Source organism: Salmo salar, chromosome ssa24, assembly GCF_905237065.1.
Source record: "Salmo salar chromosome ssa24, Ssal_v3.1, whole genome shotgun sequence".
Taxonomy (NCBI): Eukaryota; Metazoa; Chordata; class Actinopteri; order Salmoniformes; family Salmonidae; genus Salmo; species Salmo salar.
Window position 1 is genome coordinate 13,567,758 of NC_059465.1, and position 127,573 is coordinate 13,695,330.

The 127,573-nt window shown below is 43.0% G+C and overlaps 2 protein-coding genes across 5 annotated transcripts; both read left to right on the forward strand.

Moving 5' to 3' along the window:
* The first annotated feature begins 33,728 nt into the window (after positions 1-33,728).
* On the forward strand, positions 33,729-47,201 carry LOC106584951 (calsenilin). 2 transcript variants are annotated; one of them, XM_014170637.2, is made up of 8 exons: positions 33,729-34,468; positions 41,661-41,673; positions 42,536-42,653; positions 43,049-43,118; positions 43,419-43,597; positions 44,020-44,124; positions 44,284-44,346; positions 47,047-47,201. In XM_014170637.2, exons 1-8 carry the CDS (start codon positions 34,411-34,413, stop codon positions 47,092-47,094), a joined length of 654 nt encoding a protein of 217 aa, XP_014026112.1. In that variant the 5' UTR covers positions 33,729-34,410; the 3' UTR covers positions 47,095-47,201. The 2 variants fall into 2 exon arrangements, with proteins under 2 accessions (XP_014026112.1, XP_014026111.1); XM_014170636.2 differs by lacking the exons at positions 33,729-34,468; positions 41,661-41,673 and adding an exon at positions 37,557-37,668 and having other exon boundaries at positions 42,529-42,653.
* Positions 47,202-53,040: 5,839 nt separating this feature from the next.
* LOC106585070 (solute carrier family 23 member 2) lies at positions 53,041-121,542 on the forward strand. 3 transcript variants are annotated; one of them, XM_045706862.1, is made up of 16 exons: positions 53,041-53,399; positions 94,626-94,735; positions 96,088-96,290; positions 100,367-100,465; positions 101,179-101,295; positions 105,262-105,419; positions 111,961-112,049; positions 112,643-112,713; positions 113,191-113,372; positions 113,644-113,764; positions 119,058-119,214; positions 119,377-119,524; positions 119,675-119,780; positions 119,949-120,216; positions 120,354-120,449; positions 120,654-121,542. In XM_045706862.1, exons 2-16 carry the CDS (start codon positions 94,687-94,689, stop codon positions 120,923-120,925), a joined length of 2,136 nt encoding a protein of 711 aa, XP_045562818.1. In that variant the 5' UTR covers positions 53,041-53,399; positions 94,626-94,686; the 3' UTR covers positions 120,926-121,542. The 3 variants fall into 3 exon arrangements, with proteins under 3 accessions (XP_045562818.1, XP_014026317.1, XP_014026316.1); XM_014170842.2 differs by lacking the exon at positions 94,626-94,735 and having other exon boundaries at positions 53,048-53,399; positions 96,091-96,290; XM_014170841.2 differs by lacking the exon at positions 94,626-94,735 and having other exon boundaries at positions 53,049-53,399.
* Positions 121,543-127,573: the final 6,031 nt, after the last annotated feature.

The window sequence follows — 127,573 nt, forward strand, 5'->3', positions numbered from 1 at the left end:
TATTAGATAAAACCAGTTTGAAACTATGTGGTTTATGGAAAGACTTCAGCTTGTTAGATCAACGCATTTTGTGTTTATACAAAGGAATCTGGTAATCAGTGTATAGCTACTTTATAATATTTCGTTAAACATGTATTTGTCTTGTTGATAAGATGGTAAAGTCCTGCATGGTCTAGTTTGGGAGCAGTACCGGTACTTACTGTACTGGGCTGTGCTGTTGTGAGCCAGGGATGGCTCAACTAGTGAAATATCTCCACTAAAAACTTCAGTCCATAATCTGCTATGAGGACTTTTTCAATTATGTGAAGTGAAATAATTTTGCGGTTGAGATGGAATCGACCCTAACTCTGATTATTTGCCCTGCCGAGCCACTCAATCTTCTAATAACTGTAATCCTTCCTCAATGTAGCTATAGACATACACACTGGTACGTGCACGTACAAGGATCCGTGTGTGTAATGAGTATTGACCCAAGGAGGACCGCTTCCACTGGGTAATATAGCTACAAAAGAGAGAGGGAAGGCTGATTGCAAGAGAGATAGAGACAGAGAAAGACACCCACACAGACAGCCATTTCAGTGAACAGTGTACAGTAGTGTGAGTGTACAGCAGTAGATGACTGATAAATTATGCAAAACACATAGACATCTATGTTTGGTTCAGATTTGGTGCGTTCCGGACCGGCCTTGATTTCAACATCCATGGTCTCCCATTAGGGTTTTAATCAAGCCCAGCCCTGCTTACTTTTGATATTTGCCACTGACTACTACCAATTTGTTATTGTGAGAATGATTGTTGAGAGATCTATACTTAAAAATGTAATACATTCACTGTTGCTGTCGAAGTCATTCCAAAGGGTAGGTTTACCAGAGCAAATTAAATATAACTACTTAGGCCTTTATAGCCGTTCGCGAAGTTATCAACAGCTAATGTTTCAATTCAACCCAGAATTCAACAAAAAATAAACAATACATATAACCCCAGGGTTTCAAGATTTGGTTGATTTCAAATGTAATCTACATGTTAATAATTGATATGTTGGATTCATGTCTCCATCTCAACCAAAAATCTAAGTTAAAGAGCAGGACTAAATCAAATGAAACTTTATTTAAAGTGCATTTAAAGTTTGATTTAATTTGATTAAGTCGTATTCTTTAATTAAGATTTTGGGTTGAGATGGAGACGTGAATCCAACATATCAGTTATTCATTTGTTGACAAACTGGAATTAAAGCCCGACTAAATCATTGACACAGATGGAACTATCCACGCAGAAGATACATCTCCTCTAAATGTTGATATTTGGTTGCACTGACAACCAAACACAGTTCAATATCACTTTTGCAATACAGTAAATAATCTATTAACTTGTCGACAACTTAACAATACATATAGCCCCAGGGTTTCAAGATTTGGTTGATTTCAAATGTAATCTACAAGTTAATAACTTGTCGACAACTTAACAATACATATAGCCCCAGGGTTTCCAGATTTGGTTGATTTCAAATGTAATCTACAAGTTAATAACTGTTATGTTGGATTCACATCTCCAACTAAAGGAAAAATAAAAGTTCAAGAATAGGATTAAACCAGTGGCTCAGATAGAACTATTCAAGCAGTAGATGCATCTCCTTTAAATGTTTATATAATGGTTGTGTTGTCCACGACAATTGAATATTGCTTTTGTAATACAGTAAATAGCCCGGAGTTAATGTAACAGTATTTATTCAACCTTTTAATGAGTTACACATCCATGGACACATTTGGAGTTTACTGTGTTCTATAAATGTATTCTTATGTAATCAAAGAAAGTGTGCATGTTCAGAATTGCAAGTCTGTGGAGATCTTCACAAGTGCTATAATAATCTGCCCAGAATCTCAAACCACATTGATCCTTTGTACTTTTAATGTAATCTCAACTGAAATCCAGGTAATTTGGTTATGCTATTAGCTGAAGCACAGTGATAACACAATAAACTGTTGTATAAATAAACTAAATAACATTTAATTACCCATTTGAACTTTGTTGTGCTTTTAAATGGATGAAAGTGCAGTGATTACACATTTAGTTGACAACTAAACCAAAATTCCGACATTGTTTTTCCATTGGAATTTGGTTGTGCTTTTAGATTGTTGAAAGCATGGTGATAACACATTGGGAATTCAACAAACGTTTGCCTGTCTTTGTGAGTGGGTGAATCTACAGAAGGTTGTAATCTCATTGATCAATGTCTCAACCAAATATTACCCAATTTTTCCAAGTTTAAGTGGTGTGGTGTGCCCAGTGGGTAGGCAGTATTTCTTAAACTTACAGAAGGCAAATCATTTCTGCAAAATGAAATATAAATGTTGATATTAGTTGGAATGGGTCTTTACTTCAAGATTATTGGGTTGTGATGTATTTCTGATACCTTTTAAGACTTTTTCTGCAAGACTGTTTGACCATAAATCAAAGAAAGCCGATGCTTATTCCAAATTTTTAGCATGGAAAATGGTTGAAACATTGATATATATGCTTTATAAATAGACTCGTAGCTTTCCTTTGACACCAAATTTTAACTTGACATGTTAGAGCTCATGGGGCTTTTTACATGGAAATGGCTTTAGCTAAAGTAGGGCAACAGCTGGGACAACCTTTTTGCCCTCACTCACATGACCTCTGTTTATGGTTTCCTTATCAAGGCATTTATTGGTCGCGTACACAGTTTAGCAGATGTTATTACAGGTGCAATGAAATGTTTGGATTGCTAGCTCCTAACAGTGCACAAATAAAAAGTAATCAAAAACTACAAACAAGAAATCAATCAGTAATCCAAATGCAACTCATGCGAATATACACCAAAAATATATAGTAAGAATATGTACAGCAGTATACAGTGCCTTCGGAAAGTATTCAGGCCCCTTCACTTTTTACACGTTTTGTTAGGTTATAGCCTTATTAAATCTACACACAATCTACACACAATACCCCATAATGACAAAGATTATAAAAAAACTGATATCACATTTACATAAGTATTCAGATCCAAAGTACTCAGTACTTTGTTGATGCACCTTTGGCAGCGATTACAGCCTCGAGTCTTCTTGGGGTATGACACTACAAGCTTGCCATATCTGATTTGGGGAGTTTTGCCCATTCTTCTCTGCAGATCCTCTCAAACTCTGTCAGGTTGGATGGGGGGCGTTAATGCACAGCTAGTTTCAGGTCTCTTCAGAGATGTTCGATCGTGTTCAAGTCTGGGCTCTGGCTGGACCACTCAAGGACATTCAAAGACTTGTCCCAAAGCCACTCCTTCATGAGGTAGTCACCTGGAACGCATTTCAAATAACAGGTGTGCCTTGTTAAAAGTTCATTTGGGGAATTTCTTTCCTTCTTAACACAACTGATTGGCTCAAATGTATTATGACAAGGTAGGGGTGGTATACAGAAGATAGCCCTATCTGGTAAAAGACCAAGTCCATATTATTGTCAAGAACAGCCCAAATAAGCAAAGAGAAATGACAGTCCATCATTACTTTAAGACATGAAGGTCAGTCAATCCGGACAATTTCAAGATCTTTTAAAGTTTCTTCAAGTGCAGTTGCAAAAACCATCAAGAGCTATGATGAAACTGGCTCTCATGAGTACCCTCACAGGAAAGGAAGACCCAGAGTTACCTCTGCTGCAGAGGATACGTTCATTAGAGTTACCAGCCTCAGAAATTGAAGCCCAAATAAATGCTTCACAGAGTTCAAGTACCAGACACATCTCAACATCAACTGTTCAGAGGAGGCTGCGTGAATCAGGCCTTCATGGTCGAATTGCTGCAAAGAAACCACTAATAAAGGACACCAATAAGAAGAAGAGACTTGCTTGGGCCAAGAAACACGAGCAAGGGACATTAGACCGGTGAAAATCTGTCTTTTGGTCTCATGAGTCTAAATTTGAGATTTTTGGTTTCAACCGCTGTGTCTTTGTGAGACGCAGAGTAGGTAAACGGATGATCTCCGCATGTGTGGTTCCCACCGTGAAGCATGGAGGAGGAGGTGTGATGGTATGGGGGTGTTTTGCTGGTGACACAGTCAGTGATTTATTTAGCTATTTAAGGCACACTTAGCCAGCATGGCTACCACAGCATTCTGCAGCGATACACCATCTTATCTGGTTGGCGCTTAGTGGGAGTATCATTTGTTTTTCAACAGGACAATGACCCAAAACACACCTCCAGGCTGTGTAAGAACTATTTGACCAAGGAGAGTGATGGAAAAGCAGCCAACAAGTGCTCAGCATATGTGGGAACTCCAAGACTGTTGAAAAAGCATTCTAGGTGAAGCTGGTTGATAGAATGCTAAGAGTGTGCAAAGCTGTCATCAAGGCAAAGGGTGGCTACTTTGAAGAATCTAAAATCTCAAATATATATTGATTTGTTTAACACTTTTTTGGTTCCTACATGATTCCACATGTGTTATTTCATAGTTTTGATGTCTTCACTATTATTCTACAATGTAGAGAATTTTAACAATATATAAAAAACCTTGAATGAGAAGGTGTGCCCATACTTTTGACTGGTACTGTATCTGGGGAAGGGTATTAAACAATTGCTAGAATGTTGAAAGTTTCCAAGAGCACAGTGGTCTTCATCATTGGGAAATGTAAAAACAATATGGAAGTACCCAGACCAGTGATGCCAACTTAGCAATTTTGTTGCTAGATTTTTGCAACTTTTCAGACTACCCTGGCAACTTTTTTTTCCAAACAGCACCTAGCAACAAATTTAGCTACTTTTAAAAATATATTTGGAACTTTTAGCAACTTTTGAAAAGTGACTCAAACGCTAAAATGCACGCATTTCCCCTCTAAATGACACAAAAACGATTTTCTCTGTCACACACTCAGTCACAACACACGTGCCAGGCGGCAAAAGTGCATTGTGAGGGACGTCAGCAGTAGGCGCCCAGCTCATGCACAGGCAGCAGCAGGCCAGCAGCAATTTCAGTAAATTGCAAATCATTGTTGGCTAACTGCAGCAGCAATAGTACGGGTTCGACGAGCCAAACCCAATCAATATAGTTGGTCACGAATGTTTGATCTTGAACAGAACTTACAACATCAATCAACATGTCTCAATCATAATTGGACAGCCAGAAGTACAGAAAAGAGTGGGAGTCTGTACCTGAGCAAATGTCAAATCATATTTTTTGCCGAGATGGCCAGTCAATTTGAGTAACGTCATTGTGTATTCTACCTAATGACGCAGTTTTACGTTATCACGCAATGACATCACAACGTCATTTAGCAACTTTTAGCAACAAATCAACCTGCCTCTAGCAATTTACCCTGAAAATTAGTTGGCAGCACTGACCCAGACTCTGCCTAAGCTGGCTGTCCGACCGAACTGAGAAACTGGGCAAGAAGGACCTTGGTCAGGGAGGTTCCTTACCTGAGATAGGAGAACCTGCCTGAAGGAAAACAGTCCCTACAACACTTCACCAATCTGGCATTTATGGGAGAGTGGCCAGACGGAAGTCACTCATGAGAAAAAGGCACATGACAGCATGCCTGGAGTTTGCAAAAAACCACATGAAAGACTCTGAGATCATAAGGCAAAAGATTATGTGGTCTGATGAGACAAAATGTTACTCTTTGGCCTGAATGCAATGCACTATGTCTGGAGAAAACCAGGCACAGCTCATCACCTGTCTAACACCGTTCCTTCTGTGAAGCATGGTGGTGGCAGCATTATGCTATGGGGATGCTTTTCAGTGGTGGGGACTGGGAGACTGGTAAGGATAAAGGGAACAATGAATAGAGACAAATACAGGCAAATCCTTGATAAGTGCAAACGACCTTAGACTGGAGCGAAGATTTACGTTCCAACAGGACAATGACCCCAAGCATACAGCCAAAGCAACACTGGAACGGCTTCAGAACAATAATATGCAACTCCTTGATTGGCCCAGCCAAAGCCCAGACTTGAATCCCATTGAAAATCTGTGGAAAGTCTTAAAGACTGCTGTTCACCACAGCTCCCAATCTAATTTAACAGAGCTTGAGAAAATCTGAAAAGAAGAATGGGAGAAAATCCCCAAATCCAGATGTGCAAAGCTGATACAGACATACCCAAGATGACTCAAAACGGTAATTGCCACCAAAGGTGTTTCTACAAAGTATTGACTCAGGGGCGTGAATACTTATGTATATGAGATACATCTGTATGTCATTTTTTATAAATGTACAAAAATTTCTAAAAACATGTTTTCACTTTGTCATTATGAGGTACTGTGTGTAAATTGGTGAGAAAACATTTATAATTTAATTCATTTTGAATTCAGGCTGTACCCAACAAAATGTGGAATAAGTAAGGGTTATGAATACTTTCTGAAGGCAGTGTATATTAGAATGAGCTATGTGAAGAGTACAGTATACGAATACACAGTATGAAAAACTATATAAAAGAAACGTGAAACTTGAATTGTCCAGTGTTTATTGACTCTATATACTGTAAGTGCGTGTGTTTGTGAGTATGTGCGTATGTGTGTGAGTGATTGTATATGTGAGTACAGGTCTGTCTGTCTGTCTGTCTGTCTGTCTGTCTGTCTGTCTGTCTGTCTGTCTGTCTGTCTGTCTGTCTGTCTGTCTGTCTGTCTGTCTGTCTGTCTGTCTGTCTGTCTGTCTGTCTGTCTGTCTGTCTGTCTGTCTGTCTGTCTGTCTGTCTGTCTGTCTGTCTGTCTGTCTGTCTCTCTGTCTGTCTTACTACAGGAGATGGTGTGATGGCCTGGATTTGGTCGAGGCTTTGATGTACCTGTACCGTCTCTGTCTGCTAGATGGTAACAGAGTGAATAGACCGTGACCTGGGTGGCCGTAGTGCAGGGTCACTGTATTAGGGAGTACAGTATGTTCAGAGTAGATTAAGTTTGTGCCTGTGGCTCCTGCAGGCTATCTTAACTTGTTATTATGCAATAAACACTTCCAGAAAATGACTGACCTGATTGATTGCTATTCCACCCAGGTCTCTCTCTCACACCTCTCTCCTATCCCCCCCTTTCTCCCAATCCACCACCAATCTCTCTCTCTCCTTTCTCCTATCTCTTTCTCTCCCTTCCCTCTCTCACACCCTCTTTCAATCCAATCCTCCTCTCTGTCTTTGCCCCCCTTTTCTCCCACACCCTCCCTCCTATCTTCCTCTCTCCATTTCTTCCCCCTCTCTCTCACACCTTCTCCCACTCCAACCCCATTCTCTCTCGCTCTCTCCCCCTTTCTCTGCCCCTGGCAGCCTCAGACCAAGCCTAGGTCTCCTAAATTGATTTGGTTTTTGCAGAGCAGGGTTTTAATTGTGTTTCTGTACCAACCATCACACACAAACACATACTCATACTTATACACATACACGCGCCACAGTCTTTCCCGTCTTCTCCACCTGACAAGAATAAATTGGATGCATAATGAAACAATAATGAAAGAAGAGCCATTTTTGTGGGAAAATAATTCCCCTCGCAGCTCCCATTTGATGCTTTAACAATCCATTACTTTGTGAGTTTTTCAAATTTACGAAACTGCAACTGTTCTCTCCTCAAATAGGTATATTAAATTGCGTTTCTCTTTACATATTCAAATTGATTATGGAAAATGCAAACGGCATAGCCCATAAAACGGTTAGAGTTCGAGAGAGCACACAGCGCATCGTCCTCCTCGTGCCCCCCTCTCTCGCTCTCACTCTCTCTGACCCTCCCTCCTTCCATCTCTCTCTCTCTGTGCAGTGAGATTCCTGGGGACATCACAGCACGAGGCAAGTCTGCTTTGAGGAGAGCGCGAGGACAGATTAACCCTTCATATCGGAGAGCAAGCCTACTTCACATCAGACAACATGCAGGTAAACAAACTCAACTTCATTCATTCTATTAACATGGTCATGGTTGTTTTACATTTTAGCCTACCATTGCTTCTGAAATTGCGCTTCAATCCAAAACTGCATGTTTCACACCTTATAGGGGCAATCCGCAGTAAAAAGCTGAGGGATGGGGCTATAGAAAGAGCTATGGATGCAAGGACTGACCATTCATGATATAAAAAGTATAGCTTTTGAGGCTATACAGTGACATTTACATTTATTTTGTTTCCAAACATTGGAGTAAAACAACCTTATATTTGGGGTTCTGTTGTGGTATGACAGTTGAACTAAGCTCATGAGGCATTACAAATTACATTCTTCAAGAATCAATGGGTACATATCATTCATTTATTTACTGTAAGTCCAAAAAGAAATGTAGCAACTGCAGATTGCCCCTTTAATAATTTCGAGGAGAAATTGCTATAAGTCATAGTAGCCTGAACAAACAGACAACTTGTTTTGTGTTTGCTTCCGTCCTTCCATCCACATGTCCTTCAGCAGCACATTTCTCCCTATTTGAGCCAAAGCAGAGAAGTTAAGTAATTAGCCGGCTGGTAATTCTACAGTGCTGTCTGTCTCCTTGGGCTGGGGCGCACGCTTTTAGCGAGTACGGCACAGGGACCTCATTCTCGGCTGCTTCCTGTGAGGTGTCACAGAGAATCATGTCTTCCACAGCGAATGTGCTGTCTCTCTCTCTCTCTCTCTCTTGTGTGTGTCTGTGGGTGTATGTGTGTGTGTGAGTGTGTGTGAGTGTATGTCTTCCAATTTTTGTTGACTAGGACCCTATAGTCCCTCCACCTGGGTCTATTGTGATGATTCATGTGTGAGCGTGACTATAAATCTTTAAATAGTCTGGTTTATAGAGGACTGTATTACCCTGTGTGTGAGAGTATGTGTTACTGTGTTTTATGTTACTGTTTGAATCACAGTTTCACTTAATCCAGAAAGAACTTCTGGGAATTGGGAAATCTGTGGGGTGATTGTGGAGTGGACAGACATCATACACACACACACACACACACACACACACACACACACACACACACACACACACACACACACACACACACACACACACACACACACACACACACACACACACACACACACACACACACACACACACACCTTTGATTGATTGATGGATCTATTTACCTGATTAATTGATTGATGTATAGATTTACACATTACCATTCACAGTCAGTAGGTAGCCTATATTAGTTCGCCATAGATACTGACAACAAGGTCTCTAGGAGGTGGGCTGACCACCCCTGCGCTAAGTTGACCCATCACTAAATAGTTTGACCCCACAAACACTGAAAAGCACAGGACAGGGAGAAAGGCTCGCTGAACACTGCTGACTTTCATCCTTCTCCCTAATCAGACTGATTCAGACCTAGAACACCAGATGAGTCGTGTACATGGCCAAACAAGGTTAAAAAACAGTCAGGCAGAAAATGAGCGTGCCTCTGTCTGTCAGTGATGGTTGGTCTAGTACAGGGCTATTCAACTCTTACCCTACGAGGTCCGGAGCTTTCTGGTTTTCTGTTCTACCTGATAATGAATTGCACCCACCTGGTGTCCCAGGTCTAAATCTGTCCCTGATTAGAGGAGAATAATGAAAAACGCAGTGGAACTGGCTTCGAGGTCCAGAGCTGATTCTGAGGGGTCTGGTAAGATTGGATCCTATGTAGACAAGGATTTAGTGTTTTTATCACAAGTACACTACTTGTCACAAGTACACTACATTCCTCAAGCCTTACAATAGGGGGTGACAGTACAGAGATGTTGGTACAGCGTTGTAGGCAGGGTAGAGAGTTTTTTTTTATATTTACCTCCTGCGATTGGTGAAGTGTAATAAATCAATCAATTGATCAAATTATTGGCAAAAAAGCTGATTGTTCCACAGAGGTGTTGGCTCAGGCTGGAGTGAGGGGTTGTGTGTGTGTGTGTGTGTGTGTGTGTGTGTGTGCGTGTGTGTGTGTGTGTGTGTGTGTGTGTGTGTGTGTGTGTGTGTGTGTGTGTGTGTGTGTGTGTGTGTGTGTGTGTGTGTGTGTGTGTGTGTGTGTGTGTGTGCATGTGTGTGTGTGTGCATGTGTGTGTATGTTTGTGCATGCGTGCATTTGTGCGCTTGTTATGTGCATGTGGCGACTTGTGATTTGAGTCATCATCGTGTGTTGATGCTAACTAGCTTGGAGTGGAAGATTGAGACAGGGTTGGCTCTGGGCTCAGAGAAACCTTTCCTCACTCTCTCCCTCTCTCCCTCTCTCTCTATTTCTCTCTCTTTCTCCATCTCACTCACTCTTTCTCTCTCTTTCACTCTCTGGGTCATTCCACAAAATATGTGCTTTTTGCATCGCTTTGATATTTTAAGTAGAAATTGTGCACCTATATTGAATTTTAAAAGACTGTTATATCAAATGAAGTGCCCTCTAATACAGACCACATGGATAATTCAATCAATCTGATTTTTTTATATGAATAAATACTTGCTAAAGTGCCCAAATTCTGCATTTTGACATGCCCCTCCGTGCACCCTCTGTTACTTCGAGGAAGATTTGAATCCACTTTTACCTCAAAATGTCTCCAAGTTTTCACCATCATTGTAAAACCTTAGTAATGTTGTTTCTGTGACAAAGTTATTTCTGAAGATTATTATTTGTTTCATGTGATTAGTGATTGATTTACGTCAGTTACGTGAACTGAACTCTTGTTTTAATATGGTGAAACTATTTCTTTTCAAATATTTATTTAAAAAGAAACATTGAACATACAATAGTGAAATGATAGTATAAAAGCTGGTGAGCTGGTTCTACTCGTTTTGGTAGTTTGCTGGTGTTTTGTGGTGGAAAACTGAGCGAGTCGAGCATAACATGCCAACTCTGTTACCCATACATAGACAGGCTAGAAATGTTTTTGCAATTTACATTTTGTTCTGAAGCTTGCATTCAAATGCCACTCCTTGTTTGATTTGATTTGAACATTTTATAATACATAAAGAAGCCGCACCAGGCAACCAATACATGTACCAAAATTGCCGAAGATTATACACAAAAAGTCTAAGACTTGTTTCTGTTGTGGTCCTCTATTGGTAGGCAAGTGGCTGCAGGGCAATCATACACAATGTCCACATATTTAGATTTATACAAAAAAGCTAACACAATAAGCTTCCATTGTCCCTGTCACAACAGGATTTATGGCTGATTTAAGGTGAACTTGTTTCTCCCTCGCTCCCCCTCTCTCTCTCTGTCTATCTTTCTCCCTCACTCCCTCTCTCTCTGCAGGCATGGCTGACATTGATGAGCTGTTGACATTTTGAAGTTTATGTAAACAATAATGTGATATTTACATGTGTACAGTATTTACATCGATAGTTCTGAGTATTGAAGTAAGAGCGTTCGTCTATTGCTGTAATTCAGGGGGACTTATTCAAGACAGATTCAAGAAAGATTCTTTATTCATCTTTCATCTTTTTTTATTCAAGAACTATCTGTCTGTCTGTCTGTGTCCCTGTCTCCTTCCCTCTGTCCATCCTTACCTGTTCTCTGTTATAACCAGGTCTATACCAGGGCTGGCCAACCACGGATCTAGAGCCCAGGTTCCAGCTCTTTACTACACTAATTGTGATCTAAGTTGAAGACTATGTTTAGTTCATTATCTGAGTCAGGTATTAGTGCTGGGCTGGAACAAAGGTGTGCACACACTGTAGCCTTTCACACACTGCTACCTGTACAGTAGGAGCAGATTGAGATTACACTCCCAGTCAGCATCACATGGCTTTACGCGGACAAGTTCACTTCAAAGCGTAGACATTTTCCGCAGCTCTGTCAGTCCTCATCACTCAAAGCACTCACTCACTCACACACACACACACACACACACACACACACACACACACACACACACACACACACACACACACACACACACACACACACACACACACACACACACACACACACACACACACACACACACACACACACACCTGCAGGTGCATGCAAATACACCTGTTCAATCGGTCCATAGAGAGACAGACAGAGGCTCCTTAATAATTGGGGTGTCTTGTAACCACATCCCCTAGAGAGGCACACACACACAGCACTGTGGTACTGAGTGACTGGAGCTTCATAGGGAGAGATTTACAGTAGCTACATTTTTTCATGTGGCCAATGGTTTCATCTGGTTTTCACCAGAGGAAATAAAACATAATTAGAATAGTACTAAAGATTACACAGAAATTAGAATCAGCGCTCAGCATGAATAGAAAGACTATCATCTTTTTTTGATAAGGCGTTTATACAGTACACGAAGGATGTGGGGCGGCAGGTTGCCTAGTGGTTAGAGCATTGGATTAGTAACCGAAAGGTTGCAAGATCGAATCCCTGAGCTGACAAGGTATAAACTCTGTCGTTCTGCCCCTGAACAAGGCAGTTAACCCACTGTTCCTAGGCCATCATAGAAAATAAGAATTTGTTCTTAACTGACTTGCCTAGTTAAATAAAAATAAATTAAATGTTGATGGAAAAGTTTCCATTCTGGATTTTTTACAGATTAAGCTCACATTGATCAACGTCAGCCCAGTACCCTGCCCTGAACCCTACTCACTGTTCTAGCCGGCTACCACCCAGCACTCTACCCTGCACTTTAGAGACTGCTGACCTATGTACAGTTGAAGTCGGAAATTTACATACACCTTAGCCAAATACATTTAAACTCAGTTTTTCACAATTCCTGACATTTAATCCCAGTAAAAATTCCCTGTTTTAGGTCAGTTAGGATCACCACTTTATTTTAAGAATGTGAACTGTCAGAATAATAGTAGTTAGAATTATTTATTTCAGCTTTTATTTCTTCAGCTTTTATCTCTTTCATCACATTCCCAGTGGGTCAGAAGTTTACATACACTCAATTAGTATTTGGTAGCATTGCCTTTATATTGTTTAACTTGGGTCAAAAGTTTTGGGTAGCCTTCCACAAGCTTCCCACAATAAGTTGGGTGAATTTTGGCCCATTCCTCCTGACAGAGCTAGTGTAACTGAGTCAGGTTTGTAGGCCTCCTTGCTCGCATACGCTTTTTCAGTTCTGCCCACAAATTTTCTATGGGATTGAGGTCAGGGCTTTGTGATGGCCACTCCAATACCTTGACTTTGTTGTCCTTAAGCCATTTTGCCACAACGTTGGAAGTATGCTTGGGGTCATTGTCCATTTGGAAACCCATTTGCGACCAAGCTTTAACTTCCTGACTGATGTCTTGAGATGTTGCTTCAATATATCCACATAATTTTCCTCCCTCATGATGCCATCTATTTTGTGAAGTGCACCAGTGCCTCCTGCAGCAAAGCACCCCCACAACATGATGCTGCCATCCCTGTGCTTCACGGTTGGCATGGTGTTCTTCGGCTTGCAAGCATCCCCCTTTTTCCTCCAAACATAACGATGGTCATTATGGCCAAACAGTTCTATTTTTGTTTCATCAGACCAGGTGATATGTGCAGTTGCAAACTGTAGTTTGGCTTTTTTATGGCGGTTTTGGAGCAGTGGCATCTTCCTTGCTGAGCAGTGTTTTAGGTTATGTCGATATAAGACTTGTTTTACTGTGGATATAGATACTTTTGTACCTGTTTCCTCCAGCACCTTCACAAGGTCCTTTGCTGTTGTTCTGTGATTGATTTACACTTTTGCACCAAAGTACGTTCATCTCTAGGAGACAGAACGCATCTCCTTCCTGAGCGGTATGACGGCTGCGTGGTCCCATGGTGTTTATACTTGTGTACTATTGTTTGTACAGATGAACGTGGTACCTTCAGGCGTTTGGAAATTGCTCCCAAGGATGAACCAGACTTGTGGAGGTCTAAAAAAAAATATTGGCTGATTTCTTTTGATTTTCCCATGATGTCAAGCAAAGAGGCACTGCGTTTGAAGGTAGGCCTTGAAATACATCCACAGGTACACCTCCAATTGACTCAAATGATGTTAACTAGCCTATCCGAAGCTTCTAAAGCCATGACTTCATTTTCTGGAATTTTCTGTTTAAAGGCACAGTCAACTAAGTGTATGTGAACTTCTGAACCACTGGAATTGTGATACAGTGAATTATTAGTGAAATAATCTGTCTGTAAACAATTGTTGGAAAAATTACTTGTGTCATGCACAAAGTAGATGTCCTAACCGACTTGCCAAAACTATAGTTTGTTAACAAGAAGTATGTGGAGTGGTTGAAAAACGAGTTTTAATGACACCAACCTAAGTGTATGTAAACTTCCGACTTCAACTGTACATAGAGTCATTGTTTCACTTTATATGTACAATATATACTGTATTCTACCCATAGCTCATTCTACTCAGAGCTCATTTTATTTTTCTCTGTATGCGACCAACTAACTTTGATTTGATTGCTGTTATGTCAGTACACACACACACACGTGTGCACGCACGCACGCACGGGCAAACAAACGCAAACACAAACGCACACACAAACCAGCCCTACACTCAAGTCCATATGAATCCGCCACCCTCCCACACACCCATGCTCTATGACAACCATGCATTTTCTCACAGATAGAGAGGTAGTCTTTGGACCCATCTCTCCCGGTCACACTTTTTTCCTAAATCCTTCTCTCTTTCTTTTCACAAGTCTCTCTCGATCCCCCTCGCTCTCATTCTAGTAGCCATGTTACCCAGTGTAACACGGATCCTTTAATGCAGACCACTGTCACACACACACACACACACACACACACACACACACACACACACACACACACACACACACACACACACACACACACACACACACACACACACACACACACACACATACACACAGAAAAGCAGGAAAGAGAGAGAAGAGAGAGAGAGAGAGAGAGAGAGTAGGAGGACAGGAGAGAGAAGACTAGCGAAGTGATTGACTGATAAATAAATTGGGAGCAATGAAGAGATGGAGATGGAGAGAGAGTAGGAGGACAGGAGAGAGAAGACTGGCAAAGTGATTGACTGATAAATAGATAAATACATTGGGAGCAATGAAGAGATAGAGAGGGGGAGAGAGAGAGAGGTCTAATGAGAGAAAATTGAGATTCTGGTGTGTGTGCATTAACGGCAAAATATGAAAATGTGGCACTGACTCACCCATCGATTGCTATTTCAGTATTGCCTCGATGAAGACTTCACCGTTTGACTCGCTGGGTTATCCACGTGTGACATGCACATGCAATTACATGCAGTTTCATTTGGCGTCATCATATAAACCTCTGGTGTCTTAGCCAGGTCTGAATCAGTCCCGATAAGGTGGGAAGGATGAAAACAAGTAGTGTTTAGAAACTGTAGGCCTACACTACAGTCTTTAAAACTTGAGTAATACATAGTGGGGGAGGAGAAGAGGACAGGAAGGGAGGAGAGAGGAGTAGAGGGGTGACAACGGCAGAGGAGGGAGAGAGAGGCAAACACACTCACAAACATGTAGAGAGAGGGAGGGAGGGAGGGAGGGAGGGAGGGAGAGAGAGAGAGAGAGAGAGAGAGAGAGAGAGAGAGAGAGAGAGAGAGAGAGAGAGAGAGAGAGAGAGAGAGAGAGAGAGAGAGAGAGAGAGAGAGAGAGAGAGAGAGAATATCTCACCAGGGTGGCCAGGCAGGATGTTAATCAAACATGACTTATTAATGTAATCACCTGTCTGTGACGCTACAGTCGAGGACTCCTCTGCTCCTCTCCTTGCTTTGCTTCTCTCCCCTACTCCCTCTCTTCATCTCTCTCTTCTGTCATCTTCTCCTCACTCCCCCTTCTCTCCTCCGCTCCCCTCTGCTCCCCCTACTCATCCCTCTCTTCTGTCCTCTGCTCCTCACTCCCCCTTCTCTCCTGTCCTCCGCTCCTCACTCTCCTCTCCTTCATTAGTGATGGTTCTATAATATCTCATCATCTCTCATTCACTACATCACCACATGAGGAAAAAGGCTAGGTTAAACTTAAGGGTTAGGTTTAAGGTTAGGTTACAATTAGGTTTAAGATTAAAATTAGGGTTAGGGTAAAAGCCAATTAATGCTTGATCCGAAAATGTGGTCGGAGGCTCCGTATGGAGGGTGTGACGCAATCGCGGAGCCATCCAGGGTCCAAATTGAGCTCCGTACTGCGTTGCCGTGCGCCTGCCAAATGTAAATGCTGCACGGCCAATGCAGATGTTGGATTGACCATGCAGAGCCTTTAAGGGGTTAGAAGTTAGGTTTAGGGTTAGGGTTAGGAGTTAGGGTTAGGGTTAGGGGTTAGGGAAAATATTTTGAATTAAAATACATTTTAGGTCCCCACGAGGATATAACAACAAAATATGTGTGTCTGTGTCTGTGTCTGTGTGTGTGCAGGCACTTGTGACCCAACTCTTGTGTGCCTGTAAGCTTAAAATTTTTGTATTTGTGTGTGTTGTGAAGGGCAGGATACCACTGTCTGTGCCCCTTCTGTATATTTAATTTCCCAATTCCCAGAAATTCTTTCTGGATTATGTGAAACTGTGATTCGAGGAGTGTGTGGTGATGTCAGAGTGACCCATTGACCCCCAGTGCTTTCCCAGGCCAAAGTCATTTGGAGAGTTAAGAGAAAACAAGATAAGGAAATCTAGGGTGATACCTGTGTGTGTGTGTGTGTGTGTGTGTGTGTGTGTGTGTGTGTGTGTGTGTGTGTGTGTGTGTGTGTGTGTGTGTGTGTGTGTGTGTGTGTGTGTGTGTGTGTGTGTGTGTGTGTGTGTGTGTGTGTGTGTGTGTGTGTGTGTGTGTGTGTGTTTGAATGCTAGACTGGTCTTACTGTATGAATAATCCAGCATGTGGGGTTTTAAATCCAGCTGCTCGCGACAGAGGAAGACAGAAGGAGATGGAGATATGGAGGAGGGCTAATTCAGGATGTGTTGCTCCTCTCCTCTTCATTATACTTCTCTCCTCCTCTTCCTCCTCTCTACCCCCTCCTCTCCGCTCCTCCTTTTCTCCGTCCTTTCTTCTCTTCTTCCTGCATGCCCTCTCCTCCTTGATTTTCCCTCTCTCTCTCTCTGTTACTCTTTACATTTTCACTCCAGTCTCCTTTTTACCTCATTTAACACCTGATTTACCTAGCAAAAGGCACATCTCAATAGGTGGTCCATGTATCCTCATGACCTGGTACAAGTGGGGGGTAGGGCTTTCATCTTTTGTTCTCTATTGCGCCACTATTGTTAACCTGAAGCAAGGGGGGAGGCCGATGATATCAAAGGGCACCACCAGACCAACTCCTTGAATGGCCAACTCCTTGAATGGCCAACTCCTTGAATGGCCAACTCCTTGAAGTTTGCAGTTGTCTAAAAAACACAATTTTCCTCAAAACAGATTTTTGTGCCCTTATTAAGTGTGCTCACATTCCTGTATTTATATGTGAGATATTGTTTTTCAACAGGAAAAGTACAAATAAAAAAATCTTCCTTCTCTCCGTCTTCTCCCCGTAGTTGTGTTTCTTTTGTTATTAATCTGTCATGAAGAATGATAAAAAGATTTCCAGATAATAGGTTGGGTATATTTCTATCACTCCTTCATCTTCTTATGTGGTCATTATGCAATGCGATATCTATCTGACATTAACACACACACACACACACACACACACGCACAGGTACCACACACATACATACACGCAATTCAATTCAAGGGGTTTTATTGGCATGGGAAACATATGCAAATATTACACTCACACAAGTTCCAAAATAATAAAGACATTTCAAATATCATATTATGTCTATATACAGTGTTGTAGCGATGTGCAATAGTTAAAGGACAAAGGGGAAAATAAATAAACATAAATAAATACACTCTCTCTCATTTTGCTGTTCTCCCCTACTTCTCTCTCCCACCGTATCTCCATCTCTCTGTGAAATGCACAAAAATAGCAAATTCCTTTTATATATACAGTGGGGGAAAAAAGTATTTGAGCCCCTGCTGATTTTGTACATTTGCCCACTGACAAAGAAATGATCAGTCTATAATTTTAATGGTAGGTTTATTTGAACAGTGAGAGACAGAATAACAACAAAAATATCCAGAAAAACGCATGTCAAAAATGTTATAAATTGATTTGCATTTTAATGAGGGAAATAAGTATTTGACCCCCTCTCAATCAGAAAGATTTCTGGCTCCCAGGTGTCTTTTATACAGGTAACGAGCTGAGATTAGGACCACACTCTTAAAGTGAGTGCTCCTAACCACAGCTTGTTACCTGTATAAAAGACACCTGTCCACAGAAGCAATCAATCAATCAGATTCCAAACTCTCCACCATGGCCAAGACCAAAGAACTCTCCAAGGATGTCAGGGACAAGATTGGTGCGATTATTCGCAAATGGAAGAAACACAAAATAACTGTCAATCTCCCTCGGCCTGGGGCTCCATGCAAGATCTCTCCTCGTGGAGTTCCAGTGATCATGAGAACGGTGAGGAATCAGCCCAGAACTACACGGGAGGATCTTGTCAATGATCTCAAGGCAGCTGGGACCATAGTCACCAAGAAAACAATTGGTAACACACTACGCCGTGAAGGACTGAAATCCTGCAGCGCCCGCAAGGTCCCCCTGCTCAAAAATACATATACTACATGCCCGTCTGAAGTTTGCCAATGAACATCTGAATGATTCAGAGGACAACTGGTGAAAGTGTTGTGGTCAGATGAGACCAAAATGGAGCTCTTTGGCATCAACTCAACTCGCCGTGTTTTGAGGAGGAGGAATGCTGCCTATGACCCCAAGAACACCATCTCCACCGTCAAACATGGAGGTGGAAACATTATGTTTTGGGGGTGTATTTCTGCTAAGGGGACAGGACAACTTCACCGCATCAAAGGGACGATGGGCGGGGCCATGGGTGAGAACCTCCTTCCCTCAGCCAGGTCATTGAAAATGGGTCGTGGATGGGTATTCCAGCATGACAATGACCCAAAACACACAGCCAAGGCTACAAAGGAGTGGCTCAAGAAGAAGCACATTAAGGTCCTGGAGTGGCCTAGCCAGTCTCCAGACCTTAATCCCATAGAAAATCTGTGGAGGGAGCTGAAGGTTCGAGTTGCCAAACGTCAGCCTCGAAACCTTAATGACTTGGAGAAGATCTGCAAAGAGGAGTGGGACAAAATCCCTCCTGAGATGTGTGCAAACCTGGTGGCCAACTACAAGAAACGTCTGACCTCTGTGATTGCCAACAAGGGTTTTGCCACCAAGTACTAAGTCATGTTTTGCAGAGGGGTCAAATACTTATTTCCCTCATTTAAATGCAAATAATTTTATAACATTTTTGACATGCGTTTTTCTGGATTTTTTGTTGTTGTTATTCTGTCTCTCACTGTTCAAATAAACCTACCACTAAAATTATAGACTGATCATTTCTTTGTAAGTGGGCAAACGTACAAAATCAGCAGGGGATCAAATACCTTTTACCCCCACTGTAGCACATCTCTCCTTTGTCTCTCTCTTTGCCTCCACCCCTCTTCTCTCCATCCCTTTTATCTTCCTCATCCCTCCATCATTCTCTCCCTTCCTTCCATATCCCTCTCTCTATCTCTAGCCCATCACTACCTCCTCTCTCTCATCCCTCTCTTCCCCCTACTCCCCCCTCTATCCTTCCTTTGCTCTCCTGCTTAGATAGCTCGGTATTCATTAGGATAAACCAAGAACAAACCCGTCCTTGTTTTCACAACATCCTCCCTCTCTCTTCTCTCTCTTTTTTCTCTCTCTCTCTGTAAAAGACTGGGATGAGCCTGTGTGGTCAGACTCCCCCATGATCTCACAGCCGTTTACGTTCCTCCTTTCTTCTCCCGCCATACCTCGCTTCCATCCCACACGGCAGGAACCAAACAGAGCTTCCGTGTCTTCTCTCGTCATCTCCTTCCCTCTCTCTCCCAAGGGGACCTAGTGTGTGTGTGTGTGTGTGTGCGTGTGTGCGTGTGTGCGTGCGTGCGTGCGTGCGAGGGGCGAGACTGACGGCTGATCAATGGAGACATTTTAGAAGAGTTTAGGGAAATGAGCTGTATCTTATCAGATCCCTCATCCATCCATACTGACATTCACATTGCCCATTTACCACTCAATCACTTTGTTGAAACATCCTTATGTAAAGAGACAATGTCATTCTGCTATGCTATAGGATTAGCGGTTAGCGGTGGAAACACACATAAACCCTAGGACCAATGTTCCCTCTAAGCTGCGGGGGTGCGCTGGTGAGCAGCTCCCCCAGGACTGCCACCCAGAAGAAATATCAGCCCGCGCAGAAAAGCATGAGATTGAACTTCACTCAACTTTTTCGAGTTTTCCCCTTTAGTTAACACTATCAAGGTTTCGCTCTACTGTGGGAATTGTGATTGAATCAATGCAATATTAACCACTTTCAATGCAACATACTGAAACAAAATGAACTATGCAAGAGATGTTGTTGTAGGCAGAATGCATCAGAGTAGGATTCTACTGCATTGACACACATGACTCAGCCCATACTTTACAAAGACCAGTGCGGCATAACCAATCAGAGCTGCAGTAGGCCTATATGCAAATAGATCATTGCCATATATAGTGCATTCAGAAAATATTCAGACCCTTCCACATTTTGTTACGTTACAGCCTTATTCTAAAATGGATTAAATCAACAAAAAAATTCTCATGAATCTACACTCAATACCCCATAATGACAAAGCCAAAACACGTTTTTAGAAATGTTAGCAAATTTAAAAAACAGAAATATCTTATTTACATAAGTATTCAGACCCTTTGCTATGAGACTCGAAATTGAGCTCAGGTGCATCCTGTTTCTATTGATCATCCTTGAGATGTTTCTACAACTTTTGGACATGGACATGATTGGACATGATTTGGAAAGGCACACAAAAAAACTGACCTCAATCATTCTTAAATGGAAGAAGTTTGGAACCACCAAGACTCTGCATAGAGCTGGCCGCCCGGCCAAACTAAGCAATCGGGGGAGAAGGGCCTTGGTCAGGGAGGTGACCAAGAACCCGATTGTCACTCTGACAGAGCTCCAGAGTTCCTCTGTGAAGATGGGAGAACCTTCCAGAAGGACAGCACTCCACCAATCAGGCCTTTATGGTAGAGTGGCAAGATGGAAGCAACTCCTCAGTAAAAGCCACATGAGAGCCTCTTTTGGAGTTTGCCAAAAGGCACCTAAAGGACTCAGACCATGAGAAACAAGATTCTGTTCTGATGAAACCAAGATTGAACTCTTCGGTCTGAATGCCAAGCCTCATGTCTGGAGGAAACCTGGCACCATCCCTACGGTGAAGCATGCTGTGGGGATGTTTTTCACTGGCAGGGACTGGGAGACTAGTCAGGATCGAGGGAAAGATTAATGGAGCAAAGTACACAGAGGTTCCTTGATCAAAACCTGCTCCAGAGCACTCAGGACCTCAGACTGTGGCGAAGGTTCACCTTCCAACAGGACAACAACCCTAAGCACATAGCCAAGACAACGCAGGAGTGGCTCCGGGACACGTCTCTGAATGTCCTTGATTGGCCCAGCCAGAGCCCGGACTTGAACCCCATCAAGCATCTCTGGAAAGACCTGAAAATAGCTTTGCAGCAACGCTCCCCATCCAACCTGACAGAGCTTGAGAGGATCTGTAGAGAAGAATGGGAGAAACTCCCCATATACAGGTGTGCCAAGCTTGTAGCGTCATACCCAAGAAGACTCGAGGCTGTAATCGCTGCCAAAGGTGCTTCAACAAAGTACTGAGTAAAGGGTCTGAATACTTATGTAAATGTAATATTTCAGTTTTTTTTATTATTTATACATTTGATAACATTTCTTAAAACCTCATTTTGCTTTGTCCTTATGGGATATTGTGTGTAGATTGATGAGGGGGGGAAAACAATTGAATCCATTTTAGAATAAGGCTGTAACATAACAAAATGTGGAAAAGGTTAAGGGGTCTGAATACGCTGTATGAATCTGTGCAATTCACTTTGAACTGGACATGTGTTTACAGCCTGAGTGGTCGTCAGTAGACACGCTTGTTTTGAGATCAAAGTGAGTGCTGCTTGTAGCCACGTGTCCACATTTATACATATCCTTTGCTAGTTAGTGAGTTATTAGCCCAGTTACAGATCATTTGTAGTCCGCAATGGGGGAGTGATTAATTCCTTCAAGAGCACAAAACGTGTACATTTCTAGACATCTTTGAAAAGCAAGTCGGCTAAAGAGCATTTTTATGTCTTAAAGGGGCATTGTTGTGTTTTGAGAGTCTTGAGTAAGCTAAGTATCCAATAGGCAGAGGGTAGCATTGTTTGTCTGATTCTCTGTAATAATGGTATGGCAATTATAATGAAAGTCTCAGGCCTACATTGAACACCACCCTTTGGCTTCTACTGTAGGCTGATTTCCATGTTAAAATGTTATGGGATGCATTTTCTCTTGTTTCTTTCTCATCAATTGTTTTTGATGGTAGGCCACTCTGGTAGGCCTACATTATGATCAAATAGCCACAGTAGCCTACTTGACCGCTGTCTGAAACTGTAACTCACAGCGGGTACAGCCTCAGTGTTCACAGTAAACAAGCGCTGGAAGTTGCACAGAATTTTCACAACATTCAAGTTTGCGCTCAGCAGATCAAAGGGATTAGAGGAAACATTGCCTTGGACCCCTTACTCTCTCCACCTTCGTTGTTCTCATTCCCCCTATCCTTCTGTCCCTCCCCTCATCTGTCTGTTCTCATGTTGAATCTGTCACTAGAGTGTGATCCAATGACCCTCTCCATTCATCTCTCTCTCTCACTCTCTCACTCTCTCACTCTCTCACTCTCTCACTCTCTCACTCACTCACTCTCTCACTCTCTCACTCACTCACTCACTCACTCTCTCACTCTCACACACACACACTCTACATTCATCTTCATCCATCTCTCCTTCGCCCCATAGCTTTTTATAGTCCCGTAAGGACTTTACAGACAGAAATTTGTCATGTTGCTTTCATCACTTTATTCATTTCTACGTGTCCATTCATCTCTGATGTTAAACCAGCCCACAGTTCTTAGAGCTGGCATGTGACGGATTATCTTAATTAATAAGCACTTCATCGATGAATGATTAATGATGAGCCATACAAATCAAATCAAATCAAACTTGGTCACCTGCGCCGAATACAACAGGTGTAGACCTTAACGTGAAATGCTTACTTACAAGCCCTTAACCAGCAGTGCAGTTCAAGAAAGAGTTAAGAAAATATTTACTAAATAAACAAAAGTAAAAAATAATTAAAAAGTAACACAATAAAATAACAATAACGAGGCTATATACAGGGGGTACCGGTACCGAGTCAGTGTGCAGGGTTAGTTAGTTAGGTTAGTTGAGGTAATTTATACATGTAGGTAGGGGTAAAGGGACTATGCATTGATAATGAACGGTGAGGGTCAATGTAAATAGTCCGGGTGGCCATTTGATTAATTGTTCAGCAGTCTTATGGCTTGGGGGTAGAAGCTGTTAAGGAGCCTTTTGGTCCTAGACTTGGCGCTCTGGTACCGCTTGCCGTGCGATAGCAGAGAGAACAGTATATGACTTGGGTGACTGGAGTTTGACACTTTTTGGGGCTTTCCTCTGACACCGCCTGGTATATAGGTCCTGGATGGCAGGAAGCTTGGCCCCAGTGATGTACTGGGCCATACGTATTACTCTCTGTAGCGCCTTACGGTCAGATGCCAAGCAGTTGAAATACCAGGCGGTGATGCAACCGGTCAGGATGCTCTCGATGATGCAGCTGTAGAACTTTTTGAGGATCTAGGGACCCATGCCAAATCTTTTCAGTCTCTTGAGGGGGAAGAGGTGTTGTCGAGCCCCCTTCACGACTGTCTTGTTGTGTTTGGACCATGATAGTTTGTTGGTGATGTGGACACCAAGGAACTTGAAACTCTCAACCCACTCCACTACAACCCCGTCGATGTTAATGGGGGTCTATTCGGCCCGCCTTTTCCTGTGGTCCACGATCAGCTCCTTTCGCTTGCTCACATTGAGGGAGAGGTTGTTCTCCTGGCACCACACAGCCAGGTCTCTGACCTCCTCCCTATAGGTTGTCTCATCATTGTCGGGGATCAGGCCAACCACTGTTGTGTCGTCAGCAAACTTAATAATGGTGTTGGAGACGTGGTTGGTCACGCAGTCGTGAGTGAACAGGGAGTACAGGAGGGAACTAAGCATACACCCCTGAGGGGCCCACATGTTGAGGATCAGCGTGGCAGACGTGTTGTTGCCTACCCTTACCAACAGGGGGCGGCCCGTCAAGAGGTATGTGTTTAGTCCCAGGGTCCTTAGTTTAGTGATGAGCTTTGTGGGCACTATGGTGTTGAACGCTAAGTTGTAGTCAATGAACAGCATTCTCACATAGGTGTTCCTTTTGTCCAGGTGGGAAAGGGCAGTGTGGAGTGTGATTGAGATTGCATCCTCTGTGGATCTGTTGGTGCAGTATGTGAATTGGAGTGGGTCTAGGGTATCTGGGATGATGGTGTTGATGTGAGCCATGACCAGCCTTTCAAAGCACTTCATGGCTACCAATGTGAGTGCTACGGGCGGTAATCATTTAGGCAGGTTGCCTTCGCTTCCTTGGGCTCAGGGACTATGGTGGTCTGCTTGAAACATGTTGGTATTACAGACTCGGTCAGGGAGAGGTTGAAAATGTCAGTGAAGACACTTGCCAGTTGGTCTGTGCATGCTTTGAGTACACGTCCTGGTAGTCCTTCTGGCCCCGCGACTTTGTGAATGTTGACCTGTTTAAAGGTCTTGCTCACATCGGCTACCGAGAGCGCTATCACATAGTTTTCCAGAAAAGCTGGTGCTCTCATGCATGCTTCAGTGTCGCTTGCCTCGAAGTGAGCAAAAAAGGCATTTAGCTTGTCTGGTAGGCTCACGTCACTGGGCAGCTCACAGCTGGGTTTCCCTTTGTAGTCCGTAATAGTTTTCAAGCCCTGCCACATTCGACGAGTGTCAGAGCCGGTGTAGTGGGATTCAATCTTAATCCTCTATTGACACTTTGCCTGTTTGATGGTTCATCTGTGGGCATAGCGGGATTTCTTATAAGTGTCCGGATTAGTGTCCCGCTCCTTGAAAGCAGTTGCTGTAGCCTTTAGATTGATGTGGATGTTGCCTGTAATCCATGGCTTCTGGTTAGGATGTGTACGTACTGTCACTGTGGGGACGACATCATCGATGCACTTATTGATGAAGCCGATGACTGAGGTGGTATACTCCTCAATGCCATTGGATGAATCCCGGAACATATTCCAATCTGTGCTATTAAAACAGTCCTGTAGCGTAGCATCTGCGTCATCTGACCACTTCCGTATTGAGCGAGTCACTGGTACTTCCCGCTTAGTTTTTGCTTGTAAGCAGGAATCAGGAGGATAGAATTATGGTCAGATTTGCCAAATGGCGGGCGAGAGAGAGCTTTGTATGCACCTCTGTGTAGGGAGTAAAGGTGGTCTAGAGTTTTTTTTTCCTCTGGTTGCACATGTGACATGCTGGTAGAAATAAGGTAAAACGTATTTAAGTTTGCCTGCATTAAAGTCCCCGGCCACTAGGAGCGCCTCTTCTGGATGAGCATTTTCTTGTTTGCTTATGGCCTTACACAGCTGGTTGAGTGCGGTCTTAATGCCAGCATCGGTTTGTGGTGTTAAATAGATGGCTACAAATAATATAGAATAATACAGTTGCATTGATAACAGTCTATCAGTTATGGAGCTCAGAGATGGAGCATGGCATTTAAGTAGCACTGAATATTCTCTGATGAATCATTCACATGTGGACAGCTCAGCTTTAGAACACCTTATTCATTTAATCGACTACTCATCTTGATTAGCTGAATCAGGTGTGTTAGTGCAGGGCTGGAAATAAAGCCTGCACACCCTGTATCTCTCCTCCAAGACTATTGGCCTGTGAACTGAAGTGTGCACTTGTTCCCTCCCTCTCGTGAATTTAAAAGGAATGAACTGATACCAAAAAATTGGGGCAAACTCCCTCTAACCTAGGTTTACACCAATCCAATGTTTTAAATCAAAGAGCGGGAGTGAGCAAATGCTCACATCAGGGAGAGGGGTAGGAGATCAGATCACAGCAGCCTATAGGCCCCATTCAGAATTGGTTTAATTAGTCCTTCTTTTAAATTAGTTAGCTATACTGTGGCCTTACTAAACACTCATAAGAGATACAATATAAGAGCTCCTCAGAGAATAGGATGTAAGTGTAAGGTTAGAGGTCAGTAGCAGAAACACACCTACATTGCTTCATTGATCCATTGAGCCTCTCTGTGATTGCACATGTCAATCATAAATGGTCTGCAGTAGTAATCATTCACTGTCTGTCTCCCTATGTGGTCTTCTTTCCCTCTCTCTCTTTCTTTCTCTCTCTCTCTCTCTCTCTCTCTTGCTCTCTCTCTCTCTCTCTCTCTCTCTGCTCTCTCTCTCTCTAGAAGGATGGTAAGGTGGTGGATGGCAGTCTGTTGGGGGATGCCAATGGGGTAGAGCCTGGTCCAGGAAGAGTGAAGGAGTCTGGGAAATGGCAGAAGCCCCAGTTCACACACAAAGCCCTGATGAACTGTTGTCTGATCAAATGGATCATCACCAGCAGGACAACACCAGACAAAGGTGAGGAGGGAGAGGGTGGGGGAGGGCTGGATGGTGAGGGAGGGGGGGAGTGGGGAAAGGTGGAGAGAGGGGTAAGGGACAGAGACAGAAGGGAGAGAGGGTGTGGAGAGAAAGGGGGAGAACTGTGTAGTCGAATGTTTAAACTCTAATTAACTGGATTGGAATTGATTCATGAATCGACTAGCCTGACCTCTCCTGGTCCCTGTGGTTGAGCCGACATGTTCAGTACCAGGAACATTTACCACGGGGTCAGAGTTCACACACACACTGTATTTGATTAATCAAAGGCCCTTCTTTTGCTCATTATTTTGGAGCTCTTAGTTACACTTCACTGGCTAAGCTTGTATAGACCAGGGTTTCCCAAACTGGGTCCCGCCCCTGGGTGTATGTTTTGGTTTTTAACTTAGCACCATACAGCTGATTCAAATGACCAACTCATCATCAAGCTTGGATTATTTGAATCAGCTGTGTAGTGCTAGGGCAAAAAACAAAACGTGCACCCTCTCCCTCTGCATGTCTCTAAATGTACAGCATTCACACCATACTGTTCTATTAGACGTCTGTTCCTTGAGTGTCTCCTCAGAAGTTTACTGTAATGGCTCTTCAGTGCCACCTTGTGGTTTAAAATGGGAAATACACATTTAAATATTTATTTTAGTGCATGATACTGTTGCGGGGGTGTGAGGCATGAGAAACATTGACCTCACTCTATGTGTATTCTGTATTCTGTTCTTAATAATGTAACAGCACCGCATGGATCTAAAGCTATAGAGTTATCCTAGTACGTAACAATGGATCATGTATCAAAAGCTGATGTTTCATGGATATTATTCTTGCAGGTCAGTGAAAGGTCTATATCCTATAGATTCTGTTTCTGTGGTCACAGTCACAGTGTTCTGTGTCAGCAGCATGAACATCAGATAGAGGGAGAGAGAAAGAGAGAGAGAAAGAAAGCGAGAGAGAGAGACACAGAGAGAGAGAGAGCAAGAGAGAAATGGGAGGGAGAGACGGGAGAGAAAATAGCGAAGGGGAGGTAGAGTGAGATAGAGAGGGAGACTGGGAAGAGAAAGAACGATAGAGGGGGGGTAGGCTTTGGTCCGTTTGCTACTGTGAGTCCCTCTAATCTGCTGGATACACAGAAGCCTATTGCATGTAACGAACCGTTATATCACCTGCATGGTCAAGCAAGTTAATGTTTTCAACAGGTTACTAACCAACTACTGGTTAGAAGTCAGCACAAAGACAACAGGAGCACTGCCTGCGCTATTCTAGCATACCACTCTGTGTGTGTGTGTGTGTGTGTGTGTGTGTGTGTGCTCACAAGCAAAACATTTTTTTTGCTCACTCTCCTCTTTCATGTTGGCAAAACGGTCTATGGCGCTGTCATACAGTACACTTTTAGTTTCTGTTGTTATAGGCTACCTAGCTAAAATGCTTGCTTGTTTAACTTCCTCGCATGGACAACAACGAACCACAGAACCAGCTAAGTTAGCTAGTTAGTTAACGTGAGCTTACTAGGCTACATCTAGGCTACATATTGAACTTCAATGGTTTCAGGCCAGTGGCACAACATATTACATTATGGTTAGATCATAATCATTGGCCTGTACAGAGAATTAAATCAAAACCACAAGTCCAAATCCCCGGGACTGCTAGCTACTGCAGGACATCAACACAAGCAGACCAGAAACAGACAAGTTTTTCTGAAAATGACATTTTGCTTAAGAAGTGATTTGATTGGTCTGAAGCTAAATTCAAACTGGCCTCCCTTCGGGGGCGTTTTGCTGCACCAGGACAACCCACAGTTGAGCTCAGCTCAATGCTGATTGGCTATTTTTTTTTTTTCATGTTTTTATCTAGGGAGGCAATATGCTTGCTGTCATCAATCAATCAAATGCTACAGTGGCAACATGTTATACTCTGTTGGTCCAGACAGCATCAGATACATGGGCTACACATACTGAGACATACTGTTTCCCTCATTCGGATGATTTCTCCAGTGAGATTCAGCCACTTGCAAATTTACGGAAAATTATAAAAACACAGAGAGAGACAAAAGATAAATAATTGTATTATTATTAATTTTTTTATTGTTCAAATATTTGGGGAAGCCTGGCTTGCCTTGGCACCCATGAATACACGCCACTGCACATGTTTGTGATGGCTCCTCCAGTTTCAGAGTCACTGGGACACCTCTACATCATCCTGTACCTCAGCCTCTACCTCAACCTTTCCCTCCCTTTCTTTTTTCTCACTTTCCTTAATCATTCTTCTCATAATGGATTTACTTTACGAGTCCCTATAATCAGACTCCACACATGTTAATTTGCCTTTTACCTGAATTTACCTTTATATTAATGTTATTCAAATGCTCCTCCTTTTATGGTTTGTATCCCTCTTATAATAACGGGTGCAAATAAGACCCTTGCTCTCTGAGATCGGACTGAGCTGCGTTCAACAACAGTACTGGGGGCCTCCCGAGTGGCTCAGTGGTCTAAGGTACTGCATCACAGTGCTAGCTGTGCCGCTAGAGATCCTGGTTCGAGTCCAGGCTCTGTCGCAGCCGGCCCGCCACAGGAGTCGCCAGTGCGCGATGAGACAAGGATATCCCTGCCGGCCAAACCCTCCCTAACCCGGAAGATGCTGGGCCAATTGTGCATCGCCCCATGGACCGCCTGGTCGTGGCCGGCTGCAACAGAGCCTGGCTTCAAACCCAGAATCTCTGGTGGCACAGACCACTGCGCCACCCGGGAGGCCCCTGGACTGTGACAGGGTTGGGTTTATTCAGATACAGATGCTTGGAGGTCTGTGTTTCTGGGGACCCTGATTTGGAGCTGTTGACCTCCACCTTCCTGGTTACCTCGTTCCTTCCTGGTTACCTCGTTCCTTCCTGGTTACCTTAGTGAGGACGGAGATTAAGAAGGAGGTGAATAACTTCCCACGCTGCTTCTGTGGCTTCCTCACTGGATCACCCACTCCAGGTACTCCAGGTGGTCTCTTCCTCTGTGTGTCTCTCTAACATAGTGCCATGCTCTTCTAGGCCAGTGACCTATACGTGTGGGACACTAGATAGCATGATGTTATTAAGTTACAGCATGGGTCAGAACAGAGCAGAGCAGGTCAGTGCAGCTTAATCCATTATAGGGGGTCATTGGGTGGAACGCTCATTCTGGTCTTTCCTCCCGTCTGGTTTGTGGTCTATCTTGCTCTCGGCAGGTTGTTAGTATTAGCAACACTATATCGCCACTCTTCAGTTTGTGGGTGTTTTCGTTGTTTTTAAGACTGGTACAAACACCAAGACAAATACGTGTCAGCGTTTTTGTAATGGCATTAACGTTTTTTCGGTGTGCTCCCTGACTTCTGGTTATGACTCGGCTTGTCAGTCATGTCTGTCTGTCTGTCTGTCTGTCTGTCTGTCTGTCTGTCTTTTGACCTACAATTAATTAGATGTATGCCTGTCCTTCCGTTGTGCCATTGATTAGATGCAAACCTATCCCCCCATCCTCCTCTGTCCTTCTGTCCAACAGCATCCATCCATTCATCACTCTCTCTGCCACTGCTGAATCAGCAAGCTCATGTACTTCTCTTTCTATCCTTTTTTCGTTCTCTCCTTTTTCGGACCTTCTCTGCTCCCATGCTGTCTTTCTCTTTTTCCGTCCTCTGTTATGTAGCCTAGGGGTGTCTGGGGAAAGCATGTTTTAGTGTATGACAGTGTTTGCTCCCCCTTCCCTATCTTAACTCCAAGGGCCAGAGAAGAGATAGATAATAGTTAAAAAATGGGGCTGCTATGACTGTTACTATACTGTTAAGATGTTATTTTGAAAACAGATCTCTCTCTCTCTCTCTCCCCTCCCCCCTTTCTCTCTTTACTCAGTATGTCCCTTTGAAAGTTGGCTAATGCAGTTCACAGTCTAAATCCCCATAATTCACAATTCCATGCAGTTTAAATAGGGCCGTAATACCCTACTGATCTGTTACCTAAACCACATTCTGACTCAAAATAACCCAGACAGATGGAGTTAGAGAAAAAAGGAGACAATGGAAAAAGAAAAGGTGGAGGAATAGAGATAGAGGGGGGTGATGGAATGACAGGGGGGTGATAAATATGACTTATTATTCATTTATCAACATGAGAGAAAAAGATGAGAGAGAAGAAATGTGGGCAGGTGAGACCCAGGGCGAGAGGGAAAGAGAGAGGGAGGGAATATTTCAAAGGGAGAGAAATTAGCTTTGTGGTTAAAAAGTATTATTTAATTGCCTAGCTGTGGCTGTCTCTAAACCTGCAGGGCTGAGGTGAAGTATGAATGAGTGATTGCCATCTGTAATCAGAGGGATTGGTATGAGTTAAGATGAATTAGGTGTAGATATGGTTGTCCTTGTTCGATAGAGGTATTGGACTTCTTTCAGCGATGTTCCTATTGGCGGATTCATTGCCAAATATACAAGCAGACACAGTCTCTGAAAGACTACAACTTGTCTTGGGCAGTGCTTCGTGCTCTGGCCCACCTCCCTCCCCCAAAGCGGGCTTTATTTAAAAGGAGGCGGACACTAACAACAATCCTTTGACCCCCTAGTATGCATAGTAGCCCGGAGGGAGGAGTAGGTGTCAGTGGATGCAGTAAGCAGGTGGGTGTTTGGTAGTGCAAGGTGGGATTAGTTTCAGGAGCTAAGTGAAAGGCTGGTCATGGCTCACATCAACACCATCATCCCGGAAACGCTATACCCACTCCAATTTGCATACCGCCCCAACAGATCCACAGATGATGCAATCTCAATTGCACTCCACACTGCCCTTTCCCACCTGGACAAAAGGAACACCTATGTGAGAATGTTGTTCATTGACTCCAGCTCAGTGTTCAACACCATAGTGCCCACAAAGCTCATCACTAAACTAAGGACCCTGGGACTAAACACCTCCCTCTGCAACTGGATCCTGGACTTCCTGACGGGCCGCCCCCAGGTGGTAAGAATAGGTAACAACACATCCACCACGCTGATCCTCAACACGTGGGCCCCTCAGGGGTGCGTGCCTAGTCCCCTCCTGTACCCCCTGTTCCCTCATTACTGCACGGCCAGGCACGACTCCAACACCATCATTAAGTTTGCCAATGACACAACAGTGGTAAGCCTGATTACCGACAATGATGAGACAGCCTATAGGGAGGAGGTTAGAGACCTGACCGTGTGGTGCAAGGATAACAACCTCTACCTCAACATGATCACGACAAAGGAGATGATTGTGGACTACAGGAAAAGGAGGACCGAGCACATCCCCATTCTCATCGACGGGGCTGTAGTGGAGCAGGTTAAGAGCTTCAAGTTCCTTGGCGTCCACATCACCAACAAACTAACATGGTCCAAGCACACAAAGACAGTCGTGAAGAGGGCACGACAAAACCTATTCCCCTCAGGAGACTGAAAACATTTGGCATGGGTTCTCAGATCCTCAAAAGGTTTTACAGCTGCACCATCGAGAGCATCCTGACGGGTTGCATCCCTGCCTGGTATGGCAACTGCTCGGCCTCCGACCGCAAGGCACCACAGAGGGTAGTACGTACGGCCCAGTACATCCCCGGGACCAAGCTTCCTGCCATCCAGGACCTCTGTACCAGGCGGTGTCAGAGGAAGGCCCTAAAAATTGTCAAAGACTCCAGCCACCCTAGTCATATACTGTTCTCTCTGCTACCGCACGGCAATCGGGAACCGGAGCGCCAAGTCTAGGTCCAAGAGGCTTCTAAACAGCTTCTACCCCCAAGCCATAAGACTCCTGAACACCTAATCAATGGCTACCCAGACTATTTGCATTGCCTCCCCTCCCCCCTCTTCTACGCTGCTGCTACTCTCTGTTATTATCTATGCATAGTCACTAATAACTCTACCTACATGTACATAAGGAATCACTCCTCTCAATGGCGCCCTTTCCTTGAGAGCAAAACAATTCACATCTCTTTTCCCCATTCGTTTTTAACATGGATCACCTGCTCCCTCTGACCAGCAGAAACACAATCAATTATCACCAGACCACTTCTGGTTACCTTCACCGATTCCACAGCATCCAACACAAATGGGTCAGCCAAAAGGTAAGGGTCCACTTTTTTCAAAAACATCACTCCTACTATCACAGCCTCTCTGCATTGGTCACCATTATTCAAGTTTGTGGGCACGCCCCCTCTACCTAGCGGGCGGTATCAGGATTCGCTATGAATGCCGGAATTTGTGGTTTACTATGAGCAGACGAATACATTTCAAGTTGACCTTTTAGTCATTTACGTAGCTGACGCTCTTATCCAGAGGGATTTACAGTAATGAGTGCATACATTTTAATACTTTTTTCATACTGGTCCCCCGTGGGAATGGAACCCTCAACCCTGGCGCTGCTCTACCAACTGAGCACCACAGGAATACACAGGGAATAGACATTTCCCGATTCTACCAGTAAAATGAAAATGTGCTGGTTCTAGCTTGTGGTTTGGATAATTGTGATGTTTACGATAAAAACGTAACGTTGTTAATATAGTAATAACTATATGCCGTCGCAGAGCCAGGGTGAAATTCCCCTTCAACTTTACCTGCTATAATTCTAGCTGCATCCCAGTAGACAGTGGCTTGACATTGGCGTTCCAGACCATTATTTTGGAATTAATTAAATGATTTTATTAGACATATCTAAAAAACATATTGCGTTGACTCTAGTGGAAAAACGAGTAACATATGTGTAATCGAAAGGGTTTCTTTTGTTTCCATTTGGGTTCCTGTTTTGAATCGATTACATCCTTGTGGCACTGAGACACTGAACAGGAACATAGGAATGACCAACCACGTGACACATTGTAGGTCTACACATGTTACACGATCGTGACTGTTTCTGGAGAACAGCTGAGTAACACTTCATGTGATTCTTTCAATAGGCTGAACTCTCATTTGATCCATCCTCCCATGTTTCATCTCTCATTGACTGACAATGAGGACTGAAGCTATCAGATCACAAACCTGTCAGCATTACTGTATACCAGAGCCGTATTTAGGTAAACGTGACTCTGCTGCATACATGATGTTACCGCCCTCTAGTGGGTATTGTAAATGATTACACAGCTTGGATTTTGTCCTTCGCATGGTTATACGACCAATTTTGTACTTTGTGTGGTTATTTAGTTAAGACCCAACTTTTACAACAGTTTGTACAGTTCCTCAGGTACACGTGTTACAGGTAGTATATTTAAAGTATTTCACAGTGCCACAAGGATGTAATCGATTCAAAACAGGAACCCAAATGGAAACGATAGAACAAGATGGAACAAGATAGGAGTGCGGGAAGGGGAGTTGAAGTGTACTTAAATGTGAGGAATGTGGACAGAGTGAGAGAAACAGACAGAGAGAAGAAGAGAAGAAAGTGGTGGAAGTGTGTGATGTTTCATGTGAAAGGTCAGGCTCTTTAGAATGTTTGATCTCTCTCTCTCTCTCTCTCTCTCTCTTTCTCTTTCTCTGTCCCTCTCTCTTCATCTGTCTGACTCAAGCCCAGTGTCACAAACTCCAAACAGACTGGGAAATGTGACACACACACACACACACACACCGTCTGCCCTCTCCACACAGTTTTCAGCATCAGTTAAATCTGTGCTGTGATCTATCGGGCTGTAGTTTGATATGACGGGTAGAATAGTTGTTATCTGATGGGTTCACTTTTATTATTACATTATTTATTGAGTGGATCACTTTGCGTGTCTCATTGAAGTGTTAAGTTGTGACTAGTTTTTCTCCAATCGTAGTTGTCTCTTCTCGTTGGAATCTTGCATCGATTCTTCTAGTGTCATCTCATTGGAGTCTTTAGTTTGGCATTTGTGGCATCACTATTGAGAGCTGAAGTCTCGTCTTGTCTAGTCTAGTTTATTCTCTTGTCACCTTGTGCTGTCTGGTCTCGCCTGGTTGCTATGGGTGCTGTGATGGCAGCTCTCTCCCTGGAGGCCAGGAGGCGTCTGTCTCGCCCCAGCTGTCTGTCTGACTGTCACCATAGTGCTGCACGCTACCACCGCTCAGGTAGGATCTCACCCCACTCTCTACTACTCTTCTCTCTGGCTTTCACCAGACTCTCGACCTCTCTACAGTGGCTTTTTCTCTCTATGCTCTTTATTTCTATACCCATGTTCTCGGTCTGACTGTCACCATAAGGCCGCTAGATACCACTGCTCAGGCATTGTACACCGTCACATGTACCATCTCTCTCTTTCCACTCCCTCCCTCTCTTTCCTCAGTAAGTCCGGTTCTGAATATGGCTCTACGGTGTTTAAAAGCAGTATTTAGACGTGTCCATATTGGTGTGTATCTTGTCTGTTTGTGTGTTGGACTCTGTCACTCTGTTACAGTAGCACTGTTTTCACCAGCCAGATACGAATAGCATGGGTCAATCCTCAGGCTATCTATGACTCAGCTGTCCAGAGTCTGGGTCTGGAGCTAATGATGATCCACTCACTGACCAGATCCCAGACATTGAGCTCTTTCCTGTCTGTCTGCTCTCAAGCGAACTGTATGTTTGTAGTGTTGAACAAATGAGATAATAAGCTGATCTTTGCAGTGATGCTGGCTGGGATGACACACAAACACACACCAGTCTGTGGAACCAAATCACTGTGGGTATTGAGTGACTGGAGCGACATACTGTAGGGAGAGATTTACAGTAGCTAAGTGTTTTCGTGAGGGTAAAGTTTCCATCTGGTATTCACAGACAGACAGACATACATACACGCACACATTTAGGGTCACAGGTTATATGTCTATCTAATTGCCAAGCAGGCTTCCCTAACATGTCAGAGTAGTGATGATTGTAGTGTATAGATATAAGGATATGGAGTGGTATAGTTAGTGCTGTGGAGTTAGGAGCAGAGGACAGGGGAGAGGCTCAGCACAGGTTCATTGATCTCTCTCACTCTGGCCTCTCGTTGTCTCCCAGCCATCTGCATCAATGCATTAGCGAGCGCTCACACACACACACACACACACACACACACACACACACACACACACACACACACACACACACACACACACACACACACACACACACACACACACACACACACACACACACACACACACACACGTCTCCATCTCCATCTTACTCAAAGCATTAGCAAGTCCACACTCATCAACTACTGTATCTTATCCTCAGTTTTCCACCACCTATCCACAGATATGTCTCGCACAAGTGCGCACATGCACACATACAGAAACATCTCCTTTTATTGTCTTCTGAACACAGCCCTTGTCTAGCACTTGCTGTGTGTGTGTGTGTGTGTGTGTGTGCGTGTGTGTGTGTGTGTGTGTTTGATCCTCCTATCGGGCCCTCTGTCTCAGTCTGGAAATGTGACTTCACCCCTGGTCCCCAAGCACTACATCTGAAAAGAGAAGATGAGGGGGGGGGAAGGTGGTCAGAAAGAGAAGAGAGGGAGAGAGAGACAAAGAGAGAGAATAAAATTGGGAACAACATTGGATACTGAGCCTGTGGTTAGAAAGCGTGAAGGAATAAATGTGGGGATGGAGGTCGGCTGGAAAGAGCGAGGTGAGACGGATGAGATGAACAGAGGGAGGAGAGGAGGGAAGATATGGACAGAAAGAGAGGAGGTTTGGAGTGGATGGAGAGAGTCACTGGACTGCCCACTGTAGCTTCATCATCTGTGGTTTCTTACGGGACAGAGGGGAAAGAGAGAGACGAAAGGAGGGTGGGGGGAGAGAGAGAGAGCGCAGAAGAGGAGAGAAGGGAAGGCAACTGGCGGTAAGGGATGGGCGGTGCTTGCTGGTAGCTCTTCAGTCCATCGGACACCTCTCAGCTCTACACAGACCCAATCCTCCGGAACCCGATGTGGTCACTACCTGGAATAAACTGGACTGAAAATACTGGACCAGACTGGGCGTGTGAACCGCATTAGCGTGAATCACATCGAACCTGGCGTGAACCCAACCAGATCTGAACCAGATTCGATTGGACTGGACTGGACCAAGTGTTACTGCGAGAAAGAGGAAGGAATGGTCGGGAAACAAAGAGAAATAAGTGCAAAGATTGTTCGTAATGTCTTAGAAAGTGGTGTTTGGTGAATTATCAGAGACTAGAGTACTGATATTTAACTAGTCTATTGATCTGTCAATTATAGTATTGATTATATTGTGGATTGATTGATTAACTGATTGATTTACACATACTGTATACTATGACAAGATCTAAAATAAGGAAGGAAGGAAGGAAAGGCACCTGGTATTGTGTTTCATTCACAGAGAGGGACTATTTTAAGTTCAGAGATTCTGTTTCTTTATGTTGTGGATGTTCTTATATTTCTGTTTATATCGTGGGAAAGATGAGATGATCACAGTGAGGTGTAGGATTTCACTCTCACCACTTCTACACACCTTCCTGAGTCAGCAAGTTAGTCAACTGATTCACTTCAACGATTCACAGTTTTAAAACACATCATGAACCGGACATCACAGAACATTGATTGGAATTCTCTGTAATTCCTGAAGGTGATTTTATCCAGAGATTATTCAGTCCCCCAAAATGACGGCTCTAAGATGATTGACATTTACCTTTTGGACTGTAAAGGTGTACAGCGATGCTCTATCAATGGCTATCTGTCTGGATTTTTGAGAACAACTGTGGAGGAATGACAACAATATTCACTTTAGACCGCTCCTCACCACCAAAATAAGTGGCCTTGGACTCAACCTCTATTTTCCCACAGGTCAGATCTAAAGAGAGCATTTTTTTCCCCATGTCTACCCACTTTTTAATATTTTCCATTCCATAATCTTTGACATTTTACATCCATTTTCTTGTCCATTCTTTCATGCTGCCCAGCTCGTTATGTTAGCACCAGCTGATAAGCTTAGCCAAGCCTCCAAGTACCTAGCCTACCTGACTGACTGGTGGATAGCCTAGCATCTGTTGTTCAACCACAGCGACTATCACTATCATTAACCTTGCACCTGCTGAAGTCTCCCCCCCCCTCCCTCCCCCCGCCTTCCCCGGCACCAGGCCTCTGTGTGTGGGCTTGCCCTCAGCGGGCTCCCCCTGCCGTCTCTCCCAGCCATGGGGTTTCAGATCCAGGGCATGGAGCTGTTTGCCATTGGTGTGGTCATGATCATGTTTGTGGCCGTGCTCAAGGGCTTTGGCATCCTGGAGCCCATGTCCTCCTTTGAAGGTAAGGGCCCTGAGGAGGCTCCAGTAGGCTAGAAATCCAATGAAATGGCAGGGAAGCAAAAAGGCTGGTGGTCTGTATCTTTTTATTCCATGTTCACAAATGGGGACATGGCATTTAGCTCGATGTTTCAGCTAAGGCAGGGCGTTAACTCTGCCATCTGAGGTTGGGTGTTCAAACTGTATCTTGTATTTGGGAGGCAAAGTGGATATGTGGTACCAGGGGGGGTTACACAGTAGATATGCTGGGATCATATCTGGTATCTGGGTAACTAGTATCTGGGATAGGGCATTTGGTGTTTGATATTTTGGCATTTGATATATTCTAAGATAGTATAAAAAGAAAGGAAGAAAGCTGCACACTCTATATATGTTCCCAACAATTGAATTGGTCAACTTAACCAAACCTAAAGCTGCCATCTTCTGAGGCTGGGGTAGGGCAGTGTGTATCTTGCAATTGGGCATTCTGAGATAGGGAATTGTGGTATCTATTAGGAAATATCTCTCAAGAGAAAAATGTTTTAGTGGACATTAAAGTAAAGTTTACTGTAAAGAATAACATCATTCAGATTCTATAATGTTCCCTTAATAATATATAGTTGGAGGCCAAAGGCCAGACAAAGTGTTCTGTAGCCACTGTGCCAAAGCAATTACAATAGAAAGCCTCCAACCCCACATTAAAGTGCTTCAGTTTAGACTTATCACAGACATCATAAGCATTAGAGAGTAGTATAATTCCATGTGTGCCTTTTATCTTATTATCTATGGATCAGGTAAATCATGTAGTATTTGACACATTTATTGCTCCTGTGGATAGACTCAAGCCAATGTGGCGTTGGTGAATAATGTTGATCATGTAGTTGTTTGTGAAGGAGTGGTTCACCCATTATTTATAGTGTTCTTTTGTTCTATTGTTCTGAACCCAAACGTCCTCTCTTCTCGCTCTCAATTCCTCTACAGTGCATCTCTCTTCTTCTTCCCCTCTCTCTCTCTCTCTCTCTCTCTCTCTCTCTCTCTCTCTCTCTCTCTCTCTCTCTCTCTCTCCAATTCAATTCAATTCAAAGGGCTTAATTGGCACGGGAAACATATGTTTACATTGCCAAAGCAAGTGAAATAGATAATAAACAAAAGTGAAATAAACATTCAGAAATGAACATTAAACAATACACTAACAAAAGTTTCAAAGGAATAGAGACATTTCAAATGTCATTTTATGACTATGTACAGTAGTGTTATAACGATGTGCAAATAGTTAAAGTACAAAAGGGAAAATAAATAAACATAAATATGGGTTTTATTTACAATGGTGTTTGTTCTTCACTGGTTGCCCCTTTTCTTGTGGCAACAGGTCACAAGTCTTGCTGCTGTGATGGCACACCGTGGTATTTCACCCTATAGATATGGGAGTTTATCAAAATTGGATTTGTTTTCAAATTTGTCGTGGGTCTGTTCAATCTGAGGGTCACTCTCTCTCTCTCTCTTTCTCCCTTCTCCCTCTCAGTCCTTCCACAGTGCACCTTTCTCTCTCCTTCTCCTCTTCTCTCCTCCTCCCTCCCTCCCTCCCTCTCTCTCCATCTCTCTGTGGTCACATCTTCAGAGAGGCATGGCCCACACCCAGGTCTAGCATTACCTAGCATTAATTATACATGCAGTATTGAACAGGCTTTCTTTGAGACCGCCTAAATGTGGAGCCTGCAGTACTTTGCCAGGACCATGAAGGGCACTGGCCATCCCGCAATGGCCCCCAAAATCCTCTCCCACTGTTCAATAGTGTTCCGCAATAGCTTTTCCTCTACTCATTTTTCTCTCTCTCAATCTCTCTCACTTTCTTTCTTAAGTGCCCCTCTGATATACACTCCGTCCCAGCACAAATGGAAATAGAGAAATGCAAAGTCACATAGCCATAATAATAATAGTTACATAGCTAAATCGATCAGCAGTCAAATAAGGGCATCTGTTTTACCAGCTACATTATGTATATCCACCTAGCACCATTAACCACCATCCAATAATGGGTATGGGTGTGTGTGTGTGTGTGTGTGTGTGTGTGTGTGTGTGTGTGTGTGTGTGTGTGTGTGTGTGTGTGTGTGTGTGTTTGTGTAACACACAAATCCCTAGTTGTTGCTTTTGAAATGAGACTTTTTACCAGTCCTAATGTGTGTTGTATTTTGGATCTGTTTGATTTATTTCTGGCATGTGTGGTGGTGCTGTGTATTCTGGATTGTGTGTGGCGTCAGTTAGACGAGAGAGTCTGGCCATTAATGTAATAATGGCCGTCGACTGATCAATACTGCTTGGACTCCTGCCTACTACTTAATTTATACTGCCACCAGAGGACAGTATTGATCACCCCCTGTATTTATCTCAATGGGGTCTTATTGTGTGTGTGTGTGTGTGTGTGTGTGTGTGTGTGTGTGTGTGTGTGTGTGTGTGTGTGTGTGTGTGTGTGTGTGTGTGTGTGTGTGTGTGTGTGTGTGTGTGTGTGTGTGTGTGTGTGTGTGTGAGTTGCAAATCAGTAGTATGATGACGTTGAAATAACAAGAGTTTTTGGCAAGTGTCACAGACCTTGAGTGAACCAGCGTCCGATGAATTACAGTAATGCTGTATATGTTCTGGCTGTGGATTTGTCCCAAATGGCACCCTATTCCTTATATAGTGCACTAATTTTGACAAGGGCCCACAGAGCCATTTGGGACGCATCCTGTGTGAAGCGTCAGCCTACTGAGAGCTGTGTTTATGAACTCTGGAGAGATGAGAACAATTAGACTTGAACTGGATCACAGAGCCTGCTGGGGACATGGGAGTTAGGACAGATGGCTGGGTGTCATTACTCTAAACTAAAGAGTCTTCCTTTCCTTGCCTCCTCTCCTTCATTTGCATTGATCTGAAAACATCGGCTTGGTGAAAGCAATTTGATGGATGTCTATTGGGTGTCAGCTTCCACCTGTCTTGTTCTGTCAGATCAGAGCAGATGAAGGAAAGAAGACGACATCAGACTATTGAGATGCAGCCATCTACACTGAGTCCTCAATGGCAAATGGGTTCACTAACAAGCACTGCATTAATGTTGTGGAAACATCTTGTTAAACATCTTCATAATGAATGCAGACTTCTTGTTACAGATTTGTTTTGTAAGCAGAGGGTGCGTGGGATTTCCTTTGTCGGTGGAACTGTCCCTAAATGTGTGGGATTTTTCACAATTATTAAAAAAATAAATGTGGCATGTCTGTATCTGAGGGTAGTTTTGACAGGAGTCCACAGGTTAATGGGATGAAGAGAATGAAAGGAGGAGGGGAAGCCAAGGAAATAAGTAGGGATGGAAGAGAGTAAATTCACACGGTTAAGTGACGTATGTCTGTTGGCTCGTCGGTGTTTGATTCAGCGGGATGATATGAGTAACCTCTCAACTGGATGTCCCAGGACTTGGGAGTAAAATGACGGGACAATAAGTAAACAATTGGAATAATCTTTTGGGAAAACAGCTTAAGAAATCTCATGGAAAGAAGGATTGTATTTGTTCCATGTAGTTTCAGTTTTATTTGAAAGGCTGTTTTATGTCCTTTTGGATATCATTGAGCTTGAATCTGGTCCAATCGCTTTTCATGGCTTCAACTTAAATCTCTCTGAATCCCAGTTGGAACTGTTCTCTCTAGAACTGTAGAACTCTCTGGAACTTGAAAGCATCCCAAGGATCCAAAGCAATATCTGTCTTTAGTTTGAGAGACAGATGGTGTTTTATTGAGAGACTGGCAGAGGGAAAGTGGGTACGGAGGGAGAGAGGACAGAGAGCCAGAATTTTCACGCTGGGGGAAACAAAAAGACGGAAAGACGGAGAAAGAAGGGGAGTTGAGTGTCAGGTGGGAGTCAGCCTTGTACTAATGTTCCTCAAATTGATGCACTTACTGGGACTCATCGACATCACAGAGACTGGTAAGAGAGATGGGGATGGAGGGAGAAAGAGAGAGGGAGAGAGAGGTTGGATGGAGGGAGATGGAGACAGAGAGAAAGTGTCCGAGAGAGAGGTAGTATGGTGGGAGTATGGAGGGAGAGAGTGGGACTAACTGCATTTATATAGATTGTCTGTTCCTCTCCTGTTCTCCCTAGTCAGTATCTGTGTTCCACAATTATTGACTTGACTTGACCATTTTCTCTGTTTTTTTTCTTCTCTTTTCTCATTCTCTGTATACCTCTCTTTAGTCCGTTAACTGTCTTTACATTTCTCTATCTCTCTTACTGTCTCTCTCACACACTCTCTCTCTCTTTCTCTCTCTCTCTCTGTTGTGTGTGTTTAAAGATGGTGAGTATGGAAGCAATAGAAATCTCTTGGTTTCTAGAAACTCCCCTTTTTTTTGAGCTATGTCTTGCTTTTCTTTCTCACAGTGTTAGTGCTTTCTCTTACTTTGTTAGAACAAGTAGGACTAATACACATAAAATAAAATCAGTCATAGTCATGGCTTTCATTGGATATTTCAGAATTAAGTTCTTTCAATGCCTTGCTATTGAATATTACTAATTTGGCACCTGTTCACTCAAATGTAATAAGTGAATACTAACAGAAAACGTAGTTTCTCTGCAAAGATCACACTTTAAAAGAAAGTACCTCCCTCTCTTTTTGAGTCCTCTTTTTGTTTTTATCTCACTCTTCAATTTCTTTCTAACTCTTTCTTGATCTGGCCCCTCTTTCCACCCCTTAAATTTGTTTTCCCTCTTCCTCTCTTTCCCTGCCTGCCATGGTCTCCCCATCCCTCTCTCCCACTTCCCTTCCTCTCTCCCTCTCTTTCCCCTCTCCTTCTCTCTATCCCCTTCTCTTTTCTCTCTTTCTCTCCCTCTCTCTCTCCCTCTTCCCCGCTCTTTCCTCCTACAGACAGTAGTGACAGTGATTTGGAGCTGTCTATAGTTCGTCACCAGCCAGAAGGCTTGGACCAGCTGCAGGTTCAGACGAAGTTCACCAAGAAGGAGCTCCAGTCACTATACAGGGGCTTCAAGAATGTACGTAGGGGAGCAGAGAGGATGGGGTGGGGATTCTGTAGGACTGTATTTCGGAGGTATTTGTTTGCCTTTATTTTAAGCAGGTTGAGCTTGGATCTTTATTTGTGGGCAGTTTGGAGTTCTACATAAGAATGTAGAATAAATTAGAGTAGATTTGAGCTTATCGATGTACTGAAATTACTTCACCATTAATAGGCATATGGCTAATTTCCCTGTAACTCTTTTTATCTCTCTCTCTCTCTCTCTCTCTCTCTCTCTCTCTCTTTCTCTTTTTATCTCTCTCTCTCTCTCTCTCTCTCTCTCTCTCTCTCTCTCTTTTTATCTCTCTCTCTCTCTCTCTCTCTCTCTCTCTCTCTCTCTCTCTCTCTTTATCTCTCTCTCTCTCTCTCTCGTAGGAGTGTCCGAGTGGTTTGGTTGATGAAGAGACGTTCAAGACCATCTATTCTCAGTTCTTTCCCCAAGGAGGTGAGCGGATAGAACTATCTCCATTGAAGCTACTCTCTGGCTCTTTGTGCCTGGAATATGATAAAAGCACACCTGAACTACAGGGAGAATAACAGGAAAAGCTTATGGTTACTGATTATTTGAATGTCTGCCTACCCCCAACATTCTCTCCTCCCCTCCACCTCTCTCCTCTCCTCATCCCTTTTCCCCTAACCTCTCTCTCCCTTCTTCAACCCTTTTCCTGTACACTACCTCCCCTATCTTTCCTTTCTTATGTTCCTCTCTTCTCCCCCCACCCCACTCTCTCCCTCTATCCTACAGACGCCACCACCTATGCACATTTCCTGTTCAATGCGTTTGATATGGACAGAAATGGCTCCATTCGTTTTGAGGACTTTGTGATCGGCCTGTCTGTTCTTCTGAGAGGGTCAGTCACAGAGAAACTCAACTGGGCCTTCAACCTGTATGACATCAACAAGGATGGATACATCACTAAAGAGGTACACTGTGATTGGCTTCTATAGAAACACCGCATATCTAAATGATTGGCTACAGATGTAGGATCTTAATTAGAGTACTCTTTTGTTACTGAGAATTTTCCTGCACCACAGGAAATGCAAACGTGTAGTGTCTTCATGGTTTAAAAAGGCTTCTAAAGTCATTAATTTCCACTTAACATTTCAGAATTGATTTGCCCTAATGAAAAGTGTATCAACCCCTAAAAAAATGTCCATTCATTATTATCCACATAATCATTCACATTTCCTGTTGCTGCAGGATTATTTACCTGCTGTAGCAAACTGGCTCAAATTAAGATCCTACATCTGTAGCTTTAGATACATCACGGTAAACTATGACCCCTCTCTCCCTCTGTCTCTTCTCTCTTTCTTTCTCTGTCTCCCTCTCTCTCCCTCTCTCGCAGGAGATGCTGGCTATTATGAAGTCCATCTATGATATGATGGGCAGGTACACCTACCCAAGTGTACGGGATGAGGCACCCTCTGAACATGTGGATAAGTTCTTCCAGGTGCACACAAACACACTCACACAACATGCACACACAACATGCACACACGCCTCAACAAAATGTTTCTTACTCACTGAACATGCTCTCGTCCTCTCTCCTTACTTCATTCATTCTGCCCCTCCCTCTCTCCCTCCCTCCATTCCTTTCTTCTTTCTTCAGAAAATGGACAGAAACAGAGATGGAGTGGTGACCATTGAGGAATTCATTGAGACCTGTCAGAAGGTACCACAGTTACAAAACATGCATCAACACAACAGCAGACCTGTGCGCTACCTCACACTTTGACATAATTAATAAAAGACATAGATGATGTTAACAAAATCACTTGAAGGGGGTATGCATAAGACATTCATAACACCTTTATGAAACCAGTCATAACACCGTTGGGTGTTGCAGTATCATTCATTACAAACCGTTAACAGATTTATTCAACATTAGTCATAAGATGTACAGTGGAAATGTGTATTTATACTGCCGCAGTACCCAATCCTCAGTTACACTATTCACATAACATGCTCACACAGGAAGCGGCGCAGGTCCTAATCCAGGCACTTGTCATCTCCCGTCTGGATTACTGCAACTCGCTGTTGGCTGGGCTCCCTGCCTGTGCCATTAAACCCCTACAACTCATCCAGAACGCCGCAGCCCGTCTGGTGTTCAACCTTCCCAAGTTCTCTCACGTCACCCCGCTCCTCCGCTCTCTCCACTGGCTTCCAGTTGAAGCTCGCATCCGCTACAAGACCATGGTGATTGCCTACGGAGCTGTGAAGGGAACGGCACCTCCATACCTTCAGGCTCTGATCAGGCCCTACACCCAAACAAGGGCACTGCGTTCATCCACCACTGGCCTGCTGGCCCCCTACCTCTGAGGAAGCACAGTTCCCGCTCAGCCCAGTCAAAACTGTTCGCTGCTCTGGCACCCCAATGGTGGAACAAGCTCCCTCACGACGCCAGGACAGCGGAGTCAAACACCACCTTCCGGAGACACCTGAAACCCCACCTCTTTAAGGAATACCTAGGATAGGATAAAGTAATCCTTCTAACCCCCCCCCTTAAAAGATTTAGATGCACTATTGTTAAGTGGTTGTTCCACTGGATATCATAAGGTGAATGCACCATTTTGTAAGTCGCTCTGGATAAGAGCGTCTGCTAAATGACTTAAATGTAAATGTAAATGTAATGCTGGGACCAGCACAGGGTAAGTGGTTAGTGACTGTGTGCATTGAGTGTTCTGTGTCCTCTCTCATGATCTTTCAACATAGCAGGATGCCACCTTGGAATTATCATTATTAGCTTACTGAATTATGAACTTTTCTGGTAGTGGGGTGGTTAAGAATAATAATTGTTTAGTTTGTGATGAAAGCACCAAATCATATAGTCAAAATGTAATGGTCACATGCACATAGTACAATGAAATGCTTCTGGGAACCCAGAGAGGAACATTTGGTGATGCACAATATTTGCAGCATGTGCTAAGGGAACTGCATCTATGTTGTTATCTAGCTGACATGTTTTAGCTAGTACAGTGTCAATGTCTTCATCAAATACCATCAGAACCAGTGATGTAGTGGTAAAGAAATAGGTGGCTGTTGGCTGTCAATGCAGTAACAGGTGGCAAAACACCAGTCTCTTCGTCAACAGGGAAGAGGTGACTCCAGGATGCTGGCCTTATAGGCAGAGGTGCAAAGAAAAAGCCATATCTCAGACTGGTCAATAAAAAGAAAAGATTAAGATGGGCAAAAGAACACTGGACAGAGGAACTCTGCCTAGAAGGCCAGCATCCTGGAGTCGCCTCTTCCCTGTTGACGTTGAGACTGGTCTTTTGCGGGTACTATTTAATGAAGCTGCCATTTGAGGACTTGTGAGGCGTCTGTTTCTCAAACTAGACACTCTAATGTACTTGTCCTCTTGCTCAGTTGTTTGTGCACCGGGGCCTCCCACTCCTCTTTCTATTCTGGTTAGAGCCAGTTTGCTCTGTTCTGTGAAGGGAGTAGTACACAGCGTTGTACGAGATCTTCAGTTTCTTGGCAATTTCTCGCAGAGAATAGCCTTCACTCCAATATAAAGTGGGTTTTTTTTCAAAGTTGCCAGGATGTCAGGTGTCCTACTTATATTTAACTAGGCAAGTCAGTTAAGAACAAATTCTTATTTACAATGATGGCCTACCGGGGAACAGTGGGTTAACTGCGCTTGTTCAGGGGCAGAACGACAGATTTTTACCTTGTCAGCTCAGGGATTCGATCCAGCAACCTTTCGGTTACTGGCTCAACGCTCTAACCACTAGGCTACCTGCCGCCCCTATATCAGTACACTCATGACAATCTAAGCACTACGAAACTTATTTTTGATCAAATAAGCCACATGTAGTAAATAAGCCATTACATTGTTTGTTAACCAAATTCGACACTCTCTCATTGACCTCCATACAAAAACTACTCAGTGAGCCAAAAGAAAATAAAAAAAAAACGCCACCTGCGTTTTTTGGACCCAATTATCCCTCTCACTTCACATCTTCCTCTCTGGTGTGACTCGCAAATGTCAGTTAATTAGTGTAGCTCCCGCCTTGGGCAATCAGTATAATTTTGTAAATGTCAGATCTTCATGGCAAGATGCATCATTCACCCAAGTTTTGTCAAAATCTGGCCAGTGCTCTCTGAGATATCGCATGTGACTAACGTACGAACGGACAGACAGGCGGACGGAGATTTCATTGTGGGGACAAGAAAGATCTTGAAGGTGTTATGACTGGGTTCATAAAGGTGTTGTGAATGTCTTATGTAAACCCCTTTCAAGTAAAGTGTTACCTGGATGTCAATGGAAGATTTTCTGAATGTTTGAATTTGTGCACCAATAATCCAAGTGAACAAAGAACCAGACTCATGACTTTCATTCAACAGTCTGTCCTGTCTGTTTGTCTTCCAGGACGAGAACATCATGAACTCCATGCAGCTCTTTGAGAACGTCCTCTAGAGCCCAGCAGAACATTCTACGTCATTCTCCCATCGTCCGATCCCGTCCTCCTGTCTATACACAACCCCTGTCCAATCGAAAAATACACATACACACACACACACACACACACACACACACACACACACACACACACACACACACACACACACACACACACACACACACACACACACACACACACACACACACACACACACACACACACACACACACACACACACACACACACACAGACATACACACACACTCAATTTAGTGCATCCTAATCTAGGATGGCTAATCCACAGATATGTACTAGCAGAGTTCATTTACTGCTGTACTAGCCTCAACCTGCCACTGCTTGTGGACTAAAGAGCGCACTAGAGAAAGAAAAGAGGAGAGAAGAGAGCTACTGGGACCTCTTCTACTTTACAGCTTGTCAGCTTCTCAAAGAAAGGAGAAAGAAGGACCGAACTGCTCAACACTGACGATCCGAGGAGCTTCTAGAACTCTGCCTTCTCATTGGACCAAAAAGAAAAATGACTAATCAAAAGATGGCAAGAGAATGTGAGAGTGGCAATAGTGGAAACTCATCATGATGTGGCTGACCTCCAGACCAGGATCCTGTAGCTATAACACATAAGTACAGTAGCCTCCGCACTTACACATACTATATGGGGACGCACTGACACACTTCTTTGAAGAGTGTTTAAGAGAGTTGATGTAGCGTACAGCAAGCTGGATTGATCCTGAGCAAGGACACCAGCACCAAACACCACAGGGACACTAAAAAGAAAAGAACGGAAGCATGCGCTTGCACTAAGAATCATTCATATTCTACAATATGCACCAGAAGAGAATGCATTGTAAATATAGATAGTCACAGTAGACCACTAAAAGAAAACTCAGTGTGTATGTAGATATGTATAGACAGTAATATATAATAATAACATAAATAATGTTAGGCGTTGTGCTCTCGTCTGTACTGCTCTATTAGTAGTAAGTAATAGGTGGGGTTAAGGTTAAGGCCAAACAAAATCTGTGGGGAAGTTTTCTTAACACTTACAGAATACAAATTGATGGAATTGTAGCCTTACATGTTTAGTATAAGTCTTTTTGGATAATTTGATCGTACAGGTATTTTGTTTCATTTCAAGTCCGTTCTGGAGTTTTGAGTTACCCCTACGGGCGGTGGGCTCTAACCCTACTGGTTGCGTCTGGCCACAGTTCTAGGTGACACAGGGAGGGTCACTGGTTCTGTTCTGTCACCAACGGACCAGCGAGTCAGAATAAGCATGAGATGTACAGTATGTCAGTGCCTCCTTATAATGTGTGTAACAACAAGACAGATATACTAAGACGTATATGTGTTAGAAACTAAAGCCATCCTCAGATGAATACAGAGTATACAGCTATGGCTTGATCCCTCTTCTCAATCATTCAACAGAAGTTTTGTTTTGTTAATGTCCCAAAATGGCACCCTATTCCCTTTCAGGAATAGGGTCCATTTGGGACATCTATGATGTGATCATCTGAGGTCTGAGCACTGGCCGCTAGTGATGACATCACTGTCATTTCCTATCCTAAGCCCTGATAAGGTATGTGGTGTTGTTGTTGTTGTTGTTGTACAGATATATGCAGTAGTGAATGAAGGAACAGTGTTCCTGTGGCAGAAAGTATTATTACATGCCCGTTCTTCTCATTGAAACCAAAAGCAATTCTGGGACGGCACAAATATGCCATAATCCTGATGTAGTAATACCATGGTAAATAATGGTAATACTCTAATCCTTTATACCTGTAACACGTTGACTGCTCAGACTGCAGACAAAACCCATACCCACACCCCGCCCCACCCCATACTTTCATACCCCTACACCTAAGCCCTAACCACCAAAGCCCCTAGGCACCAGGCCCTATATATTGTACCCTGTGGACCTGTTCTAGGAAATCACATTGTCTCAGAAGCAGAGTGTTGTAACAGAGGTTTTCTCTGTCTTTGCCATAACAACATAGCTCATGTGACCTGGCCTGGAGCAGATTAGTTCTGTTCACACGTGTGCGTGCGTTCGTGTGTTTGTTTGTGCGGTGTGGCATGAATGAATGAAACAGACTAGAGACCAAACCATGGAACTAAAGCATGCACAGATAGCATGGCCAAGCCCTGGTGCCTGGCCTAAATGTCATACACACACACACACACACACACACACACACACGCACGCACACACACACACACACACACACACACACACACACACACACACACACACACACACACACACACACACACACACACACACACACACACACACACACACACACACACACCATGTGAGCCACTCTCTCCATGAGAAAACAATGTTGTGTTATAACTATTTACTGTTTGAAGGAGGGCCTGTTTTGAAGCAGAAAGACTAGAATGACCAGTGCAAACATGAGGGGATTCTTAACTCATAATTCGTTTGAATTCTAAACTGCCTGATTGAGAATTCCCAGGATTCCTAGGCTGTATGTGTTGATCACTTCACTATCCGTGGGATGTCATCATGAGTGGGTGGGTGTGTATGTGAGCGTTACAAAGTGTACGTGTGTGCATGAGCGCTAGAACGTGTGTGTGTGTTGCCAAGTGGAGCATGATGTAAATCCAGTCTTTAGCATCTCTAGAGCTACTCCTCCTGCCAAACACCTTCACAAACATGTGACTCCTGATTCTACTGTCCCAAATCCTCAGGTCTCAGCTCCTTTACACCGCACGCACGCACGCACGCACACACACACACACACACACACACACACACACACACACACACACACACACATTAAGATTCAAGTTCTAGAATACTACAGGCCTACTTAAGCCTTTACCTTACATACCTGTAGTCATTGTCATGTGGGGTACTTTATCTCACATGCATAAACAACCACCAGAGCGAGCACTGAGAGAGAGTTTGTGTATGTCTGTCATGTCTGATCTCACTCCCTGTTGTATGCGTCAGTGGCAGGTGCTGGTAGGGTAAAGGCTGATTGGGGATTAGTCAATAGCCAGGCCATAGCAGGTCAGGAGGACACGGCCACTTTGGCCAATGAAAAATGAAGCACTTTAGTTAGTTCATTGAGTGGATGATATACTGTAGCAGATCTTACACTACAGGGCCAATAATAAACAACATAAAGAGTAGATCTAAGATCACGTCCCTGTTGTACATCAAATCTTATTCATTATTGTCTAAAAGGCAAAACTGATCCTAGATCAGCACTTCTAATCTGAGATGCTTGTTGATAAATACATGCCCAAATATGACTTTGTTTCTGGATGGAGATTGATTTGCCAGACTGCTGTATAAATTCCTCTGTTGGTCTTTGAGTTGACTGCCTGATCTGTTAGGTATCTGCTTTGGCTTTCAAATAGATCATTGATTTAGTTTCTGTGAGCTTTGTTGTTATTTATCTGTGTTGGAAAACGGCGGTGATAAAATAACATGGTTATTGCTTATTGTGGTTGAAGGGCATTGAAGATGAGCAGAGTAATGTGATGACGAGATGAAACCAAATGGAATGTGATAAGATCTGATATTGTTGCATAACAGAAGGGTGAAAGCTGGGAGGATAACCTAGGTTAACGATGTGGGCCTGCAATCGGAGGGTTGCCAGGCTGAATATCATGTCTGATGGTAAAAAATGTGGTAGGGTTCTAGATAAGACCTCACACTTAAAAATCAATCAACCTCAGGTGAACCTTTTAATGCAGAGGGATAAATCAGGGTCACACAGTGTTTGAACTTTGAAACAAAAGTACTTTGAAGCAAAAGTATACACCTCACACACATGGTTATGAACCATGTCAGATATAGAGTTGAAATGTATTTAGTTTTGAATTTGCATCCCAATATTATACTTTATATACATCATTTAAGACTGAAATATAACAAAACCGTTTAACATAGAAACACAGGATTTTCAGCGTTTTTTAAAGTAACGTTTATTAATTATAAAATGTAATGAATAACATTCCACCCATGAGGCCACTAGGTCATTTGACTGCAGGAAAGGTCTACGCAGTAACATACTACAGGCCAAATAGGCAACTGACTTCAGGTAAAGTATTAACCTTTTACTGCAGTGGGCTAAATCAGGGTCACACAGAGAGATTCTTGGAAGTCTTAAACAAATCTACTTTGAAACAGAAGTATAAACCTCATACACATGGTTATGGGCTTAAAAAAGAAGACACCTGTACCATGTCAGATATAGAGTTAAAATGTATTCAATTTTGAGTTTGCATTCCAATATTACATTTTATATACATCACAGAAGACTGAAATATAACAAAACCATTTGACACAGAAACACCAGATTTTCTGCGGGTTTTTTGAAATGTTTATTAATTATAAAATTCTGAACGATATGAATAACATTCCACCCATGAGGCCACTAGAGGGAGATTTGGTCCTTTGACTGCAGGAAAGAGCTACCAGAAATTCATGTAACCAATAACAGTACATTTACTACTGGTGACATACTGTATGTAATGGGGAATTTATAAAAAATAAACAATCAAAGGGCAAACAATTAACACAATAAAACAATGAATGCGTAAGTATTGGTGGGAGACAGCTGAGTGCATTCTGGAGAGAGATGTGCCAATATCTTCACCACACATCCCTCCCCTTCTTCTTGTCTCAACATTTCAAATTATACTAAAGGCACATCATCTTCACACATATTTTAGATGTGTTGCTTTTTACTGACAGCCGCATCTCAATAATCAGCTAGGCCTATATTGCCAAGCCCGCTGCCCAAATTGCGGGATTCCCAATTAGGCATATATATGTGATTTGAAACAATCCACAGCTTTAAAATAAGCTAATTATCCCCTGTGGCTAAGTCATGCTCTCTGGTGAAGTATTTTGAATTATTTTATTTATTTCTGTATAGACGGGAGTAATTATATACTTTTGACAAATGTATTTCAATTTACTTTAGGCTACAGTGACTACTGTTACTGAATCATGTCCTATGCTTATGTTACTCATCACATTAGGAATTGAATTGGCCTGCAAATACTTTATTATAAAGGGGATTTTTTTCCCCAACCCCCTGCACTCAGCACCCCCTACTCAAAACAAATTCCTGCTGCTATGCAGACAGACAGACAGACAGACATGCATGCATGCATGCATACATGCAGTATAGAGAAATTTAATTATTAGGAAACTGGTTAATATTGGCACAGTTCACATTTCAACAGTAAGATGATTACACAATATTGCAGTACTTCAGTCTACAATGGAATCTGGAGACCGTTTTTTAGAAGGCCTACATTACACCATTATTGTGTTCCTCCCCCCTCTTGGTCTTGTTTTGGATATGTTATTACTTGGGTTATATACTTGGGCAGCATGTCTATGTTTGTGGAGCATGGGTCCTGAAGAACTGTGTTGCTGCGATACGCCTAGAATACCACTAGATGTGAGTATGGAACGGTGCAAATATCCACAGAACCAGGGAGAAAGTGGAAGACGACATTTTGTGTTCATAAAAACAGGGATAAGCTTATCGAAACGAGAGCACTGAGAAAGAGGGGGGGATTGGAGGAGAAACATTGAGAGAAAGAGGAAGGGTAGGCTTCTGGAACCGGCGTGCCCAGAACACATTGACTTTTGCCGCGTTCTAAAACCAGCGAACTCGGAAATCTCGACTTCCGACTTCAGTTTTGTTCAAGACAACTGTGTACTCAGAAAAAAAACGAGCTCCGACTGGGATAAATCGTTTTGAACGGTCAGCCAACTCGGAATTCATAGTCGGAAACACGGGCATATTTATAGAGCCCCGACTTTCCGACCTGAAGATCACTGACGTCATGATTTGACCTCATTTTATTCCCAGTTGTCTTGAACGCACTGAAGTCGCAAGTCAGAGATTTTTGAGTTCCCGGTTGTCTTGAACGTGGCAGTAAGCACAAAGAGGAAGGGCCTGACGTCAGGGCCTATCTGAGCATGCGCTGTTATGTGTCCAGTCAACCCCGTGCCTATCGGTAGACTACATAATACACACTCTTTCTGTATCTACAGACATTGCTATCTGACAGCCCAATACACTGGCGCGGGAGACTACAAGAATAGTTATTTTCTACCTAATAAGAACTGGACCAACACACATCTAACGCTCCTTTCGGCTTCATTTGAAGGTTGTTGTTCGGGTTTAACCTGCCTTTGGCTGTATCACCCCTAACCAACCCTAACCTCGCCAGCACCGCCACGGGGACTTTACCATAACCCTGAAGGGAAACGGGTCCTGCCGGTGTTCCTTCCCCAGGACAGGTGAGTGTTTACCTGGGGAGCCAGCTGTTTGGTGCTCACTAGCCGTATTTGCATCATTCTCGTGATGGGGAATATGACGCCATAGCTAGCTACAGTGTGACAGAGAGAGGGAGACATACAACATCCGAGGATGGACCAATAGCAAACGCGGTGGGAGCAGAAGGATCATGTCTATAGCAATGCATGCTCCTAATCAGAGGGCCTCATCATTTAATGATAAGAGATGCGCAGTGGGATAGTATGAGGCATTGCTTTCTATTGATTAGCATATAGGCAATTCCATGGTAACAGAATGACGCTAAGACTCCGATTTTTGGCAAAGTTAAACAAACCATACAACTCTATGCGTAAGGACTACTTTCAAAAATGTCCACATAAAACAACCCATATACTTGAAGAACAGTGCAGATGTAACGTTTTGTAACAGAATGACAGTAAAATGGCCCTTTTTATGTGACCAAGTTTTCCAAAAACTCTGTTCAATATCTACTCTGAATTGAGATTCAATGATGTCTGCATAAATAATGTGGTGCTTGGACATCGCAGTAGAGCACAGTACATTGTACTTTACTCTACCCTAGTGTGCTTTACTGTACTGACCTATACACTACTCTACTTTGAGTGTATGAGAGAGAGAAAATACTGTTTTCACAATTATGTCAATAACAGTATGCCAGTGGAAGGGAGGACAGTAGCAGGTGACCCAACTGCGGTTTCCGATGTACACCTTTTAATTGCTTAATAAATCATAAACACAATTGTTATCAGTAAAATTAAATATAAATGTTAATATTAGTTTCCAAGGTTCTTAACTTCAACATTATTGTGTTTTGATTTACAGTACCAGTCAAAAGTTTGGACACACCTATTCATTCAAGGGTTTTTCTTTATTTTCTATATAGTAGAATAATAGTGACGTCATCACAACTATGAAAACGCATATGGAATCATGTAGTAACTAAAAAAAAGTGTTAAACAAATCAAAATATATTTTATATTTGAGATTCTTCAAAGTAGTCATCCTTTGCCTTGATTACAGCTTTGCACACTCTTGGCATTCTCTCAACCAGCTTCACCTGGAATGTTTTTCCAACAGTCTTGAAGAAGTTCCCACATATGCTGAGCACTTGTTGGCAGCTTTTTCTTATATATTCTATATATATATTGTGTGTGTGTGTGTGTATACTGCTCAAAAAAATAAAGGGAACACTTAAACAACACATCCTAGATCTGAATGAAATAAATAATCTTATTAAATACTTTTCTTTACATAGTTGAATGTGCTGACAACAAAATCACACAAAAATAATCAATGGAAATCCAACAACCCATGGAGGTCTGGATTTGGAGTCACACTCAAAATTAAAGTGGAAAACCACACTACAGGCTGATCAAACTTTGATGTAATGTCCTTAAAACAAGTCAAAATGAGGCTCAGTAGTGTGCGTGTGGCCTCCACGTGCCTGTATGACCTCCCTACAACGCCTGGGCATGCTCCTGATGAGGTGGCGGATGGTCTCCTGAGGGATCTCCTCCCAGACCTGGACTAAAGCATCCGCCAACTCCTGGACAGTCTGTGGTGCAACGTGGCGTTGGTGGATGGAGCGAGACATGATGTGCTCAATTGGATTCAGGTCTGGGGAACGGGCAGGCCAGTCCATAGCATCAATGCCTTCCTCTTGCAGGAACTGCTGACACACTCCAGCCACATGAGGTCTAGCATGGTCTTGCATTAGGAGGAACCCAGGGCCAACCGCACCAGCATATGGTCTCACAAGGGGTCTGAGGATCTCATCTCGGTACCTAATGGCAGTCAGGCTACCTCTGGCGAGCACATGGAGGGCTGTGCGGCCCCCCCAAAGAAATGCCACCCCACACCATGACTGACCCACCGCCAAACCGGTCATGCTGGAGGATGTTGCAGGCAGCAGAACGTTCTCCACGGTGTCTCCAGACTCTGTCACGTCTGTCACATGCTCAGTGTGAACCTGCTTTCATCTGTGAAGAGCACAGGGCGCCAGTGGCGAATTTGCCAATCTTGGTGATCTCTGGCAAATGCCAAACGTCCTGCACCTGTGGACGTCGGGCCCTCATGCCACCCTTATGGAGTCTGTTTCTGACCGTTTGAGCAGACACATGCACATTTGTGGCCTGCTGGAGGTCATTTTGCAGGGCTCTGGCAGTGCTTCTCCTGCTCCTCCTTGCACAAAGGCGGAGGTAGCGGTCCTGCTGCTGGGTTGTTGCCCTCCTACGGCCTCCTCCACGTCTCCTGATGTACTGGCCTGTCTCCTGGTAGCGCCTCCATGCTCTGGACACTACGCTGACAGACACAGCAAACCTTCTTGCCACAGGTCGCATTGATGTGCCATCCTGGATGAGCTGCACTACCTGAGCCACTTGTGTGGGTTGTAGACTCCGTCTCATGCTACCACTAGAGTGAAAGCAACACCAGCATTCAAAAGTGACCAAAACATCAGCCAGGAAGCATAGGAACTGAAGTGGTCTGTGGTCCCCACCTGCAGAACCACTCCTTTATTGGGGGTGTCTTGCTAATTGCCCATAATTTCCACCTGTTGTCTATTCCATTTGCACAACAGCATGTGACATTTATTGTCAATCACTGTTGCTTCCTAAGTGGACAGTTCGATTTCACAGAAGTGTGATTGACTTGGAGTTACATTGTGTTGTTTAAGTGTTCCCTTTATTTATTTGAGCAGTGTGTGTGTATATATATATATATATATATGCCTTCATTTCTGTAAAATAGACTCTTAGCTTTCATTTGACACCAAATGTAATGAGCTCTTATGAACTTAAGATGTTGGTGCTCCTAGGTCCTTTTACCTCTCCCCCTTCCCTTCATCTTATAAGTGTGTGTGTGTTAAAATTAGTTGTTACATAAGTAGGACTATTCATCGATATCCATCCATCAATCACCATGTAGGGATCGCATCTGATTTTTAGGGTGAGATTTATTACCATGGTTGTCCTGGAAACAATGCTTGGAGGAATGTGTGTGCACGTCACTTGCTTGAGCCAACATGAGGAAGGAAGATTTGTTTTGTCCTCAGGCTACAAATAAGTTATTCGTAGCCTATAATCTATGGAGATTTCTACACAATGAAAGGCTCCAGCAGAACCTTTGGTTTGTAGGTTAGCCTAATTTGTGCAGCCTATGTCATTATAATCAATATGAACCGTGCACGCTCTCTCACCACGGGGAGTGCGTGAGTGTGAGAGAGAGAATATGCTCCCTCTCTGATCCCCTTCATTAATGTAGCTTACCAAATTGTGTTTTAGGTGTTATTTAAATCACATTCTCAAATAAAATGTGTAACATAATGGCTTAACTTTGCCTCCAAAGCTGTTTCATGGGGATTTGTGTGTTAAGCCTGTAGCCTACCGTTATTAATAATGAATATTATTACTAGTGTGAGAGCTGGGTCACCCGGGTGACTTGGGCTGCAGTGGGTCTCAGACCAATATAGTCCTGGGCAATTCTTCCCGCCCCCTCTTTCAACTGGCTCCTGGATGCTTCTCTTTCTATTGGTTCTTGGCTACTTCCTCGTTCTAGTTTACTCCTGCCGGAATTCTATCTTTCAACCTGCACTTAAGCCTACCTTTCTCTTCAAGACATTTGGTTCTATGTCAATTTATTTCTGACTGCCGAATGAAGCTCTCCTCTTGTGCACACGACATGGCTCTGGTCGTAGTGGCTGGAGCGTAGTTAGGATTAATGAAACGGCAAATTATTACAGTTAATAAAAAGTCTCATAGATCAGACTCCAATCTCAGATGTGTCCCGAGATGATAAATAAAGGCATTTAACAAATACTTAAGAGGCACGGCAAACAAAAGGTTTAAGACAAACCATTGGCGACTAAGCCTAGCGTTGTACTTTCTTCTGTCAGTGGCGCACGCTTTATGATTGGAGCTTATACTATTGCCCTGCGGCCGCCTCCATTGGACAGTGCGGCTAGAAGTGTGCTGTAAGGACAGCTCCCCGTACCCAGTTCACATTGGACATGGATAGCTCAGATTTTATCACACTATGCTTCCTTACCATAGGCCTACCTCTGCTCTATACACCACATCTCTAGCCACTCCACCATCTCCCTACAACCTGCCCTTTTGTCGTAGGCCTACCTAATTTCCTTAAATTACACTTGGTATAGGCCTATAAGCAGCTCTCACCTTCCTATGATGTATTATACCACCGACCCGCCTCCCTTCTGCCCCCCTGGGAAGGCCAGTTAAACTCAGGGCCGTGCCCGGGGGCTGACTTTCCAGTGGGGAACGGACCATCTCCTGTATAGGACCTGGTCTTGCAGGGGGGGAGGGGGTCAGCACAATTCCGTCCTGGGGATGTGGGCGTGGTCCGAGGTCGGTCGCATTCCACCCGACTAGCCTACGTCAACGACTAATCCTCCACCTGATCCATTATCAATCCTAAGAGTTTTTCTACTAAAATATGGGATATTTTGTCATTGCCATTTCTCCTGTGTAATTCATTGACCATTCATGCATTAAGTTTATCGACAATGTTGAACTTTGAACCTGTGTCTTTTGATAATCAGAAACTGAAACTAAGGCGCAGTTACGCATGCGACGATAGGCCTATTAGCCCTACTACTATTAGATTCATGACGCCAGTGTCACTCACTAAAACAAACACAAATGAATAACCAATTACATAGTAATAATAATAGGCCAACATGGGAATCAAGTATACCACAGTTAGATTGCTCAGATTTGTGGGGCACTGTTATGGATAATTGGCCTGAAAGTATCATCTTCTCCCACTGCCAAGCAGACTATAACGGCTGACATGGAGCAATAGCCTAGCATTCCAGCTGACTATTTTTTTTTTTTCTTTCTTGGACACACACACACACACACACACACACAGGATGAATCCCTGGTGGGCTGGATCGGTGGTAGGCATTGCTGGGCTGGGATCTGCGGGGGTTCGCTGAGCAACAGGCCCTCCCCAGTGGCAGTTTTTAGAAGTTGGTTGTCAGGAGCACCATGAGGGTGCTACCCTTGACGCTAATTTGCCTATTTTAATTACCTAATAATAATAGGCCTACCTGTTATTTTAACAGCCACTGGTCAATGAATTGGGGGTAGGCTACGGTGTTAGAATGTCTACAATTAATCAAGAAAATAAATCTTACATTTCATAAAAGTAGGCCTATAGGTGTTGCAAACTGTGTCTGGGGACTAAATGGAAACCAGATGACTAAGGAATCCAATCCATCTCAATGTTCTGCAATAATCCATGAGATCAGATTAACTCACTGCATTTATGCGTGTTCACCTAATGTAAATATGCAAGTGTACATTCACCTTTTGATTATTTAAACTTTTTGATGAGGCAAGGACTTTGGCTAAACTGCTGACAATCTAAACCTATAATCGTTTGTATAGGACACTTGTCACCATCTTCTAGGCATGAAAAGAATGCACCCCTGAAAAACGATAAATGGTAAGTAGGCCTACAGTAGTATAGTGTTGATAAAGAAAAACCCGAGCACCAACAGGTAATACATTCAATTCTGTATTAAACTTCACACAAGTAGTTTGTTGGACATGATGATTAGATAGTAATGGCCATAGTGTTTCATTTTAACATTTTAATTTGGGTGAATAGTTGCATTCTGGATGAGGTTAGTGTTAAGGCTAAGTTTACATACAGCATTGACACGAAGCATAACCTTTTGCGAATAACCAGCTGCTTCCTATTCTTATTTTGTGGGAGAAGAGACAATGTGGATAGCTCCACAATAAACACCCATGTGTAATAGGTTAACGTGAAATCAAAGGCGTCACATTAGTCTGCGTATTCTTCACATCGTATCTGTTACTCAACATGCTCCAGCTATGATGGTGCCGAGGGTAGTCACTCACATCCCAGACACCAGAGATCACGTGGAGGCATAGTTGTCTTTCTGATGAACCTATGTAACGTAGAGTGGAGGCAATAGATAGGCCGATATTAAGTCTCTCTTTTCAAACTCATTTCTAGACACCTTACAGTGAAACATAAATGGGTGCGTAGATTACGGCAGTCATCTCTCTAACATTTTTAATTGAACAAAAATGTACATTTTATTACAGAATGGTGAAATGAAATCTATTACCACCTCACAGCTGTAGCCATACTGATAGGTTCAGCAAGTTTGTCTGGTGGGAAAGTGATCAATTATTGGTTAAAGCTGCAATCAGCAGTTGAAACAATAACAAAGTGGACTCCCCACCACGGTGTGAACCGGAGGATTGGGCTGGAGAAATGTAACCACGCTCAAATTCAAAGGACCTCTGGATGCAAGGACTGACAATCCATGATGTCAAAATTATAGTTTTAACCATGTTACATTTACTCTTTACAAACATTGGAGTAAAACAAGCTTATATTTTGGGTTCTGAAGGGGTGTGACAGTTGAACTAAGCTCACAATACATTTATAAGTAATATTCTTCAAGAATTAATGGGTACATATAATTAATTTATAAGTCCAAAAATGGATGAAGCAATTTATGATTGCCCCTTTAAGTGATGCTCGTCTCCACCTCAATCTGCGATCAACAGGATATCCTTCTTTAGATTGTCCCACGCTGGCCCACACAAGTCTTTCCAGCTCTGTCCCTGTGGAGTGATGTGGGCTTTTTGTTGACCATGTGTTGTAAAGCAAGGTAGCCTCAGGAGCGTGTTATTGAAGATAGGACTGTAGGAAATTTCTGTCTCCAGCTGTTCTGTTTCCAGTTATTCAGGATTGCCAATTGAAGGTGACTATCAGTCAGACACTTCTCTGTACAATCAAGAAGTTTCGATATTCACCGCACACAGGATTCTGGGGAACACGATATCACAACCAAGCATGGCAGAAACATGTTCAAAGATCAGGCTACACAAGTCAGTCTTTTTTTATATTTCTGAGTTCACTTTACATCACCGTCCTGGCTCGTAGGGAGATAAAAGATCTGAGATATACAGTAGGATGGGGCTAAACCAAGCCTAGACTTAAACATGATAAATAGCATTTGAAAATCTATTCTAAAAGGTTACTGGTAGCCAGTGTAGAGAAGCAGTTGTGATATGGTTACATTTCCTGGTGTATATTCAAATAGTTACAGTAATCTAGGCATGAGGAAATAAAAACATAACTTTCTCCAGATCAGTGACTGAGATAAAAGACTTGACTAGCTATATTTCTTAGATGATAAAAGTAGAACCCCTGCAATTCCCCTCTTTTCCTCTTGCTGTCATACCATGCGAGAAACACCATACAAGGACTTAATATATCACACAAACTTTGCTGTCTCTGGTTATATGTATGTTATGCCCAGCAAGCATTTTACGTTTTTAAATTATTAATACATTCTACACATCAATCAATAATAAACAGTATATAAACCTGGTTTGCAGTCCTTGTAATCCATGAATATGAATTCAAAGTTACAACACCTGTGTAAAAACCAATATAATGTTATCTTGTCAATGTACTAAAACCAGTGGTTTCCAGCAAAAGGGAAGTTGTAATAGTAGAATGCACAAGGTGCAATGTAGAAATTGGGTAGTGCATCATCAGTTCTTCCTGTCATGTTAGTCATTGCAGACCGTAGAGAGGTATTTATAACTAGTCAGAAATGACCAGATCAACTAGCCCATGTCAGCTAACATTTTTTTAGCCTATAAATATTGTTGTAATTTTTGTTTCTCAAATATCACATGAATACAAATTAGACATGGCAAAATGTATAGAATTGCAAGAACATTTGCTTTAAAACTGCAAAACGTTTTTGCATCCCATGACAAAATGTGTAGAATTGAAGGAAATAACCTTTAAACCTGCAAAATTATCTCCACCAACAAGAGGGCTGTGAACAGTTTGTGTCATGAACTGTACTTGTGCCCATAGAAATACAGTTGAAGTCTGAAGTTTACATACACCTTAGCCAAATACAGCCTGAATTCAAAATATACACTGCTCAAAAAAATAAAGGGAACACTTAAACAACACAATGTAACTCCAAGTCAATCACACTTCTGTGAAATCAAACTGTCCACTTAGGAAGCAACACTGATTGACAATACATTTCACATGCTGTTGTGCAAATGGAATAGACAACAGGTGGAAATTATAGGCAATTAGCAAGACACCCCCAATAAAGGAGTGGTTCTGCAGATGGGGACCACAGACCACTTCTCAGTTCCTATGCTTCCTGGCTGATGTTTTGGTCACTTTTGAATGCTGGCGGTGCTTTCACTCTAGTGGTAGCATGAGACGGAGTCAACAACCCACACAAGTGGCTCAGGTAGTGCAGCTCATCCAGGATGGCACATCAATGCGACCTGTGGCAAGAAGGTTTGCTGTGTCTGTCAGCGTAGTGTCCAGAGCATGGAGGCGCTACCAGGAGACAGGCCAGTACATCAGGAGACGTGGAGGAGGCCGTAGGAGGGCAACAACCCAGCAGCAGGACCGCTACCTCCGCCTTTGTGCAAGGAGGAGCAGGAGAAGCACTGCCAGAGCCCTGCAAAATGACCTCCAGCAGGCCACAAATGTGCATGTGTCTGCTCAAACGGTCAGAAACAGACTCCATGAGGGTGGTATGAGGGCCCGACGTCCACAGGTGGGGGTTGTGCTTACAGCCCAACACTGTGCAGGACGTTTGGCATTTGCCAGAGAACACCAAGATTGGCAAATTCGGCACTGGCACCCTGTGCTCTTCACAGATTAAAGCAGGTTCACACTGAGCACATGTGACAGACGTGACAGAGTCTGGAGACGCCGTGGAGAACGTTCTGCTGCCTGCAACATCCTCCAGCATGACCGGTTTGGCGGTGGGTCAGTCATGGTGTGGGGTGGCATTTCTTTGGGGGGCCGCACAGCCCTCCATGTGCTCGCCAGAGGTAGCCTGACTGCCATTAGGTACCGAGATGAGATCCTCAGACCCCTTGTGAGACCATATGCTGGTGCGGTTGGCCCTGGGTTCCTCCTAATGCAAGACCATGCTAGACCTCATGTGGCTGGAGTGTGTCAGCAGTTCCTGCAAGAGGAAGGCATTGATGCTATGGACTGGCCCGCCCGTTCCCCAGACCTGAATCCAATTGAGCACATCTGGGACATCATGTCTTGCTCCATCCACCAACGCCACGTTGCACCACAGACTGTCCAGGAGTTGGCGGATGCTTTAGTCCAGGTCTGGGAGGAGATCCCTCAGGAGACCATCCACCACCTCATCAGGAGCATGCCCAGGCGTTGTAGGGAGGTCATACAGGCACGTGGAGGCCACACGCACTACTGAGCCTCATTTTGACTTGTTTTAAGGACATTACATCAAAGTTGGATCAGCCTGTAGTGTGGTTTTCCACTTTAATTTTGAGTGTGACTCCAAATCCAGACCTCCATGGGTTGATAAATTGGATTTCCATTGATTATTTTTGTGTGATTTTGTTGTCAGCACATTCAACTATGTAAAGAAAAAAGTATTTAATAAGATTATTTCTTTCATTCAGATCTAGGATGTGTTGTTTAAGTGTTCCCTTTATTTTTTTGGAGCAGTATATATATATTTTTAAAACACCCATCTACACACAATACCCCATAATGACAAAGTAAAAACGTGTTTTTAGAAATTTTTGCAAATTGATTGAAAATTAAATACAGAAATAACTAATTCACTCCCCTTAGCTAATACTTTGTAGAAGCACCATTTGGCAGTGATTACAGCTGTCTCTAAGAGCTTTCCACACCTAGATTGTGCAAAATATACTTTTCAAAATTCTTCAAGCTCTGTTGTATTGGTTGCTGATTATTGCTAGACAACCATTTTCAGGTCTTGGCTGTAGATTTTCAAGCCACTCAGGAACATTCACTGTCTTCTTGGTAAGCAACTCCAGTGTAGATATGGCCTTGGGCTTTAGGTTATTGTCCTGCTGAAAGGTGAATTCATCTCCCAGTGTCTGGTGGAAGCCAGACTGAACCAGGTTTTCCTCCATTCCATTTCTTTTTTTATCCTGAAACTCCCCAGTCCTTAACGATTACAAGCATGCCCATAACATGATGCAGCCACCACTATTCTTGAAAATATGGATATTGGTACTCAATAATGTGTTGTATTGGATTTGGTTATACTAAGCTATATGGAATTGTTTTAAGACGGTCATACCAAGGATCATTTTGCTATTTGATTTAGAATTTTAAAACCACTTGAAGTATAAAAAAGAAAAGAAAATGTATTTTTTAATTTCTTTTTATGAACAATTATTTTGGCCTTACTGGTGTTAGCCCATACAAACACATTAAATAACAGATTCACTACATGGAACAACAGAACAAACTTCCATTAGATTTTTTGGAGGGGACTGCGGTGTCTGTCCTATATCTGAGAGATATGAGGGAAATAAGAAAACACAAACATTTTTTACATGTATTTAACCCCTTATTTTAGGCACTATGCCTTCTCCAAATATACTAACATTTAAAAAAAATTCAACTGGTACTGGGGGAACATCAAACGAGTCTTGTGAGGCCTGTGGGCATCCTAGAGCAAAACGACTGACATACGTGTTCGTGAGTTTCATCTTTCCATAGTTTGTAGTAGGGCTGGGTGGTATACCGTTTTTTGCGATGTACCGGTATTGATGCACGGACCGGTTTGGGTTTTTACTTTACCTTCTATAACAGTACTTGAATGTTTGGTTTGTTAAATGTGATAGGCAGTGTGTAACGTCCATTTTTATAGTTTACTTCGCTACTTGAGTCATCTCTCTATGCCGCTTTCCACACAGACCTAGCCCCGGCTCCTGTCTGTCACTCAATGAGTGCATTTGTTGTTCCTCGACCACGAGACACTTGCGTTCAGTCTTCATGGTCAATGCAGCATGTGCAACAATGTTGATGACAACGATGCAGTTGTCACTTTGCTTTTTAATATAAATCTACTAGCATTCTATAATTACACTTAGCTTGTATTTCTTACATCTGCAAACAGCTAGTTTGTCTTAGCAAGTTGTTCCTAAATCTTGTTAGCCACTGATTGTTAGCCGCTAATGTTAATCGCTAGCTAGCTAATAAATGTACTGAGTAAGAGCAAGCGTAGTTAGCTACAGCCTGATAATACCAGTGATGGTGTAGACCTAAATCAGCATGTTGTTTGTGCAACAGTATCTTATAAATTTAAAGAGGAATACTCAAAGCAAGAATATGTTAGCTACATGAAGTAGCTAAGAGAAAACAACATTCAATGTAGCCAAAGATTATAGGGTCCCCTAGGAAACACCTATCAACACTTTAGTTCATACCCTGTCACAATAACTCCTCCCTGGCATTTTCATTCATTGTCATGTCAAACAACACTATTAAAAGTGCCCACTATTATATTCTAACCATATAATTAGAATATACATTCTATTTCCATGATTCCAACAGTTAACCCAAGTGTTTTGCTCTAAATCGCAAGTCAAATTGCAACATTTCATTAAAAATAAGGCCCAGATATCGTGCAGCCCTACGTGGCAGTGTGGAAATGATCTCATATGCAGAAATTGATGACACTTTTTGTGTTGAAGTTGAATTGTTTTATACTGTACAATCAGAATGGAGAAAGACCAATGGAAATCACTTAGCATGTATGTGTTGCCACCCTAGGATCACGCACTACTCATTAACCTCTCTAGGGTCGGCGGGACGAAATCGTCCCACCTACGTAACAGCCAGTGGAATCCTGTGGCGCGTTATTCAAATACCTTAGAAATGCTATTACTTCAATTTCTCAAAATTATGACTATTTTACACCATTTTAAAGACCAGACTCTCGTTAATCTAACCACACTGTCCGATTTCAAAAAGGCTTTACAACGAAAGCAAAACATTAGATTATGTCAGCAGACTACCCAGCCAGAAATAATCAGACACCCATTTTTCAAGCTAGCATATAATGTCACAAAAACCCAAACCACAGCTAAATGCAGCACTAACCTTTGATGATCTTCATCAGATGACAACCCTAGGACATTATGTTATACAATACATGCATGTTTTGTTCGATCAAGTTCATATTTATATCAAAAACCAGCTTTTTACATTAGCATGTGACGTTCAGAACTAGCAAACTTCCGGTGAATTTACAAAAAAATGTACTAAATTACTCACGATAAACGTTCACAAAAAGCATAACAATTATTTTAAGAATTTGGTCCCAAATAATCCATAGTTATATCCAAACAGCGGCGTTTTGTTCGTGCGTTCAAGACACTATCCGAAAGGGTAAAGAAGGGTGACGAGCACGACGCATTTCGTGACAAAAAAATTCTAAATATTCCATTACCGTACTTCGAAGCATGTCAACCACTGTTTAAAATCAATTTTTATGCCATTTTTCTCGTAAAAAAGCGATAATATTCCGACCGGGAATCTGCGTTTAGGTAAAAAGACGAAAGAAAATAAAGCACGGGGTCGACTCGTGCACGCGCCTAAGCCCATTGTCCTCTGATCGGCCACTTGCCAAAAGAGCAAATGTGTTTCAGCCTGGGGCTGCCTCGATATCATTCAGCTTTTTCCCGGGCTCTGAGAGCCTATGGGAGCCGTAGGAAGTGTCACGTTACAGCAAAGATCCTCAGTCTTCAATAAACAGAGACGAGAAGAACAAGATCTTGTCAGAGAGGGCACTTCCTGTAAGGAATCTTCTCAGGTTTTTGCCTGCCATATGAGTTCTGTTATACTCACAGACACCATTCAAACAGTTTTAGAAACTTTAGGGTGTTTTCTATCCAAAGCCAATAATTATATGCATATTCTAGTTACTGGGCTGGAGTAGTAACCAGATTAAATCGGGTACGTTTTTTATCCGGCCGTGTCAATACTGCCCCCTACCCCCAACAGGTTAAGCGAATTTAGAACTTTTATTATTAAAAAACATAATACCGTCATACCATCAATTTATTATTTTTTTCAATTCTTGATATATTTTGGCCATATTGCCCAGCCTTAATTTCTAGGCCAAACCATTCGAACACTACAGACCATTTTGTGAAAAGACCGCAGAAGTGAGACATAGGCGTCTGCGGTGGATTGAGACGCATCCAATGCAAAAAAACATCCCTCTAGTTTAAACTGACAGATTTTTATGGGATTTTTTGTTATGCTAATTAGATTGTCGCAGGGGCGCGGACATCAGCCTTTGGGGATTAACTGTTGTAAATAATCCTGCTCCGTATAAAATTTGGAAAAAACTTGGTATAAAAAAACTAAGCGTGAAGGATAGATCAATCCCTTGGTTCACGCATGAATTGTATTTAAAATTACAGGAAAGAAATTTAGCTTGGGCTGAGGCTAGATTGACTGATACTACTTCTGACTGGCAGACATTTGGGAAATCGATATCTGTCTCTGGTTAGAAAAGCAAAGTCAACATACTTCCTGAACTGTGTATCTGAGAATCGTGGGAATCCACTTCTGGAAAGTAGTCAGGTTATGACAGCCTCTGGTCCCATAATAGACCAAATGGAAATTCGTGGTGCTTTTAATACCCATTTTGCCTTAGCTGGCCATCTATTTGAAATAATTGTTTCTGGAAATTCCTCTAATTCCAGTAGAGAGAGTCCTTTATTCACCTTGAAACAGACTGTAGAGAATGATCACACCCAGATATAAAATGGTTGAAATGAAAATAGACATTCTCTATCTATGATATTATATCTATGCATTGCTAAAAATCAATGAAAAAAACATCCACAGGGGGTAATTCTCTTGATCCTTTTTTACTGCAACTCTCTGGCTCACTTATTGCAGAATAATTAACCTATATTTCAGGTGTTATCCCTAAGATCTGGAAAGTGGCACATGTCCTCCCCCTACCTAAAGGATGAGAGATCTTGGAAATTGGATGGTAGTTATCTTGCCTTTCCAAAGTTTTAGAATCCTTGGCCTACTCTCAACTAATAACTTTTTAAACTTCTCATTCTATTCTAAATGTGCACCAGTCTGGTTTTAGACCTGGACATAGCACCGTTTCAGTTGCTACACTTGTTCTAGATGTGTTAAATTGCTTAGATCATAAAAACCATTGTGCTGCCTTGTTTATTGACCTTTCCAAGGACTTTGACACTGACCATTACATTATAATGCAAAGACTGAAATAGGCCTGGATCAGGCTTCTTGCAAGTGGTTTGAGAATGTGTCTTATCTGACAGATCAATGTGTGATTTCTGATGGTGTCAAGTGTTTCCTGGATATTAAAGGTGTATAGCAGGGGTCGTTATTGGGACCTGTTCTCATAACTATTTATATAAATAGTTATATCTGTTAACTTGTAATATTCATATGTATGCAGGTGACACTTATGTATTCCGTTGCCCAGGCTATGTTAGAGTTGCAATCTGACTTCGTTGCCTTACAGAGAGCCCTGGTTGGTTTAACTTGTACTTAATCCGGGAAAGACTAAATATGTTTTTTTCTAATTCTCGCAAAATAAATTCAGATGGACAACATATGTATTAGTTGGATGGTTCTCCCATCGATCGGGTTCCTGCCTATAAATATCTGGGCATTTGGATTAACAAAAATGTAATGTTTAAAAAAACATACGGATGAGCTAGTTAAAAAGCTGAGATTTAGAAATAGATCTAGCCTCTCCCTAAATAGCAGGAAGCAAATTAGATTCCCCACAAAATAGTCCTCTCAGAACTGTTGTGCAGAAGTTCTCATCAGTTCAACTGTGGTAACTATGTACTGACAGCAAAGTGCACTGCCTATCTGATAACAGAAGTCTAAATGGCTGGTGCATGTCGAAACATTTAGGAAACACAGTGACTGGGATATACAGATGTAGGATTTTTATGCAATACAGGAAATTTAAAGAGTGACCGAAAGCACCGATTCCGTATGTGTTTCTCTGTTGCTCATTAAGAAAAACGAGATTTCGGTCTTTGGGGTGTGGTTCGATGTGGCAGTTATTCATGTTTGTCCCCATGATAAACCATAGGAACAAAGACAGTATCACTTACTCAAAATAGTCAGAATGAATTGAAGATAACTCAAGAAATCTGTCTTTTAAAAAAGAAAGGTCCAATGCAGCCATTTTATCTTAATATAGATCCTGAGAGGACTATTTTGTGGGGAATCTAATTTGTACAAATATTTTGTTGACTTAACCTTTGGTATTGGAGTTCTTGAGCAACATGGCACACCACCACTTTCTCAATGATGGCATGTCGGTGTAAACGGGGGGTGGATTGCCATTGACAAGCGCAACAAAAGGTACATTTTTCAGTATTATTGCGATCTGTAGACATTTAATTTCAAGGTGACAGTTATTTCAGCTAACCTGGGAGAAGTCAAACTGGGCATCCACTGCCATGTACATTTTGTACTGTAAAAACAAAAATGTATGATACTAAACAATTGTGCTACATCAAAATATGGACACTAAAACTATTGGTCTTACCATCAGCATAAATATCCCACAGTCCCAGTGGTTATCATGTCGAGGAAAAGCCACAATTTAAAGAGGAAAAAGTTATACACACATTTTTAACACAAAGAAACAACACTCTGTGGACAGCAGGAGTTGATATGCCACAATGTTTGAAATAATGTGAAGGCTGGTAAAAAAATGTCTGCTCCACCCATCTGAGTTCACTGACCCAGTGAAATACGCTGTGCAATGTCCCTGAAAGGGACATGGTTATTATGATGCATTATACAACGGGTGGGTCTAATCCTGAATGCTGACTGGTTAAAACCGCATTCCAGCTGTGTCTATTCCACAAGTTACCACCGGCTAAGTCTATGATGTTAAAATGCCTATTCCATCTGACTGTGCAATCCACTGTCTTATCAGCACAGCCAGGCAATTTTATAAACTTGATCTCCACTATAAAAGCATCTTGACATTTTATATCACATTTTTTCTTTTAGACTAACATTTGGACATTGAATTTGAATATTGAAACAATCTCCACTTGTCGCATAGTAATGAACAAGTCAGGATCAGACAAATAGGCAGCTTTTCTCAGCTGTAATGGAGATATATATATTATACAAAGAAATATCAAAACAAAACAGATAAAATGAAACACAGTGCAGCTATTTTGCAGGCTTTCCATCTGTTTGAAGTGATTGTGTTAGCCATGTTGTTGGCTAGCTCCTCTGAACAACAGCGACCTGACGAGAGAGCACATTTTTCTATGCCAGATGAAATCGCACATCATTAGCTTATTTTAATGGATGTATCCAAATAAAGGTCTCTAGAAAACAGCTTATGCAAATGCAGCTACTTTGTTGTTAATCAGTCTGCACTGTTTGACGTGACTAAGTTAGCTGTAGTTGGCTAGCTAGCAAGCAAGAACGTTGCCAGTCAGTATGGCAATAGAACATTTACAACGAACAACTGGGTCGCGTCTATAGATACAAAACAAAAAGATTGAATGACTGGGTCGCGTCTCTGGCAACCAAACCGATAGAATGATCAACCAGCCGGCTTAGGTACCAACCCTAGATTTGTATCTGGAGTATATCTTGTGGAAGGATAAAATGGTATGAATAAATTAATCAAAATAATTTTTTTACTGAAAATATGTCAATCATTATTTCAATATGTTGCTAACCTGTTGTATAAAAGTGACAATGCCCTCGAAGACGGTGTTTTGGAGGATATATTGGCACATTTTGCCAGCCCTCGACTTTGTCTCGGGCCTAACGACACCCGTGCTAATATATCCTCCAAACACTGGCTTCGGGGGCATTGTCACTTAAGGAGAATACAACATTAACACACACAAAATTAAAGGTTCTAGAACATGGCTGGAACTGTGTGAAATTAACACTATATACCAACGGTCTGCAGAACAGGACCTTGTGTTCTAACAAAGCACAAAATCTTTATCTGGCCAACTGCGCAACACAAATATAACTCAACTAAAGCTGCACACAGCAACATATGATATGTCACCGAATCCAAGCAATCTGTTCTCCAAGCATACAGAGTCAAGAAAGTAGATGACCCTCTGCAGTGGCTTCAAGACCTACAGTACAATTCTAATGTTTTATACAATTCAGAAAGCTTATCAGTTAGTTGGGTAAAATGACATACAATGAAAATAAATAATGTTTTAATAAAATGATTTGAATAAAAAATAAATATACTGTAAGTACATACTGCAATGATATTCAAACCACTTACACATAGCTTGATGACAGATTCTTTCACATGATCATCAGACTGAAATTAAATACAGAATGTCCATCGTTCATTTGAAACCACATTACTTATTTGATAGCTAGTTGGTTACCATTTTAGTACTTCTGGAAGTGTATTGGACGTCAACTGGCAGATGTGAGTCAAATTGTATTGAAATAATTTAAATGCCGACCATATTTTATGATTTTACTTACAGGCAAAGTGGTGAAAGGGTCTGTTCCAATGGAAGGCACCCAGGTGTCACATACAGATCTGCCACAAAGATATTCTTGCCCTGCACAATACAGTAAAAACAAAATGATTATGTAAGGCACTGCCTCTAAAACATTTTACTGTGTTTGTGTGAATCAGTATTTCATGTCATAGATCAAGGCAGAGATGGCACCAATTCACAATTTAGCAAGTCTCAAGTCTTAACCTTTGAGTCTCGAGTCAAGTCCCAAGTAATAATGGGCAAGTGTCAAGTCCCAAGTTCCAGAGCTGAGGTCAAGTCACAAGTCCCTAATTTTGTGTTTTGAGTCCTCAAGTCAGTGTTTGACACTAGAACCACCAAGGCGGTCAATCTGACCGTTTTCAATATTGTCATTTCAATAACTTCATTTCAATAAAAACCTTGAAACCAACTGTCCCTGACTTTTCCTAAATATGTGTGTTTTACACTATCAGTACTTTTAGATAGATGTGAAACGTTCTGAGCATTTCATCCTCAAAGTGCCATGGCGGTCAAAATGACCCTATGCATATTTAACAGTAGAATACCTGAGCCTCAATGAGTACCAATAGCCGCCAGTCTAATAAATCCATTTAATATACACAACCTAAATGAAATATTAATGGATTCATTTTTGAAAGGTCAGTAAAAACATGATACCAGACAATTTATTTCAAAAGAACAGAATAGCATGTTTTTGAGTTTAATTTGCTTAGTAGCCGAGGCTATATGGCTGTGCCATGCCAATGAAATCAGCTTGTTCATTTAGCAGACATCACAGGCTTATATTCTGCTGCCCTGCCACAGTCAACACATATTTTACAGTAAGAATATAACAGAAGAAAATATACTGAACCAAAATATAAACGGAACATGCAGCAATTTCAAAGATTTTACTGAGTTACAGGTCATATAAGGAAATCAGTCAATTGAAATAAATAAATTCAACCCTAATCTATGGATTTCACATGACTGGGCAGGGGCACTGCTGTGGGTGGGCCTTGGAGGATATAGGCCCACCCACTGGGGAGCCAGGGCCAGCCAATCAGGAATGAGTTTTTCCCCACAAACGGGCTTTATTACAGACAGAAATACTCCTCAGTTTCATCAGCTGTTCGGATGGCTGGTCTCAAACGATCCCACATGTGAAGAAGCCGGATGTGGAACATTTCTGGGATCTTTTATTTCAGCTCATGAAACATGGGACCAACACTTTACATGTTGCGTTTCTATTTTTATTCAGTATAGAAAGGATATTTTTCCCAAAAAGCAATTGGTGATTGTCGCCAGTATTCACATGAGGAACGCGTTCGTGGACCTCCGGTTATTCTAGGAAACAGTTATATTTTTCACAAAAAGGCCATCTGTTCAATTTGTAGAAAAATAGGTTTGGGAAAAATAGGTTCATTTAGAAACCTTACAATCTATTCTTTCTAGTAGGGTATAGAAATCAAAACGTCTGGCCTGCGTGGACTTCTATTGAAGAAGTGCTATTTTGTAAGCTCCGTTCTCTTTGTCTGTGCAAGCTGCGCTGGTCATCAGTCTATTCATTCTCAATTTGACCATTTTTTTTATATTGTTACCCGTCAGACTATTGTCAATTTAATCTTGTTTTCAGGCCACATATATTATTATATGTGTGAAATTTGTTTCAGTATAGTTTAGGTGTAGTTTGAATGGGCCAGCTGGGCAGGCAACTTATTTTAGTATTTACACTCTATTCGCTTCTGGATCAATGAATACATTTTCTTAACAATTACAATTTACATTTGGTGTCCTGAGGTTTCTTATGACCTAATTTATCTTATTAAATGCTTTGATTTAGCAGTTACACAATTTGAAATATCAACAGTCAGATTGACTGTCATGGCCAGTCTAGTACTTATGGAATTCCAGTGCTCCGAGTGTTGTGTTTTATACCAATTTCAATGCAATTTTTTAAATTTAGGTTATATTTTCTGTTACAGTACATAGGGCTACGTAATAAAGTTCACAGATAAGGAAATTAATGTTGTTTGAATCATCATTACTAATAGAAAGGCCACCCAAATTATGATTTATAGCTAGTGTTGATAGTACAGCTACAGTTTGACTGACATTGTGAAATCTCTCATTAGAATCAACTGTTTCCCCCCGCCCACTACATTGGAGGTTGAGAGGTCTGTGGTTGGCTGAGAATTAACATTAATAGAAACCCATGCTGAGAGTGCATATTTTAAAGCGACACGCGGTGAAAATATAAGACGGTGCACAATTTTTTTCCCCCCCTTGCCTTTCCACATCTGCCGGCTCAGCAGCGGTGTTACAGCTCAAGTCCAAGTTAAGTCCTGAGTCATAGATGCTCTAGTCCAAGTCGACTGTCAAGTGTTTAAATTTTTGGTCTCAAATCTCAACATTTGCAACGTGAGTTTTACACGAGTTTAAGTCACGTGACTCGAGTCCAGATCTCTGAAACAGGGTATACCCATTTATATGTGAAACAAACTGACACAGAATTCATCTGTGTCAGTTTCACTCACTAATATACTGTGCAACATAAACATACCTTACACCTGGTTATCTGCTAAACTAAACTATTTGGAAACATGCGTTCCCCACCCCCAAAAAATAAACACTATTTTTTGGTATTAATATTATATTTTACGGAGGACCACTTAATATAGTTTGTCGGTCCAAAAATAAATAAAAAAAACTTCCCGGTGATTCCATCAAACTGTCCAGCCCAATCGTTTCAAAATCTGACTAACACGATGGTCATTATGGCCAAACAGTTCTATTTTTGTTTCATCAGACCAAAGAACATTTCTCCAAAAAGTATGATCTTTGTCCCCATGTGCAGTTGCAAACCTGTAGTCTGGCTTTTGTATGGCGGTTTTGGAGCAGTGGCTTCTTCCTTGCTGAGCGGACTTTCAGGTTATGTGGATATAGGACTTGTTTTACTGTGGATATAGATACTTTTTCACCTGTTTCCTCCAGCATTTTCACAAGGTCCTTTGCTGTTGTTCTGGGATTGAGTTGCACTTTTCGCACCAAAGTACGTTCATTCTCTAGGAGACAGAACGTGTCTCCTTCCTGAGCAGTATGACGGCTGCCTGGTCCCATGGTGTTTATACTTGCGTACTATTGTTTGTACAGATGAACGTGGTACCTTTTAGGCATTTGGAAATTGCTCCCAAGGATCAACCAGACTTGTGGAGGTCTACAATTTATTTTCTGAGGTCTTGGCTGATTTCTTTTGATTTTCCCATGATGTCAAGCAAATGAGTTTGAAGGTAGGCCTGGAAATACATCCACAGGTACACCTCCATTAGGCTAATTGACATAATTTGAGTCAATCCAAAGCTTCTAAAGCTATGAAGTAATTTTCTGGAATTTTCCAAGCTGTTTAAAGGCACAGTCAACTTAGTGTATGTAAACTTCTGACCCACTGGAATTGTGATTAAGTAAAATTCTGTCTGTAAACAATTGTTGGAAAACACTTGTGTCATGCACAAAGCAATAGCCTAACTAACTTTCCAAAACTATAGTTTGTTAACAAGAAATGCGCGTAGTGGTTGAAAAACGAGTTTTAATAGCTCCAACCTAAGTGTATGTAAACTTCCGACTTCAACTGTACGTATCGTGTCTGTGCCGTTGAATTGCGACTCCACTTTGTCCCTATACTGATGTTTCGCTTGTTTGATTGCCTTGCGGAGGGAATAACTTCACTGTTTGTATTTGGCCATATTCCCGGTCATCTTTCCATGGTTAAATGCGGTGGTTCGCACTTTCAGATTTACACAAATGCTGCCATCTTTCCAAGGTTTCTGGTTAGGGTAGGTTTTAATAGTCACAGTGGGAACAACATCTCCTATGCACTTCCTTATAAACTCTCACTAAATCAGCGTATACATCTATATTATTCTCTGATGCTACCCGAAACATGTCCCAGTCCTCGTGATCAAAACAATCTTGAAGCATGGATTCCGATTGGTCAGATCAGCATTGAATGGTCCTTGTGACGGGTACATCCTGTTTGAGTTTGCCTATAGGATGGGAGAAGCAAAATGGAGACGTGGTCGTATTTTCCCGAACGGAGGCTAGGGGAGTGCCTTGTATGCATCGCGGAAGTTAGAGTAGCAATGATCCAGTGTTTTGCCAGCCCAGATACTGCAATCAATATGCTGATAGAATTTATGTAGCCTTGTTCTCAAATTTGCTTTGTTAAAATCGTCAGCTACAATAAATGCAGCCTCCAGATATATGGTTTCCAGTTTGCATAGAGTCCAGTGAAGTTCCTTGAGGGCCATCGTGGTCTCGGCTTGGGGGGATATACACCGCAGTGAAAATAACCAACTAGAATTCTCTTGGGAGATAATACTGACCGCATTTGATTTGAGGAACTCTAGGTCCTGTGAACAGAAGGACTTGAGTTCCTGTATGTTGTTACAATTTCACCATGAGTCATTAATCATGAAATATACACCTGCCCTTCTTCCCTGAGAGATGTTTATTCCTATCGGCGCGACACACAAAGAATCCCGGTGGCTGTACCGACTCCGACAGCATGTCCCCAGAGAGCATGTCCCCCATGTTTCTGTGAAACAGAGTATGTTACAATCCCGGATGTCTCTGGAAAGCAACCCTAGCCATAATGTTGTCTACCTTGTTATCTAGAGACTGGACATTAGCGAGTAAAATACTCGGGAAGCGGTGGGTGATGTGTGCGCCTCTGAAGTCTGACCAGAAGGCCGCTCGTCTACCTCTCCTGTGACGCCGTTGTTTTGGGTCAGCCTCTGGAATCAGTTCGAATGCCTTGGGTGGTTCGAAATAAGGATCCGCTTCGGGAAAGCTGTATTCCTGGTTGTAGTGCTGGTATGTTGACGTCGCTCTGATATCCAATAGTTCTTCCCGGCTGTATGTAATAACGTTTAAGATTTTCTCGGCTAACAATGTAAGAAATAATACATAAAAAAAACGAAATACTGCATAGTTTCCTAAGGATTAGAACCGAGGCGACCCTCTGTCGGCGCCATCTTGCAATATTTTTCAGGTGAAGGATTAAGTAGCTAGCGTAATACAAAGTGTGTGCTTTTACAATCAATTCATGCAATTATTCACTATAAGCAGGTATTGCTGAAAAGTAGAGTTGAACAACTATGGTTTAATACACTAACAGTCAACAACCAAAAGTACATTTTAATTACTTGATGCACCCCAGACCTGCTGAAAGACCTTGTCTTATGTAGCTTGGGTCTTCATCTTCTCTTAGCCTGATGACAAGGTCTATGTTTGAGCCCTTATGGTCTATCCCACACTATTTGCACAATGACCTTACTTCTTTCACCGATTTTTGTCAGAGTATTGAAAAGTAAGTGTTGATTGAGTCGTATAACTTAAAGGACATTTTTGGGATACAGTCCCAAAAATATATATCACTTCAAGTAAAAAGCAAAAACATGCAAAACACTAATTTGATCAAATTCATCAAAAGGGTGGGGAGAATGTCTGAAAATTGACTTTGTGAGAATTATGATTAAAATGGGGGAACTAATGTTACTCCTCACTATCCCTAAATGAGGCCAGTAACAATCATTTTAACTGCTATGCATTGACCTTTCCTTAATTTATATTACGGGGAGTAACTTTACATTGCTATGCTACATCTGTACCCATGACTAAGCTAGTTAGCGAATGTTAGCTAGATCAGCTAAAAAGTTGTTGTAGCACTCAGTACAACTTGGAAACTAACAGTAGTAGAAAGGTTTTCACACGTTTCAAACATACTTATGGTTGGTTGTGTATACAGTTACAGGGGTTTATTGACTTTACGGGTTTATATTCAGGAGCGATAGCACCACATGTACATACACTATATATACAAAAGTATGTGGACATCCCTTCAAATTAGTGGATTCTGCTATTTCATCCACACCCATTGCTGACAGGTGTATAAAATCGAGCACACAGCCATGCAATCTTCATAGACAAACATTGGCAGTAGAATGGCCTGTACTGAAGAGCTCAGTGACTTTCAATGTGGCACCATCATAGGATGCCACCTTTCCAACAAGTCAGTTCGTCAAATTTCTGCCTTGCTATGAGCTGCTCTGGTCAACTGTAAGTGCTGTTATCGTGAGGTGGAAATGTCTAGGAGCAACAACGGCTCAGCCGCGAAGTGGTAGGCCACACAAGCTCACAGAACAGGAACACCAAGTGCTGAAGCGTGTAGCGCATAAAAATCACCTGTCCTCTGTTGCAACACTCTCACTACAGAGTTCCAAACTGCCTCTGGAAGCAACGTCGACACAAGAACTGTTCGTATGGAACTTCATGAAATGGGTTTCCGTGGCCGAGCAGCCGCAAACAAGCCTAAGAAATACCATGCGCAATACCAAGCGTCGGCTGGAGTGGTGTAAAGCTCGCCGCCATTGGACTCTGGAGGAGTGGAAATGCGTTCTCTGGAGTGATGAATCACGCTTCACCATCTGGCAGTCCAACGGACAAATCTGTGTTTGGCGGATGCCAGGAAGACGCTACCTGCCCCAATGCATAGTGCCAACTGTAAAGTTTGTTGGAGAAGGAATAATGGTCGGGATAGTTTTTCATGGTTCGGACGAGGCCCCTTAGTTCCAGTAAGAGGAAATGTTAACGCTACAGCATAAAATTACATTCTAGATGATTCTGTACTTCCAACTTTGTGGCAACAGTTTGGGAAAGGCCCTTTCCTGTTTCAGCATGACAATGGCTCCATGCACAAAGCGAGGTCCATACAGAAATGGTTTGTCGAGATTGGTGTGGATGAACTTGACTGGCCTGCACATAGCCCTGACCTCATCCCCATCGAACACCTTTGGGATGAATTGGAACGCCGACTGTGAGCCAGGCCTAATCGCCCAGCATCAGTGCCTGACCTCACTAATGCTCTTGTGGCTGAATGGAAGCTAGTCCCTGCAGCAATGTTCCAACATCTAGTGGAAATCCTTCCCAGAGGAGTGGAGGCTGTTAAAGCAGCAAAAGGGGGACCAACTCCATATTAATGCCCATGATTTTGGAATGTGATTTTCAACTAGCAGGTGTCGACATACTTTTGATCATGTAGTGTACCTTTTTCTTTGGAGTTCAAAAACTGGCTGCTACTGCGACCCCGTAGAATGAGGAAGTAAGCAGCTACTGCGACCTGTAGAATGAGGATGTAGCCAAGCCAATAGATAGAGAAGCATCCTGGAGCCAACTGAAAGAGGGGGCAGGTTTTGGGCGTGTTTTCCCTGGGCGGTTCTTGCCTGGTCAGGGAAGAACCACCCAGGACATGGGTCGCAGTCTTACCAAACTCTCTAACGCGGATGGTGGTGTGTTTGCCCGCCGTAGGTAACATGTGACTAAGATTACACTGCTGTGCTGGGTCACAACGTGTCTCTGGACCTCAGAGCGAGGGAGAGAGAGAAGAGCAAGGGAAATGAAGAAAAGAGAGACAGTGACACCGTGTGGAGGTGTAACTTCTGTGGCTCAGAGTACGATCACTGAAGCGCTCACGTGCATGTTCCATTTCTCTGAATAACATTCCATTCCAGCCTGGGGCGCAGGCAGGTAGTAAGCAGGCTTCAATGCTTAGGTCTTCAGCAGCAGCCTTTATAAACAGAATACAACGGTCACAAATAGGGCTGTTACGGTGACAGTATTTGCGCCACACCGGCGGTCACGAGTCATGACGGCAGTCAAATTCCACGTGACCGTTAGTCACGATAATTATGCTTCTCCAAACTCTAGTGCTGCTGATAGTCATTAGTAGCCTACCAAACTTGCTAATAGCCTGGTCCTCAGCACTCTATTGTCCCTCTAATCACTCTGAAATCAGTGCAAATGTAATCGAAAATCTAATCAAACACTTCATGAGCTCATGTTGCTTAACATTTCTATAAGCTATGCAATTGTGTGAGAAAAGAGTTTTGATGGCCTCTATTACAAATAGGATCCCATCAGCTTTCTATAGGCTAGGCCTACTATATTTATTTATTTATTTATTTCTCAAATTTCCTAATATTAAGCACATTGCTTCTCTTTACAACAGGAGTAAGCCTATCTGGCTGGCATGAAAATGAACCAACGGAAAAGCGTCCTCCATTTGCTATTTAAGTGCATAGATGACATGTATTTTTTCCCCCCGCTGCTCCTGTTTTGAGACAGGTGCATGATAATGGTCCATTCTAAATCAAAACAAACTTTGCACATACAGTTGAAGTCAGAAGTTTACATACACCTTAGCCAAATACATTTAAACTCAGTTTTTCACAATTCCTGACATTTAATCCTAGTAAAAATTCCCTGTCTTAGGTCAGTTAGGATCACCACTTTATTTTAAGAATGTGAAATGTCAGAATAATAGTAGAGAGAACGATTAATTTCAGCTTTTATTTCTTTCATCACATTCCCAGTGGGTCAGAAGTTTACATACACTCAATTAGTATTTGGTAGCGTTGCCTTTAAATTGTTTAACTTGGGTCAAACGTTTCAGGTAGCCTTGCAAACTGTAGTCTGGCTTTTTTATGGCGGTTTTGGAGCAGTGGCTTCTTCCTTGCTGATTGGCCTTTCAGGCTATGTGGATATAGGACTTGTTTTACTGTGGATATAGATACTTTTGTACCTGTTCCCTCCAGCATCTTCACAAGGTCCTTTGCTGTTGTTCTGGGATTGATGTGCACTTTTCGCACCAAAGTACATTAATTCTCTAGGAGACAGAACGCTTCTCCTTCCTGAGCAGTATGACGGCTGCGTGGTCCCGTGGTGTTTATACTTGTGTACTATTGTTTGTACAGATGAACGTGGTACCTTCAGGCGTTTGGAAATTGCTCCCAAGGATGAACCATACTTGTGGAGGTCTACAATTTATTTTCTGAGGTCTTGGTAGATTTCTTTTGATTTTCCCATGATGCCAAGCAAAGAGGCACTGAGTTTGAAGGTAGGCCTTGAAATACATCCACACGTACACCTCCAATTGACTCAAATTATGTCAATTTGCCTATCAGAAGCTTCTAAAGCCATGATATAATTTTCTGGAATTTTCCAATCTGTTTAAAGGCACAGTCAACTTAGTGTATGTAAACTTCTGACCCACTGGAATTGTAATACAGTGAGTTAGAAGTGAAATAATCTGTCTGTTAACAATTGTTGGAAAAATGACTTGTGTCATGCAAAGTAGATGTCCTAACTGTCACGGTTGTTGTCGGTGAATGAGGACCAAAACGCAGCAGGTACGTGAATGCTCATCTTGATATTTAATTATCTTTCAAAACGAACATACAAAATAACAAAAACACGAACGATCAACAAAAACAGTCTGGTAAGGCACAAGGCTATACACAGAATAATCACCCACAAATCACACATACAAACACACCCTAATATATGGAACTCTCAATCAAAGGCAGATAGACAACACCTGCCTTCAACTGAGAGTCCCAACCCCAATCAACCAAACATAGAAACACACAACCTAGACTAACCATAGAATTACTAAACATAAACCAAAACCCGGAATTACTAAATTAAACACCCTTTACACAAACACACCACCCCGAACCACAGAAAACAAATACCCCCTGCCACGCCCTGACCAAACTACAAAACAATTAACCTTATATACTGGCCAGGACGTGACAGTACCCCCCCTAAAGGTGCTACCCCAGAAGCACCTTAACAAAAAAATAACCCCAAGCAACACCAACAAAAAGTCCCCTTTTCTAAAGGGAGGGAAGGGAGGGTGGCTGCCGTCAACGACGGCACTGTGCTACACCCCCCCTCCCCAACCCACCTATTTCTGGAGGTGGCTCTGGCTCCGGCCGTTCCAGGCTGTCGGGCCACTCTGGCATCGCCGGGGGGCAGTCGGGGCAGTCTGGCAATTCGGGAGAGTCTGGGCAGTCTGGCAATTCGGGACAGTCTGGGCAGTCTGGCAATTCGGGACAGTCTGGGCAGTCTGGCAATTCGGGACAGTCTGGGCAGTCTGGCAATTCGGGACAGTCTGGGCAGTCTGGCAATTCGGGACAGTCTGGGCAGTCTGGCAATTCGGGACAGTCTGGGCAGTCTGGCAATTCGGGACAGTCTGGGCAGTCTGGCAATTCGGGACAGTCTGGGCAGTCTGGCAATTCGGGACAGTCTGGGCAGTCTGGCAATTCGGGACAGTCTGGGCAGTCTGGCAATTCGGGACAGTCTGGGCAGTCTGGCCACTCCGGCAGTTCAGGGCAGTCTGGCCACTCCGGCAGTTCAGGGCAGTCTGGCCACTCCGGCAGTTCAGGGCAGTCTGGCCACTCCGGCAGTTCAGGGCAGTCTGGCCACTCCGGCAGTTCAGGGCAGTCTGGCCACTCCGGCAGTTCAGGGCAGTCTGGCCACTCCGGCAGTTCAGGGCAGTCTGGCCACTCCGGCAGTTCAGGGCAGTCTGGCCACTCCGGCAGTTCAGGGCAGTCTGGCCACTCCGGCAGTTCAGGGCAGTCTGGCCACTCCGGCAGTTCAGGGCAGTCTGGCCACTCCGGCAGTTCAGCGCAGTCTGGCCACTCCGGCAGTTCAGCGCAGTCTGGCCACTCCGGCAGTTCAGCGCAGTCTGGCCACTCCGGCAGTTCAGCGCAGTCTGGCCACTCCGGCAGTTCAGCGCAGTCTGGCCACTCCGGCAGTTCAGCGCAGTCTGGCCACTCCGGCAGTTCAGCGCAGTCTGGCCACTCCGGCAGTTCAGCGCAGTCTGGCCACTCCGGCAGTTCAGCGCAGTCTGGCCACTCCGGCAGTTCAGCGCAGTCTGGCCACTCCGGCAGTTCAGCGCAGTCTGACCTCTCTGGCGACTGTTGACTGGCGGGCAGCTCTGACGACTGTTGACTGGCGGGCAGCTCTAACGATGACTGTTGACTGGCGGGCAGCTCTGACGATGACTGTTGACTGGCGGGCAGCTCTGACGATGACTGTTGACTGGCGGGCAGCTCTGACGATGACTGTTGACTGGCGGGCAGCTCTGACGATGACTGTTGACTGGCGGGCAGCTCTGACGATGACTGTTGACTGGCGGGCAGCTCTGACGATGACTGTTGACTGGCGGGCAGCTCTGACGATGACTGTTGACTGGCGGGCAGCTCTGATGAAGACTGTTGACTGGCGGGCAGCTCTGATGATGACTGTTGACTGGCGGGCAGCTCTGATGAAGACTGTTGACTGGCGAGGCAGGGTTGACGCACTTGTAGCCTGGTGCGTGGTGCTGGTACTGGGATTACCAGATTATGTACACGCACCTCCAGGCTAGTGCGGGGAGCGGGAACAGGACGAGTCGGACTGGGTTGACGCACTTCCGGGTCCGCACGAGAGACAGGAGCTGGAAACCCAGGGCTATGGAGGCGCACAGCCGGTCTAGATCTTACCTCCTGCACAACCCGCCTTGGCTGGATGGAACTAGTAGCCCTGTACGAGCGGGGTGCTCGTACAGGGCAGACTGGGCTGTGCAGGGGCCTGATGGTAGCCGTGCGTGGAGCGGGAGTTGGGTAGCCTGGTCCTCGGAGGCGTACCGGCGACCAGATGCGCTGCGCAGGCATCCTCCTACCAGGCTGGATGCCCGCTCTAGCACGGCACCTGCGAGGGGCTGGAATAACGCGCACCGGACTGTGCGTGCGTATGGGTGAGATAGTGCGCTCCTCAGCGAAACATAGCGCTCTCCACCCCATACGCTCCTCCATATAACCACGAGTAGCTGGCTTCCGGCTCTTCTTACGCCTAGCCAAACTACCCGTGTGCCCCCCCCCAAAATTTTCTTGGGGGTGCCTCTCGTGCTTCTCCTTCAGCGCGTACTTGGCCTCGTACCACCGCCTCTCTGCCTTGGCTGCCTCCATTTCCCCCTGCGGGCGTCGATAATCCCCAGCCTGATGCCAGGGTCCGGCCCCGTCCAGAACTTCCTCCCAAGTCCACTTCTCCCGCCAGTCCAACTCGAACTCCGTCTGCTCCTTCCTCTGCTGCTTGGTCCTTTGGTGGTGGGTGATTCTGTCACGGTTGTTGTCGGTAGAAATGGACCAATACGCAGCAGGTACGTGAATGCTCATCTTGATATTTAATTATCTTTCAAAACGAACATACAAAATAACAAAAACACGAACGATCAACAAAAACAGTCTGGTAAGGCACAAGGCTATACACAGAATAATCACCCACCAATCACACATACAAACACACCCTAATATATGGAACTCTCAATCAAAGGCAGATAGACAACACCTGCCTTCAACTGAGAGTCCCAACCCCAATCAACCAAACATAGAAACACACAACCTAGACTAACCATAGAATTACTAAACATAAACCAAAACCCGGAATTACTAAATTAAACACCCTTTACACAAACACACCACCCCGAACCACAGAAAACAAATACCCCCTGCCACGCCCTGACCAAACTACAAAACAATTAACCTTATATACTGGCCAGGACGTGACACTAACCGACTTGCCAAAACTATAGTTTGTTAAGAAGAAATTTGTGGAGTGGTTGAAAAACGAGTTTTAGTGACTCCAACTTAAGTCTATTTAAACTTGAATGTAAACTTCCAGCAAATAATGTGATATTTGAGGCTCTCTCTTACTAATTGATTATACAATGTGTTAACATTTAGTATTGTATTATGACTTCAGTTTGTGATTGTGTGATTTGATGCATGTTAATTTCGACATTTATAAAAATGGCAACACATCTGAGCCTTGTTTTGAAAAGCACATTTAGTGTCTGACTTTCAGCTGTCGCAGATGCACTTCCCCGACTTCACTCCTCAACTTGCTTCTACAGTCAGTTGCTTTAGCCTTACCACTCAATCACGCCCAATATTTCTGGTGCTGCTCGTGGCATCACCGTCTTGCTGAGTCTACCTTTTGACTTTTATACATTTAATCTCAATGTGACCTGCCAGATTCAGAAGCTTAAACCCCATCAGAGAATAAAGCTGAAAATAATTGAACATAATTCATAATGGTTTTTATTTTAGTTTAGTTCATTTTGGAGTCCAAGATGATAGTTTCAGTATATGTTTTTTTTTTAAACATGTTAATCTGTGTATTTTCGTTTACTAAATTGTTTTCGTTTCAGTTTTCATTTACTATAATAACCTTGCTCTGTAATATCCAGGGCCATACAGTAGAATATAATACATTTAACTACAGTTGAAATCGGAAGTTTAGATACACTTAGGTTGGAGTCATTAAAACTCGTTTTTCAACCACTCCATACATTTCTTGTTAACAAACTATAGTTTTGGCAAGTTGGTTTGGACATCTACTTTGTGCATGACACAAGTAATTTTTCCAACAATTGTTTACAGACAGATTATTTGACTTATAATTCACTGCATCACAATTCCAGCGGGTCAGAGTTTACATACACTAAGTTGACTGTGCCTTTATACAGCTTGGAAAATTCCAGAAAATGATGTCATGGCATTAGAAGCTTCCGCTAGGCTAATTGACATAATTTGAGTCAATTGGATGTGTACCTGTGGATGTATTTCAAGGCCTACCTTCAAACGCAGTGCCTCTTTGCTTGACATCATGGGAAAATCAAAAGAAATCAGGCAAAACCTCAGAAAAAATATTGTAGACCTCTACAAGACTGGTTGATCCTTGGGAGCAATTTCCAAACGCCTGGAGGTACCAAGTTCATCTGTACAAACAATAGTATGCAAGTATAAACACCATGGGACCAGGCAGCCGTCATACTGCTCAGGAAGGAGACGCGTTCTGTTTCCTAGAGATGAACGTACTTTGGTGCGAAAAGTGCAAATCAATCCCAGAACAACAGTAAAGGACCTTGTGAAGATGCTGGAGGAAACCCGTACAAAAGTATCTATATCCAGAGTAAAACGAGTCCTATATCGTGGGGGTGCTTTGCTGCAGGAGGGACTGGTGCACTTCACAAAATAGTTGGCATCATGAGGGAGGAGAATTATGTGGATGTATTGAAGCAACATCTCAAGACATCACTCAGGAAGTTAAAGCTTGGTCACAAATGGGTCTTCCAAATGGACAATGACCCCAAGCATACTTCCAAAGTTGTGGCAAAATGGCTTAAGGACAACAATGTCAAGGTATTGGAGTGGCCATCACAAAGCCCTGACTTCAATCCTTTAAAAAATGTGTGGTCAGACCTGAAAAAGCGTGAGTGAGCAAGGAGGCCTACAAACCTGACTCAGTTACACCAGCTCTGTCAGGAGGAATGGGCCAAAATTCCTCCAACTTATTGTGGGAAGCTTGTGGAAGACTACCTGAAAAGTTTGACCCAAGTTAAACAATTTAAAGGCAATGCTACCAAATACTAATTGAGTGTATGTAAACTTCTGACCCACTGGGAATGTGATGAAATAAATACAAGTTGAAATTAATCATTCTCTACTATTATTCTGACATTTTACATTCTTAAAATAAAGTGGTGATCCTAACTGACCTAAGTCTGGGAATTTTTACTATGATTAAATGTCAGGAATTGTGAAAAACTGAGTTTAAATGTATTTGGCTAAAGTGTATGTTAACTTCTGACTTCAACTGTATATTTACACCAATTTACACAGGGGGAATTCATATCCAGGTTTGGATTCTTTACATTGATAGAACCATGTGAATATACTGTTTAGTCAGCTCCACTGTGTTAGTGTTTGGAGTGAGCGGTGCTTAGTGTGTGTGTGTACTGTACAATATAGGCTTGGATTCCATAGATGGCTGCTCTGTTGCAATACACTACACACACCCTTTCTGCCTGCTGTCTTTCATTAGTATTTAAGCCCTTTTTTTGTTGTAGGTGTACTGTAAAGATGGTATAGCCGTCATCTCAACAGCGACTCCAACCTCCCCCGCCACACACCAACACACACACCCCAGCATAGTTCCGTGGCCTCTGACTTTTCCAGGCCAATGCTCTCTTGACCTTTTATTGTTGTCCGAGTGAGAGGAGATAGAGATGCAGGAGTGATGGAAGAGCGATGGAGAAGAAACGGATAAGCTGTAAAGCTGCATAGTTGCAGTACACACACACACACACACACCCTTCTGCCTTCTGTCTTTCTTTAGTATTTAAGCCCTTTTGTGTTGTAGGTGTACTGTATAGATGGTTTAAACATAACCATGTTTGATTAGTATTTAAGCTCTTTGTGATGGGCTGTTTAGCGGTGGAGCATTAACATGGTTTAATAGACCTTCCTGGGGTGTCGGCATTCTTTCATCCTCAAACTCAGTCAGTGACAGTCGGGGTCTATTGTGGTTAAATATTGCACCCCCACAGAGTCAACTAATGAATTGCAACAGCAACACCAGCCACAGCTGCTGTAATGAAAAGGACTAGAGAGATTTACAGCCAATAGCTCTTATCCCCTCCGAGGGAAACGTCACAATGCCACTCTGTCACTCTTGTCTTCAGCTACTTTTGTTAGAATTTTTAACAAAGAAGAGTTGGCCGTGTTGCCTCTTATTCTGTATCTCAAAGGTTAAGAGTATTTAGTGTTTTTAACAGATCTGTCTCCACCAACAGTACATAAAATAAGTGCTGTAGTCTTGACTCTTGTTCAATTCAAACTAGAGTTTAACCAATTTGTGATTTTTCAACACCAATACCGATTATTGGAGGACCAAAAAAAGCAGGTCCCGATTAATCGGCCGATCTTTTTTTAATTTTTTTTAATATAAATATTTGTAATAATGACAATTACAACAATACTGAATGAACAATGAACACTTTATTTTAACTTAATATAATACATAAAGAAAATCAATTTAGTCTCAAATAATGAAACGTGTTCAATTTGGTTTAAATAATGCAAAAACACAGTGTTGGAGAAGAAAGTAAAAGTGCGACATGTGCCATGTAAAAAAGCTAACGTTTAAGTTCCTTGCTCAGAACATGGGAACATATGAAACCTGGTGGTTCCTTTTAACATGAGTCTTCAATATTCCCAGTTAAGAAGTTTTAGGTTGTAGTTATTATAGGAATTATAGGACTATTTCTCTCTATACCATTTGTATTTCATATACCTTTGACTATTGGATGTTCTTATAGGCACTTTAGTATTGCCAGCCTAATCTCAGGAGTTGATAGGCTTGAAGTCATAAAAAGCGCTGTGCTTCAAGCATTGCTAAGAGCTGCTGGCAAACGCAGTAAAGCGCTGTTTGAATGAATGCTTACGAGCCTGCTGCTGCCTACCACCGCTCAGTCGGACGGCTCTATCAAATATCAAATCATATACTTAATTATAATAAACACACAGAAATACGAGCTTTTGCTCATTAATATGGTCAAATCCAGAAACTATCATTTCGAAAACAAAACGTTTATTCTTTCAGTGAAATACGGAACCGTTCCGTATTTTATCGAACGGGTGGCAACCCTAAGTCTAAATATTGCTGTTACATTGCACAACCTTCAATGTTATGTCATAATTATGTAAAATTCTGGCAAATGAATTACGGTCTTTGTTAGGAAGAAATTGTCTTCACACAGTTCGCAACGAGCCAGGCTGCCCAAACTGCTGCATATACCCTGACTCTGCTTGCACTGAACGCAAGAGAAGTGACTGTTAGGGGTGTGTACGCAGGCGAAGTCAGGTGCAGGAGATCAGAGTGAAGTAAACAGGCCCACTTTAATTCCGGTCCAAAAACGACAGCACATAAAAACATACACGTGCCAAAAACACAGAATATAACTAAAGTATAGCGCCTGACAATATCCACATAACAATTACACACAAAGACATGGAGGGGAACAGAGGACTAAATACATGTAGATTGATTGGGGAATGAAAACCAGGTGTGTATGGAACAAGACAAAACAAATGGACATATGAGAAATGGAGTAGCGATGGCTAGAAAGCCGGTGACGTCGATCACCGAACGCCGCCCGAACAAAGAGAGGAGCCGACTTCGGCGGAAGTCGTGACAGTGACACAATTTCCCTAGTTAATATTGCCTGCTAACATTAATTTATTTTAACTACATATGCAGGTTTTAAAAAATATACTTGTGTATTGATTTTAAGAAAGGCATTGATGTTTATGGTTAGGTACATTTGTGCAACGATTGTGTTTTTTTTCGCGAATGCGCTTTTGTTAAATCATCACCCGTTTGGCGAAGTTAAAGTAGGCTGTGATTCGATGATAAATTTAACAGGCCCCGCACTGATTATATGCAACGCAGAACAAGCTAGTTAACCTAGTAATATCATCAACCATGTGTAGTTAACTAGTGATTATGTGAAGATTGATATTTTTTTATATTTTTTTTTTACAAGATTAATGCTAGCTAGCAACTTACCTTGGCTCCTTGCAGCCGCAAGGTCCTTTTTATGCTGCACTCGCGTAACAGGTGGTCAGTCTGCCACGCAGTCTCCTCGTGGATTGCAATGTAATCGGCGTCCAAAAAGGCCGATTACCGATTGTTATGAAACCTTGAAGTCGGCCCTAATTAATTGGCCAACCTCTAATTCAAACAGCTAAAACTAGTGACTGTTACTTATTATTATTATTAAAGAGAAGAGTGCCCATGCTTTTCTGGAGCAAGTGGCTTTGTCTTCTGATTCTTTTTGCACAGAGAACTGTAGGAAGAGGACTTGAAGTGTGTGTTTGTGTGCGTGCGTCTGTCTGTCTCTTATTGCTGGGGGAGAGGACGGCCCCCATCCAATCTGCACCACCACATCCCATGACAATCCACCATCACACAAACCCTGGTCCAAAGCTGTCATCTCAACAGCGATCCCCTCTCCCCAGCCACACACCAACACACACACCCCAGGATAGTTCCGTGGCCTCTGACCTTTCCAGGCCAATGCTCTCTTGACCTTTATTGTTGTCCAAGTGAGAGGAGATAGAGATGCAGGAGTGATGGAAGAGAGATGGAGAGGAAACAGATAAGCTGCATAGTTGCAATATATATATATACACACACACACACACACACACACACACACCCTTCCTTTAATATTTAAGCCTTTTTGTGTTGTAGGTGTACTGTATAGATGGTTTAAACATAACCATGTTTGATTAGTATTTAAGCTCTTTGTGATGGGTTGTATAGCGGTGGAGCATTAACATGGTTTAATAGGCCTTCCTGGGGTGTTGGCATTCTTTCATCCTCAGGACCAGAGAGATTTACAGCCAGTAGCTCTTATCCCCTCTAAGGAGGGAAACTTCACAATGCCACTCTGTCACTCTTCTCTACAGCTACTTTTGTTCGAATTTTCAACAAAGAAGAGTTGGTCCAAAGCTGTCATCTCAACAGCAACCCCACCCTCCCCCGCCACACACCAACAACACACACACCCCAGCATAGTTCTGTGGCCTCTGACCTGTACCATCATTTCATATCTATGAAGCATTCTGTGAGTAGCAAGCAGCGCATTTATGATCAAATCTGATGCAGATTAAGGGAGACTGGGCTGGGGCTATACCCGTGATTATAGCGTAGTCATGTCGCAGTAAGAGCGCAGTTCCTCCCGCATGTTGTTGGAAGACCCAAGCGAAAGTAATATGAAGTTAGTGATACACAAAATAGATAGATGGATTATAATGTGGGCATTTTTCTAAAAAAATAAATAATTACTTGCATGAACACGGTTTTGTTTGGGCATTTTTGTTTGTTTGACATTTTGCAATGTAAAACCAACCGGACCAAAAAAAACCAAAAAAAAAACAATGTAACAAAATCGAACTCTGATTCAAACAATGGCTCAAAACAGGGGTCTCCAACTGGTAGATAGCTCGCCAAGCAATTCTGAAAGTACATGCATTTTTTTCATCGCAAACTGTCATAAATATACAGCTTCTGGCTACTATCCAATCAAAGCCACATTTGACATTATCCCAACTGTTTTTAGCCACTATTGGATTAACGTAACACAATAACTGACAATTAATTTCCAGCAATATTGCCCCTGTCTGTCTGTTTGGTGCGTGCGTTTATCACTCTGTATGTAGCTAGTTAGCGATGCTAATGATAAGTCTTGTGTGTAGAGAAAGATTTTCTCCTAAAACATTGTCAATTAAATATTAACAGAAAAGTAGGCATACCTGACATAACTATATTATGATTATTTGTATCAATTTGGTGGCCATCGTTTAACAAACTGTGCCATGACATGTGCTGCAGCAGTAGGCCAAACAGCAGAAACATCGCTAGACCAACACATTCCTCACTTTCCAGTTGCGCAATTTAAAGGGGAACTACACAGAAATCCCAAACTGTTCGTTTTTTATCCCCAGACCTGAAAAATGGTCTTCTGGTGTGATTTAAGAATTGACATGGACTCAGAACATGCATTTTTGTTGTGTCTCTATGAATAATTGTAACATTGAGAGTAAAAATTAGAGAAAAAAAATCCCTAACCAGGAAAAATAAAACTGAGAAAACCGAATTTGGGGAAAATACCAAATATCATTTTGAGGGGCCAGTATTCCAAATACGGGTTGCTAACCATTATTTTCACAGGTATATTGACAGAAGAGAAGAATGTTCCTATTTGAACGCTTTAAAAAATGAGTAGCTCACAACCTTTCATTCTTTTTAAGTAGCTCTTGTGCTAGAAAATGTTGGAAACCCCTGGCTCAGAACTGTGTGTGAAAATGCACTTCGTTTTGCTGTTATGTCCCTTTCACATCCCTAGTACGAAATTATTCAAGGGCAGATCAAATACAGATAAGATCATAGGTTATCTATTTGGTTTCTGAATAGAAAAGTACCAGCGGAAGCCTATCATGAATAGGCCCCTAGGCCTAGGTTGCTTAGCTCTCTGACATTTGTTGTAGATTGTTGGCTAGACTAAGCATAACAATTTATTGTTCTTGCAAAGACCTGGCCATGCTTAGCTGTGGACAAGTATCTGGTAAGACTGGGATACACACACACACACACACACACACACACACACACACACACACACACACACACACACACATCTTGTGGGCAGGGATTGTGTTCCTCTTCAAGTGGAATCTTACATCACAGTGGAACAGAGCTCAGGTTACCATGGTGATGTAGCCAGCACTGTCAACCATGGGTATACTGGGTAGGGTTAAAGTTAGTGTTGCAGGTGTCTTTCTCCTCTTTCTCTGTTCCCCCTTTCTCTCTGTCTGTCTTTTTCTATTTCTGTCTCTCTCATGCTCTCTGTTTCTCTTTTTACCTACCCTGTCTCCCCACACATTCTAGTCCACAGTGTATGTGCTTCAGATAAAGAAGTTGTCTGTTTAAGCAATAAGGCACTAGGGGGGTGTGGTATATGGCCAATATACCACGGCTAAGGGCTGTTCTTATGCACAACAAATCATTGTGCCTGGATACAGCCCTTAGTCGTGGTATACTGGCCATATACCACAAACCCCCCGAGGTGCCAACGTAATTAGAGCAGTAAAAATACATATTTTGTCATACCTGTGGTATATGGTCTGATATACCACGGCTGTCAGCCAATCAGCATTCAGGGCTCGAACCACCCAGTTTATAATTGTTGTTATAGGACTATCTCCTTCTGGGTGGACAATAAACAGATTGAACATGAGGTTAGTCTAGGTGCTTCTGTAAAGTTCTGATTTCGTATTCTTGTAAATTTCACTTCTATTTCTTGAACTGCATTGTTGGTTAAGGGCTTGTAAGTAAGCATTTCACGGTAACACCTGTTGTGTTCAGGGGATGTGACAAATAAAATTTGATTTTGATTTCAACTGCAAGATTTGAACAGATTTGAACTGCAAGGAGTCATAACTGACTGAAAACGCACACACCCACACTGAAATGTGTACTAGAGGTCGACCAATTAATCGGAATGGCCGATTAATTAGGGCCGATTTAATTAGGGCCGATTCAAGTTTTCATAACAATCGGTATTTGTGGCCACCGATTTGCCAATATATATTTTTTATTTTAGTTAATAAAATATTTATTTTTCTTTTTTATAAATATTTTTTAACCAGGCAAGTCAGTTAAGAACACATTCTTATTTTCAATGACGGCCTAGGAGCGGTGGGTTAACTGCCTTGTTCAGGGGCAGAACGACAGATTTTTACCTTGTCAGCTTGGGGATTCAATCTTGCAACCTTACGGTTAACTAGTCCAACGCTCTAACCACCTGCTTTACATTGCACTCCACGAGGAGCCTGCCTGTTACGCGAATGCAGTAACAAGCTAAGGTAAGTTGCTAGCTAGCATTAAACTTATCTTATAAAAAACAATCAATCAATCAATCATAATCACTAGTTAACTACACATGGTTGATGATATTACTGGTTTATCTAGCCTGTCCTGCGTTGCATATAATCGGTGCGCTTTCGCGAAAAAGGACTCTCGTTGCTCCAACTTGTACCTAACCATAAACATCAATGTCTTTCTTAAAATCAATACACAAGTATATATTTTTAAACCTGCATATTTAGTTAATATTGCCTGCTAACATGAATTTATTTTAACTAGGGAAAATGTGTCACCTCTGCAACAGAGTCAGGCTATATGCAGCAGTTTGGGCCGCCTGGCTCATTGCGAACTGTGAATACTATATCTTCCTAACAAAGACAGCCAGCTTCGCCAAACGGGATGATTTAACAAAAGCGCATTTGCGAAAAAAGCACAATTGTTGTACGATGCCTTTCTTAAAATCAATACACAGAAGTATATATTTTTAAACCTGCATATTTAGCTAAAAGAAATCCAGGTTAGCAGGCAATATTAACCAGGTGACATTGTGTCACTTCTCTTCCGTTCATTGCACGCAGAGTCAGGGTATATGCAACAGTTTGGGCTGCCTGGCTCATTGCGAACTAATTTGCCAGAATTTTATGTAATTATGACATAACATTGAACGTTGTTCAATGTAACAGGAATATTTAGATTTAGGGATGCCACCCATTAGATAAAATACGGAACGGTTCCGTATTTCACTGAAAGAATAAACGTGATAGTTTCCGGATTCGACCATATTAATGACCTACGGCTCGTATTTCTGAGTGTTATTATGTTATAATCAAGTCTTTGATTTGATAGAGCAGTCTGACTGAGCGGTGGTAGGCACCAGCACGCTTGTAAGCATTCATTCAAAACGGCACTTTCGTTTTGCCAGCAGCTCTTCGCTGTGCTTCAAGCATTGCGCTGTTTATGACTTCAAGCCTGTCAACTCCCAAGATGAGGCTGGTGTAACCGATGTGAAATGGCTAGCTAGTTAGCCGGGTGCGCGCTAATAGTGTTTCAAACGTCACTCGCTCTGAGACTTGGAGTAGTTGTTTCCCTTGCTCTACATGGGTTACGCTGCTTCGAGGGTGGCTGTTGTCGATGTGTTCCTGGTTTGAGCCCAGGTAGGAGCGAGGAGAGGGACGGAAGCTATACTGTTACACTGGCAATACTAAAGTGCCTATAAGAACATCCAATAGTCAAAGGTATATGAAATACAAATCGTATAGAGAGAAATAGTCCTATAATTCCTAGAATAACTTCAACCTAAAACTTCTTACCTGGGAATATTGAAGACTCATGTTAAAAGGAACCACCAGCTTTCATATGTTCTCATGTTCTGAGCAAGGAACTTAAACGTTAGCTTTTTTACATGGCACATATTGCACTTTTACTTTCTTCTCCAACACTGTTTTTGCATTACTTAAACCAAATTGAACATGTTTCATTATTTATTTGAGGCTAAATAGATTTTATTGATGTATTATATTAAGTAAAAATAACTGTTCATTCAGTATTGTTGTAAGTGTCATTATTACAAATAAATAAATAATAATAAAAAAATCGGCCGATTTTTAATCGGTATCGGCTTTTTTGGTCCGCCAATAATCGGTATCGGCGTTGAAAAATCGTAATCGGTCGACCTTTAATGTGTACCCTTCATAATCCAGGGTTTGAAGAGAGGGTGATGGATTGTTGTCAACACTAAGACATCAGCTCCATGGATCTCTCTGTAACTCTCGGTTTCTCTCTGTCTCATGGTGGACTCTCTCTGACACATGTGATGAGCCCTTTGATGTTGTTGACTTTCATGGTTTCCGTGGTTTCCATGCCCCGGGTTTAGTAATGGTGTGCAAGTCAGTCAGCCGCACAGACACAAAGTCGTCTCTGTCTCTGTCTCTCTCTCGCTCTGCTCAGGCTCGCATGCTAGTGCCTCCTCATGTTAAAACTGGGCTCATCAGAACGAATTGAGCCTGGAGAAACAGAGCTGTGGTAGTCCCTGTCACACATAACACTGTAGCCTATGGGACAGACCACGCACACACACACCACTTTAGTCTACTATGGGACAGACCATACACACACACACACACACACACCACTGTAGCCTATGGGACAGACCACACACACACACCAATGTAGTCTACTATGGGACAGACCATACACACACACACACCACTGTAGCCTATGGGACAGACCACACACACACACCACTGTAGTCTACTATGGGACAGACCATACACACACACACACACACACACACACACACACACACACACACACACACACACACACACCACTGTAGCCTATGGGACAGACCACACACACACACACCAATGTAGTCTACTATGGGACAGACTGCCACTGTAGGGCAGCCTGTTAGGGCACCAACTCATGTGTTTTATTATTACTTACATGTCACGAAAAGGTGTGTGTGTGATAGGCCAATGGCTTTGTAACAAGCTCGTGTGTGTGTGTGTGTGTGTGTGTGTGTGGAGAGAGAGGATCAATTAATCAATCTCATTAATTACCTGACTGATGAACGGTTAATGAATGTTGGCTGTCATATTAACTGCTATCTCACCCCCTCCCTTACCCCTCACCTGTCCACCCCCCACCTCTCTCCTCTGTCTCTCTCAGCCTCTATCTCCCCCTCCCCCTCTCTATCGCTTTTCCCCCCTCTTTCAGCCCTCCCACACAGATGCACCCCGCTGCCCAGCTCGACAGGAGCGATGGGATGTGTCAACTAGGTACTTTACTTGCCAACATTAAACATTAACTGGGGGAAGCAAGGGGTGAGGGGCTTAGAAAGGGGGGGGTGTGATGTCAACTAGGTACTTCACACATTGACCAACCCAAAACCTGAAGCTGGATGAGAAGGCAAGGGGGGGAGAAGAGGGGCGCAGTCAACACTGCTGGCAGACACAAGAGGGAAGGGGGAGGTAGAAGAATGGAGGATGGGAGAAGATGGTTGGTGCAGAGGAGGTAGAATAAGGGTGAGGAAAGGCTAAGGACAGAAGAAAGCTCAGGGCTAGTTTCCCAGAACTAGATTAAGCCTACTCCTGGACTAAAAAGCTTTCTCTGGAGACTGGAGAGTAGGCTTAGTCTGTCATTTTTAAAGCAGAGGGATGGGGTGAGGGTGTTGAGGGAAGGTATTGGTCTAACAAGAAGGCCTTGTGCCTCATAGGGGTGAGACAGTGGGTGAGGGTGAGACAGTGAAAGATGACATGAGGGGTGAGTGGAGTTGACATGACGCCAGAAATAACACCACCTCCTGACTAACAAACGTACCTCCCTGCTTCTATCCTGCTCTCCTTCTCTCTCCTCCCCCTCACGCTTCCTTCTCCTCCTTCCCATCTCCGACCTTTTATCCCTTTATCTCCCTCTACCTTCTTTCTCTCCTCATTTGTCTATCCCTTGCTCTCCTCCTCATTTTCCCTGTCTACTCTGATTTACTTTTGACCCCATCTGCCCCTCCTCAATGCCGTCTTTATCCTTCTCATGCTCTCCTCCCTCGTCCCCTACCCCCTTCTCTGTTTGTAATCGACAGCATGTACTGTATGAGTACATACATCTGGGTTTGTGTCCCAAATTGCACCCTATTCGCTTTTTAGTGCAGTACTTTTGACCAGGACCTATAGAGCTCTGATCAAAAGTTGTACACTATAGAGGGAATAGGGTGCCATTTTGAACTCATTCTGGGTCTTCCAGGCCCATCCCAGTATCTATCAGGTCTTTCCACAGTCCTGGATCCCTTCTGACCTTTGATCCAGTCTAGGCTAAAGAGAAGGTGACTGCAGATACTGTTGCCTCAGGTCAGGTCTTGGGCTCTGGAACCAGGACCAGACCGCTTTCAATCTGTAAACTCAGCTTTAGGCCCAACCCTGCTCCCCAGCCACAGCCTCAGTGACCCCCGTGGAGCTTTTGATCCAGTGGGCAAAGGGCCCAGTTTCTAAAATACTCTACATAGTACAGTACCTCTGTACTACTCTAGTCTAGATGGCCTCATGGCAACAATCAGGAAAGTCATAGTAAATGATCAATCTCTCTCGCTCTCGCCCCTCTTTCCCACTCTCACTCTTTCTTTCTCTCTCTCTCTCAGTAGATGACACAGTCCTGGACCATGTAAGGGAGCTGAAGGTGCAATCTGCAGTGTTTCTACCGGAGAGAGCGACGGGGAGAGTGAGGGAAGAGGAGGAGCGAGGAATGGGCATGGGGAAGAATATCACCTCTAAGTCGATGGAGGGAGAAGGAGCGAAGTATGAGGAGGAGAACAAACACAGAGCAGACTTCTACCCCATTCCGGTACAGTATACTTGTGTGCGCGAGTGCGTGTGTATGTTTTCTGTCTGTATGCATGCATCTGTGTGCGTGTCTGCTTGCACAGGGGGGATTTAGGCAGTTAAGGGTCATCAAGCTGACACACTGACAGAGGATTGATTTGTAATGACAGGGTTAGGCCACCATACACACAGACCTGTCATTAGGATCACTTAACACTCTTCAAGGTCACACAAAAACACACATGTCGTGACAGTTTTTTTTGTTCTGGCCATTCCCTCTTGGCTGCAGCACAGTCCCCTCATGTGCATCACACCACAAATCAACAATAACAAGGGTTTCCCGAGCCACAAACGGGTGGACGGACGCATGTGATACTGTGCTGAGAAGCCCCAACACAAAGCCTGTCCTGTGTTTGATTCCATCAGAGATTTAAGACGATAGTGCCTTAAAGTATTCATAACCCTTGACTTATTCACATTTCGTTGTGTTAGAGCCTGAATTCAAAATGGATTTAAAAAAATGTATTCTCACCCATCTACCCCATAAAGAGAAAACGTGTTTTTAGAAATGTACATTTGCTAATTTATTAAATATTCACACCCTTGAGTCAATACATGTTGGAATCACCTTTGGCAGCAATTACAGCTGTGAGTCTTTCTGGGTAAGTCTCTAAGAGGTTTGCACACCTGGATTGTACAATACAGTGCATTCTAAAGTTATTCAGACCCCTTGACTTTTCCCACATTTTGCTACGTTACAGCCTTATTCTCAAATTGATGAAATCTTTTTTTTTTCTTCTAATCAATCTACACACAATGCCCTATAACGACAAAGCAAAAACAGGTTTTTAGAAATGTATGCAAATAAAAAAACTTTACTCTGCCTTGTTGAAGCACCTTTGGCAGTGTTTACAGACTCAAGTCTTCTTGGGTATGAAATGATGCTACAAGCTAGGCATACCTGTATTTGGGGTGTTTCTCCCATTCTTTTCTGCAGATCCTCTCAAGCTCTGTCAGGTTGGATGGGGAGGGTCGTGCATAGATATTTTCAGGACTCTCCAGATATGTTTGATCGGATTCAAGTCCGGACTGGTTGGGCAAGTCGAAGCCACTCCTGCGTTGTCTTGGCTGTGTCCTTAGGGTCGTTGTCCTGTTGGAAGGTGAACGTTTACTCCAGTCTGAGGTCCTGAGCACACTGGAGCAGGTTTTCATCAACTATCTCTGTACTTTGCTCTGTTCATCTTTCAATCGATCCTGACTAGTCTCCCACTCCCTGCCGCTGAAAAACATCCCCACAGTATGATGCTGCCACCACCATGCTTCACCATAGGGATGGTAACAGGTTTCCTCCAGACGTGACGCTTGGCATTCAGGCCAAAGAGTTCAATCTTGGTTTCATCAGACCAGAGAATCTTGTTTCTCATGGTCTGGGAGTCCTTTAGGTGCCTCCAAGCGGGCTGTCATGTGCCTTTTACTGAGGACTGGCTTTTGTCTGGCCATTCTACCATAAAGTTCTGATTGGTGGAGTGCTGCAGAGATGGTTGTCCTTCTGGAAGGTTCTCCCATCTCCACAGAGGAACTCTGGAGCTCTGACAGTGCCCTTCTCCCCCAATTGCTCAGTTTGGTCGGGTGGCCAGCTCTAGGAAGAGTCTTGGTGGTTTCAAACTTCTTCCATTTAAGAATGATGCAAGCCACTGTTCTTGGGGACCTTCAATGCTGCAGACATTTTTTCGTACCCTTCCCCAGATCTGTGCCTCGACACAATCCTATCTTGGAGATCTACGGACAATTCCTTCGATCTCATGGCTTGGTTTTTGCTCTGACGTGCACTGTCAACTGTGGGACCTTATATAGACAGGTGTGTGCCTTTCCAAATCATGCCCAATAAATTGAATTTACCACAGGCGGACTCCAATCAAGTTGTAGAAACATCTCAAGCATGATCAACGGAAACAAGATGCACCTCAGCTCAATTTTGAGTCTCATAGCAAAGGGTCTGAATGCTTATGAAAATAAGGTATTTCTGTTTATTTTTATTTTTATATAAATATGCAAAAAAATAGAAAAAAAACTGTTTTCGCTTTGTCGATGTGGGTATTGTGCGTAGATTGAGGATTTAGTTTTATTTATCAATTTTAAAATAAGGCTGTAACGTAACAAATTGTGGAAAAAGTCAAGGGGTCTGAATACTTTACGAATGCACTGTATTTGCACATTATTCTTTTTAAAATTCTTCAAGCTCTGTCAAGTTGGTTGTTGATCAATACTAGACTGCCATTTTCAAGTCTTGCCATAGATTTAAGTCAAAACTGTAACTAGGCAACTCTGGAACATTCAATGTCGTCTTGGTAAGCAACTCCAGTGTAGATTTGGTCTTGTGTTTTAGGTTATTGTCCTGCTGAAAGGTGCATTCGTCTAAGTGTCAATTGGAAAGCAGACTGAACCAGGTTTTCCTCTAGGATTTTGCCTGTGCTTAGGTCTAATCCGTTTCTTTTTATCCTAAAAGAACTCCCTAGTCCATGCCAATGACAAGCATACCTATAACATGATGCAGCCACCACCATGCTTGAAAATATGAAGAGTGGTACTCAGTGATGTTGTGTTGGATTTGGAGTTGAATCTGGGTTTGAAATTTAGTGCTCGACTGAGGGACTTTACAGATAATTATATGTGTGGGGTACAGAAATGAGGTAGTCATTCAAAAACCATGTTAAACATTAAGACTATGCAACAGACTCCATGCAATTTATTATGTGACTTGTTAAGCAACATTTTTACTCCTGAACTTATTTAGGCTTGCCATAACAAAGGGGTTGAATACTTATTGACTCAAGACATTTCAGCTTTTTATTTTAATTAATATTTAAACATTTCTAAAAACATAATTCCACTTTGACATTATGGGGTATTGTGTGTATATAAGTGACAACATCTTAATGTAATCCATTTTAAATTCAGGCTGTAACACATCAAAATGTGGAAAAAGTCAAGGGGTGTGAATACTGTCTGAATGCACTGTATATCCTGTTTATTATAAGTATCCAATTCACATGCTCCTCTCTGCTGTTACTGAATGGCTGAATGGGACAGAGGTAGATAAAGGGACACAGTGGCTATTCTCAATGACCTGTACAGCAATAGTCCCACCTCCCCTCCATAGCTCTCTCCCTGCATGCCTTCCCCAAGGTTACTAGTTTTGTGATGTCCTGGGACATTAGTTAATGTCCATTAATACAAATGATAGACAGACAGAAAAACCAAACAAAAACAAACCGTGTAATGTATAATCTTTCATTTAGGATCCATTGTCTAGAACCTAATATTCAGTTCATTCTAAGGTCTCTCATCTGTTGTCTGCTCTGCCAGAAGTGATCTTTACAAGCTAGTGAAAAATGGGCAGTAGGATACAATGTAATGTGTCCCCAGGAAAGGTTCTCTCTCTCTCTCTCTCTCTTTCTCATACACACACACACACACACACACACACACACACACACACACACGCGCACACACACAGTTTAATGCCGATGACATTTGAGTCAGAACGAAAGTCATTTGTTATTTTTCATGCCTGACAGACGAGATGCAAGACGCATACTCAAAGCAAGTGTGTGTGTGTGTGTGTGTGTGTGTGTGTGTGTGTGTGTGTGTGTGTGTGTGTGTGTGTGTGTGTGTGTGTGTGTGTGTGTGTGTGTTCGTGACCTTCATCTATAATTTGCTAACCAAGTCACAGACAGAGAACACAACATTAAACAGGATACAACACACACCCTGCATCCCTAGAGCAAATGTGTGTCCGTCAGTGTGAAAAATAGACCAATGCATGTACTAATGAAGGAACTAATTTACTTATGGCCCTCTTTTCCCCTGGATCCTTTTTACTAAGCTGAGCTGCAAAGGCCCCCAAAGCAACACCCAGGCTGTCCTTGTGTGTTAGGTCCAATAGTTTTGTTAACCTTACCCAAGCATTATCAATGTCCTTGCTTTGCTTTCCTTGAAATGTACTCTGTCTCTTGCAGATACACATTACATTGTTTGTGTATGTACTGTCCTGTAGATGGATTAGGTATTGCCATTTATCTGACTGCTGTCCTGTAGGTGGTGGTTAACGGAGTGGGACAGGCCGCTGGAGAGCAGGACACTGAAGACACTGAGCTGATGGCCGTCTACACTAAAGAGAACCAGGGAGGAGAGAAAGTACAAGACGCACGCACACTTCAAACTCCTAACTCTCCCTTCTCATCTCACTAATCGCCCTACATCCTCTGTTTATCCTTACCTTCCTCCCCCTCTCTCCCCTAGCTTGCTCTTTTGATCATCCCCTCCTCTCCCTGTCACTGTGACTCTGCACTTTTCCCCTCGCGTGAGAACAATACATGAGACTGAGAGAGAGGTCACAGAGGCAGGAAGCATTTCTCATCGGTGTCTGTTTGAATCTCTCTCTTATTCTCCCTCTACCTTTCGAAATCCCTCCCTCCCTAGTCTTTCTTCATTACGAAACTCTCTTGCTGAATCTTTTAGGGTTTCTCTCTTTCATTCTGAATTCCCCGCTCCTCCCCCTCTGTCTCTGTCTGGACATGTGGCTGTGACCTCATCAGCCTGTGACTATGGGCCCTGGTCAAAAGTAGTGAACTAAATAGGGAATAGGCCATTTGGGCCTATAATTCATCCTACCACCTGTGACTCATGTCAGTAACTAATGCTTTAATGACAGTCCCTAGAGTGGTTGGGTTCAGGTTTTACCTCCCTCAGGCACACACACTTACACTACCTGTAACACTAAACTACACTTAGACAAACACTTAGTCTTAACCCTTTACTCCAGAGACCATATAGCCTGTGGTGTTTGAGGTTGTACATCTATAGTTCTCACCATTTTGTTTGTGTGTGTTTTGTGTGTGTGTGTGTAGAGTTCCATGTCGGAGACGTTAGACAGTGCAGACAGTATGGACGCCAGGAGAATGGACATGATCTACACCATTGAAGACACTCCTCCCTGGTACCTGTGTATATTCCTGGGCTTACAGGTGAGACGCATGCAAGCGCACACACACACACACACACACAAACACATCCCCCTTGGTACCTCTGGGTTACCTTTTTAAAGGGGTATTGTGAGATTCTGGCAATGAAGCCGTTTTTGAATGTCAGATGAACTTGTGGATACCATTTGTATGTCTCGGTGTGCAGTATGAAGGAAGTTAAAGGTAGTTTTGCGAGCCAATGCGAACTAGTATTAGCGCAATGACAGGAAGTCTACATAGCGTACCTGTAGACTTCCAGTCATTGCGCTAATTAGCGTTGGCTCGTGAAGCTATCTCTAACTAGTCAGTTAAGAACAAATTCTTATTTACAATGACGACCTCGGCCAAACCCTCCCCTAACCCGGCCTACGCTGGGCCAATTGTGCACCTCCTTATGGGACTCCCGATCACTGCCGGTTGTGATACAGCCTGGGATCGAACCCGGGTCTGTAGTGAAGCCTCTAGCACTGCTACTACACGCAGAGACATAAACATGGTATCCACAAGTTCATTTGAGTCTGGGTCTGTAGAAAAACGTCTTACAGATGTCTGATCTTAACTTGATCAGTCTTTTGTGGCGGAGAATTTTCCTGATGGTTCAGGAAATTAAAATGAGTCTTGTGATTGGCTAAAAATTAGCAGTTCTCTTTCTCTCCATTCGGGGGCAGTCGAGTCATTGGGATCAGGGCTCGCTATCTTAAAATAATGTTCTCGCTCGCATATGCTATAGGCTTAGGTTGTATTACTGCAACACTTAAATGTGCAAGAATGTATCTGAGATGCAGCCATACACATCAACAACCGTCATTTTATATAGCTTTAAAACGCATTGTAGTTATTGGGCTCTACTACGCTACGATATACAAGTGTCTAAATGAGGAAATACTTTATTTCTATTGTACAGAATGCTTGTAAAATAGATCAATTGCCCTTAGTCTCTTAAAAACGGACCAAATTGTTTCGATGACAATACCAACCAGAGGGCGAACATATCTTGAAAGACTTTGGCTGCAAGCAGGCCTAAGGCAGAGAGGAAGAGGCAAAGTGAGAAGGCTCACTCTCGGCAAAATAAGCACAATGCGTTTCTATGGGCTTAATATGCAGACAAGCTTTGTCGCCTGTCTTACCGCCTTTGGGACGACCCCCATTGGGCAAAGACATGAGCATCTCGTCATTATCTACAGATCTCTGACTAAGGTAATACTGACATCATCTATTTGGAAGCGGTAGAGGTGACCAATAATGCTTGCAATTGAGATCAGCTGTGTGGGTGAATTTAGCACATATTGATGGTTTAACGAGACCTCAGTTGGCAATAATTTAGTGCCATCGATGGTTGCAATAAGCCCCTTGTTATTTTATTATATTCCTATAGGCTACCCGTTAGCTTATTGATAGTCGCATAATGAAAGGTTTGAAAACAGATAATCTACTGTTTGTTACCCTGGCTAAATTGATGAGCTGATTTGGGCCATCAGTTGATTGACAGATGTAGGCCTACTGTAGAACGATAAACTTTCCTCCAGTGTGGATGCTCGCCCATGTTTTATAGTTAGGCTATGTAGAATTTGCAGAGGTGGGTAGAGTACTTAAGTAAAAGTACTGTTAATTTCAGCCTTAAGAAACTACTGAAGTAAGAGTAAAAATAGTATCCGGTCAGAAAACTACTTGCCAGTTACACATTTTGTTTGGTCATTTTTTACACCTGTTGGTAAACTGTGAAAGCAAAACAAAAGGATAACAACTTAGTGCAATTTATTTATTATTAAAGCCTGTCAGCACCATCTTGCAGATGTCCCCCAGCACAGATACTCTCCAATGAAAACTGACAAAGTCCGTAGGCTGTACAGTTTCAATGTTGACTTAATGTCTTTCAATGTGCACAATTTCATAAAGTTATATGGTACTCGAGACATTGGAATCATTTTACAATTTCAATACCATTAATGAACATTTATTTCACAATATAATTTCAAGTACATGTGATGGTAAATGCATACTAAAAATATTTACAGCAAGTGTGATGTTTAATTTTTCACTCAGAATGAACAGGTTAGTGTTACAACAGTCAAACAATCAATACCGAAATGTCACTATCAATCATGTTACTAGTGTGCAAATCAGACACATTTCACCATGGAATTAAATTGATGTCAAAAAAGTATATATTTTTGCATTTTAGCGAATCCTAACCCTTTTCTTAAACTTAATCTACTCTAACCTGCTACGTTAATTCTCCTAACCTGCTACAAAAAAAAATCAATTTTTGATTAGCTGTATCTCTTCTAGAGAACCGGATTTACACTCCCTCCTTCTCTTCTGAACCTCCTTTCCACTTTGAAGGGTATTTTCTTTTCTCGGCTGGCCCATTCTCCTCACCCTCGGTTGTGCCGCTACAAGCTGTAAATAAAAAGACACAAAAAAAAAGTGATTTCCAGTATGGCACAAAAAGCTTACTGAGAAGATACACTCTCTGTATGACGGATGTGCTTATAGGCCTTGTCATTTATGACATTTAGACACAGAGAGAGCAACGCATGGGAGGATGCTGCAGTAGACTGAACTGTTAATCTAGCTAACGTTAGCTAGTTACATGGTAGTTTATCTAGTGGCAACCTAATGTGATAGCTAGTTAGCTATTGCCACACACATCTGATTACTCGATTCACTCTTTTTGCCAATGACAAAGTGACTAGTTGGGAAACAAACAGAGATCGTATGAGGAGCTAAAAACAGGAGATGAAAGTTTTTCTGTCAGATTCTGGGTTAGCCAAAGCTAGCTAGTTAGCTACCTAGCCATTTGATTTGCACTTGTCCTCAACTCAATTTCAGCAGCAGAATTATATCTTAGAAATACTTATCTTACTCCAGAAATATATAATATTACAAACGCAGAAGGTAATTAAAGTGCAATTTACCTCGCATCTGGATAAGAACCCAAGAACAAAAATATGAAGAGCTGTGGTCGAGATAGAACTGGGTTTGATGGACAACTTTGAGAGACAGTGGACTTAAGAGTTTTGATGACGAGCTATTTTGAATACATTTCCTTGGTCAAGGGGTTGTGAAATGTTCATACAGACGTAAAAGGGAACCAATAGTTTGATTTAATGTACATTTAATTTAATTCGCTACATTTGGTTATTATTATATAATAATATAAATCTATGTAACGAAGTGATTTGGTTAAATGTAATGGAGTAAAAAGTAAGTTACTTTCTTCAGAAAGTACAACTACAGCCCACAGAGAGTACAACTACAGCCCACAGAGAGTAACTAGAAAAGTACTAGTTCCTCAAAATATTGAAATCCATGCCTACTCTGGCATATGTGTGCCATTGTCAGCAGCTGTACCCACTGGACCACAAAGACACTGAGATAACCATGAATTTAGTTAGCCTATTGCTTGTCCCACCTGCCCTGAATGACAGGTCGCCACTGGTTTTTATGCAGTTGACTGTCTGAATATATGTGTAATATGCAAATAATGCTATGTAATATGCAAATAATGACAACTGCCTTGTGTCCTCAGAGATATTCTATTACCTAGGCTGCAACTGAATAACATGGCTTCCTCTCCTTGTCTCCTCTCCTTTATCTGCACTGATGTGAAATACTTGGAGAGGTGAAAGGTAATGCCTGATAGGGATCCTCCCTATTGCTTTAACCTCTCCTTTGTTACTAGTGCAGATGAACAAGAGGAGACAAGGAGTGGAAGCCACTTCAGACTGTTCAGATGCAGCCATGCCCAGGTCAAAAAATGCCATCTCACTGCTTATTCAAGTGTCCTCGTATTTCCCCTTCTATAACCCATATGATGTAACACAGTCTCCCCACTCCTGATGTAACTAAGCCCCTCCCCTTCACACTGATTCTTATAAAACATACTCTTATGAAAGTTGGTTTGCTTCACTGTCGCACGCACACACACACACTTTCACAATGTAACCCTCTCTTCTCTCACTCTAGCACTACCTGACATGTTTCAGTGGTACCATCGCGGTGCCATTCCTGCTAGCTGAAGCCATGTGTGTAGGGTTTGACCAGTGGGCTACCAGTCAGCTCATAGGAACTATCTTCTTCTGTGTGGGAATCACCACCCTGCTACAGACTACACTGGGCTGCAGGTACACACACACACACACACACACACACACACACACACACACACACACACACACACACACACACACACAGTGATGGGTTTAGGGCTGATGCAGGCAACAAGGGAAACTGTAGGCCAGTGTTGTGGCTACAGGTACATAATACTCTGCTATTGATCTTCTCTCCTGCACTTTCCCCTTTACGGCTTGTAATTTTTTTTACCTCTCTCTTTCTCTAGTGTTCTCTCCTTCTCTCTCTCCTTATACCCTCTGCCTCTCACCCCCTACTCTCTCCTCTGTCCTCTCTCTCCCTCCTCTCTCTTTAAGTACCATTTAGGCATTATAGACAGTGAAGAGACTGTGAAAAGTCACTCCTCCATCCTTTCTGCTCCTCCTTCATTCCTCTTTATCCCTCTATCATTCTCTAGTGTGTGTGTATGTCAAATCAAATCTTAATGGTCACATACACATTTTTAGCAGGTTTATTGCAGGTGTAGCAAAATGAGTGTGTGTGTGTGCATGTGACTCAACAGTTTCTGAAAGCACATGAGCCAGAAGTTGTACTGTTGGTAACAGGAAAGGAGTGGGTTAGCACCAGGGCAGGAAAGTGTGTGTGTGTGTGTATTTGGCCAACTGTAGAGCTGCACCCCCTCTTCCCAGACTGACCAGTGAACTTGAAATGTTCTAAGTGTCTGAGGGTTCCTCCGAAATGGCACCATATTCTGATGGCTCTGGTCAAAAGTAGTGCACTATGATATAGGGAGCCGTTTGGGTTGGCAGCCTGAGTATGTCATGAATGTTTGGTGTCAACAGTAAACCAGACTGTGGGAGAAGATCTCCATAGCTTTACATTCTACACAGTGTGGTTAGCATTAGGGATATGTTTAGGGCTACATGGTGAGGAGCATTGACTGAATGGACAAACAAGCACTCCATTTTATTTTTTTTCTCTCTCTCTGCCACCTCTCCCTCTACAGGAAACACTCTATCCTTTTCTTTTTTTCTCCTTTTCATTCCCTCTTTCTTTTTCAGTTCTTTCTCTCCTCACTGTGGTTAGAGGTTCAAATTTGACTCAGTGAGTCAGTGTGACCTGAGATGCCCTTCTGTTCTCTCCTCTCTGTCTCTCCCTCCCCTTGCCCACTCTCTCTCTCCCCTTGCCCACTCTCTCTCTCCCTCCCCTTGCCCACTCTCTCTCTCTCACTCTAGAAATATGATATCCTTTAGAAATACCACAGCCAGGTTTCATCATTGTTGCTATGGTTATTACCACACATGAATGTGTTGCTAGATGCCATATCACGTCATGGTAATCTGTTTGTAATTGTGTTTGCATGTCTCAGTCTCATGGCCAAGATACAGCAGCCCTGACAGGAAATCACTGCACACACACACTGGACACACACACACACACACAAGGTTCTCCGCTAGTCTCATGGCCTTGGGTGATTCCTGTCGGAAACAAGAGAATTTAAGCAGTATTTTACTGTTTCAGCGACTACAGCCCTGAAAAGAGCTGCACATACACTCACAGACCAGTGGTATGGTAGACCTCTGTCTGCCTGGCTCTCACACACTCCTCCCAGCTCAAGGAGAAACCAGGCGTTCAGCCACATAGGACTACTGTGAAAAATGGGTTGATGTAATTTAAGCTGTGTCCAACTGAACCCTTCAACCGAAGAACCATAAATGTGGGCCAAAGAGCTCTATTTTCATGTCATCTGACCATAGCACCGCCTGGAGTTTGATAACCGCCATTGGCACTTGGATTGGAACCGGTTCTACGGTCAGATAACATGAAAATATAGCTATAAGGCCGTGCACACCAGTGGTGGGTTTGGCGTTGAAAAAAAGAATATGCAGAAAAGTACCTCATACCTATGGTAAAATATAATTTACATTTTGAGCATACAATATAGCTCAGTATTTATTTTATAGTCTTTTTTGCTCATCTTTATCAAGGGTATCAATAATTATGGACCTGACTCTCCTGTCTTTAGTCCTGCAGTTAGGACTGATCACACAGAGAAGCATACACAGCACTTGCATACACAGAGGATTAACCTAAACATAGCAATTGTGCACCATAGAGGGCTGCGGATTCCGACAGATCATTGAGGCGTTCTCTGCATTTTTCATGCTGTAGTTGGGACCAGGCGGTCAGACAGACAACTTAGGGATAAATATTTTTGTTGTCCCGCAGATTGTTTGTAAGAAGTTGTCTGTCTGCTTCATATATGTTAGCCTACCTATTGTAATAAAAGCACATTTGTTGCATTATTCACACAATCAGAATTCGCTGCTTCTAGTTAAGTTGCCTGTAGGCCAAAAAGCTCTGTCATCTGAGCATAGCTGCGGGAATTAGAGGTGCTGCAGCACCCCTGAAAAATAAGATACATTTTTCTTTCAAAACATAAAATAATAAAAATAGAAGTTGTGCACTGGGCCTTTTTACTTGTATTAGCCGACTGATATAGACATCAACACTTATCATCTACGCTTTGACAAAGGTAGTTGTAAAATTAAGAACATTATTTTTTCACAAAAGTCATGCCCTGTGCCTTTACTAATCCTGTATTAGCAGACCGATATAGACATCTTCAGCGCCAGCAATCAACATGTTTTTCTGCATGTAACAATGTGGAGGGCTCTAGCTCTGCCACTAGATATCCTGGTTCGAGTCCAGGCTCTGTCGCAGCCGGCCGCGACCGGGAGACGTATGAGGCAGCGCATAATTGTCCCAGCGTTGTCCCGGCTGGCAGGGATATTCTTGTCCCATCGCGCGCTAGGGACTCTTGTGGCGGGCCGGGCGCAATGCACGCTGACACTGTCGCCAGGTGTTTCCTCCGACACATTGGTGCGGCTGGCTTCCGGGTTAAGCGGGCATTGTGTCAGGAAGCAGTGCGGCTTGGCTGGGTTGTGTTTCGGAGGACGCACGGCTCTCGACAATCGCCTCTCCCGAGTCCGTACGGGAGTTGCAGCGATGGGACAAGACTGTAACTACCAATTGGATACCACGAAATTGGGGAGAAAAAAGGGTATTTAATTATTATTTTTTTTACATATAACAATGTGGAGTGCTCCGTATAGCTCCGCATTGACATGACTGGTTGACGGTAGGTGGGGGCGTGAAGTCTTGTATAAACACAAACTCACTTCCTTTACAACTTCCTTCACAACAGATCTGCGAAGCGAAAAAAGTATGTTTGCTCTGACTTCTGCGGAGGCCGCCTCGCAGTAAATGCTGTATGGCCACAGCAGACATTGGAGTGACCATGTATATCCTATAAGTCGCTTTGGCTAAAAGCGTCTCCTAAATGCCATTTATTATTTTATTATTATTATTATTATATTCCTTAAATAGAGTAGGCTATATAGCCTATGCATGGGTGGAGAAGCACAGGGCAATTATCTTTCCAAGGAAATGTACTAAATAAATATGATTAGGCTATAGTTTACTACATTGCCTAGACATAAATATTGATCACCCATATTGTCTCCGTCTGAACATCGTCCCACTCTTAAAAGTTAGGCTATAAAACGTAGCTCAAGAGAATATGCAAGTCTCTCCAACTCTGCTATATTAAAACTACGTCTAGCCTATTGGCTGATATATCTTGGTAATACCGATAGTCTAATATAATGGTTCACGTGAGATTCAGTTTTAATTCATGTGTTTCTTAGGCTATTTTGCCCATTTAGATACTGCCTATGCGCCTAAAATAAAATTGAGGTACTGCGTTTGGGTTCGCGACCAATTCTTGCTGCAGTGGGAGTCGGCGGGTGCGGTATGAAAGCTGCGGGATAAATAAATCAGTCCCGCGCAGACCTATAATGCCCCGATCAGTTTTTTGTTTTTTTACATCTGTGCCATTTAATGAACATTATCACAGGCTGCGAGAACTCAAAGAAGCATTTGCGAAGTTGTTAGTGAGAGCTGTTCTCTGCGCCATTGTATCTCTCACAACACAATCTGTAGCCAACTCATCAAACGTCAATATGACGTCCATCTTTTCACTAATGACTGTCATTTCTGTGTCACAAATCACAGCTATCTGTGTCACCTCTGCAACGTGGAGAGGGCGGGAGTAGAGGGAGGGGGGAAAATGTCGGACTGAGGTTGAGGGCTGAAGAGATGGATAAGAGGCTACAAAGGGATGAGGGGAAGGCAGGGGTAGGCCGACAGGGCTGAAGGGATGCAAAGAGGAATAGAGAAATGGAGAGTGAGTGGTGAGGAGTGCTAGTGGCTGTGTTTGAGTCACAGTGTCCAGTGAGGTCAGATCAGTGAGCACACTCACTGTTCTAGGAAAGGTGACTTGTTTGTGTGTGTGCTGACATGTGCCCCTACCAGTATATTTCTAAAGTGTTTCTGTCTGAGTGTAGCGCTGGTGTGTGTGTTTGCATGTCAGTGTGTGCACAGCTGGTCCCACCTGGGGACAACATGTAGTAGATGAGTGCTGCTGGGTAAATTGGCGTCTATGTGTTTGTCACGATCTCTCCCCTTTTCCTCTCTTGTTCTCTCTCTCTCCATCTGTCTCACTCCCCCCACACACGTCAGTGAATATGACACTCAAATGGCCTACTTTCAGTCTAATCTATTATATACTGAGCAAAAATATAAACGGAACATGCAAATATTTCAAATATTTTACTGAGTTCATATAATGAAATCAGTTAATTTAAATAAATTAATTAGGCCCTAATCTATGGATTTCACATGACTGATAATACAGATATGCATCTGTTGGTCACAGATACCTTTAAAAAAAAGTAGGGGTGTGGATCAGAAAACCAGTCAGTACTGGGTGTGACCACCAGTCAGTACTGGGTGTGACCTCCTCATGCAACGCGACACATCTCCTTCGCATATAGTTTATCAGACTATTGATTGTGGCCTGTGGAATGTTGTCCCACTCCCCTTCAATGGCTGTGCAAAGTTGCTGGATATGGACAGGAACTGGAACACGCTGTTGTACACGTCGATACAAAGCATCCCAAACATGCTCAGTGGTCAACATGTCTGAGTATGCAGGCCATGGAAGAACTGGGACATTTTCAGCTTCCAGGAATGGTGTACCGATCTTGGGGCCGTGCGTTATCATGCTTAAACATGAGGCGATGGCGGCGGATGAATGGCACAACAATGGGTCTTAGGATCTCGTCACGTTGTCTCTGCATTCATATTAACATCAATAAAATGCAAATGTGTTTGTTGTCCGTAGCTTATGCCTGCCCTCACAATGTTGACATCAGCAAGCCGCTCGCTCACATGACGCCATACACGCCATACTCTAAAATGATGTTGGAGGCAGCATATGGTAGAGAAATGAACATTCAATTCTCTGGCAACCACTCTGGTGGGCATTCCTGCAGTCATCATGCCAGTTGGACGCTCCCACAAAACTTTTGACATTGTGGTATTATGTTGTGTGACAAAACGTTTTAAAGTGGCCCTTTATTGTCCCCAGCACATGGTGCTCCTGTGTAATGACCATGCTGTTTAATCAGCTTCTTGATATGGCACACCTGTCTGGTGGATGGAATATCTTGGCAAAGGAGAAATGCTCACTAACAGGGATGTAACCAAATTTGTTCATAAAATTTGAGAAAAATAAGCTTTTTGTGCATATGGAACATTTCTGGGGTCTTTTTATTTCAGCTCATGAAAACATGGGACCAACACTTTTACATGTTGCATTTATATTTTTGTTCAGTGTAATAACAATAATGTTAGTAAAGTGATAATTCATTTGATGTATATCAAACATTCAAATACAGAGCAGCCTTTAAAAGGTACTTAACAGGCAAATGTTTTTATTTGTCATGACTGGTTGCTAGTTGTCCTCTTATTCATTATTGACATAGCTCATTTCACCTGCCTTGTACATTTCCATGGATATCAGAGTCCATGCTTTTTCATCATTTATTGATCTCATTAATCTGGTTGTTGATTAAAGTTAATAATGATGTCCACCTGCACACTGACAGGCCAGCATTCAAATGAATGCTAATTATCAGCCACCACCTGCTCCGTTCTAGCACCACAGCTCTGTAAGTTTCCATGCTGTTGCTGTTAGCTAGCCAGGGTTGACTCTGCTTCTCAGTGTTCACTAGTGACACCTATTGGACAGACAGGAGAACTGTTGGTTATACTACTTGAATCCACAGCCATAAGGGCTACGTAACACTGGCATATTCATCACATAACCATCATGACAGCTGTTCTCACACACACTATGATAACTGACTTTACACTGTTTTACAACTAACTGACACAATGTTTGACAGTGTGATAGTTTGCAGCCATTTTACATGTGGGTTGCAGTCACTCCTTGTCCATAAACTGCATTCAAGGAAACTACATATTTATTATTTTCATTCTAAAGCACATCTATCACTTAAAAAAATATGCTTAGTGTGTGTATTAGAGGAATGTGTGTGTGTGTGTGTTCTAATTGAGTGAGTTGCTGGTGTGTGTGTGTGTGTTGTCACTTAGCTAAAAAGATAATAAGATACTAATCTGTTAATAAGATGCTTTGTGTGTATTGGTGTGTGGTTGTTGTTGCAGACTTCCTCTGTTCCAGGCCAGTGCCTTTGCCTTCCTGGCCCCCGCCAGGGCAATCCTGTCACTAGACAAGTGGAAGTGCAACGCTACAGGTAAACACAAACACGCGTATACACATACACGTACACACACCCCACCAGTGCCTTCATTATGACCTGGTCTCACCCTCACTCTCCTGCCCACGTGAGCTGGCATCAGTAGTGCTGACTGGCACCTCAGTTGGCGTCAGATGAGGTTTTCAGGTTGGCATCAGATTAGGTTTCCAGGTTCGGTGCCAGTGTGTTAATCTATAACGTCGGTGTCCTGGAAAAACCTTGTATCTCACTTTTTGTAGATTTTGATTTTATTAAACGTAAATCGATAGTAGTCATGCCCCTCCATGTTCCATGAAAGTTTCATTACTCTAGAAGTATAACTAATAAAAGTAATACAAAACGCCTTGTGAACTAGCCTGGCTATTTGAGAACTGGTGTCAGCCAGAGTACTTGTGAACCTCCATGGCGATAGATCAGAAAATAAACCGTGACTTTTAACTTTTTTGCGATACACGTTTTTTTCCAGGACGCAGACGATAACAGAATGATAAATATGTTTAAGCATTCTTTTATGTTCTTTCTGTTTTCTTTTCTTCTTCTTTTTTCTCACTCCATCTTTCTCTCTGTTACTTTCTCCATCTCTCTGCCAGTGGTTCCTTCCATGTTCAACGAGACTGAGCTGCTCAACACTGAACACATCTGGCACCCCCGGATACGAGAGGTGAGAGAGAAATGAAATGCAAGACGGAAGGGGAGAGAGCGGGAGACATAGGGGATATTTTATACTATCCAATCTTTACACTGCATAGTGTACAGAGAGAGGTCTACTCCTGTGTTCTGTGTCAGTATTGTTCAAAGCCCATGTTAGATAGTCAGCACATCCCAGTGATACCCTCTGGGGCCTACACTGAAACGTTGAGTAGAAAGAGTTCTAAATGATGATGTTTGTTTAGACCTGTTGCTGTGACTCGGCCTTTAGCCGTGTGCGTTGTGTGTTTGCGTGCGTGTGTGAGAGTGTGACAGAGGCCTTTAACTCACATTAACCTTTTATAAGGCTTGTGTAAGCGGGTTTGGTAACCCTGTTTTGATGCGTGTGTGAGGAGGTAACTCAATCACGATGTCACAATGAATAGAATTAGAGACAAGGACGTCGATAGACTATCAAGGCTGTACCAAAGTCTGTCTCTTTGCCCTCCAGATCCAGGGGGCTATCATTGTGTCGTCTCTGATAGAGGTGTGTATTGGCTTCCTGGGGCTCCCTGGGCTCCTGTTGAAATACATCGGGCCCCTAACTATCACCCCGACTGTGGCCCTCATCGGCCTGTCTGGCTTCCAGGCTGCAGGGGAGAGAGCAGGGAAACACTGGGGCATCGCCATGCTGTGAGTAGTATACTGTGGCTCTAATCTCTCCTGACTGACTACTTGTATAGTCCCGTATACATTCCCCAGCCCTCTATATGTTTTTCTATAGTGTCTGTTGTTGTCTTTGTCTTGTTATGATGAAAACAGAAAGTAAAATGATTTCTTATCTATCTTTTGTTATCCTATAAGACTGACTCCCGCCCCCCAGAGGCATCCTTTACCAATCAATTATTATAGCAGCCCATTAAATAGCCAATCAGAATGATTCTTACTCGTCCTCTCTCTCTAGGACTATATTCCTGGTGTTGTTGTTCTCTCAGTATGCGAGGAACGTACAGCTTCCTCTGCCCATCTACAAGGCTAAGAAAGGTTGGACCTCTTATAGATTACAGCTCTTCAAGATGTTCCCTGTGAGTACCCTGACACGTGTGTGCGCGTACACACACACACACAGACAGACAGACAGACAGACACAGAGAAATGTGCATGCACATAGAAATACTCTGGCAGGAGCATACACATCCCCTTTCCTGGAGTGTGCTTATTGATCCAGTCCATCACAGTGCCATGTGAGTTAAGATAAATGGGCACACACTCCTCCATCTCCCTCCATCTCTCTCCATCTTTTAGATACCTCTTTCCATCCTCCCGTTACCTGTCAAGTCCTGCTGTTCAAATCTTATTCACCTCCCCTGTCTCCTCCTCCCCCGTTCCTCTTAATAAGATCTGAAATGATTCAGCCCCCTATGGTGCCTTTTGTTTTTGTTTTTCCCTGTTCTGCACTGTATATAAATCTCCTGTGTGCCTGTCTGTCTGTGGCTGTATGTGAAATTTGTTTAGCCTACTACTTACAAAAACTGCATTCTGTGTACTAATCGTACTACATACTATTTAGAACATACTGTTTGGTAAAAATGTATGCAGTAAGCAACAAATATCAACATACTACTCATCCATACTGAGAAGGTGCCATCTAATGCGCAATCGTGCTTATTCCTTACCATTCGTAACTTTCTGTTTTTGCATACCCAAATGGCCTACTATTTAGTATGCATGTACGGGTATTTGGACATGGCCTGTGTGTTGTAGACCGCCTGTACCCTCCATTCTGTTGGCAAACATGCAATCACTGGAGAATAAGCTGGACGAGCTCAGTTCGAGACTATTACATCAACGGAACATTAAGAACTATAATATCCTATGCTTCTCGGAGTCATGGCTGAACAAGTACATGGATAATATACAGTTAGCTGGGTTTTCTGTGCATTGGCAGGAGAGAATGGTTGTGTCCAGTAAGCTCTGGGGGGGGGTCTCTTTGTTAACAACAGCTGGTGCACAATCTCTTATATTATTAAGGAAGTCTCAAGGTTCTGCTCGCTTGTTAGAATACCTCATGATAAACTGTAGACAACTAGTTAAGTTTCATCTATATTTTTCATAGTTGTTTATTTACCACCACAAACCGATCCTGACACTAAGACCGCACTCAACGAGCTGTATAGGACCATCAGCAAACAAGAAAATGCTCATCCAGAGGCGGCGTTCCTAGTGGCCTGTGATTTCAATGCAGGAAAACTCAAATCAGTTTTACCTCATTTCTACCAGCATGTCACCTGTGCAACTAGAGGGAAAACAATTGTAGATAAGCTTTTCTCCACACACAGAGGCACATGCAAAGCTCTCCCTCCATTTGACGTCTGACCATAACTCTATCCTCTTGATTCCTGCTTACAAGCAAAAACTCAAACAGGAGGAATCAGTGACTCACTCAATACGCAAGTGGTCTGATGAAACGGATACTAAGCTACAGGACTTTCACTATTGAGGAGTTTACCACATCAGTCACTGGCTTCATAAATAAGTGCATCGATTACGTTGTCCCCACAGTGACCATACGTACGTGCATATCCCAACCAGAAACAATGGATTACTGGCAACATCCGCACTGAGCCAAAGACTAGAGTTGACGCTTTCAAGGAGTGGGTAGCCCAGCAATGCAAGCCTACCAGACAGGCTAAATATTTCTATGCTCACTTCAAGGCAAGCAAAACGGAACAATGCGTAAGAGACCCAGCTGTTCCGGATGCCTGTGTGATCACTCTCTCCGTAGCCGATGTGAGTGAGCCCTTTAAAAAGGTTAACTTTCGTGAGGCCGCAGGGCCAGATGGATTATCAGGACGCTTACTCAGAGCATGTGCTGACCAGCTGGCAATTGTCTTCACTGACATTTTCAACCTCTCCCTGACCCTGTCTGTAATACAGTGCATTCCGAAAGTATTCAGACCCCTTGACTTTTTCCACATTTTTCTACGTTACAGCCTTATTTTAAAAAGGATTAAATCGTTGATCCCCCTCATCAATCTACACACAATACCCCATAATGACAAAGCAAAAACAGGTTTCTATAAATTAACAAATGTATTTAGAATAAAACACAGAAATATCACATTTACATAAGTATTCAGACCCTTTACTCAGTACTTTGTTGAAGCACCTTTGGCAATGATTACAGCCTCGATTCTTCTTGGGTATGATATGACGCTACAAGCTTGGCACACCTATATTTGGAGTTTCTCCCATTCTTCTCTGCAGATCCTCTCAAGCTCTGTCAGGTTGGATGGGGAGCGTCGCCGCACAGCTATTTTCAGGTCTCTCCAGAGATGTTCGATCGTGTTCAAGTCCGGGCTCTGGCTGGGCCACTCAAGGACATTCAGAGACTTGTCCCGAAGCCACTCCTGCGTTGTCTTGGTTGTGTGCTTAGGGTTGTTGTCCTGTTGGAAAGTGAATCTTCACCCCAGTCTGAGGTTCTGAGCACTCTGGAGCAGGTTTTCATCAAGAATCGCTTGCTCTGTTCATCTTTCCCTCTATCCTGACTAGTCTCGCACTCCCTGCCGCTGAAAAACAACTCCACAGCATGATGCTGCTGCCACCATGCTGCACCTTAGGGATGGTGCCAGGCCAAAGAGTTTATTCTTGATTTCATCAGACCAGAGAATCTTCTTTCTCATGGTCTGAGAGTCTTTAGGTGCCTTTTGGCAAACTCCAAGAGGGCTGTGTATGTGCCTTTTTACTGAGAAATGGCTTCCGTCTGGCCACTCTACCATAAAGACCTGATTGGTGGAATTCTGCAGAGATGGTTGTCCTTCTGGAAGGTTCACTTCCCTGACCAAGGCCCTTTTCCCCGATTGCTCAGTTTGGCCGGGAGGCCAGCTCTAGGAAGAGTCTGGGTGGTTCCAAACTTCTTCCATTTAAGAATGATGGGGGCCACTGTGTTCTTGGGGACCTTCAATGCTGCAGACATTTTTTGTACCCTTCCTCAGATCTGTGCCTTGACACAATCCTGTCTCGGATCGCTACTGAAAATCCCTTCAACCTCATGGCTTGGTTTTTTTCTCTGACATGCACTGTCAATTGTGGAACCTAGACAGGTGTGTGCCTTTCCAAATCATGTGCAATCAATTGATTTCACCACAGGTGGTCTCCGATCAAGTTGTAGAAACATCTCAAGGATGATCGATGGAAACAGGATGCACCCGAGCTAAAATCCGAGTCTCATAGCAAAGGGTCTGAATACTTACAGTACCAGTCAAAACATTGGACACACCTACTTATTCAAGGGTTTTTCTTTATTTGTACTATTTTCTATGTTGTAGAATAATAGTGAATACATAAACTCTGAAATTACACATGTGGAATCATGTAGTAACCAAAAAAGTGTTAAACAAATCAAAATATATTTTATATTCTTCAGAGTAGCCACCCTTTGCCACCCTTTGCCTTGATGACAGCTTTTACACACTCTTGGCATTCTCTCAACCAGCTTCACCTTGAATCCTTTTCCAACAGTCAGCACACAAAAAATATGATTATATTCATTTTAGAAAAAGACTGTAATGTGGAAAAAGTCAAGGGGTTTTAATACTTTCCGAATGCACTGTACCTACTTGTTTCAAACAGATCCTGTGCCCAAGAACACAAAGGTAATCTATCTAAATGACTACCCTCCCGTAGCACTCACATCTTTAACCATGAAATGCTTTGAAAGGCTGGTCATGGTTCACATCTACACCATCTTTCCAGACACCCTGGACCCACTCCAATTCGCATACCACCCCAACAGATCCACAGATGACACCATCTCTATTGCATTCCACACTACCCTTTTCCACCTGGACAAAAGGAACACCTATGTGAGAATGCTATTCATTGACTACTGCTCAGCGTTCAACACCATAGTGCCCTCCAAGCTCATCACTAAGCTAAGGACCATGGGACTGAACACCTCCCTCTGCAACTGGATCCTGGACTTCCTGACAGTCGCCCCAAGGTGGTGAAAGTAGGAAATAACACATCTGCCAAGCTGACCCTCAACACGCAGGGGTGCATGATAGTCCCCTACTGAACTCCCTGTTCAGCCACGCAAGACACCAACACCATCATTATAAGTTTGCCGACGACATGGCGGTGGTAGGCCTGATCACCGACGACAATGGGACAGCCTATAGGGAGGAGTTCAGAGACCTGGCAGTGTGGTGTCAGGACAACAACCTCTCCCTCAATGTGAGCAAGACAAAGGAGATGATTGTGGACTACATGAAACGTAGGGCCAAGCACGCCCCCATCCCCATCGACGGAGGAATAGTGAAGCAGATCGAGAGCTTCAAGTTCCTCGGTGTCCACATCATTAAGGAGCTGTCATGGTCCAAGCATACCAACACAGTCATGAAGAGGTCACGACAACACCTATTCCCATTCAGGAGGCTGAAAAGATTTGGCATGGGTCGTCAGATCCTCAAAAGGTTCTACAGATGCACCATCGAGAGCATCCTGACTGGTTGCATCACTGCCTGGTATGGCAACTGCTCGGTCTCCGACCGCAAGGCACTTCAGAGGGCAGTGCGTAGGTCCAGTGCATCACTGGGGCCAAGCTTCCTGCCATCCAGGACCTCTATACCAGGCAGTGTCAAAGGAAGGCCCTAAAAATTGTAAAAGGCTCCAGCTACCCTAGTCATAGACTGTTCTCTCTGCGACCGCACGGCAAGCGGTACCGGAGCGCCAGGTCTAAGTCCAAGAGGCTTCTAAACAGCTTCTACTCCCAAGCCGTAAGACTCCTGAACACCTAATCAAATGGCTACCCAGACTATTTGCACCCCCCCCTCTTTTTTACATCACTGCTACTCTGTTGTTATCATCTATGCGTAGTCACTATAATAACTCTACCTACATGTACATATTACCTCAACTTAATGGTGTCCCCAGACATTGACTCTGTACCGGTACCCCCCCTGTATATAGTCTCGTATTGTTATTTTACTGCTGCTCTTTAATTACTTGTTACTTTTTTTCTTATTGTTATCCATTTTTGAAAAAAAATACATTTTTAACGGCATTGTTGGTTAGGGGCTCGTATGTAAGCATTTCACTGTAAGGTCTACACCTGTTGTATTCGGTGCATGTGACTAATACATTTTATTTTATTTGCTCTGTGCCCCCTGCTGGTCATTTCATGTCATGCTAGCTCATATATCTGCTGCTCCTATAGACCAGTAGACAGATGCTTGTATTGGTGACTCCACTCTAATAAAGTCCTCTTCATCACTCACACTCTCTCTCCCCGTCTGATTAAAAGTTCCACTCTTTATCAATCTGCTCTTTACAGTTTTGAGGGTCGTGTTTGACCCTTAGTGTTTCCCTCTTCCTCAGATCATCATGGCCATCCTGGTGTCATGGCTGATTTGTTTTATCTTTACCGTAACCAATGTTTTCCCACCGGAGAAAGACAAGTACGGTTACTACGCCCGCACCGACGCACGCCAGGGGATACTGGCAGCCGCACCCTGGTTCAAGATCCCCTACCCCTGTGAGTTACCACTCCCTATGATGTTCAACCCGCCCCTAGCTAAGCCCAAACTCTGAATGAGAGAATCCAATAGCTTCGTAGGTTCCTCAAATCTAGAATGTTTTGGAGTTGTTTGTTCCATATCAGTGTGTTAATGTTGGGTTTGTTTTTTTTTACCCATAGTTCAGTGGGGTGTTCCTACGGTGACAGCGGCGGGGGTGATCGGTATGTTCAGTGCCGTGGTCGCCAGCATCATTGAGTCCATTGGAGACTACTACGCCTGTGCCCGCCTCTCCTGTGCCCCCCCACCCCCCATTCACGCCATCAACAGGTACTTGACCTTGCTTGCATAGCTCCTTGCCTAATGCACCTCATAGAATCTGCTTACTTCACGCAGACACAATGGTTTGAATCATGAATTGAAATCCGTCTCTCTCTCTTTCACTCTCCCTATTTCTTTCTGTTTTTTCTCTCTCTGTAGGGGTATATTTATGGAAGGTCTCTCCTGCGTGTTGGATGGGCTGATGGGGACAGGAAATGGCTCTACTTCCTCCAGTCCTAATATAGGCGTGCTAGGCATCACTAAGGTAACCATCACATACTTCTATACACAGAGTCCTACTACAAGTTCTATTCAAATGTTAAATATTTGTTTAAATTGGCTAGTAGTCTACTTGGATTTAATTTGCTCTGTATTTTATTCTTCCTGATTCTTCGCTTTCTTACTCCCTGCTGCTCTCTGATTGGTCCTCCAGGTGGGCAGCCGGCGTGTGATCCAATACGGTGCTGCTATGATGCTACTGCTAGGGCTGGTGGGTAAATTCAGCGCGTTGTTCGCCTCCCTGCCTGACCCTGTCCTGGGGGCACTGTTTTGTACCCTGTTTGGGATGATCACAGCTGTGGGACTGTCCAACCTGCAGTTTGTAGACCTCAACTCCTCCAGGAACCTTTTTGTTCTGGGCTTCTCCATCTTCTTTGGTCTGGTGCTGCCCAGCTACCTCAAACAGAACCCTCTGGTCACTGGTGAGTAGAGGACAAGTGGACTACAGATTTAGCTCATTGGCCTACTACTTCAGTGTTCACACATCTAAAAGGACTGGGTAGGTCTCTGAACCCTCTCTCTCTCTCGCTCTCTCTCTATCCCTCTTTCTGTCTCTCAGGTATAGTGTCGATTGACCAGGTGTTGAACGTCCTCCTGACCACAGCCATGTTCGTAGGGGGGTCAGTGGCATTTGTGCTGGACAACACTATCCCTGGTGAGTGGACTGTACTATCCCACTATCACTGTTAGTTTAGTCTATCACACTACTACTATTAATCTACTGCTGTACTCAACCATTTTGAGTGTATTTTGAGATAGGACAAGTATATCACAATCTGTTGCCTTCTCCAATCGCTCACCCCCTCATCCTCTGTCTTCCTCTTTTCTCTCTCTTACCTCTCTCCTTTCCTCCTGTCAGGTACGCCGGAGGAGCGAGGGATCAGGAAGTTGAAGCGTGGGTTGGGACCCAGTACTGCGGAGCTAGAGGGGATGAGAACCTACGACCTCCCGTTCGGCATGGACTTCCTGCGCCGCCACACCATCTTCCAGTACTTCCCCATCAGCCCCACCTTCAGCGGCTACCAGTGGGGCGCGATCTGCAAGGCCTGCAGACTTAGGGGGGGACAAGGGGGGGCAGGGAAGGCAGCAGAGATGGAGGGAATCACAGAACCAGGGGAGAGCGGGGTATAGCAGACTGGTAGAACCGGGCTGGAGGGAAGAGAGATGGAGTTTGGTACCATGGAAGGAAGGGAGGGGTGGAGGTTTTTGGGTAGCATCAGTGCAGTGTGACATGCTCAACCCTGTCTTTTATGTATGTGTGTGTGTGTGTGTGTGTGTGTGTGTGTGTGTGTGTGTGTGTGTGTGTGTGTGTGTGTGTGTGTGTGTGTGTGTGTGTGTGTGTGTGTGTGTGTGTGTGTGTGTGTGTGTGTGTGTGTGTGTGTGTGTGTGTGTGTGTCTGAATAACACTGTCTATGGCCTATTCATGCTGTTATTAGCATGTTATAACCAGTGTCATGAGCGTGAAATAACAGATGTCCTTATAGAGGAAGTTTCAGATGCAACATGCTCTTGTCTCTGCCTAGTATGTGAGTAAAAGAGCCTTAGACAGCCCATTATTGAGGTCCCTCTTTTCCCATTGCACTATTTCATCTTGTGGAATTTGATCTTTAGTTAACACTTATTTCTCAGTTAACTTGTCTACATCAGTCCATCTGTCTACGTTCATTCCAAGGGGAATTGTAAGAAAAGGTTTGTTCTCTGCTGTTTAACCAAAATACTCTGATGTATTACACTCCCAGTGGCCTCTGTGTGTGTGTGTGTGTGTGTGTGTGTGTGTGTGTGTATGCCCACCCATGACATTGTGATGGGTTTGAGTGTGTCACTTGCGCTGGCACATTTCCTGTTTCCAGACAGACAGACAGACGGACGGACGGACGGACGGACGGACGGACGGACGGACGGATGGACAGTATCTCGTTTACGGCAAAAGTTTAAACCTGAATGATTGACACCTTACAGATCCATTGAGAATCAGACGCAGCTGGTCAGTCAGCCCTGTTTAGCAAACCTACACTTCCCAATGTGGTTATGGGAAATGTAGTCTCCTGTTGAAAGGGGATTGGATGGAATTGAGAGGCTTTATGAAAATTCACATTAGACTAATAATTTGCCTGCACACTAAATTTACACACACACACACACACACACACACACACACACACAGGCAAGCACACTACCAAACACAAGCTTAATTGCATGCAGACAGGCAAGGTCATGCAGATACTGTAGATGAAAGTGGCTTGTCAAATGGTAGACCTTAGTCATGCAGAGTGGTTGTGGTGTTCGTTTTGCACTATTAGCCGCAAGAGTTAATGCACAGAATGTTCACTGGAACCTGCCCCTCTATTTGGCTTCTATTACCCGTTTAAGTCAAACACACAATTAGGGGTGTTATGGTGACCGTATTACCACAACACCGGCAGTCACGAGTCATGAGCGCAGTCAAATTCCACATGACCGCTGAGTCATGGAAACTAGGCTTCTCCAAAACTGCGCTTTGATGGTCATTAATAGCCTACCAAGTTTGCTAAAAGTCGCTAATAGCCTTGTACTCAGCGCATTATTGTCCCTCTAATCACTCTGACATCAATGCAAATGCAATCAAAAATGAAATTAAACACTTAATGAGAGCCCTGGAATTCAGTTGGAGCGGAATAGGATCACCTTTGTGCAGCTAGATAGAGCCAGCTCCTCATAGCTCAACCTGAACTCGAGGGTAGACGTAACATAGTAAATGTAAATAAGAGACACTCCATTTAGTATGACATGTTACATTTCATATGGTATGTATTAATTTGCTGTGATAACCATACCAAACGTAACATATACTAATTAGTGTCCCAGATATACGTTTACTACACAACATGACCAAATACTACACAACATGACCAAAAGTATGTGGAAACCTGCACGTCGAACATCTCATTCCAAAATCATGGGCGTTAATGTGGAGTTGGTCCCCCCTTTGCTGCTATAACAGCCTCCACTCTTCTGGGAAGGCTTTCCACTAGATGTTGGAACATTGCTGCGGGGACTTGCTTCCATTCAACAACAAGTGCATTAGTGAGGTCGAGCACTGATGTTGGGTGATTAGGCCTGGCTCGCAGTCGGCGTTCCAATTCATCCCAAAAGTTTTCGATGGGGTTGAAGTCAGGGCTCTGTGCAGGCCAGTTAAGTTCTTCCACACCAATCTAGACATTTCTGCATGGACCTCGCTTTGTGCACGGGGGCATTGTCATGCTGGGCCTTCCCCAAACTGTTGCTACAAAGTTGTAAGCACAGAATCGTCTAGAATGTAATTTTATGCTATAGCATTGATTTCCCTTCACTGGAACTAAGGGGCCTAGCCCGAACCATGAAAATGGCCCCAGACCATAATTCCTCTTCCACCAAACTTTACAGTGGGCACTATGCATTTGGGCACGTAGCATTCTCCTGGTATCCGCCAAACCCAAATTCGTCTGTCAGACTGCCAGATAGTGAATTGTGATTCATCACTCCAGAGAAGGAGTTTCCATTGATCCAGAGTCCAATGGTGGCGAGCTTTACACCACTCCAACTGAGGCTTAGCATTGCGCGTGATGATTTGAGGCTTGTGTGCGGCTGCTCGGCCATGGAAACCTATTTCATGAAGCTCCCGACAAACAGTTATTGTGCTGACGTTGCTTCCAGAGGCAGTTTGGATCTCGGTAGTGAGTGTTGCAACCGAAGACAGACAATTTTTACGCGCTTCAGCACTCGGCGGTCCCGTTCTGTGAGCTTGTGTGGCCTACCACTTCAGGGCTGAGCCGTTGTTGCTCCTAGACGTTTCCACTTCAGAATAACAGCACTTACAGTTGACCATGTCAGCTCTAATAGGGCATAAATTTAACAAACTGACTTGTTGGAAAGGTGGCATCCTACGACGGTGCCACGTTGAAAGTCATTGAGCTCTTCAGTAAGGCCATTCTACTGCCAATGACTGTCTATGGAGTTTGCATGGCTGTATGCTTGATTTTAGAGAATGGGTGAAATAGCCGAATCCACAAATTTTGAAGGCGTGTCCACATACTTTTGTATATATAGTGTATGTTATGTCTAGTCTATGAGACCATGCTGCATAGCTGGGGTTTTATTTTTGCCCCCAATTCATACCATATCGGCTATATCATATTGGTTCGCTAATACAAGACTAGGAAAAGACCCAGTGCACTACATTTGAGATTGTTATATATACAGTACCAGTCAAAAGTTTGGACACCAACTCATTCAAGGGTTTTGATTTATTTTTACTATTTTCTACATTGTAGAATAATAGTGAAGACATCAAAACTATGAAATAACACACATGGAATCATGTAGTAAGCAAAAAAGTGTTAAACAAATAAAAATATGTTAGATTCTTCAAAATAGCCACCCTTTGCCTTGATGACTGCTTTGCACACTCTTACCATTCTCTCAACCAGCTTCACCTGGAATGCTTTTCCAACAGTCTTGAAGGAGTTCCCACATATGCTGAGCACTTGTTGGCTGCTTTTCCTTCACTCTGCTGTCAAACTCATCCCAAACCATCTCAATTGGGTTAAGGTTGGATGATTGTGGAGGTCAGGTCATCTGATGTAGCCCTCTATCAATCTCCTTCTTGGTCAAATAGCCCTTACACAGCCTGGAGGTGTGTTGGGTCATTGTCCTGTTGAAAAACAAATGATAGTCCCACTAAGCGCAAACCAGATGGGTTGTGTATCGCTGCAGAATGCTGTGGTAGCCATGCTGGTTAAGTGTGCCTTGAATTCTAAATAAATCACAGACAGTGTCACCATCACACCACCTCCTCCATGCGTCACAGTGGGAACCACACATGCGGAGATCATCCGTTCACCTACTCTGCGTCTCATTAAAGACGGCGTTTGGACCAAAAATCTCACATTTGGATTTCAGACCAAAGGACAGATTTCCACTGGTCAAATGTCCATTGCTAGTTGTTTCTTGGCCCAAGCAAGTCTCTTCTTATTATTGGTGTCCTTTAGTAGTGGTTTCAGCAATTCGACCATGAAGGCCTGATTCACACAGTCTCCTCTAAACAGTTGATGTTGAGATGTGTCTGTTACTTGAACTCTGAAGCATTTATTTGGGCTGCAATTTCTGAGGCTGGTAACTCTAATGAACTTATCCTCTGCAGCAGAGGTAACTCTGGGTCTTCCTTTCCTGTGGCGGTCCTCATGACAGCCAGTTTATCATAGCGCTTTAAAGTTTTTGCAACTGCACTTGAAGAAACTTTAAAAGTTATTGAAATGTTCCAGATTGACTGACCTTCATGTCTTACAGTAATGATGGACTGTTGTTTATTTGCTTATTTGAGCTCTTCCTGCCATAATATGAACTTGGTCTTTTACCAAATAGGGCTAGCTTCTGTATACCACCCCTACCTTGTCACAACACAACTGATTGGCTCAAACGCATTAAGAAGGAAAGAAATTCCACAAATTAACTTTTAACAAGGCACACCTGTTAATTGCATTCCAGGTGACTACCTCATGAAGCTGGCTGAGAGAATGCCAAGAGAGTGCAAAGCTGTCATAAAGGCAAAGGGTGGCTTCTTTGAAGAATCTCAAATATATAATGTATTTTCATTTGTTTAACACTTTTTTGGTTACTACATGATTCCATGTGTTATTTCACAGTTTTGATGTCTTCACTATTATTCTACAACGTAGAAAATAGTTTTAAAAAATGAAGAAAACCCCAGGAATGAATAGGTGTGTCCAAACTTTAGACTGGTACTGTATATATTTGATAAAATAAAATAATCAGATTTTTCCACACCCTCAGCACCCCTAGGCCTATAGGCATGCATTTTTTTGCAACATTTTCAAATCATAGTTGCATGTATCATGTAGCCTAGCCCATAGAATATATGTTTTCAGAAGGTTTGTCTCGCAACTAAAGTGGCCAAATAACTCTAAGCATAGCCTATAGCCCTTGGATCCCTGGAACAGGGTTGGAGAGCCCATAGCCTACAGACACTATAGTGAAACATGTATTCTTATAAGCCCAGTCATCGTGTGTGAAAGCAGAGTTTTGGCCACTATTTAAAAGAGGATCCTAGCTTTTTATTGTTCAATTCTTAAAATTAAGCACATTAATCCGCTTTACAACCGGTGTAGCCTATCTGGCATATTAAAAACAAAACCGCACAACCTCCATTTGCTATTCGAGTGCAGGCTTCGGATTACATGTTGATTTTTATTTTTTTATTTTTTGTGGGCCATTCATTTCAAAATAATTCCACACATTTATCATATGTGAAAGACCAGATTAAATTGAAAATAGTCTGATGGGTGAGAATATTATCAAGCGCTTGACAAATTGTGAATGAGAGACTGATGAAGTGTGTGCAGCCTGCGCAAGAAACAGCAGAGCGCATGCCTTTCATGCAACTTTTTCAAATCATCATTAGAGCATTTTGCAGCCTTAGGCTATGTGTTTTGATTTCTAATACATTCTAGGGTTTGTATCACAACTACAGTTGCATAAATAACTCTAAATTAAGCATATAGGAGGACTTGTTTCAAGTTATCACTTTGTTAACCGCTCAACACAGAAATCGTTTTGGGGAAATATCCATTCTATTTTATTCAGCTATGTTCAATTGTTTTTTTTCTTACTATGAAATAATATAAAATAATTCCACACGAATTCTAAGCAAATCTTATCTGCTAAATGAACTAGTGTAGCCCACAGCCATATGGCATAGCCAGATCAGGGCCTAACATAAGGATGACTCAGAATATACTATTCTGTTCTTCTGAAATAGGCTACATCTAAATATAATTTCTTTAGACCTGCCTAAAATAGGCTATATTACATGGATTTATTAAACTTTTTAAAATGTAGATGTTCCAATGGTCCACATCAGTGGCTTGTAGACTATGCGTGGAAGCCCGGAGATGCTAAAGGTGTCTATGTTAATTAAAGGTCATTTTAACGTGAACCCAGCAATTATTTGCATGGCGGTTAGGCTGACACAATTTCATGACTGCCACTGCCCTACACACAACAGATCTCCCAACAAACTGTCAATGTCCTCCACTGGACAGAGGGCCCGGTCCCAAATCAACCCCTAGTCTTGGACACTTCTCCTAGTCCCCTAGTCTTGGACACTTCTCCTAGTCCCCTAGTCCTGGACACTTCTCCAAGCTCCCTAGTCCTGGACACTTCTCCTAGTCCCCTAGTCCTGGACACTTCTCCTAGTCCCCTAGTCCTGGACACTTCTCCTAGTCCCCTAGTCTTGGACACTTCTCCTAGTCCCCTAGTCCTGGACACTTCTCCTAGTCCCCTAGTCCTGGACACTTCTCCTAGTCCCCTAGTCCTGGACACTTCTCCTAGTCCCCTAGTCTTGGACACTTCTCCTAGTCCCCTAGTCTTGGACACTTCTCCTAGTCCCCTAGTCTTGGACACTTCTCCTAGTCCCCTAGTCTTGGACACTTCTCCTAGTCCCCTAGTCTTGGACACTTCTCCTAGCTCCCTAGTCCTGGACACTTCTCCTAGTCCCCTAGTCTTGGACACTTCTCCTAGCACCCTATTCCTGGACACATCTAAATGCCCTCTCTAGATCTGAAAGAACTAGAATGAATGTATGGAAATATCATGTTAACAACCCTCCTAAAGGGTTAGTTGAAGCTAGTAGGCTACCACTTTTGATTACACCTGTCCATGAAGAAGAGTCTATTTCATGGGTATGAGCTAGTGCTGGGGAAGAGGGCTTAATTTGGGACTGGAAATGAGGGTCAAAATTTATAT

Bases quoted from the DNA above. Each gene is read 5' to 3' on its own strand.
- LOC106584951 (XM_014170636.2), top strand. From the start codon at position 37,557: ATGGGGTTTCAGATCCAGGGCATGGAGCTGTTTGCCATTGGTGTGGTC. The intron at 43,598-44,019 runs GTACACTGTGAT...CCTCTCTCGCAG, and splicing joins ATGGATACATCACTAAAGAG to GAGATGCTGGCTATTATGAA. The intron at 44,347-47,046 runs GTACCACAGTTA...TTTGTCTTCCAG, and splicing joins TCATTGAGACCTGTCAGAAG to GACGAGAACATCATGAACTC.
- LOC106585070 (XM_045706862.1), top strand. From the start codon at position 94,687: ATGCACCCCGCTGCCCAGCTCGACAGGAGCGATGGGATGTGTCAACTA. The intron at 101,296-105,261 runs GTGAGACGCATG...CTCTCACTCTAG, and splicing joins GTATATTCCTGGGCTTACAG to CACTACCTGACATGTTTCAG. The intron at 120,217-120,353 runs GTGAGTAGAGGA...TCTGTCTCTCAG, and splicing joins ACAGAACCCTCTGGTCACTG to GTATAGTGTCGATTGACCAG.